We start from the raw sequence: 121,896 nt of genomic DNA, 5'->3' as shown, positions 1-121,896 counted from the left end.
CAGAAGAGTCGTTCCCCCCAGCTTCCCTCCTGGGGCAACACTGGGGAAAGGGTGCAGGAGGGACACAGCCCCATAGCAGGCAGAGCCAGTCTTGGAGGGGCTGGGGAACCCGGGATGCCATGCAGGCAGGCACACAGGAGCTGCCCAGGAGCGCGTTGGGTCTTGCGTTAGAAGGGAGCAGCAGCTGGGCTCCTTGCCACAACCACACTCCCCAAAACTGTCCAGTCAAGCTAACCATAGTCACAGTTTCTAACTAGCTTCTCTGCTGTAGACATTGCCCTTGGCAGGGGTAAGTCCTCTCTGAGCAGTCTTAAGGCTTACTTTTTCTTATGCACCTTTCCTTCTTCAATTGTAAAGTCTTTTTTCTTTCTATCAGTACCCTACAGTCAGGTCTGGCTTTCAGGCATTTTTTTTTTCTTGTATTGTTAAAAAAAATGCAGTATTTTTTTTTTTTCACAGCAAGTGATGAAACATTCTTCATTTTAACTCATTGTAGCAAAGTCCTTTTTCATAAAATTATACAGCATGTTCCTAACATTTAAGAATAATAAGCTACAAAACCACAACTAGATGCTTTTCTCTTATCAGTCCAAATCAAGGAACAATAGAGCTATATTGATTTATGCCAATCATGCACCTGGCCTTTATTCTGTTTGATGGCATTCAGTGTCTTTTTGGAAGATTTAACCTATTCGTTCCATTTTAATTAAACAATGATCATTAGTGGGTTTGTGGTGTCTGTTTTGAATTAAATTTGTTCTGAGTATGTACGTCATGTTGATTCATTTTATCTTTTGTGATATATGCAATACACATAGATCAGTGATCACATGCCCTCTTTAAGTGGCTCAGCAGAGGGAACATGTCCTTCCTTTAACATGGCAATATCAAGTTACAAGAATCTGACTAAATACAATTTATCAGTCCTAAACTTGGTCCTACTCTTCTGCATGCAGGGATAATGAGATTCCCAAAAGGGTTTTCTTTTCCCTGAGCCTGCTAAAGGCATAGTGGGGTGACTGTGTAGTTTCCTTGCTTCCACCCCTATTGTTGATACAAACGCCCTCTCTGTGTAAAGCTTCTATTTATGTATATTTGCATTAAAAGGGTTATGTTAGGTTTTCTGGAGACTTGTGTCCTGCCCTTCATTGCATAGCAAATAGGTTTTATCTGCAATAACAATCTCTATAAACTTTAGCAATATCTTAGAATACAGTTTCTAGAAACTGTATGAGACTTGCTGCATGTTTTAATAAGGTGTGTGAGGCAAAGTCCTCTGAAGTGGTTAGATTTTTACACTGAGCCACTGAACTTTGGATAACACCTACATGTTTTATTGGAGAACTGCCCAGAGTGCATTTAGGTTCTTTACTACTTAGGTTACTGTCCCCGGGCGTACGTCACTACCTTTGATTTCACTGCAAAGGTGAATTTAGAACTTTATTATTGATTTGACACTTTGTTCTGAGGTAAATTTTATCAGTTGCAACCCTTGCCTTAGGCAGAGGAATGGGTATTCAGGTGTATTACTGGCCCTCTAGGTTTGTAGCATAGAAGGTATTCTCATCAGAAAGTTAGAAGGATCTAGAATTAAGATTTGTGGCAGGTGGTGTTACCTAACAACAGAAGTCCTCTATTAAGTAATATCTCAAGCTGACAGAGTTTTGCTCATTATGTTATTAACACACTGCTAGTTAAAACTGTGCCTGCAAGAACAGGACACAGCACCATTTATTTCTGTATGTTTGAAAATTATTTTCTTCATTATGTCTTCAGGCTTCAGAAATCAGATCTGAACAGTTCTTTTCGGATTGAAATTCTAACAGTCTTCTTCCAGATCATTTATAAATTACTGACATACCCGTGAATGTAATTATTCATTCTTACCAGTGCACAGTCGTCCTGTGACAGGAATCTTAGACATAGGCTCCTGCACAATACAGAAATCTGTTGCTGTTCCCAGTTTAAATATAACTGAACAGAGACAGAAGACCATGATGCCAACTATTTGTCTCTTTATAATGCAGCAGTGCTTAATCTTTATCAATGAGCTGGTGATAACAAAGAAACTGCATCGCATGGAAGACATACGCTTCACATTCCGAACAAGCTGTAGGAATCAGAGCAATTGGCTGAGGTGTAAACTAATGACAGGATTGTGGTTAAAAAAATCCGATATATCTTGAATGCTGTCAGCTGCAAACCAGGAGACACAGTATGATATGAACAACAGCTCATCGCTACAGTGGATCCCCAAAATTGACAATGAATGTAGAGACTCATTGGCTGTTTACCTTGCAATTCTTTATACTCAGAGGGTGCTTCGTTCCAGCTCCGACAATGACCAGCCTCTTGCAGATTTGAGATGTCTGGGCCAGCTGCATAAAGGAGGTTTATACTTATGCCTTGCAGTCTTAATGCCTTCAGTGATGCTGTATCATTGTACTATGGCACTATCCCCTTTAATGTAAAGTAGTTATTTTTGCCTATGTACTTTTGGAAAATACAGGCAGATTTACAGACGACTGGACCATTGTGCCCTGAGTTTTTGTACATCATTAGAAAAGATGCAGGGTTTTTTTAAAACAGGGAAACCACAAGGAGAATGTAAGAGGCAAAAAGCATGGCAAGAGTTCATTACAAAGCCATAATGCACTTGAATCATTTTCAGTAAGACCACATTTTCCAGGCTATTTTATGAGGGGCAGAAAGGAAACAGAGGGGAGAAAAAAACCCAACTAATTCACAGAGGACTTTGGAAGAAGCAAAACTACTATCAGGAGGGAGAGCTAAAATGAAATGGCTCACAAGTGACTCCAAAGAAGTGGTTACAAACCTGGAGGAAGTTAACTCACCCAAATCATTTTGCTGCTGGCAGAGTGAAATGTCAATGGCTCCATGTTTTACATGAAAGCTCCACAGTTATAAAAGCACAGACCTTCAAACTCAGATATGGGATGACTGTTAAGAAGTTTTAATTGGAAGATTTTGTTATTAAAAGCTAAAGTTACAATATCATTTATAAGCACTGAAAACGAAAAAATATATGCTTTTCTCTACAATGAATGTGTTTCCTTCCACAGTGCCCTGTGATCTATTTAATTTTATTTGCTTGCAGTTCTCAGTGTTAAGCTTCCAAACTGTCTTTCAGCTCTCATTAATCTAGCTGTGTTTTGTAGTTATAATAAATGGGAACTCACAGACCTTGGTGTCATCCACCTCAGATAACATGATCCTATTAAATCTAATCCACATTAACTGGGGGAGAACCTTTTGCCCTTGATACTTACATGGACGAGAGATTTGACAGCAGCAATACCAATGTGGTTTAGCCTAGAGAGGAAATCTTCTACTCTACTTACGTAATTGATTTGGGATTCAGATGAATCATTATGGCAATCTAAACACACTGTTCAAGAGTGTGGGCTTTTTAGCCATGACTTTCTGTGTATGGAACACAGTATTTGATCCTTTTTCATTAAACTTTTCAAAACTCAGGAGCCTGCATTTCAAGACGTACAAACCATATAGTAAAATCTTGCCAGCAGAGATTAACATATTGCATTTCTGTGGTTATTACTTCTAATTTTAAGGTGAATGAAGCATGGTTAATAATCCATGGAAGTTACTATCAAATGGCAACACTCAGATGATGAAAGCCTTATTTATAACAATTAAAAAACCCCCAAAACCAAACATAACATGGTGTTTACCCAAAGCTAACATTACTACTTATTCTCGTAATATTTCATCTTACTACAAGATTTAGTCACTTCCTGTCTGATATAAAATGTACTGGGGAAATTGCTTACTTTGATTTTAACAAAGATCTTTCCTTGGTGAACCTGAAGAAAATAAAACTTTACAGTTGAAATTATGTCTGCTGTTCATGGCTTGAAATACTTGAAAATTGAGGCTCTTGTTTTCCAGAAGTTGTTTCCCATGTGAGAAAATTCAGAATATTCTAAGTACAGAATGGACCATGTGTGAAATACAGTTCAGTGTCCACACTGATTTCTTCAGTAAGAATTCTTCATCAGACTAATCTAAAACGGACAACTTCTTTCCTTATGTAAAGATTATCCACTGGATCTTCAGGATCAAAAAGCTTTTTACTAGGTGCTTATCAGCATGGCATAGATTTATCTATTTTAAAGTACAGAACCAATTCTTGTTGGCTTTTATTGATTGTCCCAACAATGTGTGACAGCCTGACCTTATTGAAGCAATACGACTGAAGAAATTGGGGGAGGGGAGGGAAACAACCTTAAAATCAGAGTGATTTTTCTACTTTTTTTTTTTTTTTTTTTTTTTTTTTTTGTTATGCATTAGGATTGTACTGGAATTATTATTTCCTAACCATTATAATACAGTTACTCAAATTTTTCATTTCTGCTTGTCAGCATTAAAACTACATCTGATAAAATAGAATCAGATGGAAGAGAACTGAAATCTAGGACTGGCTCCAGGTTGTGACACAGAAGTCTTTGCCATGTTTGCTTTTTCTGAGGGGGGAAGGGAAGAAGCAAAAGGCTTTTTTGTGGTTAGGGAAAATCTGCTTCAGAGAGCAGTCTGGTGGGCATGAGATACAAAATATTGCTAGAGAATTGAATGATAAAGTTCAACTGTTCTTTCTTTCTCCTTGTGGAAATTTTCAGTGCCAACTAAGAGCAGTAAATCCATTGAGTATTTCCACAGTTTTCGTCACTTGAATATTTAACAATCTACTTCAAAGGCAGGTGGCCTTATGCATAGAAAGGATTCAGCTGTTGCTATCCAAAAAGATGATTTCTGAACCCCATGACCTCCAGGCCGATGGGTGTTTCTGTCCCATGAGGCAGACAGCCATACAGAAGAAGCTGTTTCTCCAGAGCATCTCCAGAGATGGCTCTGCCATTACATGCTAATCCTTTGCTCCCTCAGAGGCCTCAACTCTGGCATGCTTTCACTACATTCCATTTCATCTGGGGAAGAACAACCCCATGTACCAGTACAGGTTGGGGGTTGACCTGCTGGAAAGTAGTGAACGGGAAAGGGACCTTGGGGTCCTGGTGGATAGGAGGATGACCATGAGCCAGCAATGTGCTCTTGTGGCCAAGAAGGCAAATGGCATCTTAGGGTGCATTAGAAAGGGAGTGGTTAGTAGGTCAAGAGAGGTTCTCCTCCCCCTCTACTCAGCCTTGGTGAGGCCGCATCTGGAATATTGCGTCCAGTTCTGGGCCCCTCTGTTCAAGAAGGACAGGGAATTGCTGGAAGGAGTCCAGCACAGAGCCACAAAGATGATTAAGGGAGTGGAACATCTCCCTTATGAGGAGAGGCTGAGGGAGCTGGGTCTCTTTAGCTTGGAGAAGAGGAGACTGAGGGGTGACCTCATCAATGTTTACAAATATGTAAAGGGTAGGTGTCAGGATGATGGAGCTAGGCTTTTTTCAGTGATATCCAGTGATAGGACAAGGGGCAATGGGTGTAAACTGGAGCATAGGAAGTTCCACGTTAACATCAGGAAGAACTTCTTTACTGTAAGAGTGACAGAGCACTGGAACAGGTTGCCCAGGGGGGTTGTGGAGTCTCCTACACTGGAGATATTCAAGGCCCGCCTGGACAAGTTCCTGTGTGATGTACTGTAGGTTACCCTGCTCTTGCAGGGGGGTTGGACTAGATGATCTTTTTAGGTCCCTTCCAACCCTTGGGATTCTGTGATTCTGTGATTTCCTCCAAAACTTGGTCTACAGCTGAGAAACCTCTGCATGGACATAGATTTGCCTGTAAGAGAGTTGCCACGAAAGATAAAGGAACGCAAGATTTGGTGTGATCAGCTTTCTGGCACTTTTGTCACCCTGCAAAGCTGCAAAGGATCTGCAAAACTGCAAAAATTTTGTAAGAGGTCAATGACCAAAGCCATAAGGACTATTGATCTGGCATCTTCTTCTACTGACCCAGCTAGCACATTACTCCAAACACCCTGAGGACATGCTGCTGCACTTTAAGCAAGAAGGCAGTTGAAAGTGGGAACAAACCATGTCAAGTCTATTCAGTCCAGCCCTGTATTCAGAATAAAGCAAACTGGACCCCCCTGTCCTCCACCATGTGTCAGGATCAGGTACAAAGTAGAGATTTGAATATCAAAGGAAACAGTTTTGCTGGTTTAATCCTGCAATTCATGCTACAGAGCTGTAGCAGGTACAGCCGCTGTTCCTAATGTAACTTGTCTTCATTTAATCAAGAAAAAAACCTTATGGAGGAGATTTTCTGGCTCTGAAGATTACAAGAAAAATTACTCTCCGAGTTTCTTATATAACCGCATTCTAACAAGCAGAGATGATGGACTCTTGCTTACTCAGGCAGTTCAGCTCCTTAAAGCTACAGAAATGCTTGCATAAAGCAAGTAGGATTTAGCAGCCTGTGAAAAACACATGAAAGGAATAGCAGGTTAAAATAACCAAACAAGAGAATGGATGGTTTTGAGAACATACAGCATTTATTTGGCCCCAGAATTCCTAGCATTGTAACAAACTCCCAGAGTTTCACTCCTTAAAGTGCTTCAAACTCCATTTATATTATTATTATTACTTTTAACATTAATGTACATTTCTGTATAAACATCAATCCAAAGACATTTATATTTTTATAAAATTCTTTATATTAGTGGATCAAATTTGCTCTCAAGATGACCAGCATTAAGGCAAATTACCAAAATTAATACACTGGAGTTACTCAAGTTGATGCTTTTGTGGGTGAGAGCAGAATTTGGCCCAGTAGGGTATATACAATTATATTTTCTGCATATATTGCAAAAGGCACAATGGAAATCGATAACATTGAAAAGGGAGTTTATCAAAGCAAATACTTTTAATTTGCTTTGGCACAGTCTACATCCGGAGGATGTATTTGCTCACCAACTGTTCTGAATAACCAGCCTGGTGACAGTGACATGGTGATCAGCAAAAGGGGAACCCACGTTGCATGAATTCTTGCAGTACTTCAGCAGACCCAGCCTGAGGTGTGTACAACTATTGGAACAGCAAAGTTACTTCACTGGGCAGCCATGCAAACTCACTGCACCATGAACCTCTGAAATTCTCCTGATAGAGACATGTTTGTCATTGATGTTAATATTCCGAAGACAGCCAAAAAATGGGTCTTTAACTGGAAGCCACGGTGTGTCCAAATTTGCTACAAAAAACAAGGTAGAAAGAGCAAGTTAATAAAATGAGAATGATTTTGAATAACATTAATTATTGCAAGGCTTTCAAAAGAGTGGGAATGATATAGGACTACATGCATAAACAGGAGCCTTGTTTTGGAAACTAAAAAAAGCCAGTAGGTATATAAAAAATAAGAAGCAATAATATTACCTGGAATTTTGCCAAAGTAGAGTGGCTGATGCACACGTCTAGGAGGAGAGGGTGGAAGTCCAGTAGTATAGTTACTTTGTGTGCCCACCTCTAGCTGCACTGTGTTCTCCTTCTGAGAGACTGCAAAGAAGCAGGTAAATGAGTGCTCTTTCTCAATCCTAGTGAAGGATCAACTACATATGGCACTATTTTTAAATAGCATCTGTGTTGAAATCTAACTCACAGGGAAAATATATTTTATTTTAATTCAAAGTCAGATTGACACATCTAGCTAGACTTGGGCTAAATATAGCCCCAAACCCCTGCCTTATGTAAAGCCTTGAATTAACACAAGACACTTACATTGTTCTAAAGAGTATTCTTAGAATACACAGAAGTGAAATGATTAATAAAAATCTAGTGCTCTGTGCCCACTGTCCTTCCAAACTTTCAGGTATGTACAATGTACCTGCAATAGTATGCCACCGTTCATAAAACAGATGTAGCTTAGGTGTGACTGATGTCTGGAATTCACCAGCACCGTTATTTCCAGCAGCAATGACCTGTAAAAAAGTTATTGTTTAAGTTACTGTGGCAAAGAGCAACAGAAAAATACAGTACTTTAAGTAATTTGCTGAACTTGTGATGGCTGGGTTTCGCCTAGTTCTAAGTGTCACAGACATTGTATACATATTTCAGAAATTTTCCTCTCCAAGAGGAAAGTGAATTTACCTAATAGAATCCCAGGAGAGGATATTTGACTAATTTTACAAGCACAGATACATACCTTTGCCTCTCCCTCTCAATCTTAGAAAATTAGACATAAACTCTCTGAGACAAGGTCTTTCCTACTAGGCCTTCATTTCTTCTCCCAAAGCAGTCATCTACATGCTTGGTGTCTCCTAAGAGAATCTCTGCAGTACATTTATCTGGCCTTTCATACACTTTTGGACTACCTGTAATTTACTCATGAATTTTGCAGCCTATTTGTGACATTTTGAACAAGCACCTGCTTGTGCTTTCTCAGTTCTTGCTTCTCATTCTGTATGAGCGCATTATGTTCTTTCAGCATCTTCCACTCAAACTCTCTTTTGGGGTGATGGTTCCAACAAACTTGGTAATGGTCAGGTAACTGATATGCTTGAGTCCACTTTTTATCAGGCTGATTGATGCTGTCTCATTGACCTTTTATTCCTTCCTGTGGCATCCTGTCCATGCTGACAGACAGCATTAATCTAAGTTACTGCAGAGAAAAAGTGGTCAATCTTGCCTCTAGGGAGTCCCTAGCTGTCAATGCCTCTGCTTCTATATGCTAGCTGTGTCTTGAAACAGGTCTGGGGAAACTGATGACAAAACGATAAATAATAAAACCAGATTCCCTTATCTGAGAAGAGAAGAGCAAAACTGAGCTTTCTGAAGTTAGGTAGACTCATGCTGGCTTAACCTGTGTCATAAGACAGCAGGTTCTGTGGAGCACTGATATCTTTCTATTTGATGCCTCTCCAGCAGCAACCACAATAGTGTTGGAGTCCAAGATTCATATTCTGAAGCTGTTACATTATGAAAAAGTGACAGTGACAATAATCACAACCGTGACAAACCCGTAAACTGAAGAAGATGCTAACACAAAGCAAGACAGCTCAAGTTCTATAACAGACATGGTTATGGAGCTACATCAGTAGAGCCACATGATGACTGATGTAGGAGTGGGAATAAGCCACAGACTTCTGCAGCCTCTGGCCAAAACCCCAAGGGGTTTTTGCAAAGGTCCAGAAGCCTGAGAAAATTAAGACTGTGTCCTACTGCTGACCACTTGGAGAAAGCATGTGCAAACTGGTGCGCACACAATGGAATCTGCTAACAGAGGCACAGAGACAGGCTCAATTTCCCACGTGATGGTTTTAAATAACTAAGGAAGTTATTTAACATTATACCTATAGACAAATGTTGTAACAGATAAGTTCAGAGTTCAAGGTCAGAATTTCCTCTGCTAAATAAGGGCTCTACACCTGAAGTGGAAACACAGCCTATATTTACCTTTCCTTCTTCCATGTAAATAGTCAAGTAGTTGTCTTGCTTGCTTCCAGTGTGGAGAAGTATACCTGTTGAACTCCTTGGTCGAATGGTAAATACAATCCTAAAATCCAAGCCCATCAACAAATTACCTGTGGATAATTAAACAGTGGGTAGAGGAATGATATTAGGAGAAGGTAATTGGAAAACCATGTCAAAATAAATTAAAAAATCCCTACACATACACAATTAAGACATAATCTACACAACTTACCAATGGTGATATATCCTCCTTCATTAGAGAAATAAATCCCTGTGTCCACGGGAACATCCAGACATGGAAGTACACCATTTTTTTGCTGAGGTGCATTCATGACTTCTCCATTCATCTTAAAATTCTTCAGGCAACCCTTGAAACTGTTCATTGGTATATTCTGAAAACATATTTCCAAACTAAAATAAATACTAAAGCATGATGGCAATTTTGTAGTAAGAATACCCCTAAGTTCTTTTGTACTGTTGGACTGTATAAAGCCAACTGGCACTAAAGGCACCTAAACCTCACCTCTGATGCAGTGAAAAAGTATTCAAAAACTTTTAAAAAGAGCTTAAAAATGAAAGCAACAGTTGTTTTTCAGTTAACGTAACTTCTGTTTGCAGAAATGATGCTTCCCAATGTTAGGGCAAAAAGACAAAGCAACAAGAGCTGTGAAATCTCAGATACACCCTTCCCTTATTAAGAGGTTGTTTATTTAAATCTGATTTTATAAAATGCCCTGCATCATTAATTGTCCAGTTTTTAAAGTGATGGGCACCACACATATTTCAGATTAAACTCCAGTTCTCCATTCATAATTCTTTAATGCTTCCTTTAATTCTTTAATGCTTCTTAATGATTCCTTTGCTTCTCCACAGGTTATTGCCTAGCCCACTGAGGTGAATATTCTGCTGGAAGAGGGTATTCCTGGAATTACGAATGTGTCTTTGGTCTTTTCTGTTTTTCAAAGAAACAAAAACAGTACCTGGCTATTACCAGTGTCTCAGCAACAACCACTGAAAACATGGGTCCAGCTGAGAGCTGGGTAGACAGGCAAGGAAGATGATCTGTAATGAGTGGCTGGAAACACCAGTCACAGATGGTGCTCACTGAGTGCTTGGAAATATCTCACAAACTTTTACAAGATGGAAATCCCGCACATTAACATTTTCACATGTAATTAGTGCAGAATGGGGTGTGTGTGGAGGTGGATGTGTCAGTTACCTGTGTTTTTAGTGATGGCAGTCCTCCCACATAGATTGGTGGCTTAATGCTGATGGCAGAATTTGTTGCTAATCTTCTGTGCTGGGCCCTTAGACCATCAACAACAAGGCGGATGTTCTCTGAATCTGTGCTGAAGGCAACCTTTGCAGGGTACAAGCATAGTGCAGTGAGAAACCCTAAGGCAAATGAAAGCCACTGAAGATTTTTTTTTCTTTAACTTAAGCACCCTATTGTTGAAATATTTAAACTGAAAATAACATGCTGGGACCATCAGTCTCTAGAAGCAATCTCATAACAGAGACCTGACAACCACATGAACTTTCAGGCATAGGACTTAACCTTAAGATGACTAGAATCCAATTTCTGATACCTTAAAAATTCAATAGGCTGTGCCTGCTGAATAATAGTTGTGGTTTCATCATGGTTCCTGTGCCATACTTACAGTGTGCCATTGCCCATCATTGTATTTAATACTGGTTTTGAGTTTGACTTGTGTTCCTCCAGAGCCAAGTGAAAAGACAAAACGTCCTTTTGAAATGTGGAGAGCCATATAAGAGTCCTCAGACCTTTCCTCCATAAAAACTATTAATCCTCTTGATGATCGAGTCCGTACATCTACAGAAAAATGTAACCTGTAGTGGAAAGTAAGCAAAGGTCTGTTTTGTTAGCTGTATTCTTTCTATTCTCCGGAAAAATGCCAGTGAAACTCCATTTGTGAAACACAGAAAAGCTTTTGGGTGGGATCATGGTGTTCTGCATTGCCTGCATTTCTGAATGTGAATGAAAGTTGACATATTCAGGCTTAGGACTTGGCATCAATATGCACTGTAATTGTCTACCACATCCAAGTCAATCTACCTAGTCTGGGTAAATGTTAACCTACTAAAAAAAATGCCTGAACCTTTAGAACCATGCCCCAAGACATACTCAAGAAGAAAATCCTAACTCCTAGCACCCAAATATTCAAGCAGCTTTGGCAATTCAAATATTAAGAGGAGAACAGAGAACATTTGTATTACCTGTCTGTAGATGACAGTGGAGAAAACACGTAGGATATAAAACTGTTGGGGATGTTTCCAAAGAGATACGCTTCACTGCTGACATTTAACTGATTCGGTAAAGTGTGGGTTTGCACATTAGCAGCTTTCAAATACCCAAGGTATTTTTCATTCTGTACCTGTTAAGACAGAATCGAAACCTTTACTGTGCATACACATGAAGAAAACCTGTCATTTCAAGCTACACATTTAAAAGTTTCCACCTGAGGCAGTCAACAGCCTTCTCTAAATGGCAGAGAAGTTGTTGTCATTCTGAACAGGAATGGGTTTAGCATGGAACTTCAACAACAAACAACTTGCTTCAGATGTGAGATGGAAGTAAATAACAACTGAATCTCAGCTCTATAAACCCTCGCTGTGCAGACAAAGCCTTGGCTTCAATATAGAGCAAAGATTACAGTAAAGATAAGCATACCTTAAGCATCTTATACTTAAGAGGATTTTTAAATTCCTTCAGCAGCATTGGTTCAAGGTTCTCATATTTGCGGCAAGCTCCAAGGGACACACCAGTCTTCGCAGTATAATTAACGAGATTCTGAACCTCAGGGAGCTGACCTGCCCTAAAGTGATGAAAGCAGTAAGTGCCATGACACAGCATTCCTTTGCTTTAGTGTAATTAACAACATGTTGTAAAACTGTGCTCTGTACAAAATAGATTTCCCAGTGATCTGATCTTAAAGTACCAATTTTCATTTTCCAACGAAAAATGTAAGTTCAATTATGTAAAAAGCATTCCTATTTGTCCTGGGTTTGCCCGTTCCTTTTTGTCTATGGAAAAACTGATGTTTTGCTCTGATTTCTTCTAAACAAATTGATTTTTGCTAAAAGCTATATATTTATAACAAACATTGCCATTGAAAAAAGAGTGGAAAATGACAGCAGCCTTGTTTGAATAAGATATCTGGATCAGACTACAAAACTTTTCTGGTTAATTATGCATAACCAGCAGCAGATCAAGAGAAAATGGCAACAACAGATCCTGCTAATCCAGTGATTCACTCTCTCCTTAAATAAGACGTTCTAATGAGATTTGTCAAGGGGCAAAGCCCATCCCAACTTGATGTATAGCTTTAATATTATAGCCAAATTATCAGAAAGGATATCAAAACCAAGTTCCTGTGTGTAAAAAGATAGTAACGCTATTCACTGTCATTTTGTAAGTTGTACAGAGCATCTCTAATCAGTAAATTACAAAACACTTTACAACTAGGAAAAGCAACAAAGTTCCTTGCCCCTGGGTTTTTATTAGAAGAGTGGTAGAATTGGGAGCAGAGTCTGAACTTCTTTGGTTCTGGTCCAGCTCACCATTCACTTGATCAGACTAGTTACAGTCTCTTAATCTATTTTTGTACTACAAGCAATTTTCCAAATTTGTTTTATGATGGGGAGGTTAATACACAGGTTACTTCATTGCCTTGCAGTGTTCTAAATGAAGATATAATTTGAGCAACCTGGTCTTGTAGAAGGTGTCTCTGCCCACGGCAGGGGGCCTGAACCAGATGGTTATTAAAGGTCCCTTCCAACCAACCATTCTGTGGTTCTATAATAATAAAATCAAAATACAATGTCGTTTTGTAAACTCGATACATGTATAGATATTCATAAAAACTTAGCTAAAATAAAAAGTCCCACTGGGACACCACTTGTGACTCAAGGAATTCTTTTCTTTAAAGAATATATTTATGCATATTTTTGTCCTATTTTTTTCCTGTAAGATGCTCTAATAATCAGAGAAACATGTGAAAAAGAGACAACATAAATCACACACATGATTTCTATGCATAAGCTCTCATCTTTTTGTGGAACTGTTCTGGTTCCATCAATAAGCTTTGCTCATTTCATTACTTGGCTTCCAGTGTAGCTAAAATGATGCAGTCTAGCAGACCTTTTTAGATGCCTTGTTGGGACACTTGCAATTCACTAAGTTGAGGTCAGCCTTTTATTAAAACACTACTAAACAAGTATGATTCAGACTAAGATTCCATTACATCTGAACAGCAGAATTAATTACAACTTGATACCATGTATTATATACCTGAATGAAAGAATATTTGGGGGCAACAAAGTTACACATTCATGCAAGCTTCATGTATTTAGAAGAAAAGTCACTTTAACAAAAAGTTACTGTAATATGATTAAAGAAGGAAAGCAGGCCAAAATGTAAGAAACATTTGAACATTAGAACAGGCTTCCCAGGAAGCTGAGGAAGCCATTATCACTGAGGAAGCCCTCAGTGATAATGGCATAGTGGTGGTCTTGGCAGTCCTGGGATAATGGTTGGACTTGATGATCTTAAAGGCATTTTACAACCTAGTTGACTCTATGATTCTATAACTCCAAACAAAATTCTTTCTATGTCAAATACCTTTTTATAAAGATGTTTGAGATGCAACCTTCAAAATCATCTCCACCAAACTTTATAGGTTCGATCAATGCTCGTGCTCTGGGAGAGTCAACTGATGCCAATTCTGACTTATCATCAACCAATAGATGTACTCTGAAACCAAGTGAATAAAAATAAGCCTGAATTCTAAAGAGATAGTTATGAACCTAAATGAAATATATGTATTAAAAAAGAACCATTTGACAAATGTATTTGCTTGTTACATTATAATTATGCTAGAGCTTCATTAGCTTCTTTCTGGGACTTTTTCAGTACATGCTCATTGACTGCTATGAATGTGCTCTGCCTTTTTGGTGGTAGACATTGAGCAAGAGTTGAAACTAGTACTTTAGCCCTACAGTGAGATCCTGGTCCCATTGAAATTCATGAAAAAGCTTTCCTTGACAGCTATAGGACAGGATTTCATCCTTTCTGTCAAAATGGTGCACTTTACATGTTATTAGCAGCTAGTACTGATAATATTAAGCTATAATTACCTGAAGTTATAACCATTTTCCACTTCAACTAGCAGTTATGTCCTTTTATGTGTTCTAGAGAAATCACTGTTATTTAGGAGCTTTTCAGTAAATCTATCTGCATTAAAGATAATTATTGAAGAAACAGACACAATATTAGCTTCTTCCCTGAGCCTTTAACCATTTAACATTACAGTGATGTATGTAAAGTCTATGGGAATGGGAATAGCTCCAAGGCTCCAGCTCAACAAGCATTCAAAACTCGCACCATCTATAAAACACATGCATAGTAGTGTACAGCTGAAACATCATAGCTACCAGCATGCACATTCATAGACCAAAAATCTCCTTTTGTTTCATTATTTCAACATCCTTTGCTAGCAGAGGGCACTTTTAGCTGTGTACAGAAAGAACAAGTCACACAAAATTTTAATCTTCTTTCTTTAACCACAACATAAAAGAATTAGGTAAAGAACTCACATGTTGTTTGTTTTTTTGACTGTCACGTAATGCATTGATCCATCTTCGTATTTCTTTTCCAATTTGATTTCTTTCTCTCCCAGTTTTGCAATTACAAAGCCAGGTGTCAGAAAGATGGTAAGAATATTAGGCTATAAAAGAATCCAGTAAAATGATCAGGTAAATGCAAGTGCCTTTAGTTCTCCTTGGTATTGCCATTTATACAGTTCTCAGTGGTCTCTTGTGGAAAGAAATTTTCTTACACTAAATCTGCATTTCTGGTCCTAGATGCTACAGCAAATTCTGCACGATTAACATGGTTCCTTCTTTAAAATACCTCTGCACTCTGAATACCAGTTATTTAAAATGTGTTTTAAAAGTATTTTTACAAAAGCAGAGGATTCAGTTCTCCACCTCTCAAATGCCTGGTGTGCTCTCACTTCTTAATTCCTCCAGCCAGCAAGGATGGGCTTCTGCTTGAACCTCCCTGCTTTCTGAGGGAACAGAGCAAAATCAACTGCTTTCCTCCGCATATTTGATAATGGTAAAATTCTGTAGGCAGAATGCCATCTTTTTTCAGCCAACTATCAGGCAACAGTTATCTTAGTGGGATGGTGGTGATACACTGTGTATGAGCTACTCTGCAGAAGGATCAGAGTCAAAGCCCAGTTACTCATTAAACTACTTGTTGAGTGTGTGAAGAAATCGTCAGGATATGTTTTTCTGGCCTGACATGCAAGATGCCATGCTCAAAAAAGGGTTATGATAGCCATTTCTTCCTCAAAATACAGGAATCTACATGAGATTTATGACACAAACTGATGCCAAACTGGCAGAGTCACAGAGACGTGACTGATCCAGAAATAAAACCAATCATGTATTCTAAGTTGAACATGTTTCATACCCATAGATTGTAATTTAAGAGTGTTCCAGTCGATGACATGGTCTCAAATCCAAAGCCAACTTGAAAATCCTTGGGAAATGGGAAACCCGCTGCACTCAGGCTCAATGTTCCCTTCTTAGAGAAAGCTGCAGATCTGACGAGCTGAAAGAGAGACAGCACTTTCCGCTATTTTCCTTTAACCAGAAGAAGTGGCAACATGGGACAACAGCTGCCCTACTCAACATAATTATGACTGACTCCAGTCAAAACCAAGCACAAGGCAAACTGCAAGTACCATTATTTCAGTACAGAAGAGACTGACTGAACTGGTTTCACCAGCATTAACTATGATCTGAGAAACTCTACAGGGAGATGAGGCTTGCTGCGTATAATGAGCTGTTCATCTCTAGCTACTCTTCGCATTGACGTGATGGCTTTGAAAGTTTTCACATTTGGAAATGCAAAAGTAAGCATATGAAGGAATAGCTCATAAGTACGGAGCTTTGCAGATGAGCTACATAACTGAAACTCTGTGAGTCATAAGACAGAATATTCCTATGACTTTTTGAACAAAACATGTTTTAATACATGAGAAGTTATACAGATACAGACAGAGAATGAAAGTCAGATCCTCTGCTTAGGAAAACAGCCTGCAAAGAAATTGCTCTGTGAAAGGTTTATATGCCACAAAGGGAAATCAAATGAGAAGAAACATTAAGGGCAATGCCGTATTAAAAAGGGCAAATGGGATCATGCACAATGTAAGCATCAGTAGGTAGAAGCAGAAGAGTAGTTATCAACTCTCCATGCAGCACTGGTTAAGCCAACACTGAACTGTCACATTTTCCCATTTTAAAAAGAACACGGCAAAACTCAAGTGTGGACAGAAAATAATTATAAAACAAACAGATGGGTAGAGCAATATCCTTACAATGAGAGACCTTGGTGGAAGTAGAGTCTGCTTAGCTCTTTCAAGAAAAAAGGTTGTGAGACCATTTAATTAATGCTAGTTGATTCTATGACTCTAATTAGGAAGCATAAGCACCTTGGTGAGAGGAAAGATCCTGAGTAGTATTAAGTAACTAAGTATTCCTGCCTAATCAATAACAGCAACTGGAAGCCAAGTTTAAATGGTAAATACAAATTCTTAATTGTACACAGTATTAAACAAAAGGGTGGGCTACTCCCTGGAGCAAGGTACCCCAGTAGGGTGGAGACTCCTTGCTTTCATATCTTCATACCAACCCCAAGTTCTTTTTAATATTACCACATGTTAACCAAGTAAAATTTTTGACCCAAGTAAAACATAATGGTCTGGGGTTTATAGACAAACCAGAATCTGTAAACTCCAACAGGAAGTTTTTAAGGAACTTTGTTAGTTACCTTCCAGTCATCTGAACATTTCTTGCTGACACCAACAGTCTCATCAAATATAACAGATGCAGTGTTGGGGTTTTTCACATTCTTCATGCAGCCCCGGAATGGAGGTGTGGATATATTAAAGCTGTTTACAGGGAGAGAAAGGAAAAAGAATTCAGTAGCCTGGTATTTCAAAGCACACAGTAGTATAGTAGCCTGTAAATGTTGACAATATAAGAAATAGAAAACCAGAATAAGAGCAATCTTTCTTGCACACACATACTTCACGCTGATCAAACATAATCTTCAGGATACACTGCAACAAAGATCCCACCACTAGCAAAAATTACAGATTATGATAATCTATTATTTTTGTATTATATGAGATAGATACCCAATACAGAGTGTGAAAGAAATAGCCTAAGGAAAGAATTTAGATAGATTTTCCATACAAAGCCTGTGTATTATACTCTTTTTATAGTTACTTACTGCTCCCGTAGAGAAGACGGAATTCCACCTAGGTAGTACTTAGTGAAAAGGAAGACATTTATGTTGGCTTTAATATCAGGGCTGACATGAACAGTATTCCTGCTTCGGGCAAGCACCAAATGAATCTGGAATAGGTGAATAAGGAGAATTACTTAGCAGAACAAAAATTATTTAGTAGATGAAAAGTATTCCCACAAAGAACACAATGTGAGCTTTTTTTCCCCCTTCTCTTCTTTACTAGTGACTTAAATCCAGAATAACCGCAGTACTGTAAAGGTACTTTGCAAAATTTGGTCATTTAGCCAAAGAAAATACCTACGACAAATGCTCTGCACTCTAAATATAAGGTGAGGTTTTATCTTCTTCAGGAAGATTGCCCTAAAATACACCTTGCCTGAGATTCAGATACTGCCTTCTGTCTGCAGTTGAAGATCCAGGAGCTGCTGCCTGATACAAAGACTAGCTCAGTCAGCTGGCTGGAGGTAGCTTGGCTGGGTATGGCACAAAGGTTCCTTCCAGCAGACCCTGCAACCTATACTGTTTAGCTGGAGATGTAGTAAGGGGAAAGGGAGAATGCATCAACACAGCAATCAAAGGTTTTAACAATGTCTTTACAATTTTATTCTGGCAGCACTGAAGCTAAACAGACAAGCAGCAACAAGAAGACTACAAAAGAGGAATCCTTGTAAAGATCCGCCTGGCCTGAAGAAATAAACCCTTAGGTAGTAAAAACACTAATCTAGTTATTAAACTGATATTAATAATAGCGATGTACACAGGTCTATTTAAATAAAGCACTTCTCTGTCAAAATTTTCTACTTTGGTGCTTTTCCTGTTAAAACTGAACTTATTCACCAGAAAACACAACAGTAGAAAGATTAATTTTCACATGTCCAAAGTAATCCCCAGAAGCTTGATATCCTCAAGACAAAACAAAATCTTCAAAACTAAACTTCTCAACAGGATGTTTAGTTTCAGTTAAATGAGTAATTTTGCAAATAATGATCACTTGATTGTTTAAAATGACATACTTGTTTATATGTTCCGTCATTTACAGTTGCATTGGTTTCTATTTCTTTTGGAGGCTCAGAACCAACTTTGTATTTAAAAACTGTATGACCATCTTTAATAAGTACACTGATGAACTGATCCTGCAATAAAAAAACAACAAAACACCAACACAATTAAACTGCCAACATTTCTTATGTTTCACTGTCTTGTGAATAATTTTAATGAAGCTATCTAGTTGCTTCAAAAATGCTTTTGGTGGCAAAGGTAACACAAAGCAGATTAAAACTTACAATAACCAACCATAACTACTTTAAACTGTTACAAACAGATCTGCTGTCAGCTCCAGGTGTATTCTTCAAGTCTCTAGAGGACTTTTTGTCATTTCAAGATGTCTACTGACTTTTTACAGCATTGAGAAATTAATCCAGAAGATGTTGCAGTGATTGCAAACATGTCTATTATATTATTAAAGTAGCCTCAATACTGTTTTGAGCACCTTTACAGCTAGAAGTCAGCATGTCACACTCTAGATTTTCCTTCCTCTGTTACCACCCATATCTAGATTTGGGAAGAATGCACTTCCACTTTTGGAGGATTTCAGCATTTCAAACTTAGCTTGATTCAGATTACATCCTCCTTGCCTGCTCCCAGTTCTGAATGCTCTGAATGGCCTAATGGAGGAGCTACTTGGAATGATTTTGTTTTCTCAGCATTGACAAAGTGAGTATTCAGCAGCCATTATAGAATCATAGAATATCTCAAGTTGGAAGGGACCCATAAGGATCACTGAGTCCATCTCCCTGCTCCTTGCAGTACTACCTGGAACTAAACCATGTGACATTAAAAACACAGCAGAATCTACTAATCTGCCACATAGACAAAAACAACGCTTTTAAGAAATTTCCTTACAGGAGTTCTACCTAACACGTTCTGAAGTGAAGTTTTTAAAAATGTTCTTGGACCCAAAACCAGACAGAAGCATTCCACAAATTTACCCCATCTGCTGCGAAAAAGACAATGCCTTCATCTGCAGTAGTCTCAATTGTCTGCTCATAGCGTACTCGGCTGTGGGTATTTAGTTCTTTCAATGTGACACTTGCATACCCAGTGCCTTCAAAATAGCTTTGGTCAGTCTCTTCTTTATACCTGTAATAATTCGATGACACAGATGTGAGAGCACGAACTATTGCCACATGGACTTACTGCCATTATAATTTTAAAAAAGCTTGAGTTAAAGCATTTGGTACAGGGCCACAAATAGAGCCAAATTCTGATCTAACCCAAGTAAAATAAAACCTTCCACTGGCTTCTATTGGATCCTCATATGGTCTTCAGAGAGGAAGTCAAAGTGACTGACTTTTTTATACTTCATGTGGTATTTACATTAAAAGGAGGTGAATGCATTAGTCCATGAGTTGTGTCTGGGTATTTTAACATTTAAATTGTTGGCCAGTGGACTGAGATTGCCATACATGTGAACATGCCAACACTGAGGATTTTTTCTAAGAAAAGCAGTAATGACAAAAGGGTAGAAAAAATCACCAGTTTAGCCACAGTAGTTACTCTTCTGGATGGGAAAAGACAAGAATTCAGAATGATAAAATCACAGAACTGTGAAACACTTCTGTGTTTAAACCATACCTTCTGCAGGGTTGCACTTCAGTGGTATTGAGGTTAAATGTCCTCTTGAAGTTGTAAAGGCTGATAATATGCTCATTTAGGTTGTCTAATTCAATACAGCCTTCATAATGAGGATAGTCCAGCTTACGTGGCGGCTGCAAAATAGTGCCACCAAAAACATTCCATCAACATCAAGCTGGCAATATTTTACATTGACATGTAACTGCTAAGTCTATTAGTAATATTATGCAAATATTAGTAAGACACAGAAGATGACATTCTAAATATCATAAAATTATTATTATTTTTGTATATAATATCCAAACCATCTGATACCACCCCAGGAGTACTGCAGCACAATTTAAAGTGGAGTCATATGGATGTATTGGGAATTGTACTTAGCAGGGCAGGACAGGTTTCATGCTTTCCTCAGCGAATGAAATACCATCATGCTCCCTTCTTTGAATTTTAGCATACGACACATCAGCCACCTTCTGTAGCAACTAGCGTCTCCTTACATCCTGTCTATTCCTATTGATATGGATAAACTTTTACAGAGCCTTTGAGTGGCTGCTAGTTCCAGTCTTTACTTGTAAGAACAACAGAATGATTAATATGGACATCTCTTTAAAAAATTAAGCAACAATTTGTACCCTAAAATCTGGTGGGTATCCTCCAACATAAAAGACAACAGTGCTGGGATCAAGATTTAGAAGCACGTCATTGCCTCCACTGCTTGCAGTCAAAGGGCTTTCATACTCTGGAGAAGCTGATGTTGCTGCTTTGATGTAATTCAGCTTTACATACTGGTAAATCCTAAAACCAAAAGAGACAGGTAAAATACCACATCACACTATTAAAAGGTGTTCTTAGCAGTTTTTGGAATCAATTGTTGTGCAACTGTGAGTCTTATACCTTTGAAACTTTACTTGATCCATAACAGCTTCCTCAGTTTCGCTTTGAGTCACAAATGGCTGCACATCTACTTCTACATCACCATCTCCCAGGTTATAGACACAAGTAAGGTGACCATCTTTCAGAGCCATACCAATATAATCCTTGGAAGCCTAAGAATAGCAAAGCAAATAATAATAATTAATGAATGATTAATGTTAATGAATGTAAAATACAGCAGCACTTCCTCAGAAACATCATCATACTGTGTATGAGTCATGAGACATCTACCCACCTAATAATGAGAACTGTGATTAAGTTTAGCAGTTCTTTGAAGAAAAAACTGTAATCTTATATGTTGGAGTGACTCAGTGAGTAATGTGTTGCATTGGTTCAGCAAATACAGCTATAAATGAACTGAAAAGCAATCTGTGGCTTTCTATTTTTATACCGATAGTAGCTAAATAATTTTCACATTTTAACATCTCCCAGCTAACGCCATGAAAACATGACACCTTTCCTAAAAAATTAGGCTCAACATCTGCAAAATAAAAAAGACATTTAGAGTGAGACTCGGTCAGGACAATGGTTCCTCCTGAGTTAACTGAAAGCAGTCATTTCCCCAAACAATTCACATTTTATTTCTTCAACAGACCGTATTTTACAAGTAACAATTAAAACGCTGTCAACAGATATCCTGGGATAAAATGCCAGATATTGAGGGGATAAAAAGATGAAATCCAATGTAGAACAACTACTTTTAAGCTGCTTTCTGTGTATGCACAAGAATCGCTACAGATATGGCTGCTGTCAGGTAACAAGACTTAAAATACGTAGTTAGGAATTGCATGCAGGAAAGTTTTGAAGTGTTTGATGGTTCTTGAGCAAGCCTGAATGCACAAGCAGGTCTGGTTTGTTTTGAGTATTCAGAAGAGAAAGACTTTTAAAACCGAAATGATCACTTTCTATTTACCAACAGAGAAACTCACAGAGACTTATATTGTGAAAAGAGTCAAAACACTGAGGCAGGATTTAGGCTGAGTTTGTGCTGACTGCTGCAGAAACTGTCAGTTCTGACAAGACAGTGTGATGGTATCCATGACAGAGAAGTAACTTCTAAAGCAGCAAAACAGCAAAGCATCAAAGGGCAAAGCAGTCAGTCATCCAACAAGTTACGTTGTCAGTGAAGGAATGAACAAAACACTGCTGCCCCCACATAATGGCAATCATGAAGAAATGGGCCTACTGTAGCTATAAACTTCAGTCAAAATAAATAATCTCCCATCTGTTTCTCAAGTATGTTGTCTGTTCTAAAGACCAGATTGAGTATCAGAATATACCTACATTTTTATTGCCCAGGTAAAGTACAAACTTATTTGATGCCCTCTGGGGATTGTCTAATCTTGTCTGAGGTCTTTGGAGGAAGAAAGAAAGTGAAGTATAGCCTTTCAGATCTTCAAGGTTGCTTGGAGGTCGAACTTCCACGCCAGAGCTGCCATTGAACCTCATAGGAATAGCAACCTGGTAAGAAAGAAAATATTCAGTATAATTATCTGTTGCTACTATAACAACTATAACTATCTGTTACTACTCCTACTTAGTTCAGTGTTACATTTAATTGCAAAGTAACCTATTACATATCCTAGTCATTTTACAGCCATCAATTAATACAGATTTGGACTCTGATCCTACCAAACAATACAATTAGAAACAGGCTGGATAATACAGCATTCTGTATTGTCAATCCTTCTAACTTAACACAGTACTTTTTTACTACAGACATCAATTAATCAACCCTTACCATGCCTCTGTCAAGTAATTGTTACCTTAAATACACGGACAGGGAAGAATGTGCCCTGCAGCTCTATAGAGTAAGCCTATGAATTATTTAGATGTCTACATACAGATCCTGATGCTTCACTTAGATGGACTGGACTAGCTGTTGGAAATTATAATGCACTTCTGATGTTAGCAAAGACACATCCTATTACAGCTATTTACACCACAGTCACAGATTTCTCTTATTCACTGTGACTGTAGTTTATTTGTGATGACCTTAGGGATGCTTCTCAGGGACCTGAGGCCATGCTATCCCTTCAGCAACTACAGCAGTTGCTTAAATGGAGAAATGGCAGTCTAATAAGAAGATGCTAGTAGCCATCTCCTGACATCTTGAGGCAGCTGGAGACATGAGAGCACTGGGCTATACAACTTCTTTGGCAGTGTCAGCGTTCAGCTGGCCATGCACAGTGGACAGCCCTGTCATTAAGCTACAGAGCCAATTCTATCTCTGCTGCCAAAGCCACCACAATACCTTGGAAGACAAGAGACTATTGTACAGCTAAGTATCAGAGATGCCCTGGAGAAAACCCTAGGGGAGGAGGATGAAGCAGAATGCTACTGCATCCACTCATTTTTATGTACAAATTATTATGCTTCCCATCATCACAGTTACTTTAAGTGCTGGGTGGTGCTGTTGAATTAAATTTATGTGTGGTCTTTCACATACATTAAAAAAAAAAAAAGTTTTAGAAAGATACAGAGGATCGAAGCACTGCTGTGTGTCCAAACCACTGAGGTCAAGCACAATTGCAGTGTTCAGGACAGACCTTGTTTGCAGCATCTCTTGCCTGCTGAATTAGCTCTCTTATGCGATTTACATTCTCAGAAATATTGCTTGTTGGCATTAGCTGTTGGTTGATACTCTCAATCTTGCTGAACAGATCTGGAAGTTTGTTTGTCAATTTTTTTACTGCAATGAAAAAACAACATCATTCGTGATGGAAAGGAGGAGGAAAACAGATGCAAAAATATGATAGCACTACACAACTATCAAAAAAAGCAGTGAGCAGGGTGATGACAGAACTGTTTTCATTAATCCTACAATATTAAGAAGCCCTTACTGAAGCTAGCAGTTTAAACAGAGGTTATGGTACTCTGGGAATTTGTGGCCAAAGGTATTTGCAGATGCAGACAGAATCAGCACTTCCAAAAACATATCAGATAAATTCAGGTCCAGAAAAAAATATTAAATAGAACAGACAGGATATTCTCTCTAACATTATTATCAAGTGACTGGGGATGCTAAGGCAGAATGAGGATAATGGACAACAGACAGGGGTCAGGCTTATGTGCATTCCCTGAGTAACATCATCTGCAGCTGCTGGAGAGTGAATACTGGGATAGGCAGACTGCTGGCCTGACCGAGTAGGGCATGCCTTATATTCTTGTGTCAGGGTTGCTAGTCATCACAATTCAGTAGTGAGCCTTACAATATCAGGGCAGGTTTATTTTAGGAGAAAAGGAGCTAATATGAGAACTTAAACTTTCATTAAAATGGGAAACAATTTTTCATCTCCTGTGATTGAGTAAAAAAAAAAGAAAAAAAAAAGAAAGCCTGTGATGCAGAAGGCAAATAAAAAGAAATCAAGACCTATTATTTTTCTAAATATGACTCCTAAGCTGGTCTTGCAACTGCAAGAATGACTTATGACTGCAATAACATGCAGGGCTAGCTCTTGTATTTATCTTATTTAAAATGTTTACTCTCACTTGACTTTATCAAAGTCGCTGAAAAAAGATGCTGTTTGTGATTGCCCCTTATTTTGTATTCAACACAGGCTTTATGCAGTCCATTTCACTTAATTTCAGCCAACAGACATCTAGCCTAAGCTGGATCTAGCTAGGTCCCTTCTCTAGTCAGTGTAGTAGAAAAATCACAGAATCACAGAGCTGCTGAGGTTGGAAGGGACCCCTGCAGATCATCTTGTCCAACCCCTGTGCTCAGGCACGGCCAGTTGCCCAAAATCTTGTCCAGATGGCTTTTGAATATCACCAAGGATGAAGGACTTTTGAATATCAGCGAGGACTCTACAACCTCCTTAGACAACCTGTGCTAGTGCTAGGTCACCCCCAAAGTAAAAGAGTATTTCCTGATGTTCAGAGGGAACCTCCTGTGTTTCAGCCTTTTCAGCGAGGGCACACTGCTGGCTCATGTTCAACTTGCTGCTCACCAGCAACCACAAGTCCTTTTCTGCAAACCTGCTTTCCAGCTTAGCCACCCTCTAGCATATACTGGTGCAATGGGGGTTTTGAGTTTTCTCCTCCAGTACCAGACTTCTCCTTGTTGAAGTTCATGAGGTTCCTGTCAGCCTATTTCTGCAACGTGTCTGGATGGCAGCATGGCCCTCTAGTGTATCATCCATTCCTCACAGTTTTGTGTCACCAGCAAGCTTGCTGAGGGCACACTCTGCCCCATCATCCAGATCATTAAGATGTTAAAAAGGATTGCACCTAGTACTAAAGTCTGGGACACCCTTCAAATCTTTAGAGACCAGCCATCTTTTAATATGTTCCACAGAATGGCCTTAATCACCTTCTGCTCTACCTGTCCCTTTCTACTGGCAATAAAGCAAGCTCAGAATACTAGCTTACGCTAGGTGCTTAACTTTTGGATCACTAAAATTTCTGCTGCAAAACTGAACATGTTCACCTAACTTGGCAGGTTTCAGGTAGCACCTGCAGTACCTGAATTGTTTGCCTCCATCAATGCTTTATTGAAGCCGGCACTCTGTGTGCTTCCATAGGTACTCTTCATTTTTTCCACATCTTCTTGAATTGGGAGCAGTTCATCCAGTACATTGGTTGTGACATCCTCAGCACTTTTTACCATGTTCTTTGCATCGGTGATGATGCTGTCGATGTCATCTGAAACGCACACACAAATGCATATGCAGATTCTTATGGTAACAGATGAAAGAGGCAAACAGAAGTGATCAGTAAATAACTAACCTCTATTTATCCCATTGAGATTATTTTGAAGAGTAACAATATCAACTTGCAGTGTATTCTTCTTTCCATCAGTGACATCGAGTCTTTGCTTTATATCTTCAAGGGTTGGACCAATGGCTGTAAAACAGTGAATGTCCTGCATGAATTTTAAACCAAAATACCACCTTCCTGTTGGACAGGTGGTGCCACAGCACCAGCCTGCACTCTTCCATAGCTCGTATTGAATGCACTGCTAAACAGACATAAGGCGAAAGATTTGCTGGACAGGAGTACTGCAAAGGTGTATAGCATAAGCGGATGTAGGAAATCTGCTTTCTTGCCTCTTTACATTGGAAATAACCACGACAAGATGTCTCGTCATAACCAGCCTCTTTTGGGTCAATAGGTGCTGCAGAGCTTTTCTGAACTGTGAAAATTTTTAGTTCAGTGAAAGCTTCTCATGTTGTGCCAGTATTTTTACTGTCACCTTCTTTCTTGGTACCTTTCAATGTCTTTTCAGTCCCCTGTGCTTGATTCAAGAGTGTAGTGCTCTCAGTTTTTAACCTTGCAGCTTTTCCTGCTAGGTCTTCTCTCTTCACAGTCTAATAATAAAGAGAAGCATGGTACTGTAAGATTGCTTTAATAAATATAGTAACATTTAAAGAGTAAAAGAGATAGCCCAATCCATCTTAAAAAAGTAACCATGCAAGAGTAGAGTTTTCATTTGAAGAACACCACCTTTAACAACAATTGTTAGGATTAATTTAAGCATAATACAACCTTGGTCTTTAGCAAACTTCTGATTTTGGAGTATTAGGAAGAAATTAATAGCACACGGCTGTTAAATGCTACTCCTCTGCTGAAGAGCTTGTGGGCATTAGTAGTAAAAAGTAAAAGTGAATACTTGAAATCACCTTCAGTGATTACAGGGCTTGCCTTATGCAGATCTCTATTTTGCACTGAAAGTAATGATTAGTATTTATATGGACAGCCTCGTCAGAAAGGCATTAACTAATGCTTTAGCATCTTTAGTGCTGAATCAAGTGCAAAAGAGTAATATCTAGTTGCAACAAGTTTACCAGCATTTGGCCACTTAGGGGTACTTACTGATAGAGCTGAGTCAGCTGCATTCCCAGCTTTTTTGGCTGCTTCCTCTGCTGCTTTGATGGCATTAATAATATTGTCATAGGCAGTAGAAGCTTCCACAGCGCAGCCTACCAACTCGTCCTTCCTGGCACTGTTCTTTATTCTGTGGGAAACAGAGTGAAAAATTCAGTCTTCTGCAAAGACTGGGGGATTCAAGAAGTATTCCAAATAGATCTGAACTCAGTATTTTCAAAGTAATGCCAATACAGAAAATAATACACAGAAGCACTGCATACAGATCAGTTAGATCTCTAATTTCATTCTGAAAAAATAGCAGTCCTGGAGGTAGACCAATATGATTCTTCAAGATTCTTCAGGATAAGAGTATAAGCTCATGCATTTGGAAAAGCACTACTGTGGGCCTCCAAATGATAGGGAGAATTCACCAAGGCACAAGGTCAATAAGCCACCTCGATCACAGCCATCCAAATACAATTCAGTTTAGAGAACTGCAGCTTCCAGATCATCTCTGGCGGTTCCAGCATCCTACAGGAGTGGCAGATGGAGCACAAGATGGAGCAACTACAAGACCTCTTGTGTTTTCCCCAGGAACCAATATGACAACTCAGGAATTAGAAACAACAGACAAAGTCTCTTCTATCCACTCCCCATGAGCTATGCTGTTGCCCTGTATTAGCTGCCTTATATTTATGAGAACAGCGTCTTCTTAACTGAAAAAAAAAATCACGCTGGAAACTAATTTTTTGAAAGCCAGATTTTTCCAGCCGAGTTAGGTATCTTTGAGTTTTACTTTTTGAGAGTTTCTACGTGGATTAACGGCAAAATGCAAGCAATTTGCACAGGAAAAAAAATATAAATTGGGATACCACTTTTTCTGTTTTGTTCTGCTGACCATAAAAGGTCTCCAAAACCTCAATCGTAATTCTAAGGTAAAGTACAAGTAATGGCAAGTAATGGAGAGGGAGATACTTGATTCACATGAAGTTAATAATTTTTTTGCCTTCCTAGAAGATTCCTTGAAGGATGAGAAAACCATAAGAAATCTTTTCCTCACTAATGCTAAACAGGCATGTCTGAAGACTGACGAGATAGCATTTCTTCCAAAGATTTGCCCCAATTTGGTGATATAATTAAAGTATCCCTGAGTACAGGTACAGGAAATAACACTACAAAAAAGATATTCTAAACATCTTCCCACTTTATACATGAGGATTTTCTCTTTAGTAAGAAGTTACTGAAGTGTTAGTGCAGTAATACAAAACTGTATAATGGGAACCCCCCACTTCTGGGAAAAGGAAAAAGTCACGAAAAATACAGAAAGACCTGATTTGTGGGGAAAAAAGGAAAGAAATCATCTGTACCTCATGAAGAAGCAGAAAAAGAAACCAAATTTCTAACTCTGCGAATAGTCATTAAAGCAAGTGAAGTTACAGACAGAGCATTGCAACCACGGATGTTATGTACAAAAATTGCTCATTTACAGAAATGGCAACATACTCTTCCAGTTGTTTTGCCAAGTCTTGCAAAGATTTGGCATGTTCCTCAGCCCTCACCACCAACGGTTCTTTGTTGGCTGATAAGGAGCTATTTGTCAGCTTTTCATTCATATCCTTCCTTGCTCCATCCAGCTGAGCAGCCAGGCTTTCGTATTCCTATGGGTTTATATAGACAGAATTTTATTTGTATTCATACACGTTTGATTTTGTCTTTGTCTCCTTCAGTGTTACACATACCTTGCACCTGACAAGACCAAGGGGAAAACCATTTCCTTACAAATTATTCTGCAGATTACTGGAAACAACTGCTAGTCATTACATTATGCTTCCCGGCCCTTTAGGTAACAACTGAGGCAGACCCTTCTAGCCCAGTACCCTGTCTTTGACAGTGGCTAAAAGCTATTGCCCAAAAAGAAATATAAAAATAACACAATTGCATAATGGTATTTCTCACAGATATTCTCCCACATTCCGATATCTGCAGCTCAGACACATCACAACCCTCAACAAGCTTCTCTTACACTAGCTTCTCTAGCTGTTGAACTATGCTACCCATTATAGTGCCAGCAAGACATTGTGGGGTCTAACCATAAGATGGTTAATTATACCTCTTTGCTCTTTTGCAGTAATCCAAGTACGCTGTTAGCTTGTGTCAGGGAAGATCGGGCAGAGCTTAGAATATCCAAGATACCATTCTGTTGTACATTTGTCTCCTCTATCCGTTTCTGAGGAAAAATGTGCCTGGGTTAAAAATGAGACACAGGGAGAACCGTATCTATCTAATCTAGTTTGCAGTAGGATTTACCAAAGGTACTATCACTCTGTTAATCAGGTCCCTATACTGTTTAAAGACTAATGATATCCTACTGATTAAAAGTATGAGAAAACTCAGGAGTCTGCAGGAGCATAGAATAGCACTGGACACCAGGCTACAATAGTTCAGTTATGAGCACTCAAAGTAAAAGTACTAAGGGTCAGCTGAGATGAACTGTCAGGACAGGCCATCTAAGTGTCTGATCTCTCAAACCTGGAAACTTCAAAACCAGCTCCCTGGTGACTATCCTAATTTTTTCCGTTCTCTCAAAGTCAGAAATAAAATGATAGCAGTAACCCTTCATCTGGGGATCTTATCAGAAAGGGGGTGGGAAACCTCCCCACCTTATCCTCTTGAAAGCTGTGAGAGGAATGACTTGAGCAGCCCTGTGACAATTCATGGTGTAGCTCCGTGGCAATGGCATACCACAAACCCAGACAGACAAGTGGTGTTGCAGGTAAGCATGTGTTACCTTTCCTTGGCTGGGTTTCTTTCATTGCAACGTGTTCAGTCTCTGCCAGGTAAGTGTATCAGTAGCAGATGCACTTGTACAGATGCATCCATCATTGAACACAACTGTGCATACTTATTTGCCAATCATATTGTACAGTCAATGCACATGAAAGTACAATTAAATATCAAAAGGGACTGTTGAAATTCTTTTGTTCAAGCAGTGTTAGCAAACTGGATAGACATGAGTGTGCTAAGCCAGTGACATATTCTAGCAAAACCACATTTAATGTAAAAGAATGAGTCCTGCAGCATACCCTTTTTTCTTGTACTACTTCACCAGCTCTAAAAATCAAGCACTCTCAGGAGTGCAGCTGTTTCTTGTCACCTTTCTGGTGAGACCTCAGAAAAAGTTCTGTAGAATACTAATCCCAAATAATTTAACAGTATTGCACACATTATTGCTCCCATCTTTCACGACTGATAAGGCCAAATACTTTAAGGAACTTCCTATAAAGAAATACATCAGGAATTTGATCCAGAATAGGAAAAAACAAAAGGCTAGTGGTAGCTGAAGAGAAGTGCTAGGCAGAGACTCTCCCACTCATCACACTAGTCTTGGTCACACTGTCCCAATCACATTAAAAGACCACAAGTGGGAGTAGACTACATTTATAGCTGTCCATACATACACCTAAAGATGGAAAAAGACCTTGAAGAAAGTCTAAAGAATTAGTGCTACTTGGCTTTGGAAGGTTAAAAGCACTTCTTATCTCCTGAGGTTTAACTTTCTTCTCCCAAGCCCTGACAGTACCTTAATATCTTCCAGCAGAACTCCATTATCTCTGTTTAAGTTTTCAGCCTGCTTGATTTGTCCCGTCGCCTCATTCAGAGCTTCACGTAGGTCAGTGATTTTTGATTCATATTCATTCAATGACTCCCTCACAATTTTAATAAGCCCGTGATTTTCTTGGTGGTACTTTTGTAGTTCATTCTTAATACGTGCCAGTACTGCAGTATCAGGACCAGAAAGAAAAGTTTTGTTCAAAGAGTGAACCAGAACAAACTTCCTTCAAAAGGGCTTGACATTTAGGATTAGAAAGTTGTGGTTGCGTGAAATACTAAGCACCCTTCGTAGTGCTAATTTCAGTGTTACTGTAGCAGAGATGCTATTCAGCATCTCACTGGGTCAAATATGCTTGCTAGTTTGCTGTTGCAGACACAGAGCAGAAATAATTGCATTTATTTGGCAATTTCTAAATTAAGGAAGAAAATCTGCAAAACCTGACTTTTTTTTTGATTTATATGCAACTAACAATTTCATCAACAATTTCATCTACAATGTAGATGGCTACATCTGTGCCAGTCACCAAAGCTTCCTCTGTAACCACCGGAGAGATAAGGGCATGTTGAATCTCAAAGAAGTTAGAAACATAAAAGAGGTCAAATGAATCACACTCTTAAGAGTGCCTGTTTCACTGCCTATGAGATAGGGTACAGAAGAGTTTCTCTGAGGTAGGTATCAGACTCCAAAGTTAGGGGAAATGACTACCACTTATAAAGTCTTTCACATTCCTCAACTATACCCCTGCTTATGAGATAAGCCTGTGACTTTGATGTACTTGCTGTCTGTAATGTCTGGAATCAGGTTTCTGAATGTCCCAGTTAAATACATGCAGAGAACATATAAGGGTGTACAAGTGCAACCAGAACTTCTGAACTTCCTTATCTTTGTATGATCTGGCCCTTGAACCACTCGAGCAGATTCTGAAACTCTGTTGTTAAATTACACCTGCAGTTCCTCTAAAATAGCTGCAGGTAGCATAGTCTATATATTATAATACACAGAAGCACTCGGTAAGTATATTAGGATCATCTATGTCTTAATTTTACTGAGATAAACCTAGTTACGAAGGAATGATCTACTGGGTCTCCTCCCCAACTCAACTCAGTTTCTTCCATAACAAACTAAAAATGCCTCCAGAGCTAGCACTTTCCTGTTGACTAACGACCACTACTGATCCCAGGGGTACACTGCAAAATGCGCTTCCCTGCACTACCTCCCAATCAGTAACACTTCAGATTTCAGATCAATCTTTCTAGAGAGTAAGAAGCTAAGAGAACAAGCTCTTACGCAGCTGAGCTGCTGTTCGCTCCTTCTCTGCCTCTGCTTGAAGTTGGCCAAAGTTACGGTTTCGCATCTCCATCATCATGCGTTGAGCTTCGGCCAGTTCTTTGGCAGCATCTCCCAAGGGTAGGTTGTTACCTTCTGCATTTGTACCAGCTACTTGTTCCAAGAGCACTGAAAAAAGTATTGTCAAAGAGGGAATGCACTTAAGACTATGCAAAAGACAAAAATGACAAACTTCTGTGAAAAAAGACATACCTATTCTATAATTCCTTAATGAAGCAGATCCATTTTGCATTAATTGTATTAAGCTGAAAAGTATGCCATGTTACACAACGGGAGCTAGTAAGATGGCATTGGGTTTGAAATTTGTCCTAACTCACCCACTTCACAGCAACAATTTTAAGGTTCTAACTTTAAAGAGCCTGTGAGAGTCCTGACTAAAGTCAGAGACTGTGGCAGTCCTGACTAAAGTCGGACTAAAGTCAGGATAGTCATATACAGCTCTAAATGTGCCTGTGCTAAATCCTCTCTGTCCCTATTCACTACTCAGAGAAGGTAGGCTCCTAAACTAACATTATATATTATATTTCTAATAGGAAGAGTGAATTTCACAGCTATGTATAAGTTCTGATTTATGAAGTTGTTTTCAAAGAAAACCTCTATGCTTAATTATGAATATTGTAAATAAACTTGAATAGATTCCTTCAAACAAAACATGTTATGGAGTTAAAAATTGGTTTTACCTTGTATATTATTGACAACTATTCGTATTTGTGAAACCAAATCCTTTCCTTTCTGATGAGTTTGGCCAAAATTGTTAAACAATGTCTCAGCTGCTTTGTAGTTCATATCAGCCTAGCAAGGGCAAAACATTATTAGATTAAAAATACCTGGATACAGCATGCTAATACATAGTAAAGAAATGTGTATTTTCAAATTGATTTGGTAAGTCACCTTTTCCTGCAGAGCATTTACATCATGATTTAGGTTAAAGATTTCTGTCTCCAATTCATCTACCTTTGAACCCTGATTGTGTACAACAGAATGGTAATTGTTCAATAAGCCCTGAAAAGAAAGGAAGAAAAAAAATAAAATCCAACGAATTACTCATACACAGGAGATGCAAAAGCAAAAAGTCACTGGGTTAGATCTTTATCCAAGGTGAATAAAAGCAGTATTACTGACAAGAAGGCTGACCAGTTGCCGCCCAAACCCTGGGCTTTCTTATCTGTGAGTACAGCAACTGCTATTCCAACCAAAGAAATTCTTTTTAGGATGAATTTTGGTACTGGCAATTGGAATGTTAAGGATTTTTGGTAATGCAGAGGTATAAGTGCTGGAAAAGGACAGAGCTATAGGGAAACCTTGGAGATACAGCTTTCAAGGTGAGCAGGCCTCAGAAAAAGCAGAGATACTGATTCTCTTTCAGAGAATGACATGGAAACAACAACGGTCCTCTAACAAGTGAAGCCCAGTGCTGTTGGCATCTGGTATTTGGAATCAAGCGTTAACGTATGTTTCCTTGCAAGGTCACAAAATGCTGAAGTTCCTAGGTTCAGCTCTTATCAGCTTAATCTGAAATCTGCTTTTCTGTATATGTGTACCTACCTTTAAGTCCTTGATGCGTGTTTCCAAACGTCTCATCTGCTCCAGTGTGTGGCTACTTGCATGGACATTTTGCAGCTGAGACTTAATCAGCTGAAGCTCATCACCTATTGTGCCCAAATCCTTCAGCAGTGTCATTACACAGCTATCGCAAGCTGGAGGGTGCATGAGCAAATGAAAGCAATACTTGTTATTAGTATTTGGTGCAGAGAACATTTCACTGATTATATTAATAAATGAGACGGACTGGAAACACTTTGATACTTGTCATCTAGTACTGCCTGAGCAGCAAATGCAACAACAAAGCCCAGAGTATTAAGGAGGGTGATCAGAGGCAGAAATGAGGAGGAGGCCCCATTTATATCTGGCTAACTGACCGCCTCCTTTATATTTTATTCAAAGTGTTTCATTGAATATTTGTTTTCAAAAGATTCATCATAGGACACCTCCAGACCTTTTTAAACTGTGTCCCCCTTAAGGAGTCACTGATATGTACCCAAAGCCAGCAGAAGGCAATCAAAGTCCAGTTCTACTTTATTACTTACGGTCACAATCTTCATTGGGATCCACATCTTTTGGTTCATTATTGAAACATTCTGAAATCACAAGAGTCTCGTTAGTAATCAAAGTTTTCTTATAGAAATACTACTATTGCATTTTTGCCTTCACTTTTCATGGTTGGCAGCCATGCAACACACAGTGCTGCCCTTTCATAAATCCACACCCACCATGAACAAGCTGAAATTCCCAGAAGACATGAGCATGCCAAAACATTCAGCTCCCACCTATGCCTTGCTGAGATCAACACCTTTTTCATCCCTCAAAGAAAACTGACTGTAACCCCAACCAATATACGTTACTTAGCAGCAAGAGGCTCTCACATCAAGTAGACAGAATGTACTGCTAGAATTTGCCTAGAATAACACCACCAGGACTAGAGCCAAGACTATATTACAAGCATTAAGGCATTTTACCCAGGACATAGGTTCAAATAAATCCCTTCGCTTTAGCATCCATGTTCACACCACATATTCTGATTCCTCAAAGGATGCCTTACCCACAGGGAACTGGGAAATATCTATGGACTACCTGTCACAGTTTGTGAGATTAAGCAATTAATCAAGTTTGAGAGAAATCCACAGTTACGCGTGGAAGGAGGCCCTGTATGTAACCCAAGGCATGGAACTTGGACCAGAGATACAAGTGGTATATAACAAACATTGCCATCAGACTTTCCAAGAAGCTAGCATAAGTGGCTGCCTGTCCAGTGTGCTGATTCAGTTAGTTTATTTGGTTTACAAACCCTGTTATAAGAAGCTTAAGACTCTCCAGGTGCATGTGGGATTGTGACATGCTGGGATCCCAATTTCTTGGAGTCAGGAGGGGAAGTGGCTCCTAAAAATGCCATCATACAGGACAGGAACCTTCCCCATCTTGATGCCCAGGTCTCTTTTACAGGCTTAGTCATACTGCCAAACTCTCATCTCCTCTTGAAAATGAAATGTGCATATCTTTGACAGAAAAGGATGCACTCAGGGTATAGGCTGCTGCTGTCATGAGTCAACAACAGCTTGAGACTGTGAGAGGTTACAGTGATAAAATCAGACCCGAACTTTAGCAGCAGCATGAAACAGCATGGAACCAACCGCAGAGCTGTGCCATTTCCTTTGGCACTTGCACATTAAGTCATCAGGAAGCTAAATGGGATTGGAAATGAGTGCTGCCGCCAAAAGGAGACAAGTCACAAAGAATATATTTGTAAGAGAATGAAGGAATTTGTTCTGAAATCCAAATACCTGTCCAGTTTGGCTGTTGTGCAATTCAGCTAACACCAGACACATTTCAGCTGTCACAGTGAAGTACCAATTAAAGAAACCTATTACTACAGCCTCTGCACAAACATCAGCCAAGAAATGGTGAAATGAGAAAGTCTGGCCAAGTGCCGAACATCATGCACAAGAAACCTGCTAGAACACGCTGTGCTGATGATCACAGAGGGTTTTATTCCTCATGCAGGGAAAGAGAGGGCTACTCAGAATGTACGGTTGGAGACAAACTGAAAACAGACTTGTTGAATTTTGCCCTGCAGATTAGTTAGTCCTAGCAAACTTTTGCTTCAAGAAGAAAGGAATGAGAAAAGATCAAACACTGCTTGGATCTGTTCCACACAGGTATAAATACAATCAAGATGTATTACGTCAGTGATGAAATATGAAATGAGAACTAGCTACTGAAAAATTGCCCCAGCTGCCAACAGCAGTTCACATATACTTGCTGGTTTTCTGATTTCTGTGACCAAGGAAAAATAAGGTAATCCTTGGAGTTACTTGAATGCAGCATGAACAGCAGTGCAGAAAAATGAAGAGCGTGGAAATAGTAGGAGTTATTAGTTTGACATTTCACTGACATCTGAGGAGGAAAAGCTGTCTATGGGGAAAGAAAATTGTAATTTTATTGGGGAATGGAAATATGAGAGAATAAGGTCCTTTTCAGCAGCAGTGACTTATGTGCTTCTGAATAGAAATGTGTATCCCAAGGAACTGAGATAAATCGAGGTAAAGACAGGCTGAAGAAAGTAGGATCAGCCCCTTTAGAATTGTAACAGATAAAGCAAACATATGCCAGTGGCATAATAATCTTATGAGAGTTTACTACTAGGGGAGTACATGTGTGACTGATTCTGGGAAAATCATGGATGTTTTAGACTGCAGCACAATGTATAGCAGGATTTATAAAACAGCCTCCTAAGTCAGGTCCTAACTTCCACTGTAAACACAGTTAGCTTGGATATCTAAGAAGGCAGAGACTGATGCAGGCTCTGAAGATGTCACTAATCCGTCCCAAATACATTTTAAAAAGGCATGTTGAGACTGCTCAGTTTCCTAAGTCCATAACGCAGACTGACAAGATATGGCTTAACCATGTCAGCAGAAAAACCACGATGCATAAAACATACGCAAAAACATATCCATGAAACAGAAAAACAAAATAAAATTGGTAATATTAATGAAGGGAAATACACAATAATATAGCTCACAAAGGTGAATTCAATGACTCAGAACAAGCCACAATGTTAGGTTTTAGAAAATCTTAATTTTTGTTAAGACTGAGCTACATTTCTTACAAGCCTAGATCTTTCCTTCAGTACCACTCAGATAAGTACATTCCTTCTTTGCTTCCCAGAGAGACAACGACACTCACTTCCATTTTCACAAGCTCTCACGTACCTCCAGTCAGGTGGTCACAGCTAGCCAGCTGTCCATTATTATTACAATTACATTTCTGACAGTAGCCTCCATATTTCTGTGGATTTCCAAAATATCCTGGAGCACAGCTAGATGAAGAGATACAAGTACTTTTTATTAAGTAGTTGAGCTACTTTTGTGAAATATACTTTCCCTTGACAAAAATCCCCCCGTTATTCTCCTGAAGAAACTTTCAAGAACTTTTGATTTCATGTCTTAGACAAAAAGGGTTTATTTCTGGTTTACAGTATCCCCTGCACTGTGCTAAAAAATATCTTTCCAAGTACTGCAGATTTTTTTCTATAAATAGAAGAACTCCCACAATGCTCGTATAGGAATAATTCACTTAGTCTGAAAAAAACCCACAATGCACACAGATACATACATACACAGAGAATTTGACAAGGCTTAACCCAGCAAATCACACCATTCTGGTCTGTGATCCCACCAGAAAACACATAGTAAGGAGAATCATCCTGCAAGTGCATGTTGAGATTTCAAACAGCAATTGCACTGAATGACATTATCACCCTTGTGATGGATGATACCTCCTGTACCACCTGCTAGCAAAGCAGCCTGTCTGAATGTGAGAAAATATTTTATAGGTAAAATGTACTGCTCAGATAGCTAGATAATAATCTTAAAAGTCACTCTGTTGTAAGATGGATAGAAGTGGCAATGTGGGATAAAAGGGCCAAGATGAGCAGCTGAGGTACATCATGAAGCTAGATCTGGAAGAGAAAACTTTTATATAACCTGAAGCTTAGATATCAAAGGTAACAGTCTTGAAGCATAAGACAATGTGCTACTAGAGGTACTATCTTCAGATTTATTGGCCTCAAATTTCCAAACCAGACAACACTACTCTATTACAATTAAATTCCTCTGGATTTAAAACTCAGTGAAATTGCTTCCTTTGCCTGCCTGGAACTGCCATGCTGTGTCACTTGTGTTTTGTCAAACTGCTGCAATGCTCCAGCAAAAAAGATGGTTCCAGCATTGTGTTTGTACGCTCCACATGTGGAGCACATCAGAATGAGTTGGGATGAAGGGCATCATAGAATCATGGGTTGGAAAGGACCTTAAAGATCATGTAGTTCCAACTCCCCTGACTTGGGCAGGGACACCTCCCACTAGACCAGATTGCTCAAAGCCTCATCCAATCTGGGTTAGAACAGTTTCAAGGTATGGCACTGAATGTTATCTTGTTGCTGTTAATGTTGTATGTTTCTTTGGGGAGAGTTGGGTTTACATCTAGAATTACACTATAGCACTACACTACAGCAGCTGTTCATATAAATAGATAATCCTTAAGTATGTGCATCCTATGCATGTGTATGTCCATATATTACCCAATGCAAACATACTTGGTTTTATGGTGTTTCTCAGAAACCCTGGTCTTGAGAAACAAGTCACTTACCGTTCACAACGAACTCCAGTATAGCCTTCTTTGCACAGACACTGGATTTCTTCACCGTTTGCCACACAGCCATTTGCAAATCTTTGAGAAGAAGCAAGAATATTATTGTGATCAAGTCATCAAATAGATTTTACTCTCTAGAGGTTAAGCCCAGTTAAATGATTTTCAGATTAAAGAGTTTTTATACCACCGAATTACTTCTCAGCTAATTTAATTGCCTCTAGATAAATTGTTGTGATTAATTCTTTGGTGTTTCCTGGTTTTCATTGAAATTCTTTCCTTAGACTAAAAAAATAATTGTTTCCTGACCCTCTAAACTGAGCATAATAGCTCCCCGCCCAAAGGAATGCCTAAAGAAAACCTTCATAGTGATGTTCTAAAATAAAACAAGTCTGGGTAGCTATTTTATCTTACTAGGGCAAGAATCAATAGCCTGTGCGAGACAACATTTCCTCCTGTTTGGATAACTTCTTTTTTTTTTTAATTTATTTTTCATAGATGGAAACATTAGAGGATATTTATATAAAATATACATTTTATATATATTTTATGTCATATTGCTTGGGGTTTGGTTTTGGTTGTTTTTTTAACCAAGGCAAAATATAGGTGTGCATCATTTTGGGGAGCTCTAGCATATATCTGACTAACACAGTGAATATTTTTGTCTGCTCTTTCCAGCAGACTCATCTAGGTTTAAATTCCTCTGGCAGAAAAATTAATTTTATGGCCACTGTTTGGGAAAGAGAGGCAGGAGGTGAAGCAGGGATGGCCATGTTTGCTGTTTCCGTTTGTTAATCTATGAAAGCTGGATAAAGCAAGTCTGTGTATTAAAGACAGATGTCTGCCCAAATAATTACATCTAATTTGACTAGGTGGAAAAACGTTAACCCCAATAATGGCAGGTGGGGTGCATTTCCTAAGTCAGGAATGGTATTTACCACCCTAACGTGCAACTATGAAACTGCATAGGTTTACTGTCTCTATAGGTATTTCAGCACTCTTGAAAGAAAAGATGACTAAAACTATGTTCAGTCAGCCTCAGGCAAGCACCTGCAGAAGAGGCCAATGCTGTCAAAATCAGATCTATTAGAGTTCTCTGATGAATGAATAACCTGTCTATTGTCTGGTAGTGTAAATCTCTTAAGGCTACTTGGTGTTTGCTAATGCACCTGGCAAATATTATGTGATGCCTTTAGCAATTTATACGTTAGTTTGTTTGGTTTTATATATATATATATATATATATATGTTTTTATTTAACACATTTCATGTTTCAGTAAGATTTGGCAATTTACTGCCCAATTTTAAAAGCCTGGCAACATTATTAGGTCCAAGGAAACTTTTTTAGCTCAGTACATTTGCACTTCAAATGGAGCTTCCACCTGAAGAGCAACCATACTCTTTCAGGAATTAGATATGTGCTTAAGAGCTTTAATGTTTTTATATTATTTTTGCATCTTACTAAATTTTCTGAATTCATATCAAAGGCTCATTTCATTATTGTCATTTATTTCCTAGCCAGAGTAATGGTGTTAAACCTGAGACTAAAGATAACTTACGCCTTGCATTTCAGCAAACAAGAAAGATTCTGCATATGCCCAGTAAGCATCCTGTATTTTTCACTATGAATGAGTTACTAATGGTTTTGTACATAAGCCATTGTAACTGCCTGGGGCTCCCTCAGGTGATGAGCAGCACGTCTTTATGGCTCAGGAACTGAATCGGAATACTTACTTTATTAAAAAAGATAATGCCATGGGACAGACCACCAAGTTACTGCTGGTCTGACATGCCTCAAACGGGTCTGATGCCCCACTACGTTGGACAATATGAAAGTACAGAAAAGGGTCATTATATTCCTGTGGTAGCAGCATTTGGGGCTTGGGTTGTTATTTGTTTCTTTTTCTTTTTTCCCCTCCCCTGCATGATTGCTTATGATGTTCTACTGTACCTGTTTGTATAGGGGCAAGGACACACCCGGCAGGAACCTTGAGTGGCATCACCAAAATAACCATCTTTGCAGCGCTCACATTTCTCCCCAGCAGTGTTATACTGACAGTTCTTCAAAACAAGCCAGACAGTTAATAGTGCTTTATCACTCAATATGGCTTTACTATTATTAAAAACTATATAGCTTATCTATTCAGAGGATATGATCTTTCCCTTCCACATAATCAAACATTTATTGCCAAACTGCCTTCTCAGACAGAATAGATTGGTTCCAATCATTCTCTAATTGTAGAAATCACAATTCACTCATTGTGGAAAAGCAATAGATGAATAAGCAGCATTAAACATATTTTAAAAGAAATTCAATCAGATGCATAGTTTGTTAAGGAACATTTCATTAATGCACTCTCTCTGTCCTAATATTTCAGTTAAAAATCACTATGTTTAAATGGAACTTTAAATTTTGCATCTTAATTATAAGGCAGATATCATTTAAAAGCATGCAATTAATTGAGCCCAAGTACATCCTTAAAACAATCCCATGAAGTTAATATAAAAAGGATTTCTTTTAGTAGATTAAGATCAGAGTTTAATTTCATGTGCTTTCTCTAGTGTATGTTATTTGTATCTCCCTGGAGTAAGTGGAATAAATAATGAAAAATAAAGGCTGGGAAAACAATTGAAACTGATACAACTGAACCACGTTTTCCCTGATAAAGTTGTTGGGCATTATATCTTATTTTAGAAACATCCCTGGTGCTGTCTAATTGTCATACACATTTATACATTACAGGGAGAGAATAAGCAAGTTGCTTTTGCATTACCTAAAGTGATGCTAATTTAAAATAGAAGTTCAAATACATTTTGGGGCAACCATAAAAATTCTGTGTGATCCACGCTCAAGAGACATTCACACTCCCAAGTTGTTTTCCGGCAGACTGACCCAATGTCCCACAGAGCTGAGGGTGTACCAATAAGGTAAGAGGTGGAAAGAGAAGTTGGGAAATCGCCTGGAAGCAGTCACTAAGCAAATTATACTTCCATTTCAGGGACTTTGATGGCTTAGGGCTATAGTAAGGCCTTAGTACCATGACTTGCAGCAGAGGGGCATTTTTCCCTGCACATGAGAAACAGTTCTATCTCTTCCATCTCTTCTTATACTCCATTCTCCTCCATGTTACTTCACACTCACATTCCCTCAACCACATCAACAGTGCTTCCCTCAGCCTCTTGCTCATTGTAACCCTAATTTGTTTTTATTTGGTTAAAGAACTAAATTTGTGGCTCACTTGGGAAAGAACAGGAAAAGCTCCAGTTCCCATATAGGACATTTAACTAGGGAAGCTAAAGTTACATGAAGACACTATACTATGTTTGTAAAAGGAAACATTTTAAAAAACAGCCTCTCCAAAAGCTGGTTCATCTTTTCCTGCAAAAATCTCATGTAAAATTCAGTCCAGTTTTGTATAATTACTGACAATATTTATAATCCTGAAGAAAAAAATAAACTGCAAAAAGAGTAAAAGAGAAGTACTTAAAAATAATTGTGTTGGCTTCATCTTGGAGCAGCCACCCTTCCCTAAGTCGATCTGCTGGTTTTGGTTTTGCTCACTTTATCTAAAGAAACTGAACTAATTCCATAACTGCAAAGAAAGTTTCAGATGTTTGACATATAAGCCACTCCAAATGTGCCGTGCTGTTCTTCTAGCTACATGGCATATAAGGACTGGAACTCTCAAGGCACAGTGGAATTAAACCAGAGCAGCAGCTCTTGGGTCTTCCTTCAAGTTTCACAGGGCCAGAGACACCTCTGAAATCATGGCATCTCCAAACCGTGAAGTATTGCAAACTCTGAAGGGAAAACTCTCAGCTGATTTCGTATGCACACATATGGTACAAGAAAGCCAGAGTACAGTGTATTAGGGCCTCAACAGAAACACCTATGAACATGGGGTTATGTGACATGAAACAACATGTCATGGGATGGACAAGCCTCAGCACTGCTCTGCTGCTGAGAGAACCTGCATTTCAGGAGGAAGGGCAGGGAGCACAAGGACACAAAGCCTGATTACGGCAGAGGGTCAGCTTTTCCCTACACTAAGAACCAGTTCTGTCTTCTCCATCTGCTCCTGCACTCTGTTCTCCTCCACTCTCAGCAGCGCAGTGCTGCATTCCTCTCTTTCCATCAGCATACAACGGGATAGGTATTGCCAGAACTGGGGAGCATTGCACTGCTGCCACAAGGAAAGGGCCTCACAAGGAAAGTCTTCTCTGGAGGCTACCACTGGAGAGAAGCTGGCATGTGAAGGTGCTGTGCTCCCGGCAAGGAGCGGGAAGAAGGACGCCAAGTGAGGGGAGCAGGCATTGCACTTTGGGTGTGAAACTCGACAACTCCACCTTAGGAAGCAAGCCTCTTTGTTTTCTCTGCACCACTACAGGTCTTTGTCCTATGGCTCTTCTACAGAGAGACAAATAAAGTAAAGCAAAACTTCCTCATCTTTACAGCTCTGCTGCAGCACTTTCCTGTCATGGCCTGCCCTGCCTTTCCAAAGCAGCAGCCTGTAAGTCATCCCCCAGAATGTGCTGAATCGGTTTATAGTTTTTATTGGAGCAAGAGGGTTGGTTGAGACAAAGTCGGGGGAATGACATAACGCACAGGAATGCACCGCAGGCAGAACGGATGCAGCACGAACAAGAAAGAAATAACAGAGAAGACAAACCATGAAAGATGTTGGCAGGGTTCTTGTTGACACAGTAAGTGAAATATTAGTGAAAAGTTTTTAAGTGGGATTTTTCAGAACAAACTGTTCAAAGCAGCAGCGTGGATATAAGCTGGAGAAGCGCAGTCGGCCAAATGTCACACTTCTATTGCTACAAGGGATGATCTAGTCCAATGAGGTTGCTTTGGGCTTAACGCAGTGTGCCAGGGGGCAAAATCTGTGCCACTGTATCTTCTACAACTGCTGAAATTTTTCTAATTAATCTAACTTTTACCCCCTTCAGCTCATCTTATTTCTTGCAATATTTTTTAACCCATCTAGCTCTAGATTAAGATTAGTGGAGATTTACCAATGCTGATTAAATGAGATTTTTCAAAGGCTATGCTATGCATGAATGTGGTAGTTGTCAGCACTGGCAAACCCTGGTATATATGTATAAAACTAAAGATGGCATATACCAGGATAAGGCACATATTTACTATAAATAACTGAAGACACATATGCACTAATTTGGTGACTTTTTATACCATGAGCTAACAAAAATGGCAGGGGAAAGAAGAAAACAAAAACAAGGATGTGAATTATTCTAATCACCCACAGTTACATTAATGTACATGTAAGTGTATGCAACTTACACTCATTAACAGTACAAGATATAGAGACTTGTATTAGGTCTAGATCTAGATAAGCAAGGACTATTTATCCTTATTTGATTAGAATTTACCAATACTGTATAGTCCATACCATACTGCAGTAAGGTTTCTTTTCCTTTCTCAGTTAATTTCTTGAATGGTAATAGTTACTTACAATGCATTTTCCAGTACCATCTTGACATCTATTTGAATTTCCATTGCAGTTACAGGGGACACAACGTCCAGTAAAATATCCTTTATTCTCACGATAAAATCCAAGGCTGCATTCCTAGACAGTAAGCAGAGAGAAAAAACAGTGATTGGCAGAAAGCAAGTTTTACAGGTTGTGGAAAGTGTATTTTGAAATTGTTTGTGATTTCTAAGGAGAAGGGGGGGGTGTACATTTCCTTGAAAGCTCTTCTAAGCCCATATTGTTGTTTAAGTGCTTTAATGCAGTGAATAGAAATGAGTGGAGCTGAAGGAATTTCAACTGAACCCTGTGCTCTACACTTTGTGGTAGCGGGGATTTAATCATTTTGAGTCTAACCTCTGAGAAGAACGCATTTCCCATGGCTGTGTACAAAGGTGTAGAATATAACATTTAAACCACAGAAAAAGATCTGAATATAGATTCACACTATAGTGTTCTCAAAGAAGAACATATGGAACTCTCACATAGTAGGTAGTGGTTATATTAAATCTTAATTTAATTACAGTATGATCCTTCAAAATACTTCTAATGAGATATCTTTTACATGAATTCATCATGACTTCCACAGTAAGTCTACCTAGAGCTATGCAAAGCCATGGTAAAATAGATCTAGGTGATATAACAACATATAGCGATCTCATTTCTGAGTACAGGCTTGCCCCGGAGACCCAGGAAGCGTGAGAAGAATGTTCAGATATTGGGGGCACAGGAGTGGGAGCACAGCCTCTCAGATCAAAGTTGGCTTTAAATTGGGAGCTGAAACAGAGGAACGTTATAAATGAATCAAGAGACACAAAGATTTTAGCCTATACCAGGGAGGTAGTAATAATCTGTTAAAACCAGGTTCTTGCTTGGTATGGACAAGGAAAGCACAAGGGTAAGGAAAGTGCAAGGAATTCCTCCCGGGCATAAAGCCTTCCCATATACAGAACAACTAAAAACTGTGTGTCCACTCCTCTGCTCAGCATGCTGGCACACCAACCACAGCAAAACCAGACGGACATCAGTTTTTCCCTTCTATTTCTTAGCTACTTTTCACTAGTCACTAATCTGGTGTGGTGCTGGTGCAAGGAAGATTAGAGGCTGTGCGAAGCAGGGAAGAAACTGTGCTCCCCATGAAGCCAACACCTCCCAGGTTCTTGCCTCTGGCAATGTATTTCTGCACTGCACTTATACCTCGCCTCTACCTCACAGTTAAAGGCTGGCTTCAATGATATTCAGAAAACAAGTGACACTTGAACTTTAAAGCCGTAAATCTCTTCTCCTAGCAATTTCATCACTGAGACTGATGGGACTAATCTGAAAAGCAAAGGGTTTGTGGGATGATGTCTCAAATCATGTTCCAGTGGTTTGAGGTGTAAGTAGTGAATTTATCAATCATGTAACTACCAGAGGGGGGAAAAAATAATCACCTCTCCCAAAGCAGATCTCCAAAGGAATATTGATTTATTGCTGTTTAAACAACAGTCGCTAGTGGCTTCTTTGCCTTCTTTACATGTGGGATGAAAATGAAAAGAAAAAAGCAGGCAGGATACTAATATCATGAGTCAGTTAAATACTGACTTCAGTGACAGCAAGGACTGAATTTAGAATAGGCACTTGAGATTTTTCAACTGCATTTTTAAAAGGGTGCCTATATTCCCTGAACAACAGGGAGCCAATATACACAGCTTCTGAAGAAGCAGTGCCTGAAATACACTAAACAGCATGACTAAGTAAAATATAGGTTCTAATGCATATAAATTCTATGTAGTGAAATTGTTTGTTTGGAGAGCAGAATGACTCACTCATTTTAAAAATACATCCAAATGCATTCAGAAAAAAATCTGTGCAGCTTTTTGTTTTTCTATTTGTGCTGTCTTTAAAGCAACATCTTTAGAGTACGTGGGCGCTTAGCTTTTGAAACAGTGCTCGTGACACTGAGAAATTGATTCCACACAAAGATGTGCTTTTAAGTGCTCAGGAGTTCAGGCTGATTGTTCTCAAGTAAACAGCAATTTATAAGAAACTTCTCTTTACACACTGTTGTTAGCAAAGTACTTTGAGACACAAGATTAACCTTCTTATTACTTTTACATTAAGCAATGTAGAAGTTGTTATCAAATTAGCTCATTTAAAAACAAAGAGAAAGAAGGAAGCAAGCAAGGAAAGGAAAATGAACAAATTACCTGTCTCAGGTAGAAGTCCCTTTGAACTTGTTGCTGCTGACTCCCCTGCTGAAGGTGAGGATACAACAGCCTCTGCTGCATACCTTGTGCTAAACAATGCCCCAGGGCTACTAATGTAACAACCACCCATGGTACATTCCTTGGTCTCTGTGCTTGGGCCATCATCTTTCTTTAGCTCCAGTTTGAACAGATGCTGCTATCCTTTATGTGCTTGCCCGTTCTCTTATACTCTCCCTTCTTCTCCAGCTTCTGCCTCAGATTAATGAGGCTCTGTGCTGCGATGGGCCCCACCTCTAAACTTTTATACGTGAGTCAAGTTGTACGGCAGGTATTACTGTTCCGGAGGTTAACAAGTAACCTCGCAGTTCCTGTAGCTCAATATATACCTAAGTCAGGGTGTGGCAGGCATCACCTCCTCCCCACCTAAGGCAGCCAGACAGAGTGAAGTGATTAGAGCAGTAAATCACTGCCTGAGTAATACTGCATAAACATACGGGGCTTACGAACTACCCAGCTGAGTGTCTTGATCACTTCCTTTGGCTATGTATTGCCACCAGGTTATATAAAAAACACCCAGCAGCTTAGTTTTTCAAGGCAGTCTGCCGAAAGCAATGGGATGGCAGTAGGAATTTCAGTCAATGCTCACTGACTTGCATGTGACACAGAGCATAAAAAGTGTGAAAGAATCAGTTTCTAGAAATATTTCCAAAATGGTTATTTAACAGATGATGAATAGCTGCCCTGAGAAGTGGATGCACACATGAAACATAAGCCAGCCATAAATATTTTCTTTAATCTCTCTGCTCCGGTCTAGATATTATTCTTTCACGCTCATTTCAAAAATGTTTGCAAGGCTATTACAGCAATTGTAACCTTTAATCATTTTCTGAGAGAATAATTCCTCCCATTTTGTGCACTTTGTACACCACTTATCTCTTTAGTACTTTATTCTGCTGCACATATGAACAGTCAATCTCTAAGCTAAGCAAAGTGACATCCAAAAGAATTACAGCTACAAGGACAGCATATACAACTGCAGCTAGGATTTCACTGTTTTTCAGGAAACAGTATTAATTTTGCAATGTTCACATTATCTTCCATAAAAATATCTCCAATGTTGTTTTTTTTTTTTTTGCAAATATGTTAATTTCAGCTTTCAAACATTTTCCTATTAAAGTAGGGAAGTATCTAGAATTATCTAGATTCAGGCTACTTCCCTTGAGCCCTGCTAAAATAAGGAACACTAGGGATCTTCTCTACTCTGCAGGGCCTCACAGAATTTGATCAAACCAATTTTGACCTTCCCTCCATTAAAGCAGATTATTCAGCTTTTCACAGACATCACAGAAGAACCCCTCACTGTAGTGCCTCACACATGTAAAATGACATCCACAATACCACAAAAGCAACCATGAGTTGAATAACCCTACAGTGCTTCTTAGACAGTGAAAGTATTTGAGCCGTTGTACGAGCTCATGCTTACAAGAAGCACATTTAATTACTTTAATAACCCTCCCGTTACCTTTAAGTAAACCAGTGTGCATAGCTGTAGGCAAGACAGGAGATAGTGGTTACAGGATGGTGGCAAACGCTTCCTACCTGACATGAGTCACCAGTGTACTCCGGAGGGCAGGAGCATGTCTCTACGCTGTATGCAATGCTGCCGCTTCCTGTGCTGGTGGCTTCTTCCAGCCCAACCTCACCAAGAGTTAATCGCTGGGTCTCCGTGAAGTAAAGGCCTCTGATGTGTAAACCATCTAGTCTAGACAGGATTATCATCAGCTCTTCTCTGGATACAAGGTTATTGCTGCTCACATGCCTGAAGTTTCCCTGCACATGAAGGGTACAAAATGAGTACGACCTTGCAGCTTCTTAAAAAGAATATCTGCAAAGAAGAAAGAATAACAGAAAAAGGGAGAAGACCCCCATGAAACAGACCCCCATAGTGCCAGTTGATGTGGGGTGAAATAGAGGTCAGGAAAAGAAATACAATGAATGTAAACACAGGATAGGTAGAAAACAGTATAATGAGCATCAAAAGGAATGTACCCTTTACTTTGCAAGGTACCTATATATGGCTCTGAGGTACTGGAAAGTGAAGCATGTAGGTTCTTCTTTAGTCATCCAAACTTCTTTGAGGTATCACCCACCAAACCATAAAAGGGTGGAGGAAACTGCTTTTATTTTTAAGAATACACAAAGTCCCAGAAATCCAATCTTTGAGGGCTGCCTTCGCATACTTTCTTGCTGATACTAGATACAACATTACTGAAAAAGAAATCTGGCTTGAAGAAACTTTATTTTTTGCCTGCATATGAGATAGAAATAAATAGCCCAGTTTGACATTCCAAGCACAGGTTTAAGGTAGGAATAATCCCTGCTAAGTTTGCCTGCCTGAGTGTTGGACACCCATTCTTAACTAGGTAGCTAGGCATCAAAGGAAAACACGTAACAGTTCATTCCATCATTAAGTATGATCTGGAGCTGCAGTGAATCATCTTCCATTGATGACTAGTTCAGTATTACTCCACTGGCCCTGGAGGGAGTGCTAAGGGCTAAATCAGACAAGATGCCTAATTCAGAGGTGCTAAAATTAGGTGGCATGAACCAGAACCTAGGTTCAATGTGGCAGTAAAGAAAGAGAAATAATGTCTAGAATGAGCATCTACAGTATTTCAGCTTATATTCATTAATATTATCAAGTATTTGGTATTTCTGCACATTTTAGCTAAGTATTTTTTATGTGCCACTGGGAAGAAAGGAAAGGCCATTCCATCTGCATTTCTTACCTCAATGAGCTGCACACGGCCATAATATTGACGGTCAGGCAGTGGGTCATTGGGATCCATATAAACAACTTTCATCTGCTGGCCCTGTGTGAGAATGAGAATGTAATGTTGCTGTTTCCCTACTTTTTATAGTAAAGTGTTCAGATGCAGCAAAAATTTCTGAAGCACATTAATCCTGTTCTTCAGGGTGTAACAGCTAAGTAATACTAGGAAAACTGTAAGTCATTTTGTCAGCAAAGTGGTATGGCAGGCATTGTATTCTAGTGTCAGCAGGTTTTGCACTGTGATTGCCTATTAAAAACCTTGCTTTCAAATAAAAGATCCAGCAAATTAAATTAATGCTGACCAATTTCCATAGGAGCTGGTTATTAATTTTGAGTAAAAATGTTTTTACATTTTCATATACTCTCCTTTGTGCCCTGGTACCCAAATGACTTTGGATACTACTGTAGTACTTTACGAGGCATGTTTCCCAACAAGAATCTTACAATAATGAATTTGTATTTCTGACGGTTTGAAGAAACAAAACCACCCACTTGGGAATGTGCAGTTCTGGTGTCCTCAACATAAAAAGGACATGGAACTGCTGGAACAAGTCCAGAGGAGGGCCACGAGGATGATCAGGGGGCTGGAGCACCTCCCGGATGAAGACAGGCTGAGAAAGTTGGGGCTGTTCAGCCTGGAGAAGAGAAGGCTGCGTGAAGACCTCATAGCAGCCTGCCAGTATCTGAAGCGGGGCTATAAAGATGCTAGGGAGGAACTCTTCATTAGGGACTATAGTGATAAGACAAGGGGTAATGGGTTAAAACTTAAACAGGGGAAGTTTAGATTGGATATGAGGAGGAAGCTCTTTACTGTTAGGGTGGTGAGGCACTGGAATGGGTTGCTCAGGGAAGTTGTGAGTGCTCCATCCCTGGTGGTGTTCAAGGCCAGGTTGGACAGAGCCTTGGGTGACATTGTTTAGTGTGAGGTGTCCCTGCCCATGGCAGGGGGGTTGGAACTAGATGATCTTAAGGTCCTTTCCAACCCTAAATATTCTATGATTATATGATTCTATGAATTTCAACAAACAGTAGAAGATTTCAGTTCTGACCCAACAGTGGTTACATTAAAAAACTGTTAACATAAAATGCATTTTTACTTCAGACTCCTGAAGCCTTAGAACTGTGTTTAATTTTATGCTAAAGAAAACGAGATTAATTACACATGGAATCCAGGGCATATTTTGCAGATTTGAGGCCATACTTGTTGACAAGTGTACAAGGCTTTAATTATTTTTATTCCACAGGTTTATTTTACAGAGAAAATCCTGTTTTATCTTTTTATTTGCTCTCATGTCAGTTATTCTTAATAATACATTGCTTTGGCAACAGAGATAGCTGTGTTAATGGCTTTAAGCAAGATGCAATAAAATCACTTTTATAATAATGTAGTAAGTTACTATAAAAGTAAAGCACGCTATAGGAGTAAAATTTGATATAGTTATCAGGTAACATAAAAATTATGGTATTGGTATTACTTGAAAGAAAAAATAGTATTTCAAAACTTACTGTTAGTTGTATATCAGGTCTCTTACCCAGAAGAACCATGCCCTCACTAGGTAAGCCGAAAGATTTCACTTGGTAACTTAGGAAGCCACCATATGAAGAAAGCTGTAACAAAATACACAAGACCAGAGATACTTTACTGCACAATTGCTTGATATTAATATAACTTTATAGGCAAGTTTACCCCATCTTCAAGCACTATACATGATATTTTTACTCTTTATTCCTTAGGCAAAATATGAAAATATGGGTTGCTTGGAAGAAATTATTTTGGTTTACTTTTGTGTATCTGACATCGCTTTTTGAGCGGTACTGTTCTCTGGAAGGTTACCAGCATCACTTTGGGGTTTTTTTCATGCCTGGGACCACACCACCTGTATCATGGAGAAATCACATGTTTACACAAATGTTGTTCTTTCCCTGACCCTACAAAAACTTGGCTCATCAAAGGAAGATATCACACTGACAACAGGAGCGGTAGTGAGAGCCTTGAAAAGCCATGGAGAAAAAAGGAGAAGTCAGACTAAGCATTTTAGATGTGGCTTTCATAGGCCACATTTTCTAGACTTACTACAAACGTAAATCTAACCAGGAAACCTTTTCTTCACCTCTGTGGAATGGGACTTCTACTCGTATCAGCTGGTACCAGCTCTGTTGTTGTAAACAGACGATGCTGTAGGTTGAACTGAAACCACACTTCTGGCTCAACTACAGGTGACCACAGGCAGCCTCAAACACAATCAAATACATACACTGCTGCCCAGAACAAAGACTGAGTTAAGTATGTTTGAATCATCTGACAAACAGCTTCCCTGGGTTGTGTATGAGTGACTCGGTTCAAAACATATTGAAAGGAAAGGAAGCTCCAGGCACCGCTTAGAAGCCTAGAAAGAAGGTTTGTGGGCACTAGGGGAAATCAGGTGTTTTGCCACAGATTTACTACTTTGTTTTGCAACCCTTGCTGTTTGCCCTTTATAGCTTATGCTTGGTTTTGACATGGGAGGAAGAACTGCTCTGTCAGGTTTTGGTGCTCTACAGGTAAGCATCAGCCTTCAGCCTACCCCTTTCCATATACTTTGATGAATTACAAACAAAATACATGCATCTCAGTACTAAACTTGTTCTTTGGATAACAAGGCCATAATTAATCCTATTATCTTCAGCCAATTGCATTTTCAAAAGCATCATTTAGAATGTTGACTATATTTTACCAACCTAAAACAACTGCGAAAACAAATGTATATACATTTTTACTTTGTATGTTTTTCCCAAAAATATAAGAAAACTCAGGTTAGAGCTTTAATGTCCAGTTTAACTCACACTTTAGGACTGCACCATATGAAAGGCTGTTATGTTCCTGCTTTTTCATTTAATTTTTTAAATGGGAAAATATTTGCATTATAAACTACCTTCTAGATGCACAGTATTTATTTGCTAACATTAAGAGTTCTCTATTAAATAGAATGTTAAAATAGAAAAGAGCAGAATATGGGGGTAATGTGATCTGAATTTCTCAGTGACTGTTAGATTCTGCACTGCTATAGATTATACATTTGAACCCCCTTTAACCTGGTAAACGAAAGATAGAAAGAGGAAAGAAATTATACTCTGCTAAATATTAATGCTCAGTGGAACTAATTAAAAGGTTTAAGATAATGGAAAGCAGTATTTATACCCTCACCATAGGATGTGGACTGGTCTTGTTCACATTTTCTGAAAGAGGTGCTATCACTAGAAGTAGACCAAAGCCTGACATCTCAGAATACGATAATAATGTGACTAATTGGTAAATTTACGAGCTTGTAAAACTAGCAGCAAGATAGCATTTAGGGTGAGGGGGGACACTTTCACTACTGCAGTATTGCCTGTGCTATAATATACACTTACACCCAGTGTACAGTAAAAGCAGGAACAAAACCAGAACGATTTTATTTACAGTGTTGTCACTGTACATGAAAGCAAGTCATGGCATGCATAGTTAGGTACTGCGACATGCAACACAAACCTCACAGCAATGTTCTTAATAGCTCTGTTTAAAAAGAGTTATTGCCTGCTTTGTATTGTGCTATGGGAACAACAAAATCATTTTGGTTTAACTCTATAGTAGATAACATATGCTTTATCGTGAAATTTCTTTGAAAACTGACTTGTAGACATTGAAACAAGAACATCTATTACATTAACAAAAAGCACCCTAACTAAACATGCTGTGCTCTCGAGAGATATGTACCTCTGAGTGCAGGGCAGCAGGATGAAAAACACTGCTCTAGTCTTTAAAATTATGATTAAGGAGAACTGCAAAAGTTGTACCATATTTAATGCTGTGGTGTCTATTCCCTTTGTGTTCATCTGTGTGACATAGGGTTGCATCTGAAAAGCCTGTGTGTCCTACAACTGGCTAGCTACTATTGACACTGCTAAGAGTTTCAAACAGGGAGAACCTGGGGCTCTGGGCCTGCAAGCCCCCACTAGCAAAGTCCCCCTGTCAGTGCGATCCCCAGGCTGAAATGCCAATAGGTATTAACTGTGAGCAAAAGACTGCTCCGATGCATGAGTAGAAAGAGGAGCAAGCAGTTCCAAGAACAAAAAGGTTAGAAAACCAGGTGTTGTTCTTCCCAAGTGACACTTCAAAAGCAAAAGGTTGGGTTTTTTGCATACACGGAGCACATAATCACATTTTATTCCTTTGGAAATCTGCCCAGGAGGTACTTCAGGGAGTGTAAAGGATACTTGGGCACATTGGTAAGCTCTACATGTTCTGGGTTTCAGAAAAGCAGCTGAAGGTACCAGCTCTCTGAACCATAGCTCCTGAACATGCTGTTCACACAAACACTTCCCTGGCACCAAGCAAGATGACTAATTCTCTATTACTGGTTATAATTTTAACTTTGTATTCAGAAGTAAAACGTTGTGATTCCTGGCATGACAGGTAAGAGATGTAAGAATATCATGAGGGAAGAGTGAAAAACATATCTAAAAAAAGCAGTGAGACTCTATCAATGATGCTAGAAAAAATGAATACATGTTATAAAACCAGGTAAGTCAGGTGTCATTTACCTTCTCTCCCAGGTAAGATGGCGGTGCTTTCCAGTGCAAACTATGCACTGAAGCAGGCAGTTCTTGAACATCAGCCACTACACTGTTACTGACTGGATTGAAAGTGACTGGAATATCAGTATTTTCATCCACTGCCTCCAAGCTCCAGTTCCTCATGTCCACAAACTAACAAAAATACATAAAGGAAATAAAAGCTTGTTTCATGCCTTATTAAACTTTACCAGCATCACGTAATGAGATAAAATTTTTTAGCCTCTATAATTCCCTTAGCATGAAATTCAACCCTTTCAGGGCCAGCCTAAAGTCTTTGAGCAACAGATGTTGCAAGGAACTCAAAAGACAATGGAAGTGGGACAAATGTGCCAAAGCTACTTGGGATGCAAGTATTTGGTCTGCCACCTCTAGAACCTGCCAAACATTTCTTAGGTTTCAAAATGCATCTAACATATAGACATTAAAAATGAAATATGCTTATCAAAGCATCCTTGAAGGAGACCATTGACTTCAATGAAGAACTAGTGCCTGAAGATAAAGCAATAGAAGTTCAGCTCAACTTCAGTTCAGCTACTGAACTGTAAGCAAACAGGTGGAAAGGGCCATTTCTGCTGAAAGGCACTCACAGACTACATTAAGTCTTAACAAGGCTGCACTAAATCTGCACTATTGATTGCAGAATATTTCTCATCCTTAGAAACTAATAAAACGTATTTTCAATTTTGGAAGAAATCTGGCATTTCCTTAATAGAATAAATGTAGGTTCATGGTAGCAAAGAAAAAAAACCAACTATTGGATACACCTTGGTTCTACGATGATTTGTGCTGCGACAGTTGTTGGTTGCTCCAAAACAAAAGCAAGAGGTGCATCCCCTGGGATTAGAAGGGTCCAGATAAAAGGATCCTGGCCGGCAAGAATCACATTCTGCACCTTCAACATTCTCCTGTTAAGGTATAATTGAAAAAAACCTCAGGACATTCCTTCTGGTTTTGGTGAGGGCCCCAAAAGTTTCTGCACACAAACCAAATCTTCTGAAAGAATATTTAAATATAAGGAAACATGAATGAAAATGTGCCATTGTCTTGAATACACCATGCTCCAAATGCAAATTAAACTGACTTCTTGAAGACTATCTTAGGAGCTTTCCAGTTTATAAAGTGAGCCACTGAGTAATAAATATTAGTCAGAGACAGCTGGTAACTTCCCTGCCAAAACCCTCCTGCTGGCTTTTCGAAACCTACAATATAAAAGGTCACTTGCGAACGTTTACATTTATCACATTTAATTATGCAGATCAGAACAAAAGAGGATTTCCTGGACATAATGATGTGGTGAAATGTCAACTGACATACTATGGCTAAAAAAAGCATGGGACCTGGTTAACATCCAAAAGCCGAGATGCAGATGCACAAAGCAGATCTGTGCAGAGTACAGATTGCTTCAGTGAATCAAAGGACATCTACTCCGCAGTTCTGTAACATCCCGCAAAGCCTAACACCACCCATTCAACTGGTAGATACTAAACTCATTAAAAATGGCATTTAACTGCTACCATGATAATCTGCACATGCTGCAAGGTGTGGTAATTTTGTACAGCTGCATTTAATTTTTACTGAAAGCTTGATGATAAATTCACTTCATTCACCTCATTAAATACGAAATAGTCACTGATGTGCAAATGATGCTTGAGAATGCAGAAGTAATATGATTTATCTGACCTTGCAGAGACAAATTCCTGTCTGGGGATCACAAACATCTGGTTCTGTTCCATCCCTGTTACAGTTACATGGCCTGCAGTCTGGGAAACCGTAAGTTCCAGGAGCACACTGATCACACTGCCGTCCTTTTATTCCTGGTTTGCACCTTTATCAACAAACAAACACAGAGGAGGGAGTAAACAAGGGAAGCAGGAACAGAGCAAGGGTGAGAAGATTAAAACAAAAGGCTGGGGGATCTTTGAAGCGCTGGCATGGCTATGGCACAACTTTATAATTTCCACAGAGAAACAGCAGCAGGTTAGTACTGTTCTCAGATTTTCACAGTGAGACATTTTAAAACAACATGGAACTGATTAGGAATGGGTTTGATTTTGAAGGCTATAAATGCTCACAATGAAATTCTGCAGCTATTCAGTGCAGAACTACTCTCTATACATCAAAGTGTGAACCATGGATGTTCAACTTGGATAACCAGAACTGGAAGATTTATAGCTGGAGGATGTGACTGGGCATTACTCAAGGCACTCACCTGCTAAGAAAAAAGTGAACAATCCCAGATATATGAATAATTATGGGGGCTTCGACCTGCCAAAAGGCTCAGTTTACTTTACAACAGTTCACAAAGGATAAAATCCACTTTGCTCACAATGATGGCTGAAGACCTTGAATTTGTTTAGGTGAAGTACAGCAGATGCAAAAACCAACACCAAACTATGAACAGGGGTTGAGATAAGAGAGGACGTCTTTCTGTGGCAGCAGGTACTTCATCCTACTTCTACAGCAAACTTGTACAGTCTGATAAAGCTAGTGAAAGGTAGATCTGATGATCCCTCTTCCTCCTGTTTATGCTGGTAAACTATGTGTACCAGCCCCAAGAAACCGGGTTTCAAGAGAGTAAGGATCCATTATCACCCTCCACATCTTCACATTTTACTTGTGATAAGATGATTTTTAGAAGTGTCAGCAAGTTGAAGGAGTCTCTTTTGGTTCTCAGCATCGAATTCGTATGTGCACTAACAGAGTGATTTTAGTGGAAATAAACAGTTAAAAGTATGAGGCCAAGGTAGACTACATTCGAGTAATTGCTTTCATATATTACATGAATTCATAAAACAATGGATGAGGTTTCTCAAAGTCTCTCTGAATATATTACCCCTATACATGGATAACTGGTGCTGGATGGGGATTCCGAACTTCATGTAATCCACGGAAGTATTAATCAGAATGTAGTAGTTAGACATATCTTTCAGCAATCAGTCTTAAAGTACTTGCTAAATGTCAAATTTTGCTGTCATTTCTTTGATATTTCCAATTAGGCTGCATGTGAAAAGTATCACCGTTATAATGAGCCGATACAGCTTTTCACTGAAATGGAAAAATGTGACTATTTCTGCAAAATTATCCTCCATTTTACTCAAGTACAAATGTGCTGAGACCTTTCAATAAAGTTATTTGATTGAATGATTTATTTGATTTATTTTTGCATAGTATTCATTTTGATTTTTATTTTGTATTCTATGGGGAAAATCAAGGCAGAAACTAATCAGATTGAGAGTGCACCAGGAGAGACAGAATACGCTACCTTTTAATACTGAACCCCAACTTCTAAATATGAAAAGAGAATCCTGTTTTGTTCTTGGGATATGGCCACTATTCACTTCATATGAAAAGGACAGACTTCGGAAAAAAATTAAATTTGGGAAGTAATATGATCATTCTCTGAAAATTAATGTTCTCTATCTATATGTCTCTATATAATACATTCTCTATGATATTACAGGCTTAATGGCAGAGTACAAAGGACAAATTTCTCTTCATTAGGAGCGTGACATAGCAGAACCAATCAAACTGAAGCACTCCTGGCCTTACACAGCCTACTTGCTATCAAGTATTTGTACTGGCTATTCAAGGACTCAATCCCTCCAAGGAACTAAATGTTCAACTATACCAGTATGACAGCATTTGAACTTAAGGTCATTCCTTATGGTTGTGGCTGTATGCTATACCAATTTTAGATGTAAATAAGAGAATAAAGAATTTATCCTCATCTCAGCATGCTGAGTTACAGAAAAATAATCATGTCATACAGAAAGTGCAATTTTAAGGGGAATTACCACCTATGACTCCAGCTGAACCATATATTCCATACAAACTGCACCTATCATCAAAGTTTCTCAAAATTTGTTACAAACATTCAAGCTTTACAGTACTTAAAAGCACCATTAGACTTAAACCCAGACCTCAAACTGTGGAAGGTCTACTGTGAAGTTTTAAGAAACTGGGAACTAATGTATACCATTAAAAACGACATGTGCATCCAGAAGTCATGAGCTCTGACCTGAAGTCTGCTACTGACATTGGATAAGTTATATGAGCTGGACAGAGATTTGGTGACTTCCTGGGAGTGACACGGCAAGTCACTGGCAAACAGAATGCAAGCCCAGGAACCCCAAATCCCACCATTAGACACCTGCAAAACCAAGTTTCCACTAAAACATTGCAGGTCCTTGAAACAGGACTCCTCATTATTGCTAAGCACTGCTTAAATCCCTACTGACCATTATCAAGGTTTCCCACATCCCCTCAAAATACCTGAAAAGGACAGTAAAACAAACCACTTGAGCCCTGTTTATGACACACGTATCCTAAACTTACGTGCACTGCCCGTTGTTCTTTTCACATTCTGGGCTTGCCACATTAACGATTCCTCTTTCTGAACAGTTGCAACTCTCGCAGCCAGCAAGAGGGTGGTAGCTGAAGTAATTTTTCTTGCACACTTCACATTTTGGTTTCACAGTTCGCGGAGGGCAAATGCATTTACCAGTCATGTCATCACAAAGACGCTGCCCGCAGTTGCATGCTAGGTCAGAGAAAATGTTCTACGAATCAATCACATCTCAACGTACAACAATCAGCTTTTACTGAACTCGGATATGAAACAAACACACACAACATTTATGTTTCTCTCTTCCACTAGTTCTAAGCTCAGGGTCATGGAAACCAACTATGTGACTGTAACAGTAGTTTTAAAGATTAACTTTAGTGCCTGGCTCTTTTCCACAGGCTGTTTGCTTAACTTCGCTGCAGACATTATTAATGACTTCCCCAAACTGCCAAGGATTAAATGACAAACAGTTTTGGTGTTAAGGGCACCACTTTTACAAGACAACATTTATAAACATCAAGTGTAATATCTGGGAAGGCAGCTGAGGACTGATCTATAAATCTGCTAATGTTTATAAAAATTACATCAGAATACGAGGAATTAGGAATGCTATATCACTGATTATCTATGGAAGACAGATACGGTGTAAACTGGGATACAACAGGAATAACTTGGAGATGATTTAGCAGTCAGTGCAGAAAAATCCATGTGACTGAGAGTGGCGATATGGGTTTTAACCAGTTTAATTGTAGCCCTGTACACCTGATCAAACAGCACATGTGAAGGCACAGACCATCATGAACTAGGTGTGCTTTAAGGGAATGAGAACTTCATTTCTGCCTCAAACTGAAAATTATGCTATGCTAAATCTAAGACCGGCTCAACCAGCCTCTCTTAGAATCAAGTCCTGTAAAGAAAAGTGACATAAAATGCAATAAAACCAGAGAATTGAATAAATCAGAGAATTGGGTCAGGTGCTGAATAAGGCTAAGCTTGTACTTACACTTGCAGAATGGGAATCCATAGTAGCCAGTTTGGCACTGGCTGCACCGACGACCGATGACATTAGGTCTGCAAATACACTGTCCTCCCACGGGGCTGCAAGTAGGGCTCACAGCACCTGCACTATGGCAATCACATGGCAGGGCTCCATTGTTGTAGAAAGCCACTAGTGATCTCACAGAGTCCCTACAGAAGGCCGATGATCCTTCTGGGCTATTTAAAATTGAAATATAAAGCATGTAAGTACCGGCACTCGGGAATTGTTATGTGGGTGCTTTGCAGTGGTTCAGTAAATTAGGGTTCTGTCTTCAAAAAGTTCTTTAACATAAGGATGGCATCAGTACACGTGCAAGAATATACTTATTAAATTAGTGGTGAATGGCTTTGAATCTGCAGGTAAGAGGTATTTTTTTTTAAAGAAAGTGCATATTAGTCATACAATTAGTTCAGACATGCCAAGCAAAATACCGAATGCCAAAGATGGAAATACCAAAGAGAGAAAGATGACATACATCTACGTCTTTTGTACCATGAGCAATAAAGCCCTACCTTTACATTTCATTTACAATAGAAAGTCATGGAAAAATGACTCATGGAAATTTAGTGAGCCAGCATAAGCCATGAAAAGCATTTTAATGTAGTGCAGCGATTGGGATTTTATAGGTGTCTTTAATACAGAGTACAAGTAACATTAATTCCTAGCTGGTGTCAACGTTCAGGTTTTTAGAAAGCAGTGCTTACTCAATATAAAAACTGTTTCCTCCACATTGGTTGATAAAATCATGTGACTTGTCCACTGTCTTTTTGTCAAGAATTTTGTAACTGTAGGTGTCTGCTGGAACAACTAAGACTTTTTCCTTAAAACAACAAGAAAGCTAAATTGTACATTTCTGAGAAAAGCAAAAGACAGAACCTAAGGTATTTATATATTTAAATGTTGCTTCATTATGCATTCTGGATTTTCTCAAAGCCCGTAACATTTTAACTTAAAAAAAAATAGGAATATATGCTTATCTTCCCCCCAGAGTTGTGATGCTATAAGCAGTGTAAACAAAAACATGTACAGTATCTTAAAGCTTTAAAGTAAAACAGAAACAGTGCACATAATCCTAAAAATCTGGAACACAACATTAAAGAAAAATCTTTCTTTTTGGCTTTCATCTTTGCATCTATCTCTAAATGAATGGTGAAACTGAGAACAACGTCTCCAAGCACATTTATGTAATAAACATACCAGAACCAGCATTCTTCCATCAGGTATCATCACTGTAACAGAGATCTCAGGTTCAGAAATGTCAAGCTCAATTTGGTTTTCTGCAATCACCTGATCCCGACAGCCAGAGGTGTGAGGGCAGAATGAAGCACTGAAGGAACCTAGAAGAAAAAACATGCTGGATTTGTCTAGCAAGGTTTTGGTAGTGGGGGGGCTACAGGGGTGGCTTCCTTGAGAAGCAGCTAGAAGCTTCCTCTATGTCTAATGGAGGATGGTGGTAACATCTTTCTGATAAAATATTTTAGAAGGGGGGAAAATGTTGCTTGTGCAACGGCAACTGCAGCTGAAGAGAGGAGTATGAATGTATGGGAGAAACAGCCCTGCAGACACCCAGGTCAGTGAGGAAGAAGGGCAGGAGGTGCTTCAGGCACTGGAGCAGAGACTCTCCTGCAGCCTGTGGCGCCGACTGTGTCAAGTCTGTTTCACCCATGACAGTAATTGGTGAGTGGTCTCTTCCTGTGCTTACATCCCACAGCCTTTTGTTGTATTTTCTCTCCCCTGTCCAGCTGAAGAGGGAAGTGACAGAGTAGTTTTGGTGGGCACCGACCAGGGTCAGCCCACCACAGCTCCACATGCCAAAACATTGAGAAAGGAAAGGCGTTAGATCAAATTCGGATGCTTACCTGACCACACATGTCCCACATCCACACGCACTTGCACAGAGAACACTGGGTGTGCTGGCTGATAAAAATGTACCACAAATACATATCTGCCCACATGGGGCACTCTGCCATTCAAGGTAATCTGGTTCTGCAGAAACAAGAACAGCTCTGATAGTGTATTTGTTTCATTAAATATTCCTGGGTTTACGAGCTGTGCTCTGTGCCACCTACCTGCAATGAAAGAGGGGAGGCTTAGCATCTCTAAGCAAGTTAAACATCTTCAAAGAGTATGGCATTACAACTGCATGCTGCTATCTGTTTGCATGCCAAGCACACCCAATGTTCTTCTGCAGTCTGTGAAACTACTGTGCAGTTTAGAAAGAAGCTGGCATTTTTGTTTCCCTTTCTGTGTATTGTCTTCCTGGCTTACTCAGTCTGCTACATTTTGATCATATCACATAATTCAGTTTTGATTCTTTTAAGGTGTTTCATCTGCTTAGCCTTGTGAAGAACATACTTCGTGACTTAGGAAATGAAGTTTTCAAAATACAAGATACCTGTAACGGTGTCAAGGTGACTCCATTAACTGAGCCAGAAGGTAAAGGGGCACTCAGTGGATCGTAGAGTATATATCTCTGTACGTCAGAAGTGTTCCCATCTTTCAACGCATTCAAAACCAAAGCTGCTGGTGGAGTTTCATACACTGAGGGTATGCATGTTGCACTAAACACAGAATTATAGTCATTACTGTAGGACCCAGGAAAATTTCTTAAGCATCATAAAAGGAAAAGCAGTCGACATATTATACTGTATTACAATTAATAATGCAATTATCAACCCCTGTTACTCTTTAGATTTTATGTAAATGATCAGAAAGTAAATGAAGATAAGAGATATGGATTTAACTTTCAAAAATGAAAATATATATTAACTGATTTTATTCACTCAAAATTTCAACAGACCGAAGAATTTCAATTGAAAGAGTTTGCTAAGGAAGATGAAAACTAAGAGAACCAAGAGTGTTAAAAAAGCAAAATAGATTTCAGTTAATCCAGTTAGTTACATTCACCAGAATCTGTACTAATACTGAATTCTCAGTTCTACAAGTATTTACATAGGTGTATCTTTTAAACATGCAAGTTTCCCCACTGAAGTCAATGGGACTTAAGTACTTAGAAGTTAAGTATACCCTCAAATATTTGTACAATTGGAGCCAAAAAAAAAAAATAACAGTGATCCTTGAAAGCATCCTCATTCATTCACTACTGGGTTTGACTATTTCTTCCTTGGTATATTTGATTCTGAAGAACTTGACTGAGAGAAGTATTTTCCAAGACTGCAGGCGAAAACATTTTTTCAGGGGGGAGAGGGGGTGGTTTCCTGCTAGTATTTGTTCACTTCTCATAAGTACTCAATAGACAATGATTAATCTTTGCTCAAGACAGGCCCAGAAATGGAATGACAAGCATGTTTCAGGGCCAGAACTGAGATATATTTGCCAGGCCTGTGTGAGAAATCACACGCGGCATCTGCTTATAGCACTGTTCAGCTGAGCCAAGAGGCTGCATCTTTCAACTTGGTGAATACAAAACACTTCCAGGAAAGCAAAAATGTGACAACCAGCACAATGGTCCTAATAACAGAACATAAAAGACACAGTGAACTATGCAATTATAACAAGAGATTACAAACACAACCCACATCACAAAACAAAAGTAAAATGTAAAAATTTCTACATTTGCTTTATTTTAAATGCCAGGTTTTGTCCAGCCTTTCCCCCATTCAATTCAGAATATGAATGCCCAGAAATGCAAAATACCTTTGGTGCAAGGACAAGTATCCAGTCTTATAAAGCTGCTTGCACTCAGTTGTAATGCTCCAAGCAGGAGAACTAAAGCTGCAATTCAGTGCTATGCATGCTTGGAAGCAAAGTGCAGTCACATGCTTTTATCTAATTTACTACCCAAATTTTTCTGCTTTCTGTTTCAATTCAACCATTATATTAGAAGCTACTGTCTGGAAAACTATTAGACCTAGTCACCAGCTCTTTCTGTCTCTGAAGTCCTGCAAATGACGTTTACTTCCCATTGCCAGATCAGTAGGAAGAAAGCTATAGGAGCAGTATCACGAGGGACATCCTGTGGAGTGCAACAGGAAAGTAAATGTGGGTCTCCCTAATTCGAAAGCTGCAGTGATAATTCCTTTCTGGCACAAAGAACAAAACATGTGGAAAGGGGAAGAGCTTCAACAGGGCAGACCAAGTGCTCTGCAGAACCCAAACCTGACTACTTGGGAAGTGAAAATTCAGGTTCGTATCTTGGCAGCAAGAGAAGAGCCATCACGTTGTGTCAACCAAGCTGTAGATGAACATTCTAATTATGGGTCCTATACAAGTGTAATGGAGGAGAAGGTTAGCTTGATGCTGCCAAGTTGAGGTGGTGGATTGGTGCCTGAAAGGGCAGTCACAGGCCCTAGCTAATGACAAATTAAAGCCATTTCAGAACAGCTGGAGCAATAATGTGCAGAATTAAACTCCAGAAGGAGCAGTAAGCATTTCAGGTCACCAAAGTAGCAATATTTCTCCAGCTTGGACACCTATCAAAATGCACAGCCTATGAAAGTGTATGTGCCAGTGTTTTCTAATGTGTCAGCACTCGGTAGTTCAGATGGGCCAGGGAGAGGCTATTCTTAACAAAATCCTGCACAAAGCAGATTAATACTAACACTTCAGCATTTTTACAAATGCTACATTGCAAAAGTGGCCTACATATAACTTGTGAGTCACTCAGCAAAGGATAATTCAAAAGAATTAAAATTCCATTTGGTCTGCCTTTCAAAGTCATCTTCAGAAAATACAAATGATAAAACCAAGCACGTTACCTTGCATCATGGGTACTCCTGTAAGCAGCTATGCACTGTACTTTAGGAGCCACATATTCTGGAGAAAATTCTTCAGCTGGTACAATACAAACCTTGTGCTGAAAAATAAGGACAAGGCACAATTAAATAATAATATAATAAATAAATAACAGGGCCAAGACAAAATGGGAATGATGAAGTCTAATTTTAGCATGAGGAAGCCTGAGCCCAAAGCCATGCTCTGTCATGGACTTACTTTAAGTAAATTAGAACCTAAGTATTTATGTTTGGCAGTGGGAATGACAGAAGACCAGCTTGTAGTGCCAGAAGCTAGGCAAGACATACAGATGTAGAAGAGAAAAGCCCTCATCTTGATGTGAGAGACTTTTGGACCCTGGGGCAATTCCTAGACCTTCTGAAATGCAGACATGAACACTTGCTCACTCAAAGTCCATAGAAGTGAGTTTCAGTGACACCAATATTTCTCCCAGTAGATTTAGAACTCATAGAATCTTAGAATACTTAGGGTTGGAAAGGAACTTAAAATCATCTAGTTCCAACCCCCCTGCCATGGACAGGGACACCTCACACTAAACCATCCCACACAAGACGTCATCCAACCTGGCCTTGAACACCACCAAGGATGGAGCATTCACAACTTCCCTGCGCAACCGATTCCAGTGCCTCACCACCCTAACAGGAAAGAACTTCCTCCTTATATCCAATCTAAACCTCCCCTGTTTAAGTTTTAACCCGTTACCCCTTGTCCTGTCACTACAGTCCCTGACGAAGAGTCCCTCCCCAGCATCCCTATAGGCCCCCTTCAGATACTGGAAGGCTACTATGAGGTCTCCACGCAGCCTTCTCTTCTCCAGGCTGAACAGCCCCAACTTTCTCAGTCTGTCTTCATACAGGAGGTGCTCCAGCCCCCTGATCATCCTCGTGGTCCTCCTCTGGACTTGTTCCAACAGTTCCATGTCCTTTTCCTGTTGAGGACACCAGAACTGCACACAATACTCCAGGTGAGGTCTCACAAGAGCAGAGCAGAGGGGCAGGATCACCTCCTTCGACCTGCTGGTCACGCTCCTTTTGATGCAGCCCAGGATACGGTTGGCTTTCTGGGCTGCGAGCGCACACTGAAGCCGGCTCATGTTCATTTTCTCATTGACCAACACCCCCAGGTCCTTCTCTGCAGGGCTGCTCTGAATCTCTTCTTTGCCCAACCTGTAGCTGTGCCTGGGATTGCTCTGACCCAGGTGTAGGACCTTGCTATATACCTGAAGCTATTCTTTTCCCCAGAAGACTTCCCACTAGAAACTTCCACATGTGGAGATACAGACTAATAATACCATCTTTTGGATATGGATCTTGTTAGCCCAGCAATAGCTGCAGGCAGCTAACATACAATCTAAATGGTGTTTGTTCACACTGAACACTGCCTCATGAAATGAAGAAAGCATGTATCAGTTATTAATCCTAATAGTTCCATGAAACTACCCTAAGTTTATGGCTGTGTTGCAACTAATATTTTAACCAACTGTGTAACTCACCTTTTTAGAATGGAAAACAGAAACAACATAGAAGAAAATTCTGCGTCCAGAAAAACACATTCCTGGTGCGGCCAAAAGAGGTCAGTGAAGGCTTTTTATTCAAAGTATTTAAAAGTTATACTACTAATGAATGAATCTATTACCCAAAATGAATCCATTTGGTACCTGAATTTTGTAAGAAAGAGACCAGGAAACTCCTACAGGGGTTTGGAGGATTTAAAAAAAGCGAAGGAAAAAAATTATGAAGTATAAAAGCTACCAGAAGATTTTTCATTTAAAGTGCACATGTAGAAGAGAGAAGGGAACTGAAATAAAGCATGAGAGAGCAGGAAAAACCCTTGCCAAGAAAGGCAAATTTCTGTTTATACTTGGAACTTAGCAAGTTTGCCTCAATACAAAGAAACATCTTCAAGCATCTAATATACATCATTTCACACATTACTACATAGCATGTGAACATAGGAAAAGAAGTATCTCTCTGTCCTCAGGGAATACTTTACACTCAGGGAACAAGTACTTAACAAGTACTAAAGGGATAAGAAAATAGAAAATGGAAACTTACCAGAAGAAAATTAATTGATGATGCCTTGAGATGTATCTTTGTATCTGCTAGTAGGTCATAGGCTGCAATGCGATTGCTGTTGTCAACTACAACACTGCGACAAAGGAAACTGAGACAGAAAGCAGGATTAAAAATGAGCTTGTGGTTTTGCCATGTTGTTTAGGCTATTGCCTAGCTCAGCTGCCTAGTTTTTGGCTAGCCTCACCACTGGTGCCTAGCCGTTCTGCTGCATCATGAGTAACAGCTATCTGGCCAGTGGTAAATCTGCAGTATCCTCACTAGTGCAATGAGGGATGTACCACATAAGAGATACTGCTTGTCCTTTGTGGACTGACCTATTCAGAGCCCAAACATCCAGACCTCAGCTCAGATATCTGTTTGAGCTACTGCTTTAAGTAGGATATGGACAGACACACATGCATGCTATCTGTGTAACATGGTGTGTAACTAATACTCTGTGACTGGGCCGTACCCCTTGAGGTGCCAGCACACACCAGCTGCTCTTTTCCACTACAGCCACGTGCCACTTAGGATCTGGATCAGCAGCTCTCACCCACACAATGGCAACTGTCCAAGTCTTGATTTTAGGAAGCTATTCTGGACACTGGGATACTCACCAATACAGGTGAAAAAAAAATAGGTTTCCCTTTTACCGACTACCTTCGACTGGCTGCACTTCTTTGTTAAAGACAAATACATACTAAGAGGAAGAGTCTTGCTAAAGCCTTTGAGCTCTGTTTTGTTCAGGGAGAATGACCCCTGCAACTTGCCAAAAGTAGCAATAGTTCCCTTTTGCTAAAGAGAAGGATCTAATTTCTTCCTTCTGCACTTCTGTTCAGCTAGGCCAGCCAGCATGCCATGGGTGAGAAGCTGCAACCACCATATAACCACTTCTCTATTTCTTCTCTATTAAGCAGAGAATGTGGAAATTTCACTCTCATTTGGAGCACAGTTCAAAAATAAGGTCAACTCAGGGCTAAGGACATTGAAGGACAGAGAAATATAGGTCCCTTATTTGTGATTTGCTGGAAGCTTGCAGTGTTTTATTCTCTTTTGATGTTTTATTGGGATTACCCAGTAGAGCTGTCAGAAGGCCTGGAACAATATATTCCTAATTCTACAAATTAATTTCATCTGCATGTACCTCACTATGTCATTTCTTGATTTATTTTTGAACAGAAGATACATGTAGCTTCCTGCTCTAGAAAAGATGACACAGCAACTCACTTGCAATGTGACCATTAGCTTCAAGCACAATGGCTGCAGAAGGGATTTACTGCATTGCTGCATTGAAGTAGCAAGGGCTTTACTTGCATTTTCATCAGCAAGTCCTTAGTGTATCAGATGAACCAACAAGAATGCTCAAAATTAGCCCACAAAATGTGCTGGGGGGTGGGAGGGAAATACCAATAAAATAGAAGATTTATAGCAGGTCATTTGGGGCTCAAAGTGTTATATAACAGACTAAAAATAAGAGCCTTCCCCAGCAATAACCTCACAAGGTCATCTCTCCTCATAGTTCTGCTCTGCACCACAAACATGCTGATGAAAACGATTTTTCTTATTGGGGAATTTCACCCTGAATGCAAACCTAAGCCCAAGCCTCCAATCTGTCAAACTCTTGGCTCATGGAAAAAACAGATGCATGACTGTAGTCTCCCAGCACTGGGTAGCATCTCCCAAGGGCACAAGCATCTGCAGGATCACAATCCTAAACTGAGTCATACACTGAAATGCTCAGGTGTTAAAGTCAATCTTCCTCAGGACAGACAAAATCTCTTGTGCAGAAACATCTGCAGTAACCTCAGTAGTCAATAAGGATAAAGAAGCATTCAGCTGAAAGACCTTGCCTACAGCCTAACAGCCAGATGACGGCTACACTCGGAATTTCAGAGACCTCTTGTAAAACTGGCTGCTACATTTTTTATAGCCAAAGCCCTTGGACACACTTTTAACTAAATAAAACCAGTGCAGGCTTCTGCAGCCAGCACTGATGTTTTCTGCTGGACTCAGGGAATAATAGTTTATAAGGGTTTATGAATGTGCATAAAAAAAGGAAAAAACCTTTTTATAGGAAAACATTTCATTGAAGCAGTAGCAATATTTAATGACCCGATTAGACAGAGAGATTTATACCCACAGAATCATGGACTTGCTTTTAAATCAACCTATAATATTCAAACAGTCTACATAGTAAAATAGATTACAATATAGAGAGAGTATAATTATATCCCAAATGCTTATTTAATCGTTTATTGATTACTTCAGAAATTCCTACCTGTATTTACAACTATATATCCTCACTCTGCCTTCAGTGACAGGTCCAGGACTATGTATTGTCACCTCAGCAGTGTATAACTGATCATCCTCATTGGCATATTCAAAAACCAGAACATAGCGACCAACTTGAGGAACATTTATGGTCATCTGTAAATTGACCTAGGTCAAGATCATTGAAAAAGAAAAAAGCTGTTAGATTTTTCACTCCCTTTCTTGCAGGAAGCTGCCTTTTCCTGCCTTGTAAGCAAATCCGTCAGCATCAGTCCAGGGCCAGTCCTGTAATGTCTCAGCAAAAGACAATCAACAGAATGGAAGCAATGCTTATGAATATCAGTTTGTCCACTAGCAAGAGTCAACCAAGTTCAAGATACAGCTGCCACTATAACAGTTCTAGGAAGGCTGTAAAATAAGCCTAGGAAATGATCATATTATTATTTCTCTTCTCCCCAGGAGAAAGTATCAGTGAGCAAACTTTAGCAATCCTAAATAATTGTCACCATCATCTCTAAACTATCTTTAGTAACATAAAAATTGAGTCTACTTCTCCACTGAAAACAAAATTTCCTTGATCACCATTCCTACTGCAGATTCCTTACAAAGAGTGAAAGCATTTTCTCCAGGCAACAGCCAATACCACTTTCTGAAGCAAGTTTTTCTTTCAGTTTACCTGCGCAAGTTGTTTAACACGATATTTGATTCAAAACAGTTCGAAGTAGCTGCATGGAAAGTGCTGTGGTTGCAGAAGTTTTCGCTACATTTGGCCATGTAACTATTTTCAAATTTAAACTCTTTTTTCTCAATATTTCCTTAAGCTACAAACACTTAAACGTGTAATTAATTCTGTCAACAGCCCTCTTGACTTCACTGCAATCGTTCATACCAGTACAGCTTTGCACGTGCATCAGTCATGACGCACCAGGGCCTGTGGCATATAAATATTCTTGTTGCACTTGGTATTTTTAAAAGCAATATCTAAGCACAGTAGTAGAGGGCATAATCACTTCACGTGTAACTATCATGTAGGTGATAAAACACTGTATTTTTATGAGACACACTTCCAGTATATCTTTTCATTTCACAAAACATGTTTCTCTTTCAATAGAGCTACAGTAGAGGCATAATTGCTTCTGCTTTTTTGTTTATTAAAGCAAATATTTTACGTAAGTATAGCTAATTAAGGGGGAAAATAAGATTCATTTATAGTGATGTACGTACACCATTTCTGCTGACGAACCATAATCCCGCTTATGTTGCAATTAAACAGTATTCTGAACAAGTATGCCTAAAGCAGAAGGACCTTTTTTAACAAATTACTTGTGTTAGAGTGAAACGTCTACTCTGGTCACAGTTACAAATCTGCCTACACTGATCCATTTACACAGTTCAGTATAAAACGCAGAACCTGGCCCAGCATGTGCTTTAGGGATGTGTTACGTATCTGCAAATCCTAAACTGTAACCTGCAAGTGTTTTAGTGCAGTAAGTTTATAGCCAACAGTGCAGACGGGACTGCAATTAGCAGCAGGAATCTGACCTCTCTTCCACTGATGTGGGTCATCACTGGTTGATCAGGAGTTGGCTGCCGCACAGGAATTCTTCTGTATTCTCCCCCATGGCTGAAATACACTGCCTTTGAACCAAGGACACAGGAAAATCTGGCCAATGGCAAATGCTGATAGAGCAAGCAGCTTACATAAAAACAAACAAACACAGGATTGTTATTGTTTTCAAGTGCAGCAAGATAATAATAAAATTATCCGAGGCACTGGTTTACTCTGTAGCACATATACTGACTGCTCTGTTGAAGCATGTCCTGAATAGGTGCAAGGCTCTGTAACTTGTATCTGCAAGATGGATGCTTCGTAGTAATCACTGGGTAACAGCACCATATAGTCCTAAGAACAAAGAATACAACAAATGCAAGACCATGCAGAAAATTAAAGGAACAAAAAGGAACATCTCTAGAATTTCTCAATGTAGCAACAAAAGAAACCAACCACATAAATATTTTTTAGAGTATATCTGCAAGACATGAAAGGTTTTTGCTGTTACATGCGCTGGTAACATCAGAATGTATCTCCCTAACTCTATTTCTACCTTCATAGAGATGGGACAAAGGCAGCTGCCCTGTGAGCAAGGAAATTCTGAGGCCATCATGTGTTGTACAAGATAGTGCTCATGAAGCAGCTTCTCTACAGCCGGGTAATACACAACTGACTGCATGCAGTTTTCAGACATGAGTGCGACCAACATGCACAGAACTCCGACTCCACAAGGGAGATTCACATAGCCCAGGTGACTTCATTAAAATGCTCCATGTAATCTATTAAGATGTGCTTCAGAAGTTGGCATATTTTTGTTCTGTTTTGACTACTTAAATTAACATGTAAGAGTTTTTATAAAAACTGTTACAGTGAGAACATGCTGCTGGGCTAAGGTCATTAATAAATTCCTTTTCAAAGGTATTAGTAAAAAAAACAGACACAATAAGTACTGTCACTTTCAGCAAGAAATATGTTTGCAAGCTCTTTTAGTAACATTTTGCATGGTACTCCATAAATTTAACAGAGCCCCAGGCTTAATGACTAAAGACGCAGACTACTTGTTAACCCTATACATTATACATACGAATTCAGTATGCTGCCTTTGTGATCATGTAAGTTTAAGGTTTTTCTTAGATTATGACCTCAAACAATTTCTGGCTTAATGCAGCCCATTTTATTTTTGTCTTCTGAAGAATCTTTGTGTCAAGTAACTAAGGCCTTGGTCATCTGTGGTAAGCTTTAGATATGATATCTGATAGTTAAGAACTATTCATTTCTGTGAGCGTTTCTTCTCAACCAATTTTGCTGTGTGTTAGTATTACTTTAGCCTTTGAAGGTAAAAATTCCAGATAAAGTATGGAAGCACAAGAAAACTTAGAGCTGGTGAAAGTCAGGGAAGAAGAAAAAATGAAATGAGCAGTGGGACTGTAAGTTTTCATAATGATATTCTGCTGCTGTGCTCTTTTCACTAGTGCTGAATCTCAATTGCTCACAGGGTTCTTCCCGGTAAGTAACTCCGGAGCAATACTATCATGACAGCCTTCAAGCACTTGTTTTCCTCAATTGTTTTCTTACCAAGAGGACTTCCTCTGCCATTATACTGACAGTCCACGTGCCTGGAACCAGTGAGAAAGGCTCTGTGGAGCTTTTTCCTGGGATTGTGACAAAAGTTGGCTCCTTGCTGGGTGGGAAGACAAACTCTTTGCTCTGAGCAGCCCCTGCCAGCAAAATAAAACCGAGTAAAAATATAAAGGATTGTAAAAAATGTCTCTATTTGCTTAGCGTGCTGAACTAATGATTCAGTCCATTTAAATGGGTCTAACAGGAGCTGATCAATGCTTTCCTTAAGGCATTACATTAATCAGTGTGCATTTGTCCACACAGTGAGCTACAGAGCTACACAGTGATTGTTGTCTTTGTTTTTATCAGTCTTGAGCAAATTGGCTCAGAAAAGCAGAGCTCTGCCCCTGTGATGGCCAGTTTTACAATCTTCTGAAGTGCTCACTGCTTCACTTTTCCATTATTTTCTGTTCAGCCTGTATTTGCAGTGACCCACAATATGTTCAGCTGACACAAGACCTGTTCTCATGTGACTCTCAGCCAAATATTTCACATACTGGAGATTCTCAGCAGCAGCTAAAATGCTTAGTTACAGATAGTAACTGAAGGTCTGGGCAGAGATGATGTACAAGGTGCAGAGATGATGTACAACACAAATGTAGCTGCGGCATGCTTTATCAAAAAGTTGTGAGGCGCAATTGCTATGAATATTACAGATTTCTTCTCTGAAGCCCGGGCAAAACCTGGTTCCCTGTCTCCTATCCAATAAAAGCCAGAAAAAAACATGAACTGCTGCCACTCTGCTGAGTGATATCTGTGAAGTCTTCAGTTTTATCTCCTTAGAATTACTAAAAGGTCTCTGACTAAACTCCATTAGCTGCCATAAGTATGCTGAGGTTAGGCATTATAAGATATAATTCTGCATATAGGCTTGGTATCCTCCTATTCAAAGGATACGGGGTACTTATCTTCTATCAGGGCCCAAAAGACATCACATGCTGTTGAGGTCTGTAATCAGAGCTGACTTGGTAGGTTGGATTCACCATTAAATAAATGTTATTCATGGAACGAAGGCAGAAGCCACTTTTAAACTGAAATATTAAAGGCAACTAAACCAATATAAATGCGGTTATCCCTTTTTTAAAAGCTTCATTAAACACAGTTCAGAGCTTCCAAGTGCAGAACTGAAAGTACTGAGTTTGGCAAACATTTGAAAAAACAAATGTTGCTTACTACTGTAAGTAGGGATTTCATGCAAACACAGCCGCATCAATTGCACAGCAAAATACACTAGGAAAGCACAAAAGCACTGCCACTGTTAAAAGTGATGCATTTTAAGCAACATTACAAATCTCACTTAGGTGCACCTGTAAAAGACTCCTCCAATCTAATATTCTGATTTGTTGCACCACTGAGTTGCACCTACCTGTTTCAGGCCGAGACTGACAGGCAGATAAGCGACCAGACAATGTTTCGCCTCCAGGGTTAATATACCTCAGGATAATGCGAAATAAGTTTGATTTTTCCACATTCAAAGTTATCTTCACTTCATTCTGAAAAATGGAAGTTAATAAACAAAACCAGCCATAAAGTGCTGAATAGAGGAAGTTAGAAGCCATGCAAGCACCATACTAAAGTCCTACAAGAAAAATGCACATGCAGACAAGTACATACTGGAATGGCAATGCTGCTGTATGACAGAGGAAGACAGGCAAGCCTAGTGAGAAAATTAATTCACTTACAAGTGTAATTAGTGCCAAAATGTTTTCCCTCAGCAACTGAGATCTTCCCTTTAGAGCTTTTTGAGCCCAGGCTGACATAGCGGAGGACTAGATGGAAGAGCTTAGGAGAAGCCACAGTGATAGCCACAACCACCTCTGGCTGCGAAAAATAAAAAGAAAGGGAAAAAGGAGGAAAGGAAAGTATATTATTTGTTACTAGCACCCAGAGAAAGAAAAACCATTTGGCCAAGACAAACTCTGTAACAGAAAAGAAAGGCTAGGACAGCTTACAAAAGAACATAGAACAAAACCTCCTGCGAAATAAAACTCATGTTAAATACCAGCTTATCCAGAAAGACACAGAAGGGCTGAACTAACGTGTGTTAATATTGCAGCTCGATATATGGGCAGTATTTTACAATTATTCTCCCCCTCCGTGCCCTAAAGGAGGCTTATGGCATCAAGGGCTGTCCATATTCCTAGCTTCCCAAAGAACAGGCCAGAATCAACAGTCCTACTCTGAGATCACACAACACACTCCGCAGCATGCAGACATCTCAGATTGTCACTGAAACTTCTGCTTCTCCACCAGATCCTGTGGTTTCTTAGAGATGCAATACCATGCATGACTCTTTGCCCTGGGGCTGAACTGACTCCTCTGGAGCCATGCAGTTCTTGACCCCACAGGAGGCTGCTCTCTCACAGCCCCCATTATTCAGTTCACAGAGCAACAGAATCAGCAGAGACATGTTCAAATGGTGGTTGTGGATTAGGAAAAGATAGGATTGGTACAACCTCAAGTGTTGTCTTCCTTCTTTCCATTCTAAAACTCCCCTTGCAATCCAGCTCCCAACAGTTCACCCATCACAATTCCCTTGCTGTCCCTTTCCAAGACTCTTGTTGTATGGTGACCTCCCCACCACTGTAGTCCATCCTGCTTCTGCAAATGTACATAAGTTTTCTCCGTTCCGTACATTTGAGAACAGAGCACAAAGCCTCATTTTCTCTTACTCCTAAAAGTTACAATAAATGCAAAATTGCCAGCTCTCATATGGTGTTCTGAATGTGTAGTCCTCAATTCTGTCACCAGCAGACACTTTCACCTTCTTAATAGAAATTCAAAGCAGAAAGCAATGATAGACATACCACAGATGGCAGGGCCGAGAGATCTAGAGACTTGATAGCTAAAATCTAGGTGATTGCAGAAGGGCAATGGGGAAAGGTTTTACAAGAGTTGCTTTAAGTGGAGAAGGATGACTTCTGAAAGATAATACATGGGTAAGACAGGCACGAAAGGAACACTTGAGAAATAGATACGAACAAAAAGGAAAAGGCAAAAGAAATAAAAAAGCATGCTTCAGGAGATTTCTCAAAATGGTTTCTAAGCTTTTATGGAACATCTAGAAGACACAGCAAAGATAGAGAAGGAAGACACATGAGGAATGAGGGAGGAAGAGATGCCAGTCCCTGGCCTTAAGCAAAGGCAGGGAGGGGGAAGAAATTATTCTTTGAGCTCTGTCACAAACTTAGGCAACTCTGGCCAGTGCTTTAAAATCTAAGCTCGACTGTCAGCTGCTCAGTCTATAATGAAACACCCATGTTGGCAGCTTGACAGTAGTCTCCACTGATGTCACACACAGCTTATTTATTTCACCTCAAGAATTTTTCATTGTACTGAAATAGTTTCTTGTCACACAAAGCTGTTACAATTGCCTTTTGTGTAGTAGATATGGCAACATTTGTCTTCTACAAAATAAATGTCAGGAGGATTATTTCAGGGTCCTGCAAGACACAGAAACACTACATTGAAATTAGGAAAGTTCCTTGAAATGAAGACCATAATTTCCTCCAGTTAAAACCTTGCATAACTGAGAATGCAAGGATCTAAATGAGAAGGGCCTGGAGCTGGCAATTAAATGACTGAAAAGTTTATCCAGGTAAGCAAAATAATGCACACTTGCAGCAAGATTAGAGACTAACCCTTTTCTCTGCCTCTTCACAAGACGCCACTGGATATGAAATGCAAAAAGCAGCTGAGTTAGAAAGCAGAAGTTAAGAAATCACAGCTACTGGACAGTTGCCTTCCTTTATGAAAGTGGAGTAATTCTGAAGATCCAAAGAAGATGAGCTCCGGGATAAAACAAACAAACAACAAAAAGAACGAAGAGGAAAGAGTGAAAAATGAAGAACAGAAAGGAAATCACTATGCTTGTGCAATAATTATGTACTTGCATCTCAATCTACAGTGATCCATTAATCCTTGGACACAACCACACCGGAGTACTACCTTTAAGAAAAGTGAACAAATCCTATTTATTGCTCAAATCTACTGTTTCAAAGTCCTGGTTCACTTGGTCAGCAGTTCAGTCCAAAGTCAGGCAGGTCCCTTCTCACACTTACTGGTGACTTTCTTTCTGTGATTTACTTATAAATTGCTGTTGCTTAGTTTACTTGTGGACTGTCATGAGACTAAAATGAATGTTGCCAATATGCTCCTGCTCACAGCTTCCTTTACTGAATCACACCTTTTCCTGTTTGCTGTAATGTGAAGTTATTGCTAACAAAAGTTGGCACCTTTCTCTTTTTCACCCAATATAATTGGCAGGTGTAAAAGACTTTAGTGACAGCCCTGTGCTGGTACCTGAAAACCTTGTGGATACAGACTGCCATGGAATTGTGTAATTCAAATTATTTAGCCAAGCATCAACCTTCAGCTATTTCCACTGTCCTTGACATGACAAGAACTTCTGCACTTAGTATTATAGACTTTAAAGCTGTTAGTTTGGTTTTTTTTACACCCATTTCAAAATGGTATCTCTCACAAAAAAACCCAAACAAACAAACAAAAAAACCCACAACAAACCCAAAACCAACCTCAAAGAGCATTTCTGAAGAACAAATACTGGCAAAAGCAACGACCATACTAATAGTACCAACACTCACTAAACAGTGATACAGTGCCAAAGAGTTCAGCTTAGCGATATCCTGTCCTTTTTTACCAGTTTCTCTATGACCCTGCATACGCATAGCGGTACTATAGAGACATACATACCATGCACCTATGTTTTCACCTCAAAGCCTTGAGCAAAGCTTACTTGTATAGATGACATCTGAGCATATCCTCTCCAACTGAAGCCAGGGAATTCCTGAGGATCATAGCCAAAACGAATTTCCCTTCCCTTGACAGTAGTACCATCTTCAATCTCAAACTTCATGTGGTGCAGATCAGGGAAAAAGTAGTTTTTTTCAGGCCTTTCAAGGAAAAAAGAAAAAGCCAAACAACAAAGTGTCACCAATTGCTGCATGGTCTACATCTAAGAGCACAAAGCAGTGGAACGGAAGTGACCTACTGATGACTGAGGAATCCTGATAGCAGCCAGTAAATTCAAGACAGCTGATAAAGATGGGTGTAATGAGAGTTCTCCTCTCAGAAGTTTTTACAGCTTACATAAGTTTTACTATATAACTCTTGATGTCTATATAGATGCATATGCAATACTATTGAACAACTGGCATTGGTTATTTAAAGAAACAAGTTAAAAACATCTTAATAAAACAACATAAGAAAACTGCCCAGCAAAATTAAAATCAACAGCTAATACAAAAGCAAGTGACTTGCAGGCAGTTTCAAAAGAACTGTGCTCAAGCAGGAGCTAGTAGGAGCTACAGCCAGACTCACTCCTGACAGGCTGTCCCCACGACATGGGCCCTGCACTGGCAGCCACCTGAAGGCTCAGCACACACCGGGCTGAGGGATCCTCCAACATCACACTGGCATCCTGTTGGGGAAAGAGCAGAAACCAAACATCCCATCAGAAAAGAAGTGACAGAAGTTATCAGAAAACACACCTCGCTTCCGCTAATTAAACACTATTAATGATTCGTTTCCTCCTTCCAGAGCCCTTCAAACTCCCCTCAGACTCTTTCAAACGTGTTAGCACACATGCATGAGCTGCAACGATTTCTGGCTTCTGAAGTTTGTGGTTGTTTGCTCTATTTTCACCTTGGAATGTGACAAAAGCCACTTAAAAAAACCCAAATCACAAGCAGTAAGCCATGCCACATTACCAAGTGCACGACTACAGCTCTGCAGAGCAGTCATTCAAATGTTTTGCTAGCAAGTCAGAATTTCTACAACAACATGATGAATAATTATTTAAACCCCCCCCACTAAGTAAACAAACAACATCCCCCACACCAAAACAAACCCAAAACCCTAACCTGAAAAAATTGTAAGATGCTAATTTTTCAGAGCCTTTAATTTATCTTACAAAAATTGGACACGGCAAGAACACACGTGTTCATATAATAGCGTACGCCTATTTTTAACCAATACTGGACAACAATACTGAATGACTTTCTACAGGAAACAGGAATTGTGGCACAAACTAAATTACACCTCTAGTAAGGAGGTATAATATATTCTACTAAGGAACAACTATGTCTAGGCTAAAAATTTCAAGCTGAATTGAAAGGTTGAAAGTTCCTAAACATGTACTTATGTCATAGTGTCAAAGCCTCCTGTTTCCTAAGACATCGTAAGTACTTGTAATCCTTTGACACCTTTGTGGAATCAGATCCCATTCATTAGCTCCTTGGTTAGATATTAGGTATAAAAGCTTTGTTGGATACAGTACCTGTTATTTTTAACTTTGCATATATTAAATGATTGTTAAATTACTTCAATGCATTAAAAATACGTCTTTTGCATCAACCCCAAACAGATGTAAAGCACACTGAAGTCAGTAAAACTGCTTTCAATAATTTTAACAAACCTACATCTACAGCAGGGTTACAAGGAGGGAAGGGAACTGGTGCAGTAGCTCTATATCACTCAAAACACACGGCAAAGCATGTATCCTTCAGAAGAAGAACCATTTTCTCCACATCACAGCTACATCTGGCTCTGCTTCAAAACACATTGAGGCCTGGACTAAAGAAATGCATGAATATACCTGCAAAAACACTCATCAAGCTACTATCATCTGTTGTAACATTTTAAGTTCTTACTGTAGAGCCAGACCTTAGAAAACTGCTAAGCAAAACAGACAGCTACTGCTCTTCCAAGTAACTCCTGGAGGAAAATCAACCATCCCTGGCTCCAAAACTTGGGAGAAGGAATGAGAGGAGAAATGAATGTCAATTATCTTGCTTGATAAGATAACAGCTTCAGCTGTGCACAAGTGATTCGACAACTACATTCACACTTTAAAAATACAACCTAGGGAATTCTAAAGACTTTTCTGCTAAGTGCAAATCTGCTACTGGAAATGTCCTTCATTCATTTTACCTCTGCAGCCAAAATAATTCTTGTTTTCGAGAGCATAATAACCAGCTTCACAAGTGTCACAGGAATCTCCACAAACATTAGATTTGCAGTAACAATGGCCATTTTCCTGGTGGGGAAAAACAAAAGGCAAAACAAACAATTTAATCAAAAATGCTTCTGCACCTTTTTGGGAACTTTAACGTTCAATATTCCAAATTCCCTCTAATTCTAAAGAGAAAAAACATTCTCATCCCCACACAAAATACAATCTGGACATAACCTCTCTCACATATCATCTTCAAAGAACAGACTAGAAAATATATAAACTCAAGATGCTGAGAATTTTTCAGACCTTTCATACAGCCCTAGGATGTATAAAACTTGTGTATAGAACTGCTTCTCCGTTGTCTAAAACTAGCCACTTTCTGTGTAAAAGCAATAATTGCTACCAAGACTTCTACCTTACCACATGTCATAACAATTTATCCTTACAAAAATCGATTTCATTAATGTCTTTCTTTTAATTTCACTTTACCTGCTGGCATTCCCCGACTCCACTTAGTGCTCCACTCACATCACACTGGCATGCTGCACAGATGAAAAAAAGGCAATCTGCATTTCATCTTTCCAAGATACTTTGTAGGAAAAGAACCCCACCACCCTGAATCTGCCATTTTGAGTCATAGTGCCACAAGGTGGATTTTACTCTAGAAGGTTCAGAACAGCAGACAGATACTGGCGCAAGGTGGGAGGAAAAAGAAAAGGGGAAGGAAAGAGGACTTCCGTGTATGTGCTATTTACTGGTGTGTTTAAAATGTTTTAACTTGTATTTAACAAAAACAGTCTTGAGCTTGTATTTAAAATTGTTTTCTTTTATTAGAATCATTCAGGCAATTGATGCAAATCAGTGTCCAGCCTGACTTGCACATTTTATTTTGCAGTGCTACTTTGAGATCAGTTCAACTCTCTGTATGAACGAATAACAGTGACTTCCAAAAGAATTCAATACATTCCATAAGCCCAAAGAAATATGTCATGAAGTTATACCTGTGCATCCCTCAGGGTTTTCTTTGGCCAGGTTCCAGTATAATGGTTTGCATTTACTACAGGTAGGACCTTCAACATTCTGAAGACATTGACAATAGCCCTAATGACAGAAAGGAGTTAATATGGCTTCATCTGTTTCATACAAACACACTGGTCTTTAGTGCTAAGAAAATCCTAGTATTATTAACAGCTCGTGCAGTTTACCAACTTCTACAGATTCATGGAATTGAGGCTGATTTAGACGTAGATTTTTCTGTCTCATACTATCAGCACAGGATTGTTCCACACTATGCATTTTTTCCACTTTAATTTATTCTAAATGTTTCAATAGATGTACTTTCCAATTCTTCTATAGCCTTATTAGGACTGCTCTAAAGTATTAACTGTTTTGCAAAAAGTTTAAAAAACAAATTTACTTAAAAATAATAATTCATTTTCAAATTTACTCCTTCCTTTATTGGCGGAAAACACACATAGCTGTATACATGAACCTACATAGATATCTCTTCTGTCAGTCAGACTTACCTTCTAGGTCTTCATTGCTACACATTTAGCAATGATTGTGATTTCTGCTAAATATTCTAGTATTAATAATGATCACTGTCTTAATAACAATAATAGTGGAATAGTAACAGTTGCAAAGAGATAATAATTTTTCTCAAGAATAATTTGATGCTGAAATGGCCTGTTGCAACCCACGTCTACAAGGTCTGTGGGACATGTATAGCCTTATATGCACACAATGTATATATTAGAGTTTTAGCACACCAAGAAGACATAAACAGTATGCATATTCTATATGTAAAAGATGAAAAAACCACCCTCAACAGCTGATTGCACTAGCATGATCAAAGAACAAAACACAAAGTTTATTTCCACTCCTCAGGACGTGAGCAATGAAGTGAATGTGTTCAGCAAACGCACATGAATTATTAACACACACTATTAGCTGTGATGGGAGAGTACTTACGGAATGAGAACCAACACTACCCAAAGGATCGCATTCACTGTTGGCACCTTTATGAAATTAAAAAACAAACACATTGAAAGATCTTTTGAAAACAGCTGTGGAATGTAGCAGTGCAGAAGCACAATGTAGCAGGCGTGAGTTTGAAAGGTGTTTTTAATCTGGTTATCTTGGAGGAGCTGAAATGCTTTAAGCTTCAAGACCAACAGAAACTTTAATAATGATTTTTCAGATGTGTATTTATCTTGGTTTAGACTATTTGGTTTGATATGCAAAGTAGTGGCTTGGAAAAATAGAGCACTGACCTATATATCTGAGAGATGTTTTCTTAAAGTTCCTGTGCCGTCATCTAAAAACACTTAAATCTTATCATATTTACTTTACGAAATAACATGCAGAATGACAGATAAACTCATCTAATATGTGCTCCCGGTGAATCCCTCCCTCTGTCCCCATGCTTCAGGGAGTTTCTGTAAACTTTTGCATGCAACAGACTGCCCTGGAGAACCCTGCTGTAAAGGTTTTCCCCTACCTTCACAGTAGGGGAAACTGCCAGCTGCAGAAAGGCATCTGTCGCACCGTTGCCCCGTGATGCCCATTTGACACTCACACTGCCCAGATGTGGGCTCACACGTGCTGTGCCGGGAACCATCAGGAGAGCATTGACAAGCTACAGAACAACAAACATAGGCAGTGGTGGGAAAGTTCATCCTGTAAGCACCAAGCAACAACCTTCCAAAACTTTAGTACTGCAGAGGTTTTGAATTCTATTTATCTATTTGTTCTTTTTTCTTTCCAATAAATAGCTCACAAGATTCTCCTTACATGGTCCTCATCCCTGCTTGGAACCTATGAGTTTGAGGTGACATGTAACACATTGGCATGAACTCTTCCTCTGTTCTTGGCTGAAACAGGTAAGATTATCTGGAATGATAATAAAACTCTCCTCCTTAAATTCTTTGTCCCATCCTAAGAGCAGGTTTGGTTTTGGATTTCTGCTTTCTGGATATTCATACGGGTATAGAAAGCACAGAGCAAATTCTGCAATTAGACCTGCCCTTAAAAATATGACTCTAGAATATAAAATTGTATGCCCTCACACCTTAGATCTGAGAGCAGAAGAGGCCACAAAAAGCTTTGAAATACACCATGCAACAGTCTTATCATTTCAGGTCCCAATGTAAGGTCTCAGCTATGCAATGATTTACACACATGGGGTAAATAGAGAATAACACCACAAAAAAGAACAATGCTGCTAAAGCCCAGGGGACTCATCTTTGGGCAGACAGAGTCTAAAGGAGAACTAGTTAATGCCAATTATTTTAGCAAAGTAGTAGCCAGTCTCCTAAAGAGAGAGAACAAATCTGCCAGATTATTTTTTGCTGTGGTTGTGATGATTAGTTATATCAGAATTCTGGATACATCCCTTCTTCCGCACTAACAATCTTGATTTCTAGGAAAACGCACTCCTGCTCATGATGATAAAGTAGCTTGCTGATTTTAATGACAGAGCCTGCAGGTTCCTCTCTTCTTGATGTGAAAAACCTATAAACACAGTCTGTACCTGATCAACTGATCCATATGGGCAGGAAAAATTGTTGATATCATGGACGTTTTGTAAAGTCAAGCCATTCTAGACTAGGATTTACTGTGAAATGTTGGCACATGTCAAGAGCACGTGCTAATGCACTTACTTAAGAGTTTGCAGCACAGTGTTTCTAATGTTAGAAGCCCAAACCAGTTGAAACACAGCTTATGTTCTATAAGCCAAGTGAGACAGATCTCATGAAGGTAAATGCCCATTGCCCAGCCTAAACTTTAGATTTAATATTTCAGGAGAGATCCAACTGCACCAAAGGCAAACACTGCCAGGCTCACATTAATCCAACTGCACAGGAACAGCAATCATGCGCTAGGGAGGACTACCTACTCCTGCTAGGAGTATGTACATGCCAGGAAGTATGGCCACTGCCTGGATATTCAGTGTTATTGTTGCCAGCTTTGGATGGAATAAAACTATCATGGTTACATAGGTAATTTTAAGTGGAAAAATACTTGAGAAAATTTGTTTTCTTCTCTATTGCAGAGTTAAGAAAGGAAAACAGTAAAAGGAGAAAAGGCTTTTACTCACGCAAGCAGCTGGGATAGCTGTAATAACCCATAGCACACTGGTCACATCTAAGTCCAGCGTAGTTACTGTGACACGGACACTGACCTCTGGGACCACAGGTATTCTCCACTGAGCCAACAATGTCACAGTTACATTCTGCACAGAGGAAAGGAATAATTATTATCCTTACAGATACATGTCTACAGATACATGTAGTTATTTAAACCAGAATTTGCCATAAAGTTACCTTTGAATGTAAAGCAATCATGAGGAAACCAAATGAACTATAATTTTATCACCAAAAATAAATATCCTGAAGTAGATGCTTGTACTGTAATTGCCTTCTCAGCCATTGAGAATCAGGTTCTTACTGCAATTTTATAACGTACAGTTTAGAGATTTAGTTTGATGCCTTGGAAAAACAGGTATGTAAGTGACAGAAATCCATTTTACAGTGGAAAGAACATCACAAGAGAGAAGTACTAAAAAAACAACCTCTAAAAAATAACTTCTGAGAAATGGCATCCACAAAGCTAGGCTGTCTCAGGGCTAACAAGAAGCTCATTAGTAATGAGGCACAAGCACAAGTTCATGATGAGCAAATAAATGACGCACAAGGTAAAAACTGCTGACGTTTTAATTCTACGAGCTGGCAAGCACTGCATTGCAGGAATTTGCTTATAATACCCAAGGCACATTGTCAGACTACAACAAAAGCTGTTACCAGGCTATAATAAGAAATTTCTCTTGGAGTTACCACTATTTTAGGCTAACAGGTCTATCACAGATAAGCCCTGACGTTTTTTGTAATGATGCTGGGCTTTACACAGGGTCGTCACAGAGTTTATGGGTGCATGAATGGGAGCCCATCTGGGAATCCCAGCTGCCCCAGGTACAAGCAGTTAATCACTTGGATTTTATGACTGACAGAAATGGCTGACTGGCACAAATATACAACAAACACTTTCTATTCCACGTTCATGTTCCTGGTTCCCCCTTTCGGTTCCTCTTTTCTCCTGCAGTCAAGGACATCTGACTTTGTTGTGTTTACATCAAGGATGCCTGGAAAGAGTCAGGGCTTGCTAGGAAGCCAGAAAGTTATAGATCTTCCCCCCCTTCTGAAAATGATAACTCCAAACAGGAGTAGCAGGCTGGGCTGCTCACTTTCCACCACAGTTTTGCAGCATGCTGCATTAGTTTAAATTTAAACCCATGGCAGCTTATTTTACAGAACAAGCTGTGAATGGCAGCAGTTTTGAGTAATCCCGCTGACTGTTTTCAACTATTTTTAGCAGTCTTACAATTTGCTTTTGAATGTTCTTTTCAGCTTTTATGTCTCTTTCAGCTTTTAGTGCATATTCAATACAGGTTTGGTTTGCTTTATGATTGCTACCTCATTCAGCTCTAAAACAAAAAAAAAAAAGGATAGAATATTTTAAACCCACTGAACAGTGTGTACCAAAACAGAATCCTGGTTTTATGTTTTTCATTAAAAAATGTTAATCTACTCCAGACCATAAAGACACAGTCATGTGGCTTCTCTTTATTCCACCCACTGTGCTTGGTAACACAACATAGTATAGCTTTGCAAGGGCATAAAGAATTCTGCTGTCTATTCATAGGAGACAAGCAAGTATATAAGCCCAAAAGGAAACGGTTTGCTATGGTCAACAACTAAAAATAGTGAGATAGAAGAAAGTAAATCATAATGATCTACATGAATCTTGTTAAGCTGTACAGAAAAGTACATACCAGAACTCAGCAATATCCTATATTCTTTCTGAGTGTAAAATTCACTAAGGATTAAGGGCCTCTCTTAATCACTGGAAAAGCAGACAAAATCTAGGGGCCAGATAGGACTTAATGGATTCCTCATATACACACAAGACCATTATGATATTCAAGGTTATACTTCATTGATTTCCCTCTCTTGTAAAAAGCAGACTGCTCCTTGGTGGTAGGTACACGGGCCAAACCCCACAGAGATCTTTCATGTTTCATGATTACATGGGCAGAAATTAGCTCAGTGTCTCTCAGATGATCTTAAAATGATCATGATGAGAAATCATGCTGAAGGGCAAAATGGGAGATTCTAATTTTCTGATTGACAGAACACATATTTTACCAAACAAGACCCTCTGCAAAAGTAGATGAGTGCTTCACAGCTCTGCTATGCCAGTTCCTTAGCAGTCACTTGTGCTCTGTTGCTGTAGGCCTCCATGTGATAACACCATACAAATTCTTTGGTTACTAGTAAGACAGCTGTGCTGACTGAGGCTCTATCAAACAATCTGACCATGCAAAAGGAAAAAAAGCCTATGAGAAAACAGATTATATATAAAACAGACTATATATAAACTCTGTAAATGGAGAATTAGAATACATGAGGATTCTACTATAGAGCACAAGACTGCCTTGCCCATTTACAGCTGTGAACTTCAGCCACTGGAAAAACAGTACCTGAAAAGCACTACTGTCTGCCTTTTTGGGGGCCTGTTTGATGCTGTACATGCAATCAGGAGCCTCACCTTGACAGGCAGGGAAGGAGTGGTGGCCAGGCTGACAGCCATCACATTGAAGTCCGGCTACCCCTGAGCGACAAAGGCACTTCCCAAGGAAATCACAGACTTTGGGCTGGGTACCTGCTGGGTTACATTCGCATGCTGCAAACGAAAAAAGACATTTCAGAGGCAGCCTCTGCACAAGCTCTCTTCTTCTATCTTTCTTGAAATAAAAACTAAAAAGCGACTCCCTGATCCTCAATCAGGCCAAAATCTTCCCATCAGATTTATCATGATTCATAACAGCTTTTATTGATTGCATCAATAATAATTCAGCATCAAGGGAGACATTAATGAAAGAACAAAATAATTGAGTCTGTCTCACAGTAACTGCTAAGTTCAGTATCAGCGCTGGAGCACTACACTTGACATGTCCCCACCCAGTCTGATTTATTGATCCCATTATGCCAACTATTGAAACTAGTTCCATCCTTTTTAAAAATAAAATGAAAAGAATAAGGCTTGGATTCACAAGCTCAGGTGGGAGGCATTAATAAAATGCCTAAACAGGCACAGAGATGGCTAAGAAAGTTTAAAACCAATCAGTTTTCTAGTATTGGTTAGAAAGAGCAGTTCCGTGCATCAAAGTGAGGTTGCAAACTCGAATTAAACATAATATCCTTTTTAAAAAAAGATATGTAAATGAAACGTTCCCAAAGGTATTTTAAATTTCATCAATGTTACTAAGTCCAACTCCAAATTGGAGTCTGACAGCTGCATCACACAGTAGCCAGCAATCAAGGAAACAGGGGCATTTTTGGATGGAATTCTCCCCTCATCATATTTTATATCTTTGATTCCTGTGAATTTTGGGAAAGCCCCTTAAGAACACATCTCCATGGCAAAAGAACTTCACCCCTCGGTGTAAAACTTGCGTCTGTATTTTGGATACACTTGACAAAAGGGACCGTTTGGCTTTTCCCAGCAGAAGGGTAATGAAAATACCCAGCTACACAGGTGCCACAGGAAAAAAAACAAGTCCAGTTCCGATATCTGCACTGTTGGGTATTACCATCGCAGTCACCACCCAGCACTTTTGTGCTGTGGCATTGGCACGATGAAGAGCACGTTTGTAAAGAAAACACCTGCGTCTTTATGATCTTAAATTCCTATTTCACTTTGAAGCCAAAGGCTGGCATTTACACTAGAGCACAGGCTCCAACCATCAAAGAAACTACGGCACTTACGCAGACACTGGGAGCCAAAATACCCTGGTTTGCAGCCACCTTCTAGTTACAACAGGAAAGGGAAAGGAAGAAAGGAACATAGTTAGTGCATAAAATCACGCAACTCTTCATATTTTTGCAGAGAAAAACAAACCAGTGCTAGTAATTATTACTCTTGAACTGGCAAAACTATTTGTACAAACCTTACACGTAAACCTCATTAAAAGTATAATAACCTGTAACCACATTTAGTCTGCCAGCACAAATTTACAACTTCCACAGTAACAGAAGCTTCCCCTTAGAGGCAGCTCCCTTCCTTATGCCTTCAGACACTACTCGCTGAAAATGCAAATAGATCAAGACCTGTTTTCTCCTCTTTATTCTTTTTTCCATCAGTTTTCCTTCTTCCTTTTAGAAATAGGTGAGAGAAGGGGATATGTGACAGAGCACACCCAGAGGCTTACCACAGCAATTATGCTGGATGCTGTATGAAGGAGATAAGTAGTACAGGAGACTGAAGCTTTGTGGGCTTTTACAGCAACTGCAGATGCTTTCAAGAAAACAGTCGGGATTTGTGAATATGTACATGGATTTGTACTGCCTGCTTATGTCAAAGTGTTTGCTACATTCACAGAAGAAAACACTTTCTCATTTGCCAGCATAAACTCCAGTTCTATTAGAGCTAACAGAAATAAAGGGGAAGAATGCCGATTTTAGGATATGAAAAAGATTGCAAGGTTTTTGAAAGTTATTAACCATGAAGTGCATTACCAGTGTGTATGTGATTAAGCACTAGCTGGGATGATGTCTCTGTTCTGCAGTATGATAGCATATACGAAAAAATATAATCCCACTGAGGGAATCATCATATGGATTTCAGGCAGCTTTGCAGAGGGCTAAAATGAAATACATAGCTCTCTTAAAAATCAAAGTCCGCGCTGCCAAAGGCAATGTACAGTTTTCCAGGTATGAGAGGACAGACAGTCCAGAAGCAGAGGCCAGTTAGCCTAAACAAAGAGATTTACACGGCAAAGCAGCGGTTGCTGTGTCAGAAAGCCTTGATGGATCTATTCAGAAGAGCACCAAACAAGATGGTCAGCCTCTTCTGCAGATGTTTGCCTCAGGCTGGTCAAATTTGTTTTGATCCATAACTCTTTCTGGAGCTAGCCCACTAAACTGTTTAATTTGAACATGACGACATGATGAACTTCTGGAAAGAACAAAGGATCTCTGACAAATAAATACCCACAGTGGTAAAATTACTACATAAATCTCCCTGAAAGCAGGCACCACTGAAACAGTGAAAATAGCAACATCGGGAAAAACAGTGAAATGGAGGTGGAGAAAAACACCAAGAACTTGCCTATTATGTCACCAGCCATAGCATCTCTCGGATTTGGAGAAGCAAAAGGATATACAGGCGTATCTTTAAAACAAAAAAAAACAATGATGTGTATTTGAAACAAACACACTAATATCATTAAAAATCATGACAAACAATGAAGTCATCTCCTGCCACTACAGAGAGCATGACACTCACATGGTTCTAGTAAACAACTTCAGCTTGGTTTTCTTTCGGTTAGGAACAGAATCAGAAACATTTTGCTTCTGATTTTCAGTTCAAGTACAAACATTCCTTCTCAAAATAACAGTATGAAAGGCCAGACAATATTTGGAAAGCTGCTAGCTTGCTTTCCTTCTTCCTTATGCTAGACACTGTTACGAGAGCTATCTAGGGAGCTCCCTATTCATTTCATATTTTCTACTTGCAGCTGCAGGCCAGTCTCCTGTTTATGTCGCATATCACTCACTACCTGAACTGACAGAATTCATGACATGTATGGTACATGCATTTTTAGAATCTGTTCACAGAGCCACAGGATTTTATGCAGCAAACACAATCCTGATGTTACATTTTCTATTTAGTTATTGCATATATCATTTGTCTATGGGGAAAGCATTTAATTTTCTGAATTCCCAACACTTTAATTTAATTTACTATATGCTACTTATTATAAAGTAAAAATCTAATTTTCAATGCATTAGATAGCATTCTAGTACCATTTTCAATAAATGGAAGCGCTCAGCAGTTCTACATCAAATCTGTTTTCCTAATATATTTCTTTTCTTTGGATTTACAAACATCTTTCCTTCAACCACTTCTTATGAAATCTGAAACAAACCGGAACCCTTCATTCAACCATATAACTGCAGCTAACTGTAGCCCAGCAAAAAACGAGAGACCGTGGCTGAGAGCCTTATGCTTTGCCAGGAGAGCCTTTCCAGCATTACACAGCTGCCATTTTAGAATTATTTTCATTTCTTTTAAGTCCTCCAAAAACCCACGTGCCTTTTTTATCAAGTATGTGATTTTCAAATCCTAAGAAGTGTCAAGGAGAACACAGAACCATTTTCTCCCCTCTCTCTCTACAGTCATGTTTCACATCCCAGTCCAAGTGGTTTTTCTACCTAAAGTCCTGAAGACATGTTTAAACAGTTTGCCCAGGGCTTTAGGACTGGAGTTCATGACTTACTGAGAGACAGGCTGTACCCTTGATGACAATGTCTTAAATGAACTCAGAGCTGTGAGAATGCAGCACAATCTATTTGACTGTCAAGAAAGCAACATTTTGTAAAATAAAACACTCTCTTCAGCATTATGACAGCTGATTTATCAGAACAGGTAAACAAGCAAAGCTAAAGTGCCAGATGTTTTAATAAAGTCGAGTGTAATGAAAACTGTTAATTCTTTAATGCAGGTGTAAAATACAGGAAAAGAGGCATTTTTATTTGTACACTTACGGACACAAAACGGATAACCATAGAATCCATCAGCACAGTGTTCACAGTTTTCTCCCTGGAAGTTCTGCTTACAGAAGCAGCGGCCAGATCCTTCCTCACAGCCTTCTGCATGCTCTGAGTTACAGCTGCAAGCTAAGTAAGTATCAGCAATGAGGCACTCTTTAGAAAAGAATTAATTTGCCTTTTACAGCAGTGCACAATGGTATTATAACAGTGAATTTGCAGTTGTGAATGCTTCACTATTTGAAGAATTAACATTTGCATGCCATTACATATTTTCCAAGTACTTTATATCACCAATCAATCTTTGTGATACACCTTAGAAGTTATTCTCTTAGAGCGATTAGGTTTTTTTAATTCAGAAAGCTGCATGTTATTACTCCACAGAACTGCAGCAACTATCTCTTCTGTGGGGTCTGCTCATCTCTCCATGGTCTAGGCAAAGCACCGTGCTCCTTCTGCCTTCCCTTACACACCATGTGCAACATCATGGCAGCACACCACAGCTCTGTAGACTTCCCATTCATTTCAGTATCCAAACGCAATAAACCATAGCTTCCTCCTACCTGTCACACGGCTCCTTCAGCCTGCTTGTAATTCAGCCCTCATCTCTCAACTATACTCAGTTCCTCTTTTTGAATATATTAGTAAATATCCTATTGCATCACATATTAGCCATTAGGTTCAGCACTGCATAAAATAGGAGTAGTGATCCTTGTGACCTTTTGAGATACAGAATAACCTTTCCAAGTGACCAAGAGCCAAAGCATACCTCACATCTACATCAGAGGGCTAAGAGAAGCAAGGTGGTGAGGGCAGGAGATGAGAGTGGCTTCCTAGGGGTTATGCCTTCTCGCTGTGGTGTATATAGCAGTACCCCCAGGCTTACATGATCCTATCTCCTCAGCAGCCCTTTCTGGCTTACTTCCTTCTATTATCCTGCTGCTGGTCTGAAATTTTAGGTTCATATGGCACATAAGTTGTGAAGAATATCATTAAAAGGGTCTAAAGCAACACAGTCATTTACAGTTGTTCTCCAACATCTTTTTGCCGTTTTTCATTTTTCCTCTCAAAAAAAAAAAAAAAATAATGCATCCCATGCCTTGATTATAGCCAAAAAAACCCCAAGCCATGACCATGAGAAGATACTGAATAGAGAAGGACTCACGAATGCAGCCATCAGTAGCTCTCACTGGAACACCATAAGGACGATAGTAACCTTTTGCACACTTTTCACAGTTAATACCAGCTGTGTTATGCTATGTGAAATAAAACAAAAGGAGAATATGAGATAAAAATGGGAACTTGGAAGAATTAAGAAGCAATAACATCCTTTTCACTTTTTCTATATACAACTAAGAAAGGAACAGCACAGGAAAAAAGAAAATTGAATACGGCTGCAAGAGAGACAGCATTCATCATTTGGTGTTATTTAACCACCTGTTCTCTATAGATTTCTGAATCGTGGTGTTCTTAAAGAAAACAGCTGAATTTTATCTTTGAAGCATTATAAAAAAGAGCTATTTAAAAAAATATCTAGGGGAAAAAAACTCTTTTCCCTATCACATGATACTGTTTTTTATGCTACTCTCTTATCATAGCATATATGTCATTCAGGCAACTGCAGCATGATTTTTTCCTCATACTATATATTAGATTTTTGAATACCTTATGTCTAAGACCAGCAACATCAAAATAAACCAAAACCTTATCAATCAGGTCAGCACAAAACAGATCTTCCGTTAGAAAAGTATATGTCTCCATAAACATGTGATTTAGGCACACAGAAAAAAAAAAAGTAAGTAATTTGAACTACAGAAAAAATATGTAACCCCACAATAAACACAGTCCTGAGTGTATTTCAAGTTGTGCAGCAAAGCTGTCCCCTGCAGTGGAGCAGCAGGAGTGTGCAGCTGCAGTGGCATGCACCAGCCGAGTAAATCACTGTCGTGAGGCATCCTGGCAAGCCCTCATGAGCAGAGAAATGGAGGAGGAAGCTTTGCCCTGGAGCAAACCAAAGCAGCTTCCCCCAGCTCCCACTTGCTGTTTAGCTCCTCCTTAGGGAGTGTTGCAATTGAGGGCTGAGCAGGTACCCAGCATCTGATGGAGACACTGGTGGGCAGTTTGTGAGCACCCAGGTTGCTGCTGGGGTTGCCATTCACGGGTGGAGCTCTCAGTTAATGCAGCAGATTTGGGTTCTGCTTCCAGTTTTGCTGGGTGCCTCCTCCAGCAGCTTCGGATCTGAGCTACTGCTGGGAAAAGCTGACACTAGTTCAGTGCAATCTGATACAACTTTGCATCAAGCCTTGGTTTGAGTGGACCACTAGTTCGGATGATTTCCAGAAGTCCCTTCCATGATTCTGGGCTTTTTCGATACCTATAAGCTTCCTTCTTTGTATAGCCTATGCCCTCCTTTAGTTCTGCAGATCAGGCAGACCCCTCTGTTTTGCTGCAGTACGGAACCAGATGGCCTGAACTGGGGTTTTATTTGGTAAGTTTTACTTCCTTCTGTTAGGCAGGGAAATGGCAGAGTTTGTAATCACAGTAAAGGGAATTTTTGTAGTTGATTTAATTATTGCATTGCGTGACTTTGGTTCAATCACACAAGACTGAGCATAGATACAATTTATATGTATTTTATACGTCAACAAGCAATGTCGTAGAATGTAAGTAATTTTCAAACACTTTTTCCCTGCTTTGAATACAAGTAACACCACCAGAGAAATGGAGCTACCCGGACTGGTCAGACTCCATACAACTGGTGTGGACACAGTCCCTCTTCAGTAGCCCTTATTCAAACACCATCTATCTAAAGTGACCAAAATTACCTTATTACCTGGCAATCAATGCAGACGCCTCCTCCTTCATAATGCCCATGAATGTTTAAGCTTTCTTGACGCTGATCAACACTAGCATCATAGTAACAATCAGTGGCATGTCCATGGCAATTGCACGCTGAAAAAGTATTATTTCGAGTCAGCTTTCTTTATAATGATGAAATTCAGTTACGCAGCAGAGGTTAAAAAGCTTACATTTTCTATGTATACATACACTCGGGTATGTTGGAGTATGCGCAAATGCACATATTTACATATCAAAACCTGGACTTTCATACCAGAAACATGGTTAGATCATGAAGACACAAAGAAAACATATGCTGCTAGGCTTATCAGAGGAGGCAACAGTTGTACCATCTCAGAACTATTTTTATGGATAAATGTGAACCAGGAAAATCCAGAATAATGGTCTCAGGGTTTTTTTAAAATTATCAAAACCATGTTCAAATGCTTATTCTGTTTTTACATGCCTAAGAACTACTCCTGGCTGAAGCTGTGTGCATTAAATCATGATATAATAAACAATCATAGATAAGCTATAAACATCTGAATAATATTACACTAAAGAACTCTAACACTCAGCCACAGACACAGATACACCAGCAACCTTGGCTATGCATTAGCCCAACTGCTGTCTTCTGAATGGAGAAGTTTTAAGTACATTTTACTTCCTGAGAATTGTGGATTCAAAAAGAAGCATGATTTAAATAAGTATGGTATGAAGAACAATGATACCACCATCAATAATAATATATTATTATAATCTAGAAAAGGACAAAGTTAGGTGACTCAGATAACACATTTCCCCTGTGTATGGTTGTTCATAGTCTCAGCTGTGGTAATTTTTACTTTGGGTGGCTCGTGGTTAGCTCTTTTCCTTTACTTTTCCCTTCTATTAAGCCAAATAAAGGTAACAGCTGAATTCACAGTGGCTCTGAATCCATGTCATACACATTCTGCTCTACTTATAACTCTTTCTAACAGAGGTTAATATTGCACTGCTCAGAAGAGATTAAGAGATAACTGTGAGGCTTTCCTTGCAGACACATCAGTCTCATAGATGCCTCAGCCTAGTAACTTCATCCATGGAAAACATCTGAAATAAAACATACTGTTCTATCCACCAGTGGCCTCATACTCTGTTTTAGCTTTGGCAAAATGACCTAGTGACATAATTCCCCGAGCCAGCCCAACGTTCATGCCTTGCCCACAGAAGAGAATTAACCTGAAATATAGCTCTACACTTCAACTAGTTCCTACAAATACAGTTATAGTAAAGGGTGATGGATTTACCCAGAAAACAGTTTATGTAATCTTCTATAGACCAGTTATGTGTATCTCACCTTAGTTAAAACTGATCTCTTCCCATTGGTCATGTAAAAATCTGCCTGTCTTCACTGAAATCTTCCAGAGCTATAACGTAATTCTGAGTAGGAACCAACCATAACAGCAAGCAAACAGAATAAATCAAAAGGCAGGGCCATGGTTTTGCCATAAACTCGTCCTACATCTTTTCTTTTTTTTTTAATGATCTGATCTTATTTCCTTGCTGGAAAGGAACAAGAGGAATTTTTATTGTTTTTTTGAAAGAATGCAGGAAGCAAGAAAGGCTTCCCCGGGCACCTGGGTGCTAAGTGAGCTTTCAATTGTTCCATTGCTCCAGGACAACCTTTGCAGGAAATTACTGAAGTTTTGACTTCATAAAGCTATGTCTTCAAGTTTAAGGAAATCCTCTCTTCATCTGGACCAGGAGAGAATATACTCTGGAAGGTAACGGGTTCCTGAAAGCACCTCAAAAGAGAAGGGCCCTGGCCCTACTTTCTTCAGAGGAGGGAAGTGCATGGGAAGTAATCCTTCCAAGTACCTGGCACAACTGGGAGCATGACTCAGGGACAACTGATTCTCCATGCCTTGCTACATGATCAAACAGGCAAGAGAAGGGAAACTGGATCATTCTCTGTATCTCCTCTACATCTTTATACCTGAACAGCTTTGGACAAGGAAACCTTTTCCTTGAAACTACCAACAACACAGCTGAGGTGGTGGCCTGCCATCAGGTTCCCTTATGGTCTGCTGAGAGGAGCAACACTGGTTGAGAGTGGGTTCTCTGGCCAGGTTGTGATAGCCCGTGAAGAAGATCTTTGGGATTCTTATTCATGTATTTCTTCAAGACAACAAAACATTGCACAAATAGATGGGAAGAGAACATTAAAAAAATATATATATACTTACAAGGTAAATAAAAAAATAAAAGCTCCTTGCCTCTAGGGCCAAACCATGTGTGAGCTCACAAGTATGTCTTCTAACAGTGACAGGAAATTGTTTGCTCTGATTACAGTACTACCATTTACTCTCACAGGGGAATAAAAACCCCTCCTACCTCACCAAGCATCTTCTCATTGCTTTGGGCCACTTGCTGATCCATTCAGTACTGGGTAACTCATAGCAAAAGGTTGGGTTTATCCCTACAGGCTCCCACCAACCTTTTTCAATGAGTTTCTCTCAAGGGACCTCAGGCTTCTGGGAAGCTTAACAAAGTTGCTTTAATTCCTTCACTACTGGCTGTCAGGAAAAGAGGTCTGCACCTGGCAAATGCTCTCAACAAATCACCTCAAACTGCTAGGAGCAATCCATACTAGAAAGGGTATTTTTTCAGAGGTAGTTGGAAGCGTAGTCATTTTGGCTCAGAATCTTGTCAATGATCTTCTATAAACTCATTCTTTTAAAAACATGACTTTATTTATGCTCTTTGTCTGTCTCTTTCTTGGAAGAAGATGTTTTCATTTCAAAGAGGAGAATTTAAATGAGGTTTCAAATCTGTCGAAAAAATGTGTCCCAACGTGCCTGTCTCCTATTGAACATTTGAATCACCGCCCCTGCCCCCGCCAACACCCAGTGTTTTAGTACTGCAGCTTTATTAAACAAGCCATTTCTTTATTCCTCGAACTAATTATATAGGTGCATCTCTTTGGCTTCTGAATAAGGCTCCTCTCTTAACGGTTTGTACCCACTGGCTATGCTACTCTCAGGAAAGGCAAGACAGGGAAAATAAATTAGGCCAGACACAAAGGAAAGTGCAGGCTGCCAACACATTTGTTAAGAATAAGATGTGCACAGAGATGGCAACACTGTCTATATCACACTCATTGGTTTCCGTCCAGAAGAATGCAAAACACCCGCGTGTAACAGTAGGTACCCCTCCACCAAAAGAAGGTCCATGCACTATTTTCTTTAACAGAAGTATGAAACATGGGGGAAGTGGGAGAAGGGTCAATAGGCTTCACCAGCTTGACTACTCAGTCTGTGGGTCTAAAGCACAACTACAAGCATGGGAAACAGTGCAAGCATAGAATCGCCAGAATTCCCCAGCAGGAACACCTTTGTGCCCCTTGGTCACCAAGGGGCAACCATCAGCAGGAGAAGGGAGGGCAGCTCAAATGCCTGTATGCAGTTGCAACCTTGAGCATCTCTCCTCAATCTGAACACCAAGAGGCTGGGTGACGGGGAGGCAAATTTGAAGTTGTATAAGATGCCTATGGTTTCTGCTCTGCTGGGGCGATCCACATAAGCTGTCAGTCGAAAGCTATGACTGGGGAGAGATGCTGACTCTGGGTACTGCAGGAAAGCTTCAAATTTTGTCATGTTATATTCTCACACAAATTACTATTTTCACCATTTAATAAGATTGAAGAACATAAGTAATATTCACTGAATCATCTATTCCTTTATTGCTATATGGAAAGAATTTTCCCAGTAAAGAAAAAAGGTGTTAAAACAAGCAATGTGCTAATTATGTTCCATGAACACATGTGCTACAGCTAATTCTTACCCTCTTGTCAATGTCCCTTTTAACCCAGCATCTTTTAGACTACTCACGTTCACACATGTTTGTGCTCCCAGCTGTTGCAGGTTGCCACTGTTTCTGATTATATCCAGGGCAGCAGTGATCACAGGTTTCCCCACAAGTGTTATGCTGACATTCACACTGAAACCTACAGAAAGGAAAGGCTCTTATTCTACTGAAGGTGTATTTTTTTCTTTTTTTCTTAATTTTATCACAGTCCAAGACTTACACAGAGTGTGAAAAGAACAGGACATAAGCTCACATATAAACAGCTCAAAGAGTAATACCAGAACATTTTGGAATTTTCCTAAAATTCTTCATGATTTATTACTTTAACCATGTGATTATGAGTTTATCAGCACAGATTACTTACGAAGAACATTTATAGACCATTCAATAGACTGGATTATGAAACTTTATTCTAGCATATTAAATCAAGGTGATATATAGCAGTTTAGGATGTATCCTTTTTAAAATTCATTCTGACGCTCAAGCTCTGACCTAGAGTAAATCAAAATATTTATCACCTTTATATGCATGTTTTCATCATTTTTCATTATGCTTTCTTTACAATAATTTTATTAGTGCTTTTAATAAACCAAGATCATAACTTCACATTATTATTCTTAAAACAGAGCACACTAATCATCCATAAAATGTAGGGGTTTGTTTTGTTGTTTGTTTTTATTTTAATGTAGCTGAATAGCTTACTTAAAGGGCAGGCTCTCGTTATAGTCTAGGTCTTACTATCATGTATAGTAACTGAATCCCAGAAGGAACGAAGAACTTGAGACTGGAAAGGCCTTTTCCAGCATTCCTTTCTTATCTGTGTAGTCTAATGACCACAGTGCAATAAATTTTGTTAGTATAACCATCCTGTTCCCTTAGATTTCACACTTTTTGTACTTTATTTTCTCTAGCACAGACATCTAGAAAAGAGGCACCGATCTCCCCACTTACTCTTCATCAAAAACACAACTGAAAATATTGCATTGCCCTGATAAAATCTTGCTTCAATGCCATCATGGATATTTAAAATATGTTTTAGACAGCCCAATTATTCACAGTCACTTCCCTGGAGCAGATGAGACAAGAAGACTGATCTAACTCTTTGTGACAACAATATGGAAATCATAAACTTCTCAGAGAAAGGGAATAGTTCATTCAGTTTGGTTTTATTTTTTGTAGTAACGACCAAGAGCCATTGGATCTTGGCTGAGCTCAGTATTTCAATCATGCCGAGTACCTCGAGGAAGCTCGCTAACTTTCTGCTTGAATTGAGCCTCTAATTCCTACTGCTGGAAGGTGCTACCAAGCCATGTTTTCCAAAAAGAATTAAAGGTTTCTAAGAAATTATTCAATCTGCCAAACTCTCATTTCAATTTAAAAGAAAAAAACTAAGACTTTTTATTATTATATTTCATATACAGTTGCTCTTGATGTATTTTCTTGTCAATCAATACCAGAGTCTAGATTTTTTTAAAACATAGTGAAAAATCCCTGTAAGACTATATAATTCTATGATAGAAAAGGTCATGTGAAAACATTCATGTATTGTTTTTCTCATATTAAATTGATACTTTGCTCACTTTACTTACTGGTATTGGTTTTCAGCACTCTTTGCATTACACACTTCAGCATGACCATGGCAAACACATCGACCACCAATACTGATGTCCTTTATACTGTAGTAATACTATGGAACAAGCACAAGAAGTATAAGTCTTTTTGCTTACTCGCATTATGTCAGAAATAGCAACATCAGATTGTTAAATCTTGCTTATCAGAATTTTAAAGGCATGAGAAGATTCACTGGGGAACTTCTCAATGTGTATATAATGTGTGTATAATGAAAACACATTATTCTGATATACTTACGTTATGAAAATGGTATGCGGAGTAAAAAGTAAAAGCTTTCAGTGTTTTCACCACAGGTAGAAATGATCACTGTGACTCTTGACAACCTATTTGACAGCGGATTTTGGTGTAACAGTCTTCACAACTCAGTTTATAGTTTCATGGAGCTTTGCAGAGCTACACTTTACTACTAAAAGTAATTGTACTGTCACTGGTCAGTAGTAAGTCGAATTAGCAATAGGCCAAAGGGATTAACAAGCCACATTCCCACAGTGTAGACATAAAACCTAATCTATGTAATTCAGTATGTCATGAACTCAAACCTGTAACACAGGAAGACAGGCTTCCCCTTGGAAGCAGGGGATAGCAGAACAGAACTGGCTTTCACAAGTTTCTACAGTAAGTTTAACACAAAGATTCTCCTTAAGAATATTTACTATTTCCTAGACTTAGAAGGTCTCTACAATGAAACCTTGCACTTTCTTTGAACAATTCAATAAAACACTTGACATTTTGTTCAGCTATCCTACATCTCATGACTATGATAACATCAGAAGTTCCTCACACTAAAGCTGTGCTGCTTGCCAAGTAAACTAAATACTGCATTTACATCTGCCTGTGAGCAGCATCTTAAAATTTACTTAAGGCAATAAAGGTACTTAATGGGAGTGCTAACAAGCAACTGGAATAGCTTTATGGTTTTTGATGCAGAAACCCTCACACACATTTGTGCAGTGCCTCACCCCAGGGTTTCCTCCAATTGTTACTGAATCTTCATTTTAAATGAAAAGGTTAAAAATAACAATACAATATAAAGTCTGCAATCTCTCCAAGTGTATGAATTTCTATGCACCGTTCCCTTGAGGGAGCTGAGTTTCCTTGAATTTCTCCAGTGAATGGGAGTGGGACTTTGGCTTTCAAGCTCTTGGACAGCCCTAAATCCACTGAAAACACCAAGGCATCTTAGAAGATTTGTGGAAAGACAACAACTTTTTAGCACACCCTTTGATTCCTGCCCCTTTGGAAACTCAGGTACTGCTTCTTGAAAGTTTTTCTTTGAATAAACAAAGGAAAGTAATGTCAAATAATGCTGAAGAGATTTAGTTCCTCAGTTCTGTACAAGATAGTTTAAAAGATTTCCACTTTGCCTCCTTATAGCTCCCATACTGTACCCAGCTTCTTTTCATATCCAAAAAGAGCGAAAGAAGACTGCCTGTTACAAAATCATTAACCATTACTTCCCCCTCACAAATCTGTGCTGACCCAGTTACCTTCTTGTCTCAAACAAACGTGGAGAAAATGTAGGGATTTAAAGGTGGATCACTGTGAATTTCGATTGTTAGGATGCTGCACATTTAAAACATTCAGGTCATTTTTTCGTCTCTAACCTGTTGAATATGATTGTTGAGTGCATTTCGACGAAAAATACTTACTCTACGGGTTACAGTGGGGTCTCGTTGTGCTTTCGATATCAAGTGTCCAAGAAGCGTATTTGTTCTGAGGAAATGAAGGCGGATGTTTGTTGCTTTTGTGAATTCTCGAAGACTAGGGGAATAAGTGAAGTTTTTTGCTCCGGGGCGGCCATTTACCAAAGATACCACAATCTAACACAGAAGTAAGCATATTTTTGTTAAAATGTATCGACTGCAAGTGTCAGCAGCAGCACAGAGCAAAATCAACACAAGAATCCAAAAACTTACTATTGTTTCTGAACATATTTGTAGTAACAACTACACATTTCATACTGAAGCCAGGACACTGGGAAAAACAGTGATGTTAGTCTTGGACCCTCCTGAATTCTCATCACCCATATGGCACATCAGAAAAAAATAAGTGCCTTTATCTGTTTTGAAAACAAGTGTAACACACAAAAAGTACATGCTTTAATAGGAAAAAAACAATAGGAACAGTAGCAAGCAGTTATATTAACAGTGGATAGTGTCAATGGGAGTTTTGCCTGAGTAAAAACATCAGGTTTTGGCTCTTTCCCAAAGCACATTTATTTTTGGGTTAAGGCACAAACGTTCCTGGAAAATATTATTGTTACCAGGTCCAGTGCCTGGGAGCGTATTAATGGTCTTTTGGAAGAAAGTACACAGTGTTGCTTTAGAAAATCCCCTCACATGGAAGGAGGTTTATCTGACTCTCAAAACAAGGCAACGGTACTTTTTCATTTTTTAAAGAAACAGATGCAGGCAACCTAGCAATCATGAAGCTCTATGAAATTAACAATCCAGTATGCAGGTACAGGACTGAGTTAGAGACTTTCATGGCAACAGCAGTGCTCTTCTACGGAAATTATTCTTCACAATATTTTATTAGGCAGATTTTACGGATATTTTAATAAATAAATTCTACTTCAAAAGGCAACTACAGTCCCAGTCCTATATGCTCAAAACTCTGGATAACTCCCGAGGAGCTCAGATCTAGATTCTAACTACACCAGCATCGAAGGAGAATGTCAGCAGGAGCCATAGCCAGGAGTTTAAAATTCATCGAAACAATACAAGCCACAGTTCTGCATAGCAAGAAACAATGGCTAAAATCAGAACCTTTTCCAAATATCCATTGTATTATAAACTTGTGGCATTTTATAATTATTTTTCTTAAATAGCTACTTATTCTCGAATGGCAATTATCTGTTTCTACAGTCTTTATTTCCATGAGCAATTGTGATGCAGTAAGTTCTGCTATGTACATGGGAAACATTCAGAAAATGCGGTCAGCACCTTCAAACGCATATGGCTGAAGTGAGGTGTGTAAATCATGATAAAAATCAATACAGGTGACTCTGAGCAGCACCTACCACCACAGGGAATGGTGAAAGTTAGGAGGAGCCAGCTCACCCTCCAAAAATCTCACCAGCTACTTAAGTGCTTGGTTATGGACTCATTACTGTAGATTCAAGCTGTCGTAGCTGAAACATTCCTTCTAGTTTAGGTTTTTATTAAAACAGCAAACTGCTAAAACTGATGCTGTTTGCTTCCAGCATTACACCTTGCTTTCCTGAAAGCACTTACCTCTCCGTTTTCGAGAGGCAGAATGCAAGAGTACTCTGTGGTGCAAAGGACGTCGCTGTCCCTCCTCACCGGAAGATTGGCTTCCTTTCCGAAGTGCTGCAAGCAATCCGCTTTGGAGTCTAGTCGAGTGAGAACAAAATTATTTTTACACATGAAAATAAACACTATTGTTCTAATTTAAAATAATGAAGAAGTATCCCCTGTGTATTGAGGCAAATTCTCCCCCGAAACTGAGTAATAACAATGATTGTGTCGCTCATCACAGAAAAATGGAAATTCCTAAAAACAAATAATTTCTCATCCTAAGCAATTCAGTGGTGCCTGACAAGGTATGGCACAATATTTCTCATATCATCACAAAAAAGAAGCTATAGCATGTATTCCAAGGTTTTGCATTTGTAATTCACTTTGATTTTCGCAAGGAACTCGAGGGTCCCATGGGATGAAGGTACTGAGGTTCTGACATAGCCAAAACTCAAGACAAACAAAACAAAAGAATTTCTAACAGACTAAAAAATATTCATTGTCTGAGTTACTTTCAAAATATCATATTCAATTTTAGCTATACCCTTGTCACTAATTCATTGTGGATAACTAAGACAACAGAAATGTATTTGACATTCATGTCTTCACTGCAGCTGAAAACTTTAGCAAGCCCAAGGTCCAGTTTTGTTGCTTCTGGGTGAATGATTAAATAAACCTGTCCACAAAAGAGCACTGACACAAGGATGGATACTCACGAGCAAAATATTGCCAAGGAGTGAAAGTTCTTCCAAAGTCCACTGATCTTTCTAAGATCCAGAGATCTGGACGAGGAGAATTTGCAAACTTGATAAGGATATAGGCAACATGGAAGAGCTGGTAACAGAATATACACAGATCTTATCAGCAGCTTTTTGAACTCTATAAAAGTACCAGAATACTAACACTATGGAAAATAAATACATTTTCTTTAGTGTAGAGTGAGGAGGTTATCCTGTGCAGTTTCATTTCCATTAAAATAATAGGCCAGATTCTCAGCTGGCTGCCTCATCTGCCAACATGTTCCAATACATCAGGAAGGCTGCAATAACACTGTGTTAAATGCCATCTCTTTCATTTCAGAACAGCTCTGTTTTGCACATTATTGTTTGGGTGTGTTAAGGGTACCGTAGTGGAATTTACCCTGCCAACTCAACACAGCCTGACAAGCACTGAGTTCACCTCTTATGATACTAAATTAGCTACCTAAATAGCCAGACAGTATCTGCACATGGAAAAATAACTTACCACACAACAGTATCATGCAAAGTAAGTGGCAGACATCCTGTTGACAGAAGCAGGTCAGAGCCCAGAACTATGCACAATGACTGCACAGGTGGAATAATGCACTTGAATTATCAATGGAAAGTCTCTACACTGATTGTCAGAAATAAATGAATACCTTGGGGGCTGTGGCAAGATTGTTTTTACTGACTTTCTGATACTTTTTGTTTAAGTAACTTCCTCTACTTGACTGGCAAGTTTCACAGCAGGGATATTGGCCATACAGACATATGTCATCCAGTGTGGCCATTCAGTGTGAAGACTGGTATCCTCCCAAGAAGGCATAGTAGTTCAGAAATCCTAAAGGTAGTGCTTTATGTTCTTGCTCTTGGCCAGCTGAATCTTTCAGGGGGTATTGCCCAGTTCAAACCTTGCACTGGGCAGGCAACTATCCATTAATAGTCTTGCTTCCCCTATGTTTTATGGTATTTGGCAATCCCATCCTTACATATACAAGTGTAGATAACACTCTGTGTGTTGGTTGATACAGATTTAACCAAGACAATTTAACCAAGACAAATGGTTTAGAAATATCAAAAGGAAACAAAGGAAGCATATAGAAAAGGCATTGCCTTCTTCAGGGCCCCACTGCCTATAGTGATCTCGTGGAATCACTACAACAATGACCTTCTACCTACTCTCCAAAAAAGCAGATGACATCTGCTTCAGCTTGTCATACAGTTATTATATTCTTTTACACAGATGCTACTCAAAGTGCTGACACAGCCAGTTTTGTCCAGTCTCTCGTAACAAGTGATACCTTCCCATAAGCATGAGCAAAATAGTAGCAATGAATTCTATTTCCACAGTGCTTCCACTCTGCTGAAGGATATGACACAAGCTTACTGACATCAGTGTTAGCCTGGACTATATGCTTTAGATAAGAATCTAAAGAAAAAAGTGGCCAAAATGAAGGCATAGAATCATAGAATCATGGAAGAAAAAGACCTCTAAGATCATCAAGTCCAACCATTACCCCAGGACTACCAAGACCACCAGTAAACCATGTCACTAAGGGCCTCATCTACATGATTTCTGAACACTTACAGGAATGGTGATTCCACCAGTTTCCTAGGAAGCCTGCTCAATGCCTCATTACTCTCTCTTTAAAGAAATTTCTCCTAATATCCAATTCAAACCTCTCCTGGCTGAAGGCAAATACACTTATGTTAAATTTATGGTTGAGTTTCCCTCCTCCCCTCTCCAATAAAAGTACTCATTTTGACATTACATTCCATTGTAACCCTTTAATTTACAACAGTGACTATTAATATCACTACATAAAAGCTATTCAACATATTACTGCATGAGGCTTCACTGAGCCTGAATCTTTCATCACTATATTATTGCCATAAAAGCACAATCAAAAACCCACAAACCAACACTTTTTGAAGTGTAACAGTTAGACGTTTCTTTTTCATCATAGACTATCATGCTATCCTGAAACTTCATCTGCTTCTGAAGACAGAGTTCGGAAAAATACCTGGGGGAGTATTACTGTAAAACCTGCTGAGCATTAAGCAAGCCAAAGATGAGGGAACACCTGCTAAAATTAGGCAATCCAAAGAGTCAGGGGAAGGGCAATAAGCTTCAATCAGAAATTCTGCATTCCGAAGTTTAAAATATGTTAAATAACTATGTTGGGAAAATCAGGACCAATTAAAGGAATAAACGAGACTTCATTTGATACAAATATTTTAAACAAGTTGGGAATAGCCACTGTATAAGCAGGTCTGTTAACAGGATATGCACTGCCTCAGGGATCAACATTATAATTATTCAGGACTGTGATTGATTAGAAATGTAAATATAGTACAGAAGGTCAGGGAAGTAAAGCAGGCCTTTCGCTTTAAGGTTTTTTGCTTTTTCTCATATTACAAAGTACAGCAAAATGAGCATTTTTCTAGAAGAAATTTGACATCCCAAAGGGATTTTGACTTTCAAATTCACCCCTAGCTCTTGGGTAACAGAACCAGCAGCAGGTGGGTGCTCTGTTCCAACTGCATGGTAGTGAGCACTCAAACTTCCATCATAGTGCAGCTATTCAATTAAATATTGTCATCAGACCATGGCAAAGGCTCTACTGGGACTCTGCTCTTCGTCTTGAAGATGTAATGGCAGGAATGCAGCAAATTAAAAGCTATTGACACTGCACTAAGTTCTGCTTCCTCTAATTGTGAATATTTGATGATCAACTTCAAACTCACTGTTTCCCTGCACATTCATATACCTTACTTTTTGTCATGTTTTGCACATGCAAAAATAATTCCATATTTTGTTTGCAGAAAGATGGTGCATTATGTCAAAATAAAGAACAAGATGACTGCTCAAAGAGGAAAACTACGTCCCTACTATATTTTCAGTATAACAGCCTGTGGTTCTGCAAGGCATGCTTCTAACTCTAAGAACACTTCTTCCTTAAAAGCCAAAACCTCCATTTCAGCTCACTTGAGGGGGAATTGCATTCTGAAAATGTCTGCCTCTGTCAGCTACTGAGCAAGTCTGCATGACTAACATACACTAAGCTCTTCATTTTTATGACCCTGAAATAAGGTAAAGTGAATTGGGGTCTCAGTGCTTATCAGTTCCCTTGAATAGACTTACTCTGCCACAGCACTTAACTTTCTTCTTCATTATTAGTATTGTGCACTACTGTATGAATTTGGGCTATGAAAATACTAGGCAAAATGTCAAAAGTAAATCTCAAGTTCAAACAAATCCTAAGATTAAGCTTTAACTGGCTGAACAGAGATATGAGATAATGTCTGTGAAGTGGAAAAAACTACCCAATCCAACAACATAGGAATCCTACTAAACCCTCATCCATCCACCAACTAAAACGATCCCTTCATGATATCAGGACCTGAAGTAATTTTGTCCTTTGTCTTGGGTTTCCCTCATTTCCAAGTCAGGGAGGTCAGAGTAGCCTTTTCAAGTGGTACCAGAGTAAAGAGAAACACACAGCCTCATGCTAAGAAATCCTTTAGTAACTACAAGAATTCTAGCACATCATGGTCGGTCTCCAAGGAGCCCCAGGAGAAGAGGGCACCCAGGTGCAGACCCTGAAGCAGGTCTTTCAGAAGTTTACTCAACATATAAAAGATAAGGTGTCTGTCAACAGGTTCTCCAAAGTAGCTAACAAGTACACAGCGGGAATAGAAGTTTTGGATGGAGCAATGTGGATGATGATGCACAAGTGTTGGTCACAAATATGCTGAACTACACCACAAGACAAATTACAGCCTGCAGCCTAAACCTGCATCTTGCAGACACCATGACTGATGCAAGCAGCTCAGAAAGTAAGGTCTGCTTTCCTGGGAGGTGATTGCCTTCCCATGTCTATTCATAACACCCTGCTCTGCATTCAGTGTCCCTACTCTGTATGTCCAGCCTGAAAAGCACACTTCCCTACCGTTTCCTGGGAAAGAATGACTGAGAAATTCACTTCACAAGAGCACAAAGCACAAGGGGATGCAACACTACTCAACTCTACAGTGTAACAAAAAAAGCAGCAGAACTCAGAGAAAGGTCCAAAAACTGTGTGCTAAGCTAATGTGGACACTGTGGCCTAAAAATTCATCAACTTCTACACAGCTCCCCCTTCTTTTGTGGTACAGTGGAGAAAAGGAACCAAGAAAACAGGCATGTCATTAGTTTAATTAATAGAAATGCAAAATCAAAAATCACAGCAGTTTAGCTTAACTACTGATATTCTCCATCTCAAATTGTCTGGTCGTTCTGCACTGCTCCTTTACTGGATCCAAAAACTCTGAATTAAGGTACCCTCAAACTGAGAATCATCCTAGTCATGTGAGGGACAGGAGCATTAAGATCCCATGAGATGGAAGATGTAAAATAATTTGCGTCTGTATTGCCAAAAATAATGGCAGCTGAGTCTCACAGAGAAACATTTTCTTTAGTAATGCTTTCCCCTGCAGTCAACTCAATTGAAGGCCTATTCAAAAAAACCTGTCCTACATAATCAGTCAACAGTTACTGCTGTCTAAAACATACATGCATATGTACACGTGTATTTTGCAGTCCCCAGCATATATTTATAGTTGTATGTTTTCAGCTGGTGTGAACTGAAGAGCGTAACTAATTTCACTGGATGAGAGCCCAATTATGACAGCTGAGAATCTTTCCCTATGACTTAAAATACAGATGCAGAGGCTTTACTGTTAGCTACTTGCCTATTGCCTGCACAGGAAATACCGGTGTTCATGTTACTGTCACATTATTAATCCATGATACACGGGTTTTGCTGTCCCTTTCCTTTTAGACCATGTTATCGGTATTTTTCTGTGTATCTGGAAGATCTTACTGGATGATAGTTAAACCAGAAGGACCCCTAAGGCAGAAGCAGACTCCAAACATTATTCTCAAAATGTGTGTATGGTAAGAGATCACGAAAGCTCTTTCTGTGCCCATGGAAGAATGTGAAATGGAATCTAGAGGCCCAATATCATTTGAGCAGTCTCCTGTAACCTCAGGTTAAAGCGTTACAGTGCCTGTGGAAGAACACACACAGTCACTAAATCTGCGTGATACCAGTGGCAAGATCCCACATCATCAAAATTCCTGACAGAATATGATCATTTTCTTAAAGTTAACAAAGAAGCAAAAAAATACAGAACATAAACCAGACAAAAAAGCCGTGGTGCTGGAAGTTAAAATCGTCAGTTCAAACATCTCTCCCAATTGCATATAAATGCAAGATTTGATCAAACCTTACCCAATAGCTCATGCACTTACCTGTCCCAGATCTAAAGTGACATTGACTTCGTTGTACTTCAAGCCCATAGAAAGAGGAGGACTTTGCCACCAGCGCTCTGTGCCATCAATTGCGTTGGTTACGGGGTGAGCTTTATTGGGATCAGCAGCATTGCAGTAATCACAAAACTGTCCCTGTAAAACAGTAAGTTAAAAAGATGGTCTCAGCTGGAAACTTATGCACTGCAGGTGCATGCTGTTGTTAATTGAGATTCTGAACTAGAACATTGACTAAAAATTGAGCTTTTTTGGTTTTCTTATTATGTAGAATAATTTTCAATATATAAACCATTCCCCTGATGATGACACACTTGTACCCTGAAACACACTGATTTAAATTTTGGAATTCTCTCTAAGTAAACTATACCAAATCTTTATTAATGAATTTATTGATATTTTGGTGAAATTACCTATATTTAATCTGCAGGGGTGCCTGCAGGAAATTAATGAAACAAAGCTCCTTAAAACTGGATTAAGACCATCGAACAGATTTTCTTCAATTCTCCTAAAAGACCGTGAAATATCCACATATGTATGTAGGCTGGTATTGATAAAACCATCCAAAATACTCTGTTACTTGTCTATAGGTTTGGTGCTACAATTTTACAATGCTGCTTTCATTTTTTTCATGCCATTATAACGCATTCTGAATCAGAGACTTCTGAGCAATACCTACTTATGGAAAATGCAATGGACCCTATAGACTGTTCGCTTAAATTTTCCCTTTAAAGTAACCCATTGTATCTTCATTTGCAGAAGTTACCACCCAATTTCCAGCCCACAAACAAAGCCGTACTCTGGAGATGCCCTGATAATCTCTCTTTGGTAGTCTGTAAAGCTTTTTGTACTCTTCTGTACAGTTATGACCACTAAACCTCAGGAAACTTAATTGTCTTTTAACCTGGTATCCTGGCTTGCCCCACAAGCAGTATTTTTATCTTCAAGAAACTGCATTTTATAGTCTACCAACATAAGTGCTGAAGCATCATGACTAGTTATTAAGGGAACTTTCTGGTGTCCCATTCACTTCTCAATCCAGTTACTGGGTGGAAATAATCAATAAAAATGCTAAAATGTGCCAGGCACAGATCTTTGTAGAACCCCAATAGGAGAAAAAGGCATTTTAATTGAATGGCAGTACACCTTTAATGATTACTGCAGCTGCTCAGCTCCTTAATCCATTCGGCCTGTGAGGTGCTGACACTGCGCTGGACTCCTGTTTTAAATAAGGCAACATTTGCACCACTCCTTTTATCAACTAAGCATATTTTCATCAAAGAGATGTGACAAATCTTCTGTTGTTTCCACAACCCATGTGGCCTGGCATGAAGTGTGTTCCTACATTTCAAGGATTAACAGAATCCCATATAACTGCCATTATTTTGTTTGTCACTGCTGTCAAACTAACCAGTGTAAAGCAACTGGAGTAATCATACTCGTCCACTTGTAATAGCGGAGTAACATTAGGGCTCTCACATTCTTGCTGGGTATAGTCTTGCAACCTTGGTGAATTTAAGATGTCTAGCAGAATTTGTTTAACATATGCCATAGCTACTAATAGCTTGGAAACTACTTCATCCTTCTCATGTGATACAAATACACCATCTTGTGTCTTCCAAATACAAAACATAGATGTTCACCAAATATTTCTGCATCAGTAGTAATAATTTCAGCATCTGCATCAAGCAGTGGTCCATCCTCATCCTGCTCTTTTGAAAAGCACAGAATATGATGTTTCCAAGAAGACATGGCTACCCTTAGCTATACTGATCCAGCACTGCAGGCGTCAACCTGGCTGAGGGTTAACTCTTGGGAATTCAAAGAGCTGTATAGAGACTTACTAAATGCTCAAGTACATAGGTTGGTTAACTATGTCTGGGGTCATGTTATAATGCAATTCTCCTCCATCTCTGTTAGAGAACGTGGTTTGGCTGACTTTCATGCAAGCTACAATATGCCAGGACACGGCTGGATTCAGATACAGTTTGCTGCAGCAGACACCACATCAGTCCATGCTAGCTACAGGCAGCGTTGCCAATTTTTGCAGTGACGATAAAGAACATTATGTCATTATCTGCAAAATCCATACACTGAGAAATCAATCTGTGCACCAGTAACTGCAGTTGCCACCACATCAAAGCATCTTTCCTGACAAATGTGTACTTGGAGTTCTGACATATAATATGTTACAACAGTTCAGGCTTCCCCAGATAGCTTTATAATGTGCACGAAACATGGTCTTTAGATTTACATTCACGTCCACAATGATCAGGATGGAAATACATAGGAAACAGTTGCTGCTACAGCAGTTTCAGCTGTAATCTGGAAGCAGCCTCAGAGAAAGGCTAAGTGAGTAGCAAACAATGGTGAGTATTAAATACAAGGGTTACATTGACATGCACCTATGTGATTTCAGCACACCAGAGCACTTGATCTGAACTCAAGATACCATCTTTTTCTTTTGGGGCATGTAATTCAAAGAATTCCATTGCAACAGCTGGAGTTTCAGTTATTTAAAGTACATTCCAGCAATGGTGCCAACAAGGCAGCAAAACGAAAAATGAAAGAAAAGAAATTATTGGACAGAGCAGCCTTCCCTGCTTCCCACTGGCAGTATCTCAGGCACACCACGCTCAGCGCGTCTGCTACAGGACACGTCTCCATTCCAGGAGACTGGGCCTCTAGATTGTGTTTGATTTTGGCTGCAGTTCATCAGAAGGCAGGTGTGCATTTGCCGGTGACCTTGTTACCCTCCTTTCCCCTGGTTCTCCTGAGTGAAGGAGAAAACTGGAACTGCATGAAGGAGTTTGCTCAAATATGCCGGTGTAGCCCAGAGACATCCAGGGATGAAAATATCTCGCCTGTATGTTATAGAATATGACAACAATGAAGGATTTGTTCACTATTTAATACCTAGCAGTTCTGTGCCCACTGGCAGGGCAGGACAGGAATGCAGTTAAACTTTAATTCACACCCGGACACCGCTGCACACAGGTTGGCAGACAAAGCCAGGCATGCCATTTATCTATCTGCTGCTGAAATATTCTACAGTGCCATGCATCTCGTCACTCAACACTGTTCTTATTAAGTTATTGTCCCACCTGCCAATGTGCTAAACTAGGGAAACACACTGCTTCCCACATCATATGTCCAGCACTGCCTCAAGAGCCTCACAGGTTGAGCTGCCCATGAAGGCACTGTCCACCCCATTGGTCACCTTGCAGAAGAGCTTTATATGACCTCTAAGCTTTCTTTTTGGATTTGCTGAGTACTATGGGCTTCATGAAAAGATACATCACCAAATGACAAGCTAGATGAGACAAGCCAAGGGCAGAACAGTGGAAATAAAGCTGGGGCCTCTCTTCCTGTCTTTGCTTTATTTTCAATGTTTGGGATAGCACTGGCAACAGGACTGTCTGCTCCCTTTATCAGAATGAGGATCTCCCTTCAATGCCTTCTTTCCGGTTTCCTTATTCATAGAGCAACAGCCACAGTCCAGCCTTGTAGAGACCTCAGAAATGAGTGACCCGGGTTTACGGCATTGCTTTAACTTGAACTGGCCTGACACAGTGGCTATCACACCTATCACTTCATGTGTCTGACCTTCCCTCAGGCTCATAAGAAGCAACATGCGAATACTTGTGCTGATTTGAAATCCTTCTGTGTAAGCTCAGCTTCCATGCTTAATGCACTTCTCTCCCATTTCCCACGAAAGAAGAGATTCTCTTTATCTACAGTGTCTTTGGACTTGTGAGGTGGTGTAGCTTGAGAATACCTACATTGTGCTGTTATATATTCTGTAGCTGGATTTCCCTGACCTTTCAAAAGCCTTTCCAACCATTCTTGAACCACAACAACTATTGGTAAACCACAGGAGTATCCATGTTATGTATCTCAATGGGGCTTTGTTAAAACTGGAAAGAGACGCTGCTGTATCCATGCTTTCACAAATGCTGTAAGAGGCACAACATGCTTCCTTGTGCCAAGGCTAAGCTATCAGTAGTCCTGGGAATTTGAATTAGGCATGAACCATAACTGCCCTCTAACCTAGGACCGGTAAGGCAAATATTTAACAAGAGGAATACAAGCATATCCCTGTTACCCCTTTCTATAAATAACAAGCCCTCATATCCAGTGTTAGCATATAAAGGAAACAACTACAAAAACCATTGATGCAATGTGCATCACACAAGAGGCTTCTTTCTGCTTGCCTGACATATTTATTTGATATTTGCTTTGGCTGATTTTTGTTATACTGTGATTTCTGATATTCCAAGGCATGTTAGTATGAGATTTCACTGCAGTAGTGGTCTGTAGCGTGTTGGTGAGAGATCATTAGGCTTGCTTGAATAAGCTGGTGGCATGGTTGTTGCAGGAAACTCTAAAAATTGGTGGTGCGTTCAGAATGAAGGGATGGACGCCTAAACTTCAGAGGTGTGTTAGAAACAGAGAAACAAGCAACTTTCTGATTATCACAACCTTTGTTTGTAACTTTAGTCTAAGCCTGTAATACCTGTGACCCAGTCTTCCTATTAGTAAACCAGTGCATTACTCAGCCTGTAAGCACCTCCAAAGCACTTCAAGCATTTTATGTCTGAGGGCACTACACAGATGTACAGTAAACTGAGATCCCATGGTGAGGCAGGGAGGCATAGCAGAGAGGAGTTCAGGGCAAAGCACACTGCTGTCTGTGGCTAACGAGCTGCGAAGCCAGGCTGCACAGTAGTCCATGCTCCCTTCTGGCACATGACAAGCAGTACACATGCTGCACCTTCTTAGTCCTCTCCCCCTCTCTCGAGCAACTCTCCCCATTAAAAAATGAGAAGAAAAACTTTGTTATCCATAGCAACCTCTTCTTCAAGCAGATATTAGGGGTTATTTCACTACTAAAATGTACAGACACTTCATAAGACTTCAAAAGACTAATCCTTGCAAGATGCTAAAAATTTACTTGCATTCTTTCTGTATTGCCATGAGTCATAAAGTGGACCTTCAAGCTTTTGAATTCCCTTTCAGTCTGCAGTTTCATTCTGGCTCTCTTCTCCTCCCATCGAAAACAATACAAATAAAACCATTTTGGAAGGTCTGAGGCTTTAGGAAAGTCCCCCCTTTAGCAAAGTTCTGATCAAGCTGATACTGAACATCACAGAGTTTGGCGCATTTGTTGCTCCTTCTTTACCTTCTCGCAGACACGTTCATACAAGTTTCTACCAAAGTTAAAACGTATTTCCATTAACCCTTTGCCAGGAGTTTTACCGTTTATTGTTGTCTCTTGTGACTGGCACAAAGCATGTGCAATGAATGGTCTTATGCTATGAGAGAACGCTGACATCCTCGCTGCCCCGTGTGCTTGCATGCCCTGTCAGACTCCCAAGGAATCTCTGCCTTCCTCCCACAAGCAGTGCAAAGCACAGGCAATGGGCCTCACACTCAGTGCTTGTGAAATACCCCCAAGCCACCTGGCTGAAACTGCAGCTCTTCTCCCGCCGCTCCCCGGAAAGATGCCCGCTCTCCAGGGAGAGGCTGTCGCTGCACGACGTCCCCATCCACAGCCCCGTAGGCTCCTTACTTTACTCCCAGAGGCATCACGTTGCTCACTGCGGCCAAGCGCTGGGGCCACAAACACCGCTCGGCTTTAGCCCCTCCAGGCGGGACTAGAGGCTCACGCAGCCCAGGTTGCGGCCCGAGCAGCGGAGCCGGAGCAGGCGTACAGGGGTTAGGGGGAGTAGGGAGGCCAGGAGATGTAAGGGGCATAAGAGGGTGCCGGGACACCTGAGGGCAGATGCGCGGGCAGAAGCGCCGCTGCTCAACTCCATTCCTGCCCGGGGCTCCCCTGCGCGGGATCCCGCTGGCCCATGCCCCCCTTCCTCTCCCTTACGAGAAAACGAGACCACGCACCCCACGGTAACACCAGCACCCCTGGAGGACCCCCAGAAGTGGACATACACCCGGACACACACACATACAACCTGCGCCGGGACGGGGAGCCGGGTGCGAGGGAACGGGTGTCCCGGCGCCCCGAGCGCTGTCCATCCCGCCCTGTTACCTGGATGGCCTGCCCGAGGGGGGCGGCGGCCGGCCCCCCCACCAGCTTGCAGTACAGCTCCGAGCGGCCGCCGCCCGCCGCCTCCCCGCAGGTGGCCGTCGCCCAGATGCTGGCTGCGGCGGCCAGGTTGAAGTACGGCGGGTGGAGGCTGCGTCCCGTCCCGCGGGAGCCGGGGGGCTCCGGCTGCGCGGGGCAGAGGGCGAGGAGCTGCGGGAGCAGCGCCCAGAGAAGCGGGGAGCCCGGCGGCGCGGCCATCCTGCGCCGGGCGCTGCCCCACCGCCCCGGGGCGGCCCGACAGCGGCGGTGGGCGGGCGGGCCGGGCCGGGCCGGGAGGCGGCAGGAGGAGGCAGGGGCTGCCCCTGCTCTGCCAGCGCCTCCCCGCCTGCTGCCCGACTGCGGGGAGCGGGATGGGGCGGAGCGAGAGGCAGCCCCTGCGCCGCTCCCCCGGGGAGTAGGGGAAAGCAAGAGAAAGGAAGGGTCTCCTGGCCGGTGGTGTTGCCCCAGGGATGTGCCCTGACTCCCAGATCCCCGGGCATGGCTAGACGTAACACCCCTCCCCGGTCACTGCACGGCTTAGCAGGAGCTCTCTGATCTTCCCCTTCCTCGGTAAGTGTGCGAGTTCATACTGGTGGCAGACCGTGAAGAAACCTAAGAGCATCCAACCGTCGTAAGCCTGTCATGTCACATACGAGCAGCGAAGTTAAGGTTTCCCAGATTTCTCCTCATGCGGGGATATCTCTACGCAAGGTACATACACCCTGCTTCTACCAGCAAGTCCTTGAAAAGGCACCCTGCGTAGCTGTGCTGCAGGAATCGCAGCTCCTCTTACCTTGTTCCACGCTCTGAGGCTGCTGGAAACTGCGCAGTCCAAGCCACCCCGCTGCAATGCTCAGCCACTGCCCTCAGCTCCTTGTGAAATGGGTGTTCCTGCTCGCACAGGGCAGACAATGAACCTCCTGTCTTTGTGAAGGTATTTGGCATAGGCTTTGAGTAACACAGAAGCTGGGGGGGGGAACTTTGGGGAGGTAGAAGGAAGCCTAAGAACCATGTCATCCTTATCAGGAGTTGCACTGCTTAATGGCATTGCTCTCCAAAGTTTCATACCCATTCTCAATTCCAGCCCACCACATGCTCGCACATCAGGTGTTCGGTTCTCTCAATACGATTTGCAGGATTCAGGCACATAGTTATGGTTAGATACCTATAATATTTTAATAGTGATTCATGTGAGTAGCAAAGTATTTCGTAACTTTATGAGGGCTTTGCTACCTGGCACACAGCACTAGCGAGGGAGATCCCTGGTGCACTGTTTCAGGAAGCACCAGCCGCAAACTATTGATTTTTGGCTGCAAGAATATATCACCACCCTTGGTTTTGTGCCACCTGTGGCTTTAGCACACCACAGAGACATATCTGTGGGAGACAATTTTTGTGTCCTCCATACTTGGCTTTCATAAATGTAGCATGCTGCCAATTCAAATGTATCAGATTTGGCTTTTCTGACCGTAAGTGCGTTCAATTTCTAGAGCAACTGAAAAATATTCTCCTTTTGCAATTGCGATATTGTGGAAAATAAATCATCTTACTGCCCGTGTCCATCATAGTGCTTCCTGCAATACTTTGTACTTCATTTAACTATGAGAAGTCTGAATACAAAGAAACAACGCCATCTCCAGAAGTTCCATCAAACAAAATGCCATGCTATCAGGGTATTCACTGGTCTTTTCAACCTCTTGCTTGAAAATCATAAATATATCCTGGAGTATATATTTTTTACAAATGGAGATCTCAAAGTGCCTGATGTAAGTAGCTTTTAAGTCCAGAGCAAGCAAGCTCTTACAAAGGCCTGCCATCGGTTCGCTTGCTGAGTGTAAAATCATAGAATCAAAGCATCAGGGAATGATTTCTTTGTCCTCTTTTTTGTTAGAGGAATTAAATCAAACTGAATAAAAGCTGAGCAAAGCATGTTCCTGGTAGAAAAGAACTGCTTGGGTACTTTAAGGGAAGTCCATTATAAAGTACAATATTAAGAGTACAATAATTTAAGAGTAATCAGATTATCTCCAAGGTGGACATTCAGTCAGCAACCTCCCCCTGCTCCTGTTTATTTCCGACAAGCCATTAAAGATTTTCTCATCTTCAGCAAGAAACTTACTGTCTTGCACAGCGTTTGGGGAAATTAATTTATTCCAGTTATCCTGTTCATGCCTACAAACTCGACTCATTGTTGATTTTAATGACAAGGCATCTTTTGTTATGAATACTTCAAATGCAAAAGAAATAGCCTTTAGTGTGTTGGGACACACTTCTTGCACAGAGCCCTGCCTCTGCATGTGTGGGGATTGTAAACAGCACTATAATGTTTTGAGACTTGAACTCTTCTGCACCTCTCTCCCTGGTTTCCACAATAAGAAGGGTTTTCTGAGAAGCATAAACCTAGAATAATCATAGAATCATAGAATAGTTAGGGTTGGAAAGGACCTCAAGATCATCTAGTTCCAACCCCCCTGCCATGGGCAGGGACACCTCACACTAAACCATCCCACACAAGGCTTCATCTAACCTGGCCTTGAACACTGCCAGGGATGGAGCACTCACAACCTCCCTGGGCAACCGATTCCAGTGCCTCACCACCCTAACAGGAAAGAATTTCCTCCTTATATCCAATCTAAACTTCCCCTGTTTAAGTTTTAACCCGTTACCCCTTGTCCTGTCACTACAGTCCCTGATGAAGAGTCCCTCCCCAGCATCCCTATAGGCCCCCTTCAGGTACTGGAAGGCTGCTATGAGGTCCCCACGCAGCCTTCTCTTCTCCAGGCTGAACAGCGCCAACTTCCTCAGCCTGTCTTCATACGGGAGGTGCTCCAGTCCCCTGATCATCCTCGTGGCCCTCCTCTGGACTTGTTCCAACAGTTCCATGTCCTTTTTATGTTGAGGACACCAGAACTGCACACAATACTCCAGGTGAGGTCTCACAAGAGCAGAGTAGAGGGGCAGGATCACCTCCTTCGACCTACTGGTCACGCTCCTTTCGATGCAGCCCAGGATACGGTTGGCTTTCTGGGCTGCGAGCGCACACTGAAGCCGGCTCATGTTCATTTTCTCACTGACCAGCACCCCCAAGTCCTTCTCTGCAGGGCCGCTCTGAATCTCTTCTTTGCCCAGTCTGTAGCTGTGCCTGGGATTGCTCCGACCCAGGTGTAGGACCTTGCACTTGTCATGGTTGAACTTCATAAGGTTGGCATCAGCCCACCTCACAAGTGTGTCAAGGTCCCTCTGGATGGCATCCCTTCCCTCCAGCATATCAACCGGACCACACAGCTTGGTGTCATCGGCAAACTTGCTGAGGGCGCACTCAATCCCACTGTCCATGTCAGCGACGAAGATGTTAAACAAGACTGGTCCCAACACCGAATAAGGATAAGCAGAATATAAACCAGGTGATCCAAATACATCTGATGAAGCTTTTTTTAAAAAAACCCAACAAAATTCACAGAATATGTTATGAACGTATAGAAGGTAAGGCTCAGTAAACTAAGAGCTTGAGATCCTGTGTCTGCTGGAATCTGCTCCAAAGTTTCTTTGACCCTGCTTGTATGGAGTAATGCCTGACAAATTTTTCCTGGAGTAGTTCTGAAGGTAGTTCAAGTAAGGAATCCAGCTTCATGAGATCCTTTGCAATCTCACTATAGAGAGAAGAGAGCTGTTCGGTAGGTTGCACAGCACACAAGGCAGCCCGTGCTCACAAGAGATGTCCTTTCTCAAACAGGGACTGTCAGTGAATTTATTGGGAAGTATCACATGAGAAAACACAGCTTATGTGAGCAAGAACCTAAGACTTTAGTAAAATAATGACATGTTCTTGGATCTGGTTTCCTAAAAGTTAAAAACTTAAAACACATTCAGAAAATCAGCCCATCAGATAGAAAAACAGAGGAAGAAATCTTCCTGTTCTCTCCCTCATGAAATTATGTACATTTTGCTTAATGTGTATCTAGATTGAAAAAGATTTTGTTGACCTCCTATGTGATTTTTTTTTGTCCTTTTCTTAAACATTTATGCCAAAACAAGCTTTTTTTTGTTCCGTGTGTTTTCTAGAAATGGAGACTAAAATGCCACCTTTGAGATTTGGTTGAAAAAACCCTAGATATACCTGAAGATGTGGGCAGATTTTAGGGAAAATGATTATGACAACTTTTGCCTTTCACTCAAAGCTGTTGGACAAAATGTTTATAGCGGCATTCCCAACACAGGTACTCAGCAACTTGATTCGCATCAAAAATCTAAGTAACCAAGAATTTTATTTAGGGGCCCTGGAGCTACATAAAGCCAGAGTGAATTATGTATATGAGGAAACAGACAGGAGCAGATGTGTACATGGGGATGATAACAACAGCATGGCCTGTCACTAGCAGATGTAAAACTGAATGTTTTCACTGCTATCCCAGTCTGACAGCACTGTGCAGGCTGTGGTGTGACCACACAAGGATGAGTCTAGCTTGGCTTCTGCAGGGTTTTAGGACCACAGGAAGGAAGAGTAGAGTGAGAAGAATGAAGGAGTGGGATTTTTTTTCTTGAATGCAACTCTCCACGTTTCTAAACTCCTTATCTCTTTGGTTTTTAATCTATTTTAAGCCGAATCCAAACCCAGTAGAACACACAGCAAAGCACTTATGACTTCATTGAGCCTTTGCCCACCCTGTCTAATGTAGAACTTCATCCTGTAAAAAGGTCAGTATCAATAATTCATGGAATGATACTTCATCTTCCCTTCATGTCATCTTTTGTTGTAATTGCAGGTTCCTGAAACACAGATAAGATTTTACTAGCTGGCAGCTCTCAGCAATCAGCATTTTTAAGACAGTGGCTCTCTGTGGAAAACACTCTCCTCCAGATACCTGCTCTTTTGTCCTCCCAGCAAATCCTCTCATTTTTCCTTCAGCCTTCATAAGGTGTGCTTTCCTTGCCTTTTCCTGTCTGCAAGGAGTAGACGTTATTTGATGGATGCCAAGCAATTTATGAATAAATGTAGGCAATTGAAAATGTTTCTGAATCTGTATTATTTTGATGTAAACTGATCACGTTGCATTAGTAGGCATTTACACTGCTGTGATTACAGATCATTTTTTGTGTTTGTGCTTTCCATTTTAAAAGACGTTCATTTAACAATGGATTTAAAATTTCAAGTCAAGAATGCTTGCACAAGTAGTAACAAACTATAATAGAGCCTTTTCCAAGTCCATGACAGGTTAAGTGCCATTTTTTTGTGCCTTTTGGTCTCTCTTGAAATGTTCTAGGTACAAACATCTTACTTGTGAGTGCCCCCGACTTGATAGGATTGCGAAAAAAAACCTTAAAAATGTCTGCTTTGGTACTTCAGACCCCCTTGCTGCAAAGAAGTACTAAGCCAAAAAGAGGAGGGAATGTGAATGTTTGGTGTTTTACATTTTCAGGAGAAGGCAAATTGCCATTTCAAGGCAAAAACATGAGTCCCCATCAGTAGCCAGTGTGTAGAGGTCATGCCAGTTCCTTCCAGTCTTGATCCTTGTATGTCTATCCAGTGAGTATCCTAGGGGCTAGGGCAATGCTGGAAGTGAGACAACTTCTTTGCCATTCAGTTCCAATGAATAAGTCAAGAGGAGCACACTGGGGAATGCAGCTAAAGGTGTAGCTACCTTAAGACTCCCTAAGCAAATTACACTTGGCAGCGCAGTCATCCCCGGCTAGTAGAAATTCAGGTGTCAAGCCTCCCAGGGCCCCCGGGTGACACTGCCATGGGCACCAACAGATTACTTTCCCAGTGAAAACCTTTTTTAGGCTTTGTGTAAAGTTTGGGGCACATTGAAGCCTGAGGCATCCTAGTCATTCTTGTTTCTGGGCCATCAGCTGCTGTCTATGTGCTATCAGTCCCGGACAAGTTAGTGGATAAATGACAGATGCTACTTTGTCCCTTTAGTAAATCATTGGCAGACATGGATCAGCATTTTGAGATGTTAGGGATGTGCTTTAGTAGTGGAGTTGGCAGTATTTGGTTTACAGTTGATGACCTTAAAGGTTTTTTTAAATCTAAATGATTCCATGATTCTTTGATTCTCCAGTATGTTGACTACTCAAAGAAACTTCCTAATGGGCAATATTAAAATCCGTCCACCTTATATTTTTGTGTCTTAATGGTTTTTCTGATTGTTCTTGGCTTTCTGTACTTTTTTATGGAGTTGCTCATGGATTTAAAGTTCAAAAAGAAGAAAACAAGTCTTGGTCATATAATGGCTGATTCTTTGTGAAGAAGCATGTGCTGCCTTTGGTCAGTCCTGATGACTTGTCAGTCAAACATCAATTTCTGGTATCTGTGTCCAGCAAAGGCTTTGTATTTTTAGGTAATGTTACTGTCACACATTTAGAAACCACCTCAGGTTTACTTCAACATCAGCTCTAGCATGCCCATCGTCTCATCAAGTTCATAAGTTTTAAATAGAACCTTATGTTTAAATGTGCTAAGGAGCAAGACCTTCAGCAGTATAAATTGAGGAGACTCCGGTGTTAAATCAGCTTACTCCAGCTGAGGATCAGGTGGCAAATGTAACTAAGAATTCAAACATACTAAGTTCAAGAAGATTAAGATTTACTTATTTTTAGTTTTGGAACTTGGAAAAGATAGTAAATTTAGAACAAATCCCTTGTGAACATGCAGAAAATTCAATGCAGAATACCTTTGCTATGGTTTCTTTTAAAGTATAATTATAGGTTTCCACAACACAGATATAACACACTATCACAATTCTCTATGGAAGTGGTATTTATAATTATAAGAGTTACAACTCATAAATGTTGGGGGGAGGGAAGGGTTGTTTTATTTTTTAATAACAGTTAGTTTTAGCCATGTTAATTATCAGGCACTTCATTAGGAGATGTGATAGTGCTAGCTTTTTAGCTCTGCTGTAATATTATTTTGTCATTTGGGTATTTTATCATACAGTCATATCCCTCTGTTCTTTAGCCACATTCTTTCTTTTCAATTAGGGGACTGATTTCCTGCCAGCAGGGCATAAGACAGAGAACCTGAACAGACTGAGCTGTATCCAGTAACTCAAATTTTGCACCTGGCAAAGTAAGTAGTCTCTGTCTCACATGTGTAGAGATGACACCTATCGAACCTGCTTATGCCCTGTCACCCTTACCCTCAGCCGAAGGTCCAAAGTCCCTTCCTTTGAGGACCTCGACTCAAGTGAGGATGAAGTCAGTCTCCCAGATCAGTTTTAATAAGCAGGGTAAGTTCCTAGGGAGCCATCTGGACCTTGAAAGTTATGCTCTGCAATGGCTTCTGTTTTCCTTGGACAAGGCTTTTGGGACAGAGAAGAAATCACCCATGCAGTTCTGCCGATCAGAATGTCTCATGTGAATGCGACATCAAGAACCTTATGCTTCTGTGCTTAACACAGAGCAGTCTTGTGCAGCTTTGTTGCCCTTCAACAAATCTGTTTACTTAGGCTTAAAAAATAGCTAAAATTTGGCCCGATTTCTTATACTGGGTTTTTTTTTCTGTCTTTGTTAATGAACATATGCAAATCTTCTACTTCCAAGAATAGGAATCAATTATATTCTGTGGGGAAAAAACAGCAAACTCTGGATCATCTGTTGGTTTTCCTACCCATGGTGGCATATGGGATACATCACGCATTGTTCTCACACTCCTATGGTATGTATGTTCTCAGACCCACATCACCTCCTACAGTAGAATTATATACAATAATATATAAGCAATGCCAAGGAAAAAAATGGACACAATATGATTTTGTTTGAATATGACTTTATATTTCAAGAACTTCACTGCCTGTCAAGTTCAGATTCTTCATGGACTCAGATGGTCATTTTCATTATCTGCACCAGTATCAGCCAGGAGTTAAGTGGAATTAGAAAGCCTGCAAACCCAAAGTACCAGAAGGCAGGCTCACCAGCTTCTCTCTGGCTGAGCAGATGGAAAATAGATAAACAATTAACTTCAGACTGAGTCATAAAATCAACATAATACAGAGGATAAGCAGGGAAAGGAAATGAGAGATGAAGAAAATATACAGTTACAATCTGTACATGCTGTCTTAGAGCAATAAAACTTCAGGAGACCAAAATTCCAAGACTGGGAGGAGAAGGATAACAAATTTTAAAGCATGATGTACAGATACTGACACAGAGATGTTTAAGTTCAGGTTTTGAAGGCTGAAAGGTATTTGGACTATAGTGACAATGGCATGCTGGGGCTTATACTGGACTGGAAATTGGTCTTAGATGGTGGTTGTAGTCCTTTCATTGATTTTCTTGACTTATCATTCTCTGCGGCTAAAAGAATTAATTTTCTGGGGAAAATGGAAAAGAGGAACTAAAAAAGCAAATTCATTGACACACATAATAAACAGGGGAAGTTTAAATTGGATATAAGGAGGAAATTCTTTCTTGCTAGGGTGGTGAGGCACTGGAATCGGTTGCCCAGGGAGGTTGTGAGTGCTCCATCCCTGGCAGTATTCAAGGCCAGGTTGGATGAAGCCTTGTGTGGGATGGTTTAGTGTGAGGTGTCCCTGCCCATGGCAGGGGGGTTCGAACTAGATGATCTTGAGGTCCTTTCCAACCCTAACTATTCTATGATTCTCTGATTCTATAATGATTTGAGGGATTATTCTGCACTACTGATTGCAGTGCAATGTTAATTTCTCTCTGATTCACAGGTCACAAGCCCATGCATCAGTTTGAAGGAAGTTAATAAATCTGACATGGTCACTAACAGTTAGGTACCTTACGCTGTCTTATACCACCACATTTGATACGAAATTTGGTATCAGAGGAGGCCTCAGCATGAGAACCATAGAGTGAAAAGAAAGATTCAAGGTACCAGCTCCCTAGAAGAATGAATGCATACAGTTAGGATCATGTTGGGTAAACTCTTCCTACTATTAAATAAACTTTTTCTTTTTCAGGTCCAGTTTTGTATATTCTCCATTCTATTTTTAAAAGGTTTATGGGATACGTAAATATTTCGTTCAGTCTTCCTCAGAAGTTCATAGGATTTGTTTCTAAACTAATTTTTGCTATTCCTCTTATTATCACTATTCATTTCTAAGAGCATCTTCCAAAATAAAGAGTAGCTCAAAGTACACTCTTTATACACTTGTTTCAGTAAAATAGGCCTGTATTTTTAAAAATATAATAGAAGGAAGAAACAGCCCATATGGTTATGTTACAGTTTAGCAAGGGAAAGGTTAATGCAAATGTTTTATAGGATGCTTTATCAAAGTTAAGGCTGATGATTTAAATGCATTTACTTGAGCAAGAAAAAATTAAATTAACAGTGCATAATCATAAGAATTTCTTTGCAGGATATTTATGATTTATATCTTTTGGGGGGGGGAATGAGAGGAATAGATTAATTATGATCTTATGATATAAGAAGCTAAGCTTTAGTTACATTGTTTTAAAATTCTAGTGTTTCACAAATCTCACCAGAACAATGATTATGCAAACTTCAAGACTTCTCAGTCTAGTAAATCTCGCAACTGCAGGTAATGCAAAAGATAGACTATATTTTAGAAGACTAATAATATGCTGGAAAGATCCCACTATT

The 121,896-nt window shown here is 39.8% G+C and overlaps 1 protein-coding gene across 1 annotated transcript; it reads right to left on the bottom strand.

Annotated features, from left to right (window-relative positions):
* Positions 1-6,456: 6,456 nt before the first annotated feature.
* Positions 6,457-112,541, bottom strand: LAMA3 (laminin subunit alpha 3). Its single transcript, XM_065668132.1, has 78 exons — positions 112,287-112,541; positions 106,223-106,375; positions 100,903-101,020; positions 100,163-100,281; positions 98,576-98,746; positions 96,884-96,981; positions 95,318-95,433; positions 91,441-91,559; positions 89,773-89,863; positions 88,605-88,736; positions 87,166-87,228; positions 85,824-85,865; positions 85,529-85,693; positions 84,604-84,738; positions 82,097-82,231; positions 80,498-80,635; positions 79,969-80,015; positions 78,999-79,098; positions 78,487-78,539; positions 77,973-78,078; positions 76,362-76,461; positions 75,778-75,934; positions 72,704-72,842; positions 70,977-71,119; positions 69,652-69,752; positions 69,392-69,545; positions 67,857-68,017; positions 65,579-65,687; positions 63,488-63,585; positions 61,165-61,330; positions 60,629-60,755; positions 59,967-60,106; positions 59,474-59,589; positions 58,734-58,945; positions 57,721-57,925; positions 55,066-55,210; positions 54,150-54,290; positions 53,353-53,517; positions 50,299-50,400; positions 48,749-48,832; positions 47,559-47,789; positions 43,756-43,869; positions 40,230-40,339; positions 38,279-38,359; positions 36,841-36,947; positions 34,159-34,209; positions 33,617-33,768; positions 32,963-33,073; positions 32,752-32,863; positions 32,012-32,179; positions 30,692-30,888; positions 29,222-29,338; positions 28,615-28,769; positions 27,118-27,259; positions 26,513-26,612; positions 26,032-26,148; positions 25,768-25,947; positions 23,850-23,992; positions 22,585-22,761; positions 21,262-21,413; positions 21,000-21,162; positions 20,368-20,501; positions 19,722-19,872; positions 18,747-18,866; positions 17,716-17,840; positions 17,251-17,371; positions 15,889-16,029; positions 15,006-15,136; positions 14,032-14,163; positions 12,082-12,226; positions 11,628-11,785; positions 11,051-11,240; positions 10,609-10,749; positions 9,622-9,781; positions 9,372-9,499; positions 7,804-7,897; positions 7,356-7,475; positions 6,457-7,173 (listed from the first exon to the last, which is right to left on the bottom strand). Exons 1-78 carry the CDS (start codon positions 112,539-112,541, stop codon positions 7,028-7,030), a joined length of 10,338 nt encoding a protein of 3,445 aa, XP_065524204.1. The 3' UTR covers positions 6,457-7,027.
* Positions 112,542-121,896: the final 9,355 nt, after the last annotated feature.

This window comes from Lathamus discolor, chromosome 2 (genome assembly GCF_037157495.1).
Source record: "Lathamus discolor isolate bLatDis1 chromosome 2, bLatDis1.hap1, whole genome shotgun sequence".
Taxonomy (NCBI): Eukaryota; Metazoa; Chordata; class Aves; order Psittaciformes; family Psittacidae; genus Lathamus; species Lathamus discolor.
The sequence above is the reverse complement of the archived record's forward strand: the minus strand, read 5'-3'. Positions and strand labels throughout refer to the sequence as shown.

Coding starts and splice junctions, on each gene's coding strand:
- LAMA3 (XM_065668132.1), bottom strand. CDS start 112,541: ATGGCCGCGCCGCCGGGCTCCCCGCTTCTCTGGGCGCTGCTCCCGCAG. Junction 16,030..17,250: donor AATGTTCAGATGACTGGAAG/GTAACTAACAAA, acceptor TCTCTCTTTCAG/CTCGTCAGATCTGCAGCTTT. Junction 12,227..14,031: donor TCAAACATCTTTATAAAAAG/GTATTTGACATA, acceptor TCATCACTTTAG/GGCAGGTCAGCTCCCTGAGG.